The sequence below is a fragment of the Cervus canadensis genome, chromosome 7 (assembly GCF_019320065.1).
Source record: "Cervus canadensis isolate Bull #8, Minnesota chromosome 7, ASM1932006v1, whole genome shotgun sequence".
Lineage (NCBI taxonomy): Eukaryota > Metazoa > Chordata > Mammalia > Artiodactyla > Cervidae > Cervus > Cervus canadensis.
In genome coordinates, this window is record NC_057392.1 from 75832208 (window position 1) to 75976386 (window position 144179).

Below are 144179 nucleotides of genomic sequence, written 5' to 3' on the forward strand. Positions count from 1 at the left end.
TTCAGTATCACACAGCTGGATTTGCCTCTTCCCAATACTCTAAAACAATTAGCACAAAATAAATTCTCTTGTTAGATCAACTGAAAATGAGGTGCAAAGTGAACACTTTGACTGCTATTTATTTAAATTTGACTTTTTATTTATATATATATACATGATGATAGGAACAGTACATTTGCATTATTGAAAACTGGAAAATAGAGCAATGAAATGTGTAGAAATATTCTATACATTCACTAGGCAGTAATAACCACCATTAATATTCTAATGCTTACCCTTCCAAATCTTTCTCTCTGCGTATATTTGTGTGTACACACACCAAAATGGAATTGATTTTTTCATAGTGTCCTACTACCTACTTCTTTTAATCAAGACCTTTTACCACAGTTATTCTCATTTAATCTAACAGCCAGAATTATTTAGATATCCAAAATTGACCCCCCAACTATTCTTTCTGATATTCAAACCCATTCCTAGCCTGAAATACACTCTCTGCATCTGATAATGTCCGTTATGTGTGGTCCAGTCTTGCATAGAAATTTCTTTATTATTTTGTTGAAATAACCAGGATAGAATGTCCCACTTTCAGGAGTTCCTGGATTATTTATTATGATATAATTAATTTGGCTAATTTATTTTCTTTATTTCATACAAAGTTTGTCAGATCTTCAAGCTTAATGATAAAAAATGCAATTCAATTTAAAAAATTGTAGATGGACTAGGTCCTGTTGTGTTCCCAATATTCCTTAAATTTGCCCCTCTTCTTAGGTCATGAAATTCTAAATGTAATATATGTGATTTCTAAGGAATATTAAATATGTAGTTCTCCATCAATCATATACTTAATAGTTTTAATACCAGTTGTTAATTCTTGGCTGACCCAATTTCACCAAAGTTTGTTTAATCTTTGTTTCTAACATATTATTCCTTCTACATATATTAGTTGTCCTTCTCTAAATTGGATTCATCCCTCAATAGCAGGGCTATTTAGTTTTGTATTATATTTATTGTACTGCTGATTGAATTCACTTGTATCTGCAGCAGGTGAATTTCCATATATCTTAAAGGAGTATTCAAAGATAAAGGATCGTTATGCCTGCAAATAACACTGAAATAACTTAGGAAAAATAATAGTCAATATATGCACATACATATATATTTCACATGAAGAAAGAGAGCATGATATTGAAAATATGTCAAAATAGTAGCTGGAGACTTCCCACGTGGCTTTAGTGGTAAAGAACCTGCCTGCCAATTCAGCAGATGTAAGAGACAAGGATTAGATCCCGCATTCAGGAAGATCCCCTGGAGGAGGGCATGGCAATTCACTCCAGGATTCTTGCCTGTAGAATCCCGTGGACGGAGGAGCCTGGCAGGCTACGGTTCATAAAATCGCAGGGTGTCGGATGTTACTGAAGCGACTTAGTATGCATGCATGTGGGTCTGGGTAAATGTATATGAGAGTTCTTCACAGTGTTTTGAAATTATGTCTAAATTAAAATACTATATTTCAGGAAACTGATAAACACATGGTTGATCACAGTAACAGCAAAATAGTGAAATATAAAGTCGTAGTTTATCAAGTGAAATGGAGAAACAGGAAAATACATCAGTTGTCTTTTAAGCATAAAGCAGACACATTAGATAGTCAATTTATATTGGAAATATAAATTGATAATATTTTGTAGACATAGCTGGTGATATGTGTCTTAACCATACAAGTCTATGTACCTTTTGAAAATTCTGATTTAATTATTCCATGAAAAATAAGAAATGTATAAAAATATCTACAATTGTATTTTTATGTTACTATTCCCATGGTAAGTTTAAAGAAATCTACCTTTACAAGAACAAAAAAAAAAAAAAATGAGTTAGGTAAATTATAGTACATTGTAAAAACAATACACAGGCAATGAAATGAAGGTGAAGAGTATTTATTTGATAGAATTAGTCATTTGAAAGTAGACTATACAATATTACATTTGATGCTTTTCCAAATTAGCTAAAGTAAAAGGTGTAATTACATATGAGTAGATAGAAAAAGATAAACCATCAATATGAGAAGATAACAATTTCCTGAGGAGTCAGGACCCAGGCCTCTGCCACTGGGTGTGGTCTATGAACTTCCTGACTCTGTCTCACATAGGAGGCTAGTTTAAATATCTGAACCCAGGATTTTTAAAGAGCACCAAGATTGATTCTGTGGCATGCTAATGTACAATTTTTTTTTTTTTTTGTCTGAGCATAGAACCAAGATTAATCAAGGGCTTGGTAAGACTAGATTGAGGCCTATTCAATAAATAAGATTATAAGCCAAGAAAGATACTGCTTTTCTCACTCTTTTCATGTTTAAAAAATTAATTTCTCCTTTCTTTGCTCAAGCCTTATGTAATTTAGTTTTAGAGCTTATTTCTTTACTTTGATCCTTTCTGTTGGCAAATTCCATGAATTTGGGCTTGGTATTTCCTCAAAAGCTGTGGCTTATTATTGATCTTAATTATCTTCTAAGAGTCTAGCCTTCTGGACTGTAACCAAACTGCTGGGGCTTATAAGCCTCTTTCCATAACATTTTACACAAACTACCTGTATTCTGGTCTAAATAGCACAGAGCTAGTTCAGACTTCCCATTATTCACCCTCCCTTAATTCCAAGAGATCTTTGCTTTATCATGCGGGATAAAACAGGAACTGCCTGCAGGCGCTTCCAATATTAGGTGTCACCAAACTCTTAAAGAATTCTTTTGCTTGTAGGACTGGACACTTTTAAAAGCTGTCAGGAAATTTACTTTTAAATACCTCACCTTGCCACATCCAGAGATGAATGTCTAGTCTCTTAACTCCAGAGACTTGTTCAGATTTATTTCTATCAAGAATATTTCTCCTTTTCCCAGAATTGTTGGAAGCCTATGCTTGTTCAACAGTCTATTGAGGACCTCAGAAAATTCCAAAAACAAAATAAAACAAAAAAACAAAAAACACCTAAATGCATTCTACTAGTTATGTTCACTTATTCCACTTCTGGGAAAATAGATTAAGAAAATAAACAAAAGTTGCAAAAACGGCAATTGTGAGTGTTTACATTTAAAATATTAGAAAATACTTTCATTACCTGTATGACGTTTGGTAAGTTACTAAAACGCTTTCTGACTAAATTTCTTCAACCAAAAAATAGGGATAATAATAGTACTTACTTAAAAGGTGGTTTTGAGTTTTGAATGAGTTAATATATTCAAAGTCCTTAGAACAATGTCTGCAAGTAGTAGTGCTTGCAAATTATTTTATCATCATATAAGAAACAAATGGTGCAATAAATTGTAGTACAATCATTGATAATGTATCACTAGGTCATTAAAACATTTTAATAAAAATTAATATTATGAGATAAATTTTAAAAATAAGGAAAATTTTAATAACCTAATTGAGTATTATTTTATATATGTCTGATTATAACTATGTATGTAGATTTTTTTAAAAAGTAGAATGGAATACATCAAATGACCTTTTCCATCTCTGTGATACATAAAATGTTGGATATTTTTTGGTAACCCAAATTTTTTTAGAGAAGGCATTGTTCTTGTAAAAAAGAAAGTATTAATGAAAGATTAGGGCATTTTCATAGCATGAGTAAGCCTAATGAAGACTAATGTATAATGTGGTATTATTATTTCCCACACTGTTTCAAATCTCCTTCAGAGCTGCTATCTAGAAAACAACCAGATCAGTGGTAATTAAGTAACAATAAAAACTTAAAACTAAAAAGTCTGTGTGATAGACTAACTGAAAATGTTCAGTCAAGACCATAACGGTTGCCTTGCCAGACCTTCAGCGTACATGGTTGCAAAACCTGAGTGGTTTTAACACCATTTCAATGCTCTTGCAGTATTTGAGAACCATTACTTAGAAGGCAGTCTCAACATTCAACAGTATGATCATGAACCCTCAAGGGTTCTGTCAGGTAATAGAACAACCCTTGCCAAATAACCTTGAAACAAAATTCATTTTGTGTGACCAAGACCTCTTGCTGGTAAGTGTGAAAAAATATTGGCATCACAGAAGTAAAGTAGCTGCTATATGTTGAGCCACAAATGAAGAAAACCTCCAATAAGACAGGACAAAGAAATGCACTGAAATAATGCATTAAATAGGATGGCATGTCTGAGGAATGGTGAGGGTGAATGAAATAAAAAGAGAAAAAATTGCCAGATTTTGTATTGATATTGCTAGTCAGCCAGTTTAAACATGTGTTAAAGATAAAAGGATAAAAGATTGCATTGTTTACTTTCCTGTTTAAAGATGAAAATGAAATATATTAATATCTGATATATTTTCATTGTGGTGTGTAGATATTATATGCAGAATGTTCTCCTGTATTTGCTAACATCAAAAACATCACTCAATAATTGCAGGAGAATAAGATCAACCACATACTAACCCAGAACAATGCAGTGCAGCTGTGTTGGAGAGAAGAAATTTGGCATTTCAATGAAAAAAAGGCACATATATTAAACTAATGAACTCTGTTCCACATGGATTACTAGAATGACTATATTTTAAACAGAAATGCCATCACGTTACTATTCATTGCGTTACTGTCAGTGTACTGTTTTTGAAAAAAATCTTTATTCCTTTAGATAACCCATTTACTCTGTAACTTTTGTGTTACTAGATTGTCATTACACAAACTATATTCTAAATACAATATAAATCATTGTGACTGTGAAATTCATTGTATAATAAATACCTTCTAAAGAGCAAATTTCCCAGGAAAGATTATTTTAAAAGACCAAAGTGGTTAGTATCTTGGAAAGAGTTGACATGGAATGACATCAGAAAAATCTAGGTTAAAATTCTGATGCCAGCTCCTACTAGTGGTAAAATATGTATATAGCCAAGTTTCTGATCTTTAAGAGCCTTACTGTCCTCATCTGAAAATGCAATTAGTAATATTTAACTCATATATTTGTTGAAATAAAGTAAAACAAGTTATGTAAGCTGTCAATTATAATGACTGACACAAGACAGTATTAATAACAAATGACAGTTCTTATATTTGCATATTTGAATTCTTAAGCATTATGTTTTAAAAACAAAAAATAGACTTATCCACAATTACATGCCTACTGGTTAGTCCATGACAAGCCCCATAGTGAGAGATTTAAAAATGAAAGTGATCTTTTGTGGGAGATAAAGAATATAACTGCATTGAGAAGTGAGGCAAAATGGTTCATAAAAAAAAAATTTTTACGTGTTTTTTCATTTGCCCAAAAAGCTAAGTCAGGGAAGATAAGGTTGAAAGATGCATATACATCCTTGAGAGTTCACACAGTTTCAGCTGACAGATGTGTTTTTCTATAAAGTATAGTGATGAATGTTCGTTATATTTTATTTTCTCTGTCTCAAGCAGAAAATTTGTGACTTCTTATAACACTTGACTGCCTGCAGGGTCCCCAGTTAGGAAATTATCAAAGCTGAGATCTGTATGATTTACATGGATGTTGGGGCGTAGGGGTTGGAAGGACATACATATCACATTCATTCATTGATAAAACTAGTCTTTTAATCTTCAGTTTTACCTACAGAATAATTAGTTTCCTACTTAATTTTTTACACTCCTTTATAACTATATGTGAAGACGGAAATGGCAACCAACTCCAGAACTCTTGCCTGGAAAATCCCACAGACAGACCGGCCTGGCAGCCCACAGCCCATGGGGTGGTAAAAGTGAGTAGGACGCAGCTGAGGGACTAAACAACAATAACATAGCCACATGCGTGACACAGATTGAAGGTAGCAATTTCAACATTTCTTTAAAGCGACATATATATATATATATATTTAAATCAAAATCAGCATGAGAAAAATGTAGATTCCATAAAGGAGAATAAAACCTTAAAAGTTCTGGTGGTGTTTAAAAAGAAAATGAAAACAAACAAACGATTAAAAAAAAAGAAAAAGAAAAACCCTGTGTATTTTCTGTTCAATTTCAGCATCTGCTCTGTAGCTTTCTTTATCTTCACTCTAGATGAGTGCCTGCAATCGTAAAACCCGACTCCGGTAATACTTTTGTAAATGAATCACTATAGCATTCATACAATTAGCCTCTGAACAGATGTCAGAAAGTGAAGATTGGCTGCTTCCAGATCAAGTTGCCGCTGCCAACTCTCGCGAGCTTTGTCAGTAACTGTTGATTGTAATGTCAGTGCCGTCCAATTTACAGGCTGGAGCGGCAGCTGCATCCTGCATTTCCCTGAAGTGTTATATGATTTCCACTCCTTGCAAACTTTATCATCTTTGTTGCAGTGAGTCGGGTAAGTTGCTCTGAATTTACGCCTTCCTGTAGAGATGGAAGTTACCCTGAAGCTCATTCTGTAGGAGGAATGTGATCCCTTCACGTGTTTACTGTGCCCCGTTGGTGCTCTGTGGGAGGCAGTCACTGGAAATGGGACAGATGAAGGGAGCAGCCACATGCATCAAATCTGCTGAGTATTCAGGGAACACAGACTGAGTCCTTTTAACTGTTAAGGAAACAATGAATTTGTTCAACTTGGTATAAAGGACCGTAGCACTTAATGGGATCACTGTATTGTATGTTCCTAATGCACCCTCTAAGGGAAAACATTTTATGCTGTTTTACCCTTAAATGCTCTGTTTGGTGAATGTCTCCTTAAAAGAGTAACAAAAGTGTTTCTTGACCAATCTTACTCTCTTTATTTATTTTTTTCTTTTTTTAAAGTGGTTTGAAATGAATAGTTCTCTTATTGTCTGGTTTTACAGAGTACTTAACATTTTGCCATCTGAAACTTTACCAAAATAAATTTGCAAAGGAAAGGTCTAAGTTTGTTCTGTGTAAAAGGAAAGATCTATTTCTTGATTTGATTTACAAACTTTTGCCTAGTTTGCCCTGTTTATTCTCTTTTTTAAATATGTGTATTTATAGAAAAGTATTTTACATATGCTGTTATTTTTATTATTACAGAAATAATAGCAAATACTTTCTGCTCATCCTATAATTTTGTAAATCTACCTTTATTTTGATAGCAATTCTTGTTTAACCAGAGGATTAAGCATTGAGTTTTTATAAAACCATATGAATGATTAAAAGTGAACTGAAATGTGAACAAAATTATTTCACTATTTATGATTTCTATTAGTAATTTTAAAAAAAAATTGTTATCCCTTCCAACTTTTTATGACTACATTGCATAATAATAAACTCGGTTAGGAGTTACTGTTACTAGTCTGTATAATGCCTTCCATAATATATCTCATAGCTATGATAAATGTAATTATATGTCATTTATGTGGTTATTAAGGATAAGCATGAGGTTTTAAAGAATGATTTTTACTTTAAATGACAACCTTTAGAATTCTGTGTGTTTGAAATAGAGTGGTCTTTTGGATGCAAATTAAATTTCTAATTGAATTTGCAAAGTTCTCTTTTGTTCTCCCAGACATTATTGTCCTTAGTTTTTTAATTATAAGAAAACATTTGGTGAAACTCCAACTAAAAATCTTAATATATTTATTTGAAACAAAAATTTGTCATATATAGTGGAACTATACATAACTTTGTTCTGTAATTTCCAAGTCTCCTGTAAATGTGTTAGCATATTTTCAGGATTTAAAAAAATAAAAAAGAAAGCTAAAAAAAGAAAGTATAGGGATATACTCCATATTTCAGCTTTTAAAATATAAGCAAATGACGTCTTATTTACAAATTTAATTTCTGGTTTGATTTATTTCTTGGTAACAATGAATAATGCATGCTTAAATTATATGTTGTCTTCATTTTAATGCTTTCATGCCAAAATCTGCTCATTCTTATCAAAATTGAACTGTTCCAAATGGAAAATTATAAATGAATAGATGTCAACCTAAGAACAGATTGAACTTTGCAAGAAGACCCAAGATATCTAATATTAAATATTCAAATTATTCACACAATAAAAATTTGTGAATTTTTTTCCTAATTGAGGAAAGTTATAGATCTGTGTTTCATACCTAACATAGTGTCTTCTATCTATACATCCTTTTAGTGTCTATTGGGTATCTGAAGGATTGCTGAAAGACACTGGTATAGTTTATAAACAGACTTCTTCAATTCCCTGCTTCACTTAGCCTACAACAAAACAAGCTTTTTAGGTTTGATATAAAGGCTCAGTTGTTTTAATTGGACTATCTGCATTTTAGTGGCCCTTGTTCTAGATCATATTATCTAGATGGTTCTTTTCCTACCATTTTAACAGTCTTTATTTTTATATAGAAGTATGCATAATACTAAAACTTTTTTAAAAAGACAAGAAGACTGCATTCAGCGAAAACTATTAACAGGTTTTGCTTGACCATCCTTTAATAAGTCCTTGACTGCCCAATTATTTTGAAAATTTGGTTGATATCCAATTATGAAAATATATGGCAAATAAACAGCTTTTTATATCAATAATTTTATTATACCCATATCTTATAGCATAGCATATTTTTACAACTAGTCAAGGAATTTTGATACTACTTTCAAAATTGAATTAAAAATGCAAAAAGAAGAAAATACATTTTTACATTTTTAATTTTGAAAGTTTTTTTTTTTTTTTTTAAGTTTAGAATAATTTCCCCAAATTGCCAGTAGATTTTGATATTCTGGAGCATTTGATAAACTTGGAACACTGTAGTATTCATTATTTTCCAGGTTTATCTCCCTCCCCACTCCCATCAATTTTCTTTTGCAATTCCAAACAAAACTTCTGCCTTTAATCAAGTATTAAATATTATTACAATAAATTAGTTGATCTAAACTGAGTATTTCTAAATTGCCCTTGGTATGAAAATTTACCCCATTCTTTGTGATAAACATGTTATGTGTTCTCAGAATTTAAATTGTTTAATGTGCCAGTAGTCAATTTGCCACAGAATTTAGAGGATGAAATAAATGAAATTTTATTGAATACTTTAATTATTAATAAACAGAGATACAGAGCAATAACATTTGTTTAATCTCCTTTGTCTACCTTTTGATTGCTTAATCATGTGATAATGTATATTAAAAACATAAGCATCTCTTAATGGTAAAACTGCAGTGCAACATGTTAGACTAGAGAATACTACATTATGAAAAAAAAATTATTCTTACTTAAATAAAGTACTGCAGTGGCTCAGCAGTAAAGAATCCTCCTGCAATGCAGGAGCCACAGGAGACCCAGAGTTCAATCCCTGGGTTGGGAAGATCCCCTGGAGGAGGGCATGGCAACCCACTCTAGTATTCTTGCCTGGAGAACCCTATGGACTGAGGAGCCTGGTAGGCTACAGTCCATAGGGTCACAAAGAGTTGGACATGACTGAAGTGACTTAGCATGCACGCAAATAAATATAAACATATTAGTTTACACTAATAATGAGTGTGCAAATAGAAGCATATTTTCATGTTAAAACCTAGATTTAATAATATAGTATTTAAAATGTACTCCATCAGGTTAACACCAAGGTGAATTAGAATTATATTGCCATTCTTGCTATAAACACAGGCTTATATGATTGAATGTTACTAATTACATTATTTACAATTGCAAGGTGTAAGTACTTATACTAATACCAAGGTGATGACTCATAGATATCACTGTTGTAAAAGAAAGATTATTCATATAAATCATATTATATAACATTAAGTTCTACTTAGCACAAAATATAAATAAAAGCATACAAGTACTTATATAAATAAATTAAGTGACATGGAATGTTATTACAACCTTTTAGATGCTATAGCAGCCTTTCATAATACACGTAGTGAAAATAATTATATTTATTAATTACATACAAAAATAAAATATGTTGATAGTAATTTTATATTCTCTATGGAATAAAATTAAAAACCAATAGAATGAAAGTTTGAAAACTGTCAGAAACCAAAAATTATCAGGATCTGTTATATGGTTTATATAAAATGAAACAAAAAGAATACAATTTTTATTAGACTCAGGAGAGATTGATTGAACTAGGCCAAATGCCTACCTCCAATTATTTAGAAGAAATGTCTTAGGATTTATCAGAAGGGGGAAAAATAAAACTGTAGTATGTGGTAGCAGTATCTCTAAAACTCCTAACTCTCTGAAATATAAAATTTTATTAGTGTCAAGTCTGCTACCGATGCTGCTATTTAGTCACTAAGTTGTGTCCAACTCTTTGTGACCCAATGGACTGTAGCCTCCCAGGTTCTTCTCTCCATGGGATTTCACAGGTGAGAATACTGGAGTAGGTTACCATTTCCTTCTACGAGGGATCTTCCTGACCCAGGGATCGAACCAGGGCTCCTGAATTGGCAGGCAAATTCTTTACCACAGAGCCATCAGGGAAGCCTCAAGTGTCAAGTTTACAGGAATCTTTATCTTACCATGCTGCTGCTGCTAAGTCGCTTCAGTCGTGTCCGACTCTGTGCGACCCATAGACGGCAGCCCACCAGGCTCCCCCGTCCCTGGGATTCTCCAGGCAAGAACACTGGAGTGGGTTGCCATTTCCTTCTCCAATGCGTGAAAGTGAAAAGTGAAAGTGAAGTTGCTCAGTCATGTCCGACTCTTAGCGACCCCATGGACTGTAGCCTATCAGGTTCCTCTGTCCATGGGATTTTCCACGCAAGAGTATATTACCATGACATTATATTTATTATTTTTAGAAAAAAATTATATTTAATTTGACTATAATATCTAAATTTCATAATAGTATATATATATAGTGTTAAAATATTATATACTTCAATAGTATATTTTATTGGTAATAACACAGTCATTAATTTCAAAATTGAGAGCATAAAAAATCTCATGGCTTTTTTATAGCAATCATTATGTATAAATGTATATGTGTATATGTGCATAAACATGCAGATATAAATAGAATTAGATAAATAGAATTAGATAAATATATATAAGTGTAGACATAGCCATAATCATAGACAAAGAAACAGAGATAGAGGTAGAAATGGATATACATCTATAAGTACTGTACACTGAACAAAATAGTGTACACAATGGATTAGTGGGGATCAAAAATTACCTGTTGGTTACTGGCTGTCCTGTGAGCAATGGTGAATGAGGCTCATTAACTGTGAGGATCATAGATCTAAGACAGTTATCTTAATAGGTAGTGCCTAAATCACTGCCTTCTAAGACAATCTAAAATTTAAGAAAAAGAATAAAAAATCTAATACAGATTCTCAGTGCTCACAGGATTAGTTTCTTGGACACATAGTTTGGATTTATTATTACACTCTCAAAACATAATGAAGAAAATATTTTGTACATGTGTGGAACTTTGCTATTGTTTTATGGATGAGAATCAGTGTTTGTATTTGACAATTTTAATCAGATTTTCTTTTTTTTCTCAGTTGTATAAGGATATTAGTTCTTTCAGATGATATCTGCATTACATTTTTCTATCTTTTGTCACTTAGAGTTTCAGAATGTGATTTAAATGTCTTTATTGAAAAGAAACTCAACTGTGCATTATGAATTTTTAATAAAACTTTGATTTCCCCAAATGTTCTTTTCATATTATTAAATAAATATTATTTCATGAAATGTCAAATAGTGATGATTTGGTAGGTATCAAAGATTACTTTTGCTTCCCCTGCTTATCCAGTAATTCCTCAATTTTAATCCTCTGATTTCACTGTCCACTACCAGAATATAAGCAAGTCTGACCATGCTAACACATTTAACCTCCCTAGTTGCATATGCTTTAATAAATTAACAGATTAAGACATGTGTTGAGTCATCTCTGAGTGTAAAATTTCTTCCAAATTGATTTCTTCATCCACACATTACATTATCAGTCAATCTCTTCATTGACAACATAATTTAGATAGAAAAACCCTTCATGGTTATTTGGTTCCAAAGGACTGGTATATATCTGGTCTTCTCTAATTTTTCTGATAGACCTTTATAATGATAGTAGATTTGTTTGTTTTCACAATTTGTAGGATAAATGGCAGCTACTGTGTTTTTTTGTTACTTAACATTTTATGAATTGCTTGTCCAAATTCTCTTCTGACCTTACACTATGCTTATGCTTGTACAGAGGAAAAAACCACTAAGGCAAAAAGGACCACAGATGGGACTGTGGAAATGGAAAAAGACAGTAATACAAGTCTGAAGATCCTTAGAGTTTCTTAACCTACTTCATAGTTCTGTCAAGAGCCAGTCAGCCATGATTAGAACTGTATATATTCTAGAGAATAAGTGAGCTTGCATTTCTTCCTCTAACCATGGTAGAAATTTAATCTACTATATCTATCATAAATAGACTGCCACTTAATGCCTGGTAATGTCATATATATATGTATACATACACACACACACACACACACACACACACACACACATACACACACACACACACTCGTGCCTTGGACAAATTTTCTCCTTAAAATACTAAATCTCTCTTTCTTACAGAGGTTTGTAAATGAATCTCTTCAAATTGAAATCATTTCTTTTCCATTTCACTCATTTCTTTCCTAAGTTGATAACTGAAATATGCCCATCCATTTTCTATTCTTTGTAGCAGTAACAGATAATTAGTTTTCATAATTTATAGAATTAATAAGAACTGCTAAATTTTAGTTAATTATCATCAATAAAATGTAGCATTAGATGCATGAAGCTGTTAAAACTTCCTACTTACCTCTCTTGCAGAAACCAATATGCAGAGCCGGAGTACAGTCATATATATCAGATTTATCTTGCAGTTCCTTCTGCTCTGGGTCCTCTTTGAGAAGTCACACGCTGAAGAAGATATCATAATTACCACCAAGAATGGAAAAGTCAGGGGGATGCGCTTGCCAGTACTTGGTGGCACAGTAACAGCCTTTCTTGGAATCCCGTATGCACAGCCACCTCTTGGTAGACTACGATTCAAAAAGCCACAATCCTTGACCAAGTGGCCTGATATTTGGAATGCCACAAAATATGCAAATTCTTGTTATCAGAACACAGATCAAAGTTTCCCAGGCTTCCTTGGATCAGAGATGTGGAACCCAAACACTGACCTCAGTGAAGACTGTTTATATCTGAATGTGTGGATTCCAACACCTAAACCAAAAAATGCTACTGTAATGATATGGATCTACGGTGGTAGTTTTCAGACTGGAACATCATCTTTGCATGTTTATGATGGCAAGTTTCTGGCACGGGTTGAAAGAGTTATTGTGGTTTCAATGAACTATAGAGTAGGTGCCCTTGGATTCTTAGCTTTACCAGGAAATCCTGAAGCACCAGGGAATGTGGGTCTATTTGATCAACAGTTAGCTCTTCAGTGGGTTCAAGAAAATATAGCAGCCTTTGGTGGAAATCCTAAAAGTGTAACTCTCTTTGGAGAAAGTGCAGGAGCAGCTTCAGTTAGCCTTCATTTACTTTCTCCTAAAAGCCACCCATTGTTTGCCAGAGCTATTCTGCAAAGTGGATCCTCTAATGCTCCTTGGGCAGTGACATCTCTTTATGAAGCTAGGAACAGAACATTGACTTTAGCTAAATTTATTGGTTGTTCTAGAGAAAATGACACTGAGATAATCAAATGTCTTCGACATAAAGATCCCCAGGAGATTCTTCTTCATGAAGTGTTTGTTGTCCCCTCTGGTACGCTCTTATCAGTAAATTTTGGTCCCACTGTGGATGGTGATTTTCTCACTGACATGCCAGACACACTACTCCAACTTGGACAGTTCAAAAAAACCCAGATCTTGGTGGGTGTTAATAAAGATGAAGGGACAGCATTTTTAGTATATGGTGCTCCTGGCTTCAGCAAAGATAACAACAGTATTATAACTAGAAAAGAATTTCAAGAAGGTTTAAAAATATTTTTTCCAGGAGTGAGTGAGCTTGGAAAGGAATCGATCCTTTTCCACTACATGGACTGGTTAGATGATCAGAGAGCTGAAAACTACCGTGAGGCCTTGGATGATGTTGTTGGGGATTATAATATCATATGTCCTGCTTTGGAGTTCACCAAAAAGTTCTCAGATATGGGAAACAATGCCTTTTTCTACTATTTCGAGCACCGATCCTCCAAACTCCCTTGGCCAGAATGGATGGGAGTGATGCATGGTTATGAGATCGAATTTGTCTTTGGTTTACCACTGGAAAGAAGAGTTAATTACACAAAAGCTGAGGAAATTTTTAGTAGATCCATTATGAAACGCTGGGCAAATTTTGCAAAATATGGGTAAGTGCCAATTTTTGTAATTACTCTTGTTTGTTTTGTTTTGCTTAGCTTTTCATGGTCCCCAGTGTAGACTTCATTCAAGGTACAGAAACATTTTGATTATTTATTCTCTTCACACCTTAGGCTGGTTTTGTTTTTCATTATGTAGTGCATTTCAGTTCCTTGCATCGGAGTGCTTAAAAGAAATAATCGAAGAACTTCTATGAAAAATATTTTCTGATTTCATTTCCAAAGCACCATAAAGTACTTTAACAATGTTCGCCAAAGTTTGTATGGAACTAGATGTCCACCTTGTGAAGAAGATATCCACTTTGTCAAGTATTTTTCAGCCTAAAAGTTCCCAGCATTTACAGGTTTAAGAAGGAGCAGGAATATCTCTGTTTTGCTCATGCTCTTCAGCAATGATACACTGTTATCTGATACACGAAGAAAGACATGCCATCACAGGAAAATCAAAGGGCAGGATGGTGTTAGGGTTGGCCCTCACATTACTCAGAATAGAGAACTTGCCATTTTATCAATGTTTTTTATTCCCTAATATGTTTTTTCAGAGGTTTTAGGTAACCTTTGTTGAGCAAGAGCTGCAAGGCTCATCTTGTTTAGCTAAGCTGTTTTCCACTTGAGTAGTCACAAAGGTGACATTACATAATAAGAGATGCTACAAAAGAACATATTTTCCCTCATATGTTATAAATATTCTGATGTTATGTCTTCAATAGTCAGAGAAAAAAAGCTCTTTTAATATCAATGTATTTTCTATTTTTTAATACTTCATGTATATAAAAAATAAGGATTTTGTAATAGTGTGTAACCTCAAATTGAATTTTATACACTGAAACAGTTTGTATCAGTGAGAATAACCAAAAAAATTAAAATTGGGGCATCTCTTTTTTTGAAAAATGCTTACAGAAACTCACAAACTGATTGATGCATTAATCCAATCTGTCATCCTATCTTTATAATCAAAAAGCATTTTGGGAATGATTTTCTTTCTGGTTTTCTTTTACATCCTCCATTTGGAATTCATTGTGTTGCTGCTTCATGTTATTGTAGGTATCTTTCTACAAAGTACCTGTATGATATAATTCCTCTCAAAAAGTTTTGACACTTATTCACTGTATATAAGGCTAAAACTCTTCCATCTGGCATTAAGATGCTTCTGTAACCTTGCTACAACCCATTCTCCCCAGTACCTATTTCCTTGGTAGAGGAGTTAGCTCATGAATTTCAAAGATTTCAAGTTTAACTACACCTTAGAGTCTGTTCTTGCAGTGTGCCCTGTTTAGAAAATTTACCTCTCTCCTTTTTAATGACACAAGTCCTCGTATTTCGTTAAGTTTTGGCTCATTACATGTTTCATACAGAGTATCTTTAATTCTAAGAGTTGTAATTGTTTCAGACCTGTTTTACACTCTCAGAGAAACCATTGACAGTCATGTATCTAATGATATCTTTCATTGTATTCTGAGCCTCCTAAACTAGACTAAGAACTAACTTCTTGAAAGAGAAGTTATGGTTTTATTGGACACTCACTGAAGTACTGAGATTGGTATATGTCCCACTTAACAAATATTTGGATTCAGTAAGAACAAGTGAAACTTTTTTTAAAGATATGTAGGCTATTATCTGTAGCTGTACAATATATCACACCTTCTCAACATCAACCTAAATTTCTGCTTAACAAGGAACATCTTATTTCTAGAGCTGCTTTAGAATGATGTATATTTCATTCTGTTCTCTCCCTCTAGGCTTTAATCCACATTAAATCACTTGAATATGTTTTTAATTCTGTCTGACAATTCTAGAGATTATAAATAATTTAAGGGGACTATTAAGGGAATTTAAGGGAAACATCAATATTTCTTCAAATTATTGATGCTTATAATTTTTAAAAGGCTTATATCTTGCATGTTTAAATCATCAAGAAATGTATATTTTCTTATTTCACAATGGAGAACACTGAGAACCAGATGAAGTAATGGTCATATTTATGGCAAAATGGTCATATTTAAGGTCAAAGAAGAGAATATTTGATACTTAATGGAATAAAAGATTGTTTAATCCTAATTTTCTTCTATGATTAGCATGTTTTAATAGGAAATAAATGAATGTTGACAGATTTTTATTATAATAGTAAATTCACATGAACAAGATTAAAACCATAAAGATTAAAGTAAACTTTTTTAATGTAGTTCAGCCATAGATACCATTCAGCAAGATACCATTTCAACCAGTGAGTTTCTTTATAGTCCATGCTTGCACAGTTGGACAGAGATAATAATATGTCACATGCATTGAGATTTGACTTGATGGCAAACATAATGTTAATCTCCTGGTGTGCACTCTATTTTTTCAAAGTATACCTATGTAATAAATATAGAAGCTTAGAATGATTAAATAAACTCCATGGTAACAAAGTTGGTTTAAGTGTCAGGTTTGGAAATCCACTCACATTCATTTGCCCACAAACATGATGTTTGATGCTCTCTTCCCAGGGTGATGCTCCCCCTTGGTTTGCCTCCACTCCCCATACCAAGGACATTTAACAATATCTGGAGTTATTTTTGAGTATCACTGCTGGAACTGGGGGGGAGGGGAGGCTACTAGCTATATAGAGGCCAGGGATGCTGCCAAACTTCTTACAATGCTCAGGATAGTCCCCCAGCAACAAATTATTCATTCTAAATGCCAGTAATGCCTAGATTGGGACACTGCAGATTTTTACTCCCATATAACCCCAAAATCACACATAAAGAAAGTAAAAAGTAGAAGTAAGGGTTGTAATTATCATTCAGGAAAGTGAATTTTCAAGTACATGGTTCATAAAATGTTTTAATGCCTTTTTCTCCTTAAATAATGTTTAGTGTATGTTATATTTCTTATTAGGACTAAGTTCAAAATAATTTTGAACTTTTCTTTGTGATATTTTATTTTCCCAATGGGTTGTTTAGTAGTCTTTTATTTAACTTCCAGCTATTTGGATAATTTCTAGATAGTTTGTTGTGGCTTTCTAATTTAATTCAGTTCTAGTTAGAAATTCTACTCAAGATTTTCCCGTTTGAAATATATTGAGGATTATTTTATGACCCAGAATATGATTCATATGGGTGATTATTGTATTGTATTCTTGAAAAGAATGTGTGTTCTTACTTGGTATGATATGTTCTGTAAAGTAATTAGTCCATGGTTTCTCAGGTCTTTAATATTTTTGTCTACTTATTTTAAATACTGAGAGAAGGGTATTAACATCTTTCACTATAATTGTGATTCTGTTTATTTCTCAACTTAACTCTACTAATTTTCCTTTTACTATTTTAAATTTATACTATTAATTCTGTATACATTTAGGATTATGTATTCCTGATTAGTTGACTTTTATCATTTTGAAATGTCTCCATCCTGAAATTGACTTTGCCTAATATTAAAAGAGATACATCAAGTTTCTCATGCTCTGGTTGCACAATATATTTTGTTCCATCCTCTTACTGTAACTCATCTAATTTAAAAAAAAAAAAAAAGCTTTCTTAGATTTAGCATGATTAACCCATTTGGCATTTAGTATAATTATCAATGTGTTTTGTTTACATCTACCATCTTGCTATTTTTAATCCATCCTTCTTATTGCTCCTTTGCAGCTCTTTGTTCTTTAATCTAATGTTTATTCTATTGTATTTTTTTACGGATGTTTAGTTTGTCTTTTATTTTTTCCCTAGTGTTTGTTTTCACACTAAAATTGTTTTACTTATAACTATGTACTTAGAGTTAATACTGACCCACTTTGCTGACATTTCCCACTTTCTAAACAATTCATGCTTCCTATTTTCCATTTCACTCTTAACTGCTTCACAACTATAAGAAATTAACAATAAAGTTCCATGTATTCTCCTCATTTTTTATATTGTCCTATGTTTATGCAATGTATAATATAAAATATCTCTTAAAATTGTATTTGTTTTTTACAATCAAGTTATATTAATATAAATTCATAAAATAAAAAACATAGTCTTTTATGTTTACCTGTATATTTAGTGGGCTTTCCCTGGTGGCTCAGATGGTAAAGAATCTACCTGCAATTTAGGAGACCTGTATTCTATCACTGGGTTGGGAAGATCTGGAGAATGAAATGGCAGTCCACTTCAGTGTTCTTGACTCTTCCTATGGATTCTAATTGTCATCTGGAATTGTCTTCCTTTGTGCTAAAAAACATCCTTTAGAATTTCTCACTGGTAGTTTGAATAGTTACAAATTCTCTCAGCATTATTTTAAATCTGAAGATACCTTTATTTTCCTTCAATTGAATGATTTTTTTAAAGATATATTTCTGGTTTAATCTTTTTTTCTTTTTCTTTCATCAGTTTAAAGATATGTTCCATTGTCTTCTTATCTCTTCAGTTCTGATGTAAAGTGAACCTTTATTTGTATGATTGTCCTCTCTATACAATGTAAAAATTTTTTTCCTCTGGTTGACTTCAAACTTTTCTGTTTATCTTTGGTTTCAATTGTTTATCCATGGTATTTCCAAGAATGATTTGTCTAGGGATTTTTGTCTTGTTTTGTTTTTGTCTGATGTTTGCTAAGCTTTTTCTCAGTAATTTTTAATATCACATTTGAGAAAATTTGTGTCAGTATTCCATCAAATATTATTTCTGTCCATTCTCACTCTCATCTCCTTCTAGAACTCCAATTATACATGCACTAGACTGTTAAATTTTGTCCCGCAGGTCACTAAGCTTCTGTTGCCTTTTCTTCAGATTTGCAAATTGGATACATTTTAAAATTTTCTCTACAAGCTCAATGACTCTTTTTCTATCATCTCCAATCTGTGATTGAAGTTAACCAATGAATTTTTTATTTCACTTATTTTAGTTTTCAGATTGAATTTTTTCAGTAAGTTTCACTACTTTGCTGAGTTCCTCCCTGTTTTCTTTTTAAAAATACTATTCTTTAAGTTCCTGAACATATTTAAAATAGCTGCTGTAAGTTGCTCATTCAATATCTGGTTGATGGGTTCATGTACTGTTTTCCTATTTCTTTGCATGTCTAGAAATTTTCACATTTATAATAGACTTTGTGGATGATACAGCAGAAATTCTATATTATTTTAGCCTTCTCTGAAGAATATATGCTTCCACTGAATGATGATTGTTTGTTTTTAATTTTACCAGACAGTTCAATTAAGGGATGTGTATATACTTCAATTTGTCTGAAGTATGTATAGACTTGGTTTTATATTTTGAGTGAATCCATGAAAGGTCCAAAATATTTTGTAGACTCTTTAAGTTGGCAGAACTTAAACTAATGTCTGTTTTCACTGAGGATGTTACAGTTACTTGTTTTGTGTGTATTAAGAGTGGAGATAGTGCTTCCCTTGTGGTGCAGTGGTAAAGAAAACGCCTGCCAATGCAGGACATGGGAGAGACATAAGTTCAATCTTCCTGGGTCGGGAAGATCCCCTGGAATAAGAAATGGCAACACATTTCAGTATTGTTGCCTGGAGAATCCCATGGACAGAGAAGCCTGGCAGGCTACAGTCCATGGGGTCGCAAAGAGCCGGACAAGACTGAGTACACACACACACCATGGTAGAGATAGACTGGGTCTCCTGACTCTGAAGTTATGGCCTTCCACTCAGCTGGCCTGCATATTAATGAGATGAAAGCAAAGTGTTGACAACATTATATTAGTTATTCACCCCCAGCTGTCCCATCTCTTCTGCTGTCAGCCATGCAGTATCTTCTCTCTATTCCCAGCCTCTCATGTTCTCGCTTTGAATATATTCAGCCCAGGCCTCAGCCAAAGATGTGCAGGGAGACCTGTCCCACAGATTCTAGCTACTTCAATACCCCAGAATTCTTATTTCTGTTTTTTAGCCACAGTGAAGCTACTGTACTCTGCTTAGGTTCAAGCTCCCTGCATCTTGGATAGCCAATTATCTTCATGTGAGTAGCCACAGTAAATATGGCCTCACCTTGAAATTCCTCGTCTCTCAAATAACATAGACTTGTGTTGCCTGTTAACCAGTTCCTGAAACTCATCATTTTATTGTTTTGTTTTTTGCTTTTGGTCCGGTATATACTTGTTTATGGTGGGACAGTTAATCCAATTTCAATTATTCCATCATGGATGACAATGAAAGCCGAACCCCATTTTTATTTTAAGAGAATCTTAACCTTTATGTATTTCTTTCAGTTCCATGAGATTCATTTTTTCAGTTACTTTAAAAACACTTGTCAATTTCCAAGATGTAGGTTAAAAAAAAAAAACTTGTAAAATTTGATTTCTTTGCAAAAATAAAGGAAACATTATCCTGTGAGAGCACTAAATAGTATTTGAATTTGCTGTCTTTAGTTGCATGGTTTGAAATTCCTTATAAAATATATACAATATAATTTAAGCCTTATCTAATTGGAATTACTACCTATATGCATTTTGCTTGCTTTTGCTTTTCCCTCAATCCCATTTCTAAAAATGAATTTAAATCTAGATCCAAATAGCAGGCATGTCCACATGTGCATCACACCCAGTATCCTATAATAGATATTAAAATATCAATATAACATATATATATCCATCAGTTATTCATCTGGTCACTACCTTGATGACCAATAGATTAGATTAACCAGCACTTAATGATGTATCTTCAGCACTACCTCAGTGATACAGGAAATTAGTGAAATCAAACTTGATTTGTCAAACAGACCAGAACAGCTAAAAGAGGAAAACAAGCCAAAATACAATTAGTAGTATAACGTCAGATAGAGGATCGTTATTCTTGGACCCCTCCAATTGCCTCCTGCTGCTGCAGAGCATCATTTGTTTACTGTGTTCTCGCTGGGTGCTATATTCAGAATTCCTCCAGGGCACAGCCTCAAGTAGAGCTATTCACAGTGCAGTTACATAGCCTTCTCCATCATGAGTGATAGCCCTGTGTGTCCAGTGTTAATCTTCCTAGGGATCCTTTGTATATAATCTCAGTCAAGTTACTTAACATCCCTTACCGTGTTTTCCTATCTGAAAAAATGAGGCTATAAATATACCTCCCTTATTGACATGTTGAAATAAACCTTATCATTGACAGGAAACTGCATTCCTCTATTTCATTAAAAAAATTCTGTTTTTCCCCTACCAAACATAAACTACTTCAATCTATTCTTATCTAAGTTTAAACTTGGCTTCCTCCCCAAAATGTACAATTGTTTAACTTCCTGGCTCAGCATTAATCAAGTTTTCAAACAAACAAAGGTAAACTACAAATATGAGGCAATTAACTTTCTTCTGTTTCTTTGGTGAGAATTCGTTTATTCAGGATCCTCTAAATTGGTTAATGTCTCCTAATACTTTTTTTTTTTTTGCCAGAAATAAATGGTATGACACAAATACTTTTTGTACTATTTTGATATCATGAAACCAAGTTACTTAGCAAAGTATTTTTAGTAATCGCACAGCAGTATACCTGCTGATATCCTCATGTGTCTTATTTATTTAGTATTCATTCCCTTGGAGTGTGAGGAACAACTTTTTACATAGGAACAAAAATATATTACTAAACTTTCAGTCCCCTGGTTTACTGATCTGTATAAAATAAATAAGAACAGTTCATGACATTTGTCCTGGAAAGTAGGTGAGATTAAATGAATGCTGAGTCATAATTTCTTAGTGCACAAGATTATTTTGAATAATTGTTGGAATTTAAATTAGGCTTGCTTCTGTGTACTAAATTATAATTACAACCATCAGAAATTTACAGATTTGCCAGATTTATAAAATAATAAACTTTATAGCTATATTCCAGATATATATAAGATGGGTATTACACATGTACTTCCATAACTTCATTATACTAGTAGGAATATACTTATTTTCTAATACTTATGTAAACTTGATTTAATAATATTTAGTGTTTAATATTGGAGAAGGAAATGGCAACCCACTCCAGTATTCTTGCCTGGAGAATCCCAGGGACAGAGGAGCCTGGTGGGCTGCTGTCTATGGGGTCGCACAGAGTCAGACACGACTGATGCGACTTAGCAGTAGTGTTTAATAGGTATATTTCTCTTGTATTTACGTGTATATGACACAAGAAATAAAATGATTGAAATAGCATTTCAATTCCAGTTATTTTTCAAACAAATCTGTTTTCTTTGTATGTTTTCTTTTTCATCTCCTGGAATCATTTTATATTTTTAAAAAGTAATAGAAAAACTGAAGAAAAGCTAAAAAGAAAATGTTAGCGGAGAACTGGTGCCCCTTTATTCTAACTCTCTGTATAGGTACTTAGCATGTACCTGTTCTCATTTGATAGAATTCATATCCTGTCACCTAGAAATTAATTTTAAAATTACACCTGAGTTTATTTTTATTATATTTTTCAACTTGAAATAAATATTCTAGGACTTAATTACAATATACCTCTTAAGAGATTTCTTAAATATACTAAAAAAGGGTAGCAGTTGAAGAGAGTTTTAAAGTGGACAGTACGATTAAACTGACAAGGTATGAAATATATGTATGCTATTATTAGAATGAAAATTTGCTGAAATGATGACACTATCTAACAGTTTCTGATGAGAAGAGTGTGGTCCATAGAAGAATAGTGAATTGGAGCTAATAGGTGACAGAACAAAGATTAACTATGACTCAAGACTATTAACTTTCATTTCCTTCTATTATCCATTCACCAGACTGCCTTCACCATGAATTATTGAAAGCAGTCATTAAATATGCTTACGAAATGCATTTGGTTACAAACTTATAATTTTAACATGTTAGCATGCTGATACTAGCCTGGAAAATGTTACAGAGGTAAGGACAGAGAAGAAACTAAAATTAGACATCATGACATACAGAGACAAGTTTAAGTTTGTGAAAGACTCATCTGACCATCTCGTTCAGTTATTATCAGGCTTGTAATTAAAGTTTTTGACAGATAATAGTTCATGTGGTTTCCAGAGTGAAAGAAAAAGTCCTTGCCCTCCGATTCTATAATTATTTGTGGTGTCTTATCGTAATTAACTTAACTGAAACATTTTGATGACTTTACAAAGAGGTCAGGGTTCAGATCCTCTGGGATTTATTTTATTGTTATCATGAATGCATCAATGTTGTATCACTTCAAATACTTTCCTCTCCCTTAGGAATTAGTTGAGGATTTAGTTGGGAATAAAACAATAAATGTTGTCTGCAATATTCCTAAAAATACCTTAGTTAAACAAATATATATGTAGGTGAAATATATATACATATATATATATGCATTAGGTGAAGGTCGCTCAATCCTGTCTGATTCTTTGTGACTCCATTGACTATAGAGTCCATGGACTACAGAGTCTATGGAATTCTCCAGGCCAGAATACTGGAGTGAGTAGCCTTTCCCTTCTCTAGGGGATCGTCCCAACCCAGGGATCGAACCCTGGTCTCCCAAACTGCAGGTGGCTTCTTTACCAGCTGAGCCACAAGGGAAGCCCATTTTTGCCTTTTCTATTTGAAAAGGAAGAATTATATTACATGACAACTTAAAATGTACGTAAGGTGACTTGCAAACCGTTTCAAAGTGCAGTCATATTTTACCATCAGTGACAGTGGAATGAAAAGGAGAAACCAGATTCCCCAAAGAGCTACTACATCTACAAAAATGTTTGACTGAGTGTTTTGAAGTACTGTGGTATTAAGGGAGCTCATTAAAACATGGAAAATCATATTTATATTATAGGATCAATTTACTTAGAAATAGATTAATGTGATTTGTTCTCTGAGTTAGCCCAAAATTTTTATTTGGAAAAATTATAACATTCAGTCTGCCTGTAAATCTTAAATTCAATCTGAAATTAGAATTAATCATTTTTTAAAAATCAAAGTCATATATCAGGAAAGTACATATAAATGCAGTACTTCAAAGGATGTGACAGATACAAAATAACTTCAAAAAAACCCAAAATATGGCTTTAAATATTTTGCTGTTTAAAATACTATATTTTTCTGACTGTTCCAAAATCAGAAATTATTAAAATGTGTTTGGTTAGATTGATAAGTTCCAAGAAATTATTCTTGCTGCAATTTTTCTCCCAAGTCAATAACATTCAAGATCAGAGTTAACAAGCATAACTCCACTCTCTTAAATTTTCTGTGTGTTAATATCTCTCTTGGACACCTTCACATTAGCATGATAAATACTATTAACCTGATGGGATAGTCTGTAGAATGTTTTATACATGAAATGTTAATATTAACTTTTCCACAGACCTCTGTTATGTAAAAGCAATTGAATCTTTATCTTATGCAAATTAAATTTAATTACTTTTGATGTATCATTCTTTATGGACTGATACATAATAATGTCTGTCTTATGACTAGATTTAAAAATATTAGTTATAAATTATATTTTACCTGATAAACCATTATAAAACAATAATCCAATTATATCAAAAGTGTTAGAATTTCATATTTTTCTTAAAAACCATAATGCCAAACATGCTTTTGCTGGTATGATATTTGTGGAAATAGGGAAAATTACACATTTTATGAAACTCCTTATAATAAAAGTTTACATCTTTTATAGATCTACTAATCACAAGTTACTATTGTTTGTTTAGATGGGTCATTATGTTGATTGGTTTATTCATTCTTCCACTTAGTCATTCAACAAATATTAACATATCTGAAAGCTTATATGAATCAAGTATTACTTAGGTGATATGAATACAGTAGTCATCAAAACATACACAAGGAAAGAAAGAAAGGAAAAGCAAAACATTGGAGGGAAAAAATAAAACATCTCAGAGAAAGTTTATACCTTCAGGGGCCATACAATTTAATAGAAGGAAAAAGACAACTAACAAATACATAATAAAATTTTATAGTGACCAGAGTTCTGAAAAAATATTGAACATAATTAGGGACCTAGAGCCTGAAGTGAGTGGAATGTGATATTTATAGGAATGCCAAGAAAAGTCTCTCACAAAGTTATATTAGAGTAAAATGACAGAGTTAATCATGTGGATTTCCAGGAGAAAAATGTGATGTCAGTATCTTGGGAATAAGTTTTCTCCAGAGAAAAAGCAGCAAAGACATGCCCTGAGACTGAAATATTTAGGATGTTGCAGGTCCCAGGTGGCACAGTAATGAATCTGCTGGCCCAATGCAGGAGATGCCAGAGACCCAGGTTCAGTCTCTGGGTTGGGAAGATCCCCTAGAGCAGGAAATGGCAACCCACTCCATATTCTTCCTAGTAAATTCTACAGACAAAGGAGCCTGGCGGGCTTCATGGGGTCACAAAGAGTGACACACACATGTGCTAACATAGGAGAAGCCGGAAAGCAAGTGAAGGTAAGTGGCGAAAGGCAAAGTCTGAGAAGTAGAGAGGGTCAAACATATAAGATTTGGAGCTTAGATGGGTTTTCTGGAATCTACTCTGAACGAAATGATAAGCCATGGGACATTTGGGGCAATTGAGTGGCATAATTTGACTCAAACTTCATAAGAGTCTCTCTGACTAGTAGGTAAATAAGGGTGAAGTGGGGAGAGGAGCTAGGAGACTCCTATTATAACAATCCAGGTGATGTCTTGAATTAAGTATAACTGGAAAGGACTTTCAGGACATATTTTGAAAGAAGATCTGATAGGATTTGCTGACTGGATGTGCATATGAGAGAACAAGTGGAGAAGAGGATGAACCAAGGTTTTTGACCTGAGTCATCAGAAGAACAGAGGTGCTGTTTTGTGGGATAGGGATGACTGTGTAGGATAGTGGTTGAGATTGTGTGATCAAAAGTGCTGATTTAAACATTTTAAATTTAAGATGCCTATTCTGTAGACACCTGGAGCCAAAAAAAAAAAAAAGCTATTCTGACACTGAAGTCTGAAATTCAAGGGAGCTGTAGAAGTTAGAGATCTAAACTTTGTATATAATAACATGAAAATGGTATTTAGAGCCACAGAATTATATCATTTATGGAGGCAGCTATCTGAGCTCATCAGAGATTTGGAGGGAAAGAGTAACCAGCAGAGGGAATGAGTAGCCAGTGAGTCAGATGGATAACTAGGAGAACAAGATATCTCCCAAGACCAATAAAGAAAGAATTTCAAGGAGGGTGTAGATATCTGCATCAAATATAGTATACATATAAGGGATATGAAACTGTATACATAGGTTTGTGGGTTTGGAATTATGGAGGTTACTGGTGAGTGACAAAGATACCTGATGTTTTGATGAAAACATAGAAACTAAAATCTTAGTGGAAAGCCAAAAAACAATGAGAGGAAAATGATTAGAAATTGCAACTCGAATCATCTTTTTTAAGAGCTTTACTCTTAAGGGGAATTGAATCTGGGGATATGAAAATAAGAGAGAACAGGAGGGTTTTTGATTGTTTTTGCTTTTTTGTGATAGATATTGTAACATCTTTGTGTGCTGATGGCAATGGTATAGTGATTAATGTGACTAATTTTGTTTTATGTCACCGTCATAACCATCTGCCTAATTTTACTCTTTTATTTATTTTCTTTTGAGAAAACAATGCAGTTAAATACAACGTGCATCCTTTGGTTAGAAATCAGGCTGTCGGTAACTTGGATTTTGCAGAACACAAATTAAGGGACTCAAGAGATGGGAGGCAAATGGAAAATTAAACCACAACCTAAATATTCCGAACATCCAGAAAAAGGCTGTCATGAAACACTTCTTTGATATTTATTCCACAGAAAAGATTGTATTTCATTCTTTTAGAACCTATGGATTTGTAATGTGCCCTAAGTTCTGGAAGAATTATTTCTTCATCTTTTAAGATGAGAGACAAATCAAAAGCAGCAGATTTCTGAGAGCTAAGGCAGGAAGCAAGCAACTTTACAACAAAACTAAGAGGTCACAGACTAAGTCAGGCCAACAGCTGTTGGGGTGGGGAGCCTATAACCTCTGGTACGTAAATGCCTGTAAGTAGTGACAAAATATTAGCCTTTAGGCAAAAAAAAAAAAAAATTGTGTAATGCTTTCATTAATGTGTCCTTTAACATTCAGGGAAGAATTATACAATATCTATTAGGAAAATTTCTTTGTTAAAATTAATGTGGTTACAATAAAAATGACTGAGCCCTTAAGGAATATGCCTCACACATGACCTATACATAATAATCATTTAGCCTACTGTTGTCATCTGGATGTTCTTAAGAAGATACTGACCAAGTAGTATTTGGATTAACAAATTTAAGTCTATTGTAATATTCATGTTAATAACATTAGTTAAAAATGTATTAATTGCTAATGATAAGGACAGAGAGAAGGGACAAAGTAAGTGATTAAATAGTTAATACCACTAGACTATGGTAAATAGAAAATATATGGGCGACCCCTGAAAGTTAATGATTACTTAAGAAAGTGGGTTTACTCAACCACAAAACCGAGCAGGCATGCTTAGCAACAAACCATTCAACAGAAGCATGAGACATGGCCCCAAACAGTAAAACAAGGTGGCGTGAGACCCACATTCTGCCCAGTGAACTCAGGTCAGCTCAGTTCAGTCACTCAGTCGTGTCCAACGCTTTGAGAACACGAGATGTGCAGCACGCAAGGCCTCCCTGTCCGTCACCAACCACCGGAGTTTAAGCAAACTCATGTCCATTGAGTCGGTGATGCCATCCAACCATCTCTGTCATCCCCTTCTCCTCCCACATTCAATCTTTCCCAGCATCAGGGTCTTTTCAAATGAGTCAGTTCTTTGCACCAGATGGCCAAAGTATTGGAGTTTCAGCTTCAGCATCAGTCCTTCCAATGAATATTCAGGACTGATCTCCTTTAGGATGGACTGGTTGGATCTCCTTGCAGTCCAAGGGACTCTCAAGAGTCTTCTCCAACACCACAGTTCAAAAGTATCAATTCTATGGCACTCAGCTTTCTTTATAGTCCAACTCTCACATCCATATATGACTACTGGAAAAACCGTATCTTTGATTAGACAGACCTTTGTTGGCAAAGTAATGTCTCTGCTTTTCAATATGCTGCCTAGGTTGGTCATAACTTTTCTTCCAAGGAGCAAATGTCTTTTAATTTCATGGCTGCAGTCATCATCTGCAGTGATTTTGGAGCCCAAAAAATAAAGTCTGACGCTGTTTCCACTGTCTCCCCATCTATTTCTCATGAGGTGATGAGACCAGATGCCATGATCTTAGTTTTCTGAATGTTGAGCTTTAAGCCAACTTTTTCACTCTCCTCTTTCACTTTCATCAAGAGGCTTTTAAGTTCCTCTTCACTTTCTGCCATAAGGGTGGTGTCATCTGCATATCTGAGGTTATTGATATTTCTCCCAGCAATCTTGATTCCAGCTTGTGCTCCTTCCAGGCCAGTGTTTCTCATGATGTACTCTGCATATAAGTTAAATAAGCAGCATGACAACATACAGCCTTGACGTACTCCTTTCCCTATTTGGAACCAGTCTGTTGTTCCATGTCCAGTTCTAACTGTTGCTTCTTGACCTGCATACACATTTCTCCAGAGGCAGGTGAAGTGGTCTGTTATTCCCATCTCTTGAAGAATTTTCCACAGTTTGTTGTGATTCACACAGTCAAAGTCTTTGGCATAGTCAGAAAGCAGAAGTAGATGTTTTTCTGGAACTCTCTTGTTTTTTTGTTGATCCAACAGATTTTGGCAATTTGAGCTCTGGTTCTCCTGCCATATCTAAATCCAGTTTGAACATCTGGAAGTTCATGGTTCATATATTGTTGAAGCCTGACTTGGAAAATTTTGAGCATTACTTCACTAGCATGTGAGATGAGGGCAATTATGTAGTAGTTTGAGCATTCTTTGGCATTGCCTTTCTTTGGGATTGGAATGAAAACTGAACTTTTCCAGTCCTGTGGCCACTGCTGAGTTTTCCAAATTTGCTGGCATGTTGAGTGAAGCACTTTCACAGAATCATATTTTAGGATTTGAAATAGTTCAACTGGAATTCCATCACCTCCACTAGCTTTGTTTGTAGTGATGCTTCCTAAGGCCCACTTGACTTCACACTCCATGATGTCTGGCTCTAGGTGAGTGATCACACCATCGTGGTTATCTGGGTCGTGAAGATCTTTTTTGTATAGGTCTTCTGTGTATTTTTGCCACCTCTTCTTCATATCTTCTGCTTCTGTTAGGTCCATACCGTTTCTGTCCTTTATTGTGTCCATCTTTGCATTAAATGTTCCCTTGATATCTCTAATTTTCTTGAATAGATCTCTAGTCTTTCCCTTTCTATTGTCTTCTTCTAGTTCTCTGCATTGATCACTGAGGAAGGCTTTCTTATCTCTCCTTGATATTTTTTGGAACTTTGCATTCAAATGCATTTGGAACTTTCCTTTTCTCCTTTGCCTTTTGCTTCTCTTCTTTTCTTAGCTATTTGTAAGGCCTTGTCAGACAACCATTTTTTCTTTTTGTGTTTCTTTTTCTTGGGGATGGTCTCAATCCCTGCCTCCTGTACAATGTCACAAACCTGTGTCCATAGTTCTTCAGGCACTCTCTCTATGAAATCTAATCCCTTGAATCTATTTCTCACTTCCACTGTATAATCATAAGGGATTTGATTTAGGTCATACTTGAATGGTCTAGTGGTTTCCCCTACTTTCTTCTATTTTTCTCTGAATTTGGCAGTAAGGAGTTCATGATCTGAGCCATAGTCAGCTCGCAGTCTTGTTTTTGCTAACTGTGTAGCGTTTCTCCATCTTTGGCTGCAAAGAATATAATCAATCTGATTTCGGTGTTGAGCATCTTGTGATGTCCATGTGTAGTGTCTTCTATTGTTTTGTTGGAAGAGGGTGTTTGCTATGACCAGTGCATTCTCTTGTCAGAACTCTATTAGCCTCTGCTTTATTCTGTACTCCAAGGCCAAATTTGCCTGTTACTCCAGGTATCTCTTGGCTTCCTACTTCTGCATTCCAGTCCCCTATAATGAAAAGGACATCTTTTTTGGGTGTTAGTTCTAAAAGGTCTTGTTGGTCTTCATAGAACCATTCAACTTCAGAGTCTTCACCATAACTTTTTGGGGCATAGACTTGGATTGCTGTGTTATTGAATGGTTTGCCTTGGAAATGAATGGCGATCATTTTGTTGTTTTTGAGATTGCATCCAAGTACTGCATTTTGGACTGTTTTATTTACTATGATGGCTACTCCATTTCTTCTAAGGGATTCTTGCCCACAGTAGTAGATATAATGGTCATTTAGTTAAATTCACCCATTTAAGTCCATTTTAGTTTGCTGATTCCTAAAATGACCTCAGTGAACTCAGTAAGTTAATAATCCCTAAAACACATTAAAAAAACATAATCTATAAACTTAGCTTGACCACACAGAAACAGGAAAACTCCCCAGCTCATCCTGTAGGAGTAACTGATGATGGAAACATCACATCTACTTAAGACAGACAAATAAGTTCTTTTCCTCCCACCTTACTTTTCCATTGATTTAAAAACTTTTTCCTCTAAGTTCTGTAGTATGGCATTTCTAGCCCACTTACTTATAAGCCTCACAAACATCCTATTCTAATAAATCACTTCTTACCTATCACTTTGCTCTTACTGAATTCTCTGCCTTGAGACATAAAGGACTGCGGTGCTGGAGCTGTCCAGAACCCCGGAAATGACACCAAATTGTTTCACTGACACATGTCTGTTCTCTGCATGGGACTTCACTTTCATTAGGACAGACAGCTTTTCTAAGAATGTATGGTCATCATCAACAGGTGGTGACAAGGATACTGAGAGTATTTAAAGAAATTAAGCTGCTCAAAATTCCATAGGTATTAGTGAAAACCAGAGCTCTAGTTTGAGCCCTGTGGTCTGATGGAAGAACCCAGGTCCATCTTTCCCACACTTTGCTTCTTTTGTATTAGAATATTTATGGATCAGTGGGAAAAGGAAAGAGAAAATAACTGAATCTTTTCTGCCCTTAGTTTCCTTATCTTTAATATGGGAGTGCTGATAACTATCTCCTGGCTGTCATGGAAATCTGAGAACCTATAAATCAAATATCTAACATATTTCTAGACACATAGTGCAAATAGGATTAATGGATAAGAAACAGGATACCCAGTTAAATTAGTATATATTGTTTAGGTCAGCTAAACAAGAAATATATATATTTTTTAATATAAGATTTCTCATAAATCCTCATGGGGCATACTTATACTAATGTAAAGTGTTACTTGTTTAGCTAAAATTCACAATTAATTTGGTGTTCTGTTTTGTTTAGTTTGTGCTGAATCTGGTAATCCTAATAAGAAGTCAGATAGCTTACAGAGAATGCGAAGTAACCCCAAGGAGCAAAATTTTGTAAAGCTGAGAGAGGTGTCAGAAATTCAGTGAAAGTTCTGAAGCCAAATCTAACCTCTGTATCCTGACACCAAACTGATTCTCAGAAACAAGAGTTTTGGATCAAGTGGAAAAAAATAGCTTTATTGCTTTGTCAGGCAAAGGGGCACACAATAGGCTCTAGCCCTCAAAACTGTGCATCCTAACCTGGAGGGGTAGTGAGAAGTTTTATAGTAATGGTTCAAAGAGAGTACTATCAGTTTGTGAACATTCTTCTGGTTGGTTGGTGGTGAGGCAAGTGGGAGTTAGCATCATCAGCTTCCTGGTTCAGACAGGTCTGGGGTCTACATCCTGGTGGGCGACATACTTTAACTTCTCCCACCTAGGGGGATTTCAGCATCTGCAAAACAGCTCAAAGATATTGCTATGTGTATCCCTTGAAGGGGAACCAGAACCCTGCCCCAAAGCTGCTATATTATTTCTTTTGACTGTTCCTCCTTTGTTACCACATCCCTTCCCTTAGGTAATTAGCAACTGTTTCAACCTGCTCATTGGAACCCAGGGAAGGCCAAGGAGGCTGAATGAAGCCTAGTTCCTATAACCAAGAAATGGGGGGAAGCAGAAAGGCACCCCACAGGGCGATTTACTTGCTATCAGGCCCACAGGTTGGTAAGAAGATGAACAAAATAAAAAACCAGACACTAGATGCTGTTGTGAGAATTCTCACAACTGGATCAGACCAGCAGGATTAGAGAAGCTGGGCTCTGAAGGGACTCACTGTATTTCTGTCCTGGCTGTATTTCTTCAGGTTGGCTCTGGGGTTAGGGAGGGCTCAGTCTGCATGTTTAGGGTTTCCATTATAAGTGAGCTGAGGAAAGTAAAGATCAACATCATAAAGGAAAAAGTTGGTCTAAATATTAACTTTATAATAGAAGTAGGATTTTCTTTTCCCTTAACCTAAATCTCTAAAGTTCTGAATATGCATTTACTTGTGTTTATTTCATTGTTTATTTTTGGATTTTTGTTTTCTTTTCTACTTTAAGAAAAGATAACCTCTGGGAAATGAATGTTTCATAAAATATATTTGTAAAGACTTTTGAATAGTATTAATGAAGCCCGTAATAAAGAAAAAGGGGGAAATGGCATAAACTAGAAAATATGTTATTTGTAGATTCTTCAAACTAATTCTATTTATAACACTAGACTGCAGTCTCAGATTTCATTTTTATTACCTCCAGAAATTATTTACAGTGCTCTATCTGCTCATAAATTTGTGTTATTAGAAAATAAACTATTCAGACCTTATAAGAGATTTTCTTACAAAGTAATCATTATGGAAGTTAAAGAAATCTAATAATTTTAAAAATAATTGAAATTCAAGGATGTAGAAGTCCAAATCTTATCTCCTCCATCAACTTGGGAGTAGAGATATTCTATTAGTTATCCGGGCTTCTACTATGTATAATGTAAGTAGATTTTTTGATCTCTACCTAAATTATAGAGCCACACTGGATGGTTTATACCTTTCTCTAATTACATTCTTTTTCTACCATTAGTACAATGGAGATCATTATTTATATGTGCCTGCATGCTCAGTCACTCAGTTGTGTCTGACTCTTTGTGACACCATAGACAGTAGCCCATCAGGTTACTTGGTCCATGGGATTTTCCAGGCAAGCATACCGGAGTGGGTTGCCATTTCCTCCTCCATGGGTTTCTCCTAACCCAGGGATTGACCCTGTGTCTCCTGCATTGGCAGGCGGATTCTTTACCACTGAGCTACCTGGGAAGCCCTATTTATATGTGATGACTAAGCAATTTTAAAATGAGAAAAGTTAACTTTTAAATTTGAAATCGAACCCTCATCTTTGCAGTTGCCCTTTCTTAGGTGGAAACATTTATATAACTTTTGCTTAAAACCTGTTTATATTCATTTCTGTCAAATGAAAAAAATAAAACAATTTAGTAATGAATTTGGTGTTCAAGGGGAAATAATATATAGACTATATATAGATTCAAGGGGAAATAATCTATAGACTGGGGGAGTACAGTGCCTTACAAACAGTGGAACCTTCTTTCCAAGGGACGTTTGGACAGGAGCAAGCTTTATAGACTCTAGAAGCAGTAAGCAGGGGACAGAACATGACTGACTGGGGTTACATATATGAACTTACTTAGAAAAATCAAGGATCAAGGAAATAAGTATGGAGCCCAGAACTGACTTGATGTTTGGAGATTGGCTACCTGGATGTACAGTTGACGCTGAACAATGCTGGGCTTACTGGGACTCAACTTCCTGTGAAATTGAAAATCCAGTATAATTTATAGGTATCCTCTGTATACCTGGCTCTACAGCCTTGGATTCAAATAATGGAGGATCTTATAGCACTATAGTATTTATTATTAGGAAAAATTATTCCTATAAGTGGAGCTGTGCAATTCAAACCCATGTTGTTTAAAGTCTAAGAAATCTTTGAACAAGGATATTAAGTATATTTTTGTCTCTTCAAACTATTTATTGATAAAATTGTGTATTCCAGAGTTAGTACCAAAATGTTAAGAGTGTATAAAGACTAAAAATACTTACTTATATGAATTTCTGTTTGTTCCTGGTAGAATGATGTGGTCCTTTATCTGTTCTTGAAAGTCTCTATTCATAGAATCTTCGGGATCCACCTTGCAGATATTTTGAACTCTTGAACTGAGCTTCAATAAAAAAAAATCTCTAGAGAATGATAGGTGAGAATAAGAGAGAAGAAAGAAAGAAATAGGAAACTTAAATTTATCCAGTTTCTATCTTTGGACTAATGTGTTCACATATATTAACACATTTAATTGTCATAACAAATTCATTTAGAAGGTATTTTCTCTCCTAGTTAGATGAAGAGAGAGGGTGAATTAAACTGGGCAAAATCAAATGCTAGATATGGTATGAAGTGGGCTTCTGAAAAAATTATTTCTGAAACCAAAGCCTTTTTTTCCCACCTAGTCACATGGCCAACTTGCCGCTCTATATTTTACTATGTTTACTATTATTTTTTAATCCCTACTGCCTATAGTGTTCAGTACTTACAATTCTGTGTTTAGGCTGAAATTCCATGCACTGGGAAGGTACCAATAGTTATTAATGTATCCTACTATATTGTAGGAATAAGAAATCTAAATTATCAGATTAAATTGTCTATATTTCAAATTTAGAAATTAAATTTTTAATACTGAAAAGAGTAATCCAAACAGAGAATTTTTGAAGAGCAAATCAAAATGATTTCGTCATTTGAGTTTTGTGTTTCTTGGTAGATGCAGATAATTTGTTTATCCCCAGAACATTACCATTGTCTTTCCATTTTATTTTAAACCCCTCTTGTTTTTAAAATGATGTTATTGCTTTTCAGTTTATCCTTTATTCATGAATTCCCTCTCCACATTTACACTCCTCTATTTACACACACACGTGGGGCATTTATTCATTAATATATAGGTAGGTATTGTTGCTGGCCAAAAGCTTGGCTTTCTCTGCCCACTGAAGTCGAATAGATATTATGGAGACAGAATATGGAGGAGATAGAAAGATGGCTTTAATTCTCAGTCTGCAGAGAGGGGAACATAGCAGGCTCATGCCTCAATAACTGTGCCTGCCCCCCACCCCTCGTAAGGGGGGTGATGTTTGTAACTGCCTCTTAAATGGAGAGATCTAAATCCCTCCTCTTTAGATTCTTTAGCAGTTTGAGCCTTTGAGCCAGATTGTTTCATTTCTCAGTGGCTATATTATACTAATTATACTAATTAAATTCAACATAGCTGCTGTATTCATGTGTGTGCTAAGTCGCTTCAATCCTGTCCATCTCTTTGCAACCCCATAGACGGTAGCCCACCAGGCTCCTCTGTCTGTGGGCTTCTCCAGGCATTCTCCAGGCCGTTTTCTTACTCCAGGGGATCTTCCCGACCCAGGGATTGAACCTGTGTCTCTTATGTCTCCTGCACTGGGAGGCGAGTTCTTTACCACTAATGCCACTTGGGAAGCTATACTGGCCCACATTGGGTTTAAATTCAAAGTATTTTCAAGGCTGCATCCCTTCTGGAGGCCCTAAGGAAGAATCCGTTTCTTGCCTTTTCCAGATTCCAGAAGCCACACACATTTCTTGGCTTGTGGGCCTTACTCTATCTTAAAAGCCAGCAACATTGGGTTGAGTCTTTTTTAAAATGCCATCTCTCCAGTTCCCCACAGCCAGGATTTTGTTATTATTCAGTCACTAAGTCATGTCTAACTCTTTGTGACCTCATGAACTGTAGCCCACTAGGCTCCTCTGTCCATGGAATTCTCTAGGCAACAGTACTGGAGGGGGTTGCCATGCCCTCCTCCAGGGCATCTTCCCAACCCAGGGATTGAACCTGTGTTTCCTACAATGGCAGGCAGGTTCTTTACCACTAGCGTCATCCACGGATGATTTTAAAAATTAAATATTTATTATATCTACTTTGGCTATCAATTTTGTTCAGTTCAGTTAAGTTCAGTTCAGTCACTCAACTGTGTCTGACTCTTTGTGGCCCCATGGACTGCAGCACACCAGGCCTCCCTGTCCATCACATCTCCCAGAGTTTACTCAAACTTATGTACATTGAGTCGGTGATGCCATCCAGCTATCTCATCCTCTGTCATCCCCTTCTCCTCCCGCCTTCAGTCTTTCCTAGCATCAGTGTCTTTTCAAATGAGTCAGTTCTTTGCATCATTTGGCCAAAGTATTGAAGTTTCAGCTTCAGCATCAGTCCTTCCAATGAATATTCAGGACTAATTTCCTTTAGGATGGACTGGGTGGATCTCCTTGCCGTCCAAGGAACTCTCAAGAGTCTTCTCCAACACCACAGTTCAAAACCATCAATTTCTTTGGCACTCAACTTTCTTTATAGTCCAACTCTCATATCCATACATGACTACTGGAAAAACTGTAGCTTTGATTAGATGGATCTTTGTTGGCAAAGTAATATCTCTGCTTTTTAATATGCTATCTAGGTTGGTCATAGCTTTTTTCCAAAAAGCAAGTGTCTTTTAATTTCATGGCTGCAGTCACCATCTGCAGTGATTTTGGAGACCTCCAAAATGAAGTCTGTCACTGTTCCCATTGTTTCTCCATCTATTTGCTCTGAAGTGATGGGACCAGATGCCATGATCTTAGTTTTCTGAATGTTGAGATTTAAGACAACTTTTTCACTCTCCTCTTTCACTTTCATCAAGGGGTTCTCTAGTTCTTCTTTCCTTTCTGCTGTAAGGGTGGTGTCATCTGCATATCTGAGGTTATTGATATTTCTCCTGGCAATCTTGATTCCAGCTTGTGCTTCCTCCAGTCCAGCGTTTCTCATGATGTACTCTGCATATAAGTTAAATAAGCAGGGTGACAATATACAACCTTGACGTACTCCTTTCCCAATTTGGAACCAGTCTGTTGTTCCATGTCCAGTTCTAACTGTTGCTTCTTGACCTGCATACAGATTTCTCCAGAGGAAGGTGAAGTGGCCTGGTATTCCCATCTCTTGAAGAATTTTCCACAGTTTGTTGTGATTCACACAGTCAAAGGCTTTGGCATAGCCATAAAGCAGAAGTAGATATTTTTCTGGAATTCTCTTTCTTTTTCGATGATCCAGCAGATGTTGGCAGTTTGATCTCTGGTTCCTCTGCCTTTTCTAAATCCAGCTTGGTCATCTGGAAATTCATGGTTCACATACTATTGAAGCCTGGCTTGGAGAATTTTGAGCATTACTTTACTAGCACGTGAGATGAGTACAATTGTGCAGTAGTTTGAACATTCTTTGGCATTGCCTTTCTTTGGGATTGGGATGAAAACTGACCTTTTCCAGTACTACAGCTTATTTTTATCAATGCTGTGAAATAAATTTCAGTCAACTTAACTTATAACTCTCGAGTAAAATGTAAAACAAAAAATGCAGTTAATTCAACTGGTGTTTGAGTCAGAGGTTGAATATTAATCATGAACCCGATGTTTCTGCTTGTCCAAAAGTTTCCGAGAGTCTTATTTGTTGATCTTGCACAGGTTGCCCTTTGAGATGAAAGCACAACACAAGTTCTTCATTTAATGTTGTAATGAAGAACAAAAAAATTTGAAAGAGATAACAGCTTACATCAAAATCTGCTAAGAAAGCCAATGTCTAATAACTTGCTATTAATTTCAAGTGGAGAAACTTGATTCTCCAAATGGCCACCAAAGCAGAGCTGATGAACATAATGCATCCTTATTCCCAATGGCATTATGACTAGTCCTGTTTGTCCCAGTATCACGGCCTAGCTTCTAAGCCGTAAACTGGTAACAAAATAATAATACCCTAAGAACAAAATGGGAACAAATGTTATGAAGTAATAAAGCTATGCAAATATTCAGCGAATCCCTTAAAATACAAAATGAGCACACAAATGAAGAAGTATATATCCTGGAAAATCCGCACTCTTCCAGGAATAACTATATAGTGTATATCAATATATTTTGATGTGATTTTCCAAGTAGTTAGGTACAGATGTGACAGCTGGACCATAAAGAAGGCCAAGCACTGAAGAATTGATGCTTTTGAATTGTGGGGCTGGAGAAGACTCTTGAGAATCTCTTGGACTTCAAGGAGATCAAATCAGTCTATCCTAAAGGAAATTAACCCTGAATATTCATTGAAAGGATTGATTCTGAAGCTGAATCTCCAGTACTCTGGACACCTGATGCGAAGAGTTGACTTATTGGAAAAGACTCTGATGCTGGGAAGATTGAGGGCAGGATTAGAAGTGAGTGATAGAGGATAAGATTGTTTGATAGCATCACCAACTCAATAGGCATGAGTTTGCACAAACTCTGGGAGATAGTGAAGGCCTGGGAAGCCTGGCATACTGCAGTCTATGGGGTTGCAAAGAGTTGGATATGACTTAGTGACTGAACAAACAACTGCAAAGATATTTGGCATGAGCATAATCCTCCTAGTAGAGACAATATGGAAAAATTTCATAAACATTTTGCCTATGAATTTGAACTTGCTGCTAGAAAATCACAAATTGAACATAAAAAAATGTTATCTGTAGCTCATATCAAGTATAACAGTAGATAAAAAACTTAATTCTTTTTCCCCAGTTTTATTGAGGAAAATTGACATATATTGCTGTATAAGTTTAAGGTGTACAGTGTGATGGTGTTATTTATATATTTTGTGAAATTTTTACCACAATAGGTTTAGTCAACTTCCATCATCTCATATAGATACAATAAAAAGAAAAGAAAATACCTCCTTGTAATGAGGACTCTTGGGATCTATTCTGTTAACTTTCCTATGTGTAATATCATACAGCAGTCGTAATGTTTTACTAATATATCTTATAACTAGAAATTTGTTCCTTTTAACCACATTGTTCCAATTCTTCCTCCCCGTTCTCTGCCTCTGATAACCGCAAATCTGATCCCTTTTTATCTGAGTTTGGTATGTTTTTGTTTTTGGATTCCAAGTATGAGTGACCTATTACAGTATTTTTCTTTCTCTAACTTATTTTATTTTGTATAATGCCTTCAAGGTCCATCCATATCATTGCATATGGTAAGATCTTCTCTTATGTTATGACTGACTGAAATCCTATTGTGTATATATATGTGTGTGTGCGTGTGTGTGTGTGTGTATGCATATATGTGATGGTGGTGGTTTAATTGCTAAACCATGCTTGACTCATAACCCCATAGCAAAGTAGCCCACCAGGCTCCTCTGTCAATGAGATTTCCCAGGCAAGAATACTGGAGTGGGTTGCTGTTTCCTTCTCCAGGGGATCTTGCTGACCCAGGGATTGAACCTGTGTCTCCTGCATTTCAGGCAGGTTCTTCCACCTACTGAGTTACCGGTGAAGCCCGTGTGTGTGTGTGTGTGTATGTGTGTGTGTGTGTGTGTATGTATATACACACACATATATATATATACTTCTTTATCCATACATCCATTAATGGATATATGTTTTTAAAAATTTAGTTAGCAAGAATACAGCCTACCTAAAACTCATTATTTTTGTCTCCAAAATAAATCTCAATTTCTACAATTAGTGTAAAAGCACTTAGACTGCTATGAATATTCTTCCAAAATGCCATTTATATCTACAAAACAGACGTGTATACTGCAGAAAAATCTTGACTATAATCTTATCTGTGGTTAAGTTAAGAAAGTAAAATGTAGGAAAAAAAGAAAATTATCATCAGTTATGGAGAGGTGAATTACAGTTATTTATTCCTCTTGACTTTACATGTATTATTTATTATTTCATCACTAAGAAAGCTAAAGACTACTTTTACCTCTAATATTTAAAGAATAGATAATTCACAAGTATTTCTCAAGTTAATGTGAAATCATCTGTTATTATGATAAATGGGTGTCCATAATATTATTTAGTATTTAGCTTTTAGAAGACAAAACTGTTATGAACTTTCATTTTTCTGTATTATAAAAATGTTTATCCTTTATATATCTGTGTACTATTTTGGAGGTTGGATGGATAAAACTGTCAATCAATTAAAATATTGAAGTTCAGGTTAAAAATTCTTTAACCAATTTCCATGTGGTTTCAATTTAAAAATTTTATGAGAAGTTTTCAACTTTTATGTCAAGACATCAAACTATCATCACATTTGAATGTTTGTAGGTCTCTTGTGTGGCATAACAACGTAAATATATGGTACTTTTATTTTTATTGTTATATAATAAGAATTTGGTCTTCTCTGGTGGCTCAGGCAGTAATAAATCTACCTGCAATGCAGGAGACCCGGTTTTGACCCCTGGGTTGGGAAGATTCCTTCGAGAAGGGAATAGTAACCCACTCCAGTATTCTTGCCTGGAGAATTCCATGGACAAGAAAAGCCTGGTGGGCTACAGTCCATGGAGTTGCAAAGAGTCGGACTGAGTGATTAACACTTTCACTTCTTCAATAAGAAATCAGGATGAATGAGTCAATTTTAAAGATTTTTTTGACATTCAAGGTGTATTAAAATATGTCACTTGCCATTTTGTATGTATCTATACAATTGCAAATGCATAACTGTTTAAATCCATTGCTCATATTTAGCATAAGTTTATCAGTGATACCTTAAGACAATTATGTATTAAATAAATTCCCCTCTAACTAATTTCACTTATATAACTGCATTTTTATAATCTAAGAGTAGCGTATTTTCATGGAGAAGGAAATGGCAACCCACTCCAGTGATTTGAAAATGGCCTTCTTGAGTTGTAGCAGAAATAAACTACAATATAGTCATAGTCTTTAAAATTAAATATTTATTATGTTTATAAAATAAGAAAGAATGGTATTTGTTTAAAATAGAAAATATTTCCTAATGACAATCTTGCCATAATGGGTTGATTACATAACATTTGTTCACAAAATATCACTGGTATATTAGAAATTCAACATACCAAAAATTACTTTAAAAATTACAAATGTCTTTCATTGTTTCCTTATACTGTATGTAACTAGAATAGAAAGATTAGGTATATATTTGACAGTCCAAAAATTTTCCTGAAATTGATTTTTCATCAGTGTTTATGAATTCTTAAAGGGCACCTGACATATCTATCATTCTTTTTCCAATAGTTGGTGTCAGAATACTTAATGTTGTTTAAAATAGGCAGGACTATACTACTTGGTAGTCAGTTTTTCTTAATGAAATATGACTCAAAATAAAACCTTAAATCATAAAACTTTTTCTGTAGCAACATACTTTTAAAAATCTAATCAAATTTCATTTTGATCAAAGTCATTTTTAAAATGAATATCTCAGTGTCTTCTGCAGTGATAATTGGTTATTAAAAACAATTGTAGCTATTTTATGAAAATATTATAATGTTCCAGTCAGGGAGAATTTCAACTCTATTTCCTAAGGAAGCTTATTGGGCAAATAAGCCTCTAAAAAATATTACTTTGCTTTAAAGGTGGCCTTTATCATGAGAAATTAGAACAAAAAAAATTTTAAAGGTCTTATATGATGTCAGAAAGGTAGACAAATACTGTAATTCAACTATAATTTACCTTAATCCATATGATTTTTGTTCTGATTTTATTTGTAAAAAAAAACAATTGCTGGAAATTTTTAATAAATTACTGTGAGGAACCTAATGACACATTTTAGTTCCACTGTAGTATTTACCTCAAAAAATAAGTAGAAATGAAAATTATATGCTATTTGAGTTTCTATATCCATAACACCAACCAAAAAATAGTATATGATTTCTTCAGGAAAATATTATAGATGCTAGTTGCTTGAAGTTTTGATAATATCTATTCAGAGACATAGGATCATTCTTTATTTATAGTTGTTCCCCAAAGATTACAGTATTCTATCAAGCTATTTTTTCTAACAACTGAATTTTTCAGAATCAACCAACACAACCATGGAAAGCACCCAATTTGGTCATTAAAATGATCAGAACAATATTTCTTGCACTTTGACTACTATTTAGGCAGATTAAAATAAATTACATACTCATTATGCTAAAGATATGATTATACCATTATTTCAGCATCTGGTTCTGGTCCCTTTTTGTTGTATCCAATGTTATGAACTTAGGTGATGATTATATAAAAAAAATCAAATGCTTTATGTTGAATTTTATCTCACTTCTCTTTTAATATTCTATACTCTCATTCACTGAACAAATATTTATTGAGCAACAGTTACAAACCAGGCAGTATGCTAAATGCTGTGGAGTCAGTAGGAATATAGTGTAGAAGAAAAAGGAGACCTACTAACAGGAGGTTACCACCTTCTGCCAGAAGACAGCTGCAAATAAGTAATGTACCATAAGGACTGTACCATGCTTAACTACAGACTTCTCAGACCTCCTAGAAACCTTCCTGAAGGAGACAGACAGCCTTTGGGAAGGTTAGTGGTTTTTTGTTTGTTTGTTTGTTTTCCCTTTAAGGCTGAGCTGTATGATGTGTGGACTATCACCAACCAGGGATTGAACTTGTGCCCCTTGCGCTGGGAGCACAGACCCTTAACCACTGGGCTTCCAGGGAAGTCCCTGGAAATGTTAGTTTGTATTTGCAAAGACCCAGAGGTGGTGGAGGGCTTGCCTAGTGGCTCTGTGGTAAAGGATCACCTGCCATGCAGGAGACACAGGTTTGATCCTGGGTGAGGAAGATACCCTGGAGAAGGACATGGCAGCCCACTCCGGTGTTCTTGTCTGGGCAATCACATGGACAGAGGAGTCTAGTGGGCTACAGAGTCCATGGGCTCGCAAGGAGTCAGACACGACTGAGCGACGAAACAAGTGATAGGGTGAGAGAAAGTAAGAAAGTGGGAGGGTAACAGGCAGGAAGGCCAGGCATCTCCAAATGGAGGAAATAGACTGCAAGTGTCAGACATTTTTTTGTCTCTCCCTTAAGCGGCAGGAGGAAACAAACTCTCTATGGAAATGTTTTTCTTAAGCTATGTTCATGAAACCATGTATTTGCTTTGGAATTTGCCTTTCTTCGAAATGGTTCCACCTAAGGCTAACTTTTTTTTTTCTCAAACCTTGGGCTGATAGTAACTCAACAAAACAGTATTCATATCAATTGTTTTATGGCTGGGGGATGACACACCTCATGCCATCCTATCTCAAAAATTCATATTGTGGGAGAGGGGCCTGGTGAAAGTCCTTCAGCCTTGAGGTGTCCCTTTTATCTGATTAATAGCTTTCCAACAGACATAAAACAGCTGGCTATAATTAGCAAAACAGGGCACTCTCTGTCCCCCTTCTGGTGTCTCTGTCAGAAGCTTCTCTGTCGCTTTTCTTACTTAAATAAAACTCTGCTACACAAAAGCTCTTGAGTGATCAAGCCTGGTCCATGATCCCGAAGCTAAATCTTCTTGAGAGATCACGAATCCGACATCATTCACAGTAAGCTATCAAAAAGAGGTGCAGAAAGATATGACTCTAGAGAGGTATGGAGGAACCAGGCTATACTTTTGCAAATTCCACCAGTTATGGATTATATTCTAAGGTTACCATGTGGAAACATTTTGTTTGTTTAAGTCAGGGAATAATGCTTATCAACTTGGAATTTTAGTAAGATCATTTTGTCTGCAGAGGAGAGAATGACCTAATGAGCCAGAAAGGTGAAAGGGAGAATAATTTGGAAACATGTCACAATCACTCAGAGCAGAGGCAGCATATTAATGGTCTCAATTAGCAGGGTTTCATTGGAAATGAAAAGACTAGGCAGAAGATGGCTTTGAGGGCTTCAGTGGACATCAGTCAAATTGTCTGGTGACTACTTAGGTGTGGAGACAGAAGTAAAGGAAACCAAGGACTGCCACCTGATTTTCTGACTTGACTAGCCAGGGTCTTTTACTGAATTTGGTGCATGTGGAGGACAGGGTTAGATTGGTAAGTTCAGTCATTCGTAGTGCTCAGGACACGTCTATGGGGATATGTTGAGTAGGCACTTGGATATAAATGATAATTTAATTAATCAAACTGGATGTGATCACTAAGATATTTTATGTAGGATGAGAAGTCTGTTAGGTGTTCAGCTCAGTTCAGTTCAGTTCAGTCGCTCAGTTGTGTCCGACTCTTTGTGACCCCATGAATTGCAGCACACCAGGCCTCCCTGTCCATCACCAACTCCCGGAGTTGACTCAAACTCATGCCCATCGAGTCGGTGATGCCATCCAGCCATCTCATCCTCTGTGGTCCCCTCCTCTTCCTGCCCCCAATCCCTCCCAGCATCAGGGTCTTTTCCAATGAGTCAACTCTTCGCATGAGGTGGCCAAAGTACTGGAGTTTCAGCTTCAGCATCAGTCCTTCCAATGAACACCCAGGACTTATCTCCTTCAGGATGGACTGGTTGGATCTCCTTGCAGTCCAAGGGACTCTCAAGAGTCTTCTCCAACACCACAGTTCAAAAGCATCAATTTTTCGGTGCTCAGCTTTCCTCACAGTCCAACTCTCACATCCATACATGACCGCAGGAAAAACCATAGCCTTGACCAGACGGACCTTTGTTGGCAAAGTAATGTCTCTGCTTTTTAATATGCTATCTAGGTTGGTCCTAACTTTCCTTCCAAGGAGTAAGCATCTTTTAATTTCATAGATGCAATCACCATCTGCAGTGATTTTGGAGCCCCCCAAAATACCTGACAATCTCCAATGTTAGGGAGGAAGAAAAGGTAAAGTGAAAGTGAAGTCGCTCAGTCGTGTCTGACTCTTTGCGAACCTGTGGACTGTAGCCTACCAGGCTCCTCCGACCATGGGATTCTCCAGGCAAGAATACTGGAGTGGGTTGCCATTTCCTTCTCCAGGGGATCTTCCCAACCCAGGGATCAAACCCACGTCTCCTGCATTGGAGCCAGACACTTTAACCTCAGCCACCAGAAAAGGTAAAGATGCCTACAATTCAGAGTAAGGAGGAATGACTAGAAAATTAGAAGGAAAAAATAAGAAATTTGTGGTGTTTATAAAGGCAATGAAAATTAGTTTTCAAAGAGAAATGTGAACAATTATTGAACAGGGGCTAAAAATATGACCTTTATAGTTAATAATTTAGGTCATTGGAGTCATCTGTGCTGTATCTTAGATCTTCCAGAATCATATGAAGACAGAAAAATATCTCCCTCCCATCTGCCTATATATATATGATTGTGCAAGCATCAAGTTAAATATTTAAAATACATGACAAAACATATTATGTCACTAAGGAATGTAACCTTGTGTTTAATAATCTCTTTGAATATATATTTTTGTTCCTTTAATAATCTATACTGACAAATATACTAATCATATCACTACTTTTCCCAAACCTTCAAACTCCATCAACTGTTCTTTCTGGGATTCCAAAATTCACTACCGTTTCAACTTCTTGAATATTTCCTTAACTCCAGCTTTGAGTCATGTCTGGCTGATTCTAAAGATTTTATTTCACCTTCAGTCTGTTCAACTGATGGTTGTTTTTTATTTCACTATTCTTGTACCACAGAGTTGTATTTATATCCACCTGACTAGTGGTTACCAGTTTTTAAAACATTACTTCTCCCTCCTCTCTTACAATATTTCAATTTGCTTGAAGCAGATTCTGTCAGACTATATTGAACTATGCTATCCACTGCCCGTTTTTACTGTATCATCATCTTAAATTCTGGTGAATCCTATTCATTCATTGGAGATTTTTAGGATCTAACTTACTTTCCTTCTGTCTACCGTAAATCATATAAGCACTTTAAATTATTTTAGTGTTCATACTAATGAACTATCCAACGTTTTGACTCCTTTATCTCAATGTTTCTCGTTATCAAGAATCAAAACTTTATGTCTAAATACATAGCATGGGCTTCTTTGCTGGCTCAGTGGTAAAGAATCTGCCTGCAATGCAGGAGACATGGGTTTGATCCCTTGGTCAGGAAGATCCCCTGGAGGAGGAAATGACAACCCACTCCAGTATTCTTGCCAGGGAAAATCTCATGGGCAGATGAATCTAGAGGGCTATAGTCCATGTGGTCACAAAGAGCCAGACTTGACTGAGAGCCTGAATGCACAAAGACACATATAGTTATAATCAAACAGCTTAAAGTGCCTGGAAATGTGTACACACACGCACACACCTTGCTAATAAATTAACCTCAAAGTTTTTAATGTTGCCCACTGTTAAGTGTTCCCAGATAACATTTATATCTTCTTTCTCTTCAAAGCTTAAAAATGCCTCCTCCAGACACACTTTCAGTTATAAACTTTCATTTTACATTGAAGTATAAAAAACCCAGACTCAATCAGCTCACCAATCAACCTATCAAAATCCATACCAAAGTATTTTACTTTCCTCCTTCCATAGTGGATATTCTGTCTCTCCTCTCTATGTGTGAGTGGGATTCTGCAGAGTCCATGCTTGACTGTGAAAGAACTTAGCTCTTAACTTTATTTTTTCTTTCTCCTTCATCTTCATCTTTTCCTTTCTACAGAATCATTCCCATCAGTTTACTAGTAAGTAATAGTATAAGCTTTAAAAAAGACCTCACATTGGAACTTTCCTGGTGATCCAGTGGTTAAGACTCTGCCCTTCCAGTGTAGGGGAGATGGTTTTGATCCCTATTTGGGAAACTAAGATCCCATATGCCAGGCAGCTCAGCCAAAAGATGGGGGAAAAAAAGGGACTTGTATTGTTCAATAACTATTTCCTCACTTTCCTGTTCTCTTTGACCACAAAACCCTCTAAATGGAATGATCACTACCAATTGCTTACTTTTCTCCTTTTATTTTATATTTACACTATTTCACTATCCCATTTACTTCATTTTAATTTCTCTCATGATAATTTGCAGTTACTTCCGCACTGTCAAATCATATAGTCACTTCTCCATTTCCTTCTTTAACCTGTCATCGATATTCGATTCCTTTTGAATTCTCCCTTCCTTGAAACACCTTCTTCAGTTAGGTCTTGGGAATCCAGCAGTCGCATGATTTTTGGCATACCTTTCCAAACCTGCTACTTTAGTCTCCTTTGGTATTCCCTCCTCCCATCTGTAGGGGCTTCCTTGGTGGCTCAGACAGTTAAAGAGTCTGCCTGCAATGAGAGAGACCCGTGTTCAATCCTTGGGTCGGGAAGATCCCTTGGAGAAGGGAATGACAACCCACTCCAATATTCTTGCCTGGGAAATATCATAGACAGAGGAGCCTTGTGGGCTACAGTTCATGGGGTCTCAAAGAGTAGAACACGGCCAAGCAACTAACACTTTCTCTTTCCTCTCATCTCTAAATGTTAGTGTTTCAAAACTCAGCTCTTGGACATGTTGTCTTTTCTCTATGTATTTATCCCATAGATGATACCACCCCAGTTTCATACTCACCATCTACATGTGGATGGCTTCCAAAGTTATATCTGCAGCCCAGATCTTTGCCTGAACCCCTGGACATAATATATATATCCACTTAAATATCTAGTATCACAAACTTGGTATAGCCATAGTTTTCTTTTAATATTTTCCTCCCAGGCTTTCCCATTTCAGTTAAAAACCACTCCATTCTACTTGCCTATGCCCCAAACTTCAAGAACTATGTTGCTGTCTCCCTCATGGTTCCCCACATCCAGTTCAGTAAATTCTGTTAACTTGGCCTTTAAAAAACTAACCAATCACGCATTTCCCTGATAGCCCAGGGATTAAGAATCCACCTTGCAATGCAAAGGATGCCAGTTCGATCCCTGGTCTGGGAAAATTCCACATGCTGTGGAGCAACTAAACCTGTGTGCCCCAACTACTGAACCCTCACTCTAGAGCCCATGCAACAAGAGAATCCACAGCAATGGGAAAACCTTGCACCTCAAGAAGAGTAGCCCTCACTCACTCCAACTAGAGAAAGCCTATGCACAGCAACAAGGACCCCCCACAGTCAAAAAACAAAAATAAATAAATCTTTTTTAAAAAAATGTAGCCAATCAGAATTCTCATCAAGAGCACACACTGTTTACAATTGCTAATGTCCATTACATATCTTTTAATCTAAGATAGTCTTAAATATAGTCTGGCCATTGTGTGTGTTAGTCGCTCAGTCGTGTCCAAGTCTTTGTGACCCCCTGGACTGTGGACCACCAGTCTCTTCTGTCTATGGGATTTCCCAGGCAAGAACACTGGAGTGGGTTGTCATTTCCTTCTCCTGGGGATCTTCCCAACCCAGGGATGGAACCCAGGTCTACTTCTTTGCAGGCAGATGCTCTAATGTCTAAGCTATGAGGAATAGCAATCTGGCCATTAGTTGATTAAAAAAATCATTGTTCAATTTATTTGGTATGACATTGTTTTTGGTAAATAGAAACGATGTCTTTTTTGAGAGGAGGAAGATGCATCCTGAATTGATTAGGTGAAGAATGTGATGTCTGTACTATAGCATAAAACAAGCAAATAAATAGAATGAGTTAGAAAACAGGCTGAGTTTAACCAGTCTTGGCTACTTCCACTGCTACTACTTAGGTCCAAACCAACATCGTCTCCCACATGTATGTTTGCACTAGCCTCCTGTCTGGTATCTATTTTCTGTTTGTTAACTCCTATCTGTTCTCAACATAGCAGCCAAAAGAAGCTATTAAATTTGTCAGGACATGTTAAGTCTTTTGTTCAAAGTCCATCATTTATGTTCATCGTACTCAGAGTAAAATTAAGTCTTTTACAATGATTTATAGACCCCTTGAATAATCTCTTCTCTGACTTCATCTCCTCTACCTTTACCACCTCCATTCTGCACCAGCCACACTAGTTTCCCTTCTGTTTTGAACTTCCTGGGCAAACTCCCATACTAGCTATAGTCAGAACATTTGCATGGAGTTTCCTTCCATGGTCTCTTTGTCTCCTTCTCTGGAGAAGCATGTGAATATAGCTTTCATTTTCTTCAGTTCAATCCAAAATCACCTTCTCAATCGAGACTTTCCTGGTCGCCTTACCACATTTTTAACTTTCTGCATACTAAATATCTCCTTCTTAGTTTTTTTGTCCCCTTAGTTTGTATTATTTAACTGATTGATCTTATATACCCTCTCTTTCTTTCTCTCACCAAAATACAAGCTCCAGAAGAAAAAGGAGTTTTATTTATTTTGTTCAGAACCATATAATCCAGTACGTGGAACATACGCACATATAAGCAATAAATAATTGCTCAATAAGTGAATAATTGAATAATTAAGTGGATTCTTTTTATCTTCCCTATATTTATAGCTTTCCAGAGCTTTAAATCTCTTTCCTCCTCTTTTCCTGTGTGCTTCCCTAAGTAAGATTATCTTATTTCTATGATGCTAAACATCATATATACACTCTTGTGAATTTGTTTATATCTCTGTAAATATCTCCTATATTTACAAAAATTATTCAAAACCAAAACCTTTGCTTACTAGGAATCCTTACATTTTCCATTCCATATCAGCAAATTCTACAAGCTCAACCTTCAAAATATATCAAAAGCTAACTCAGATAATACTATTCTCAGTTAAAAACCTAATCTATGTCAGGAGTGTGACTGGGTTTCCTACAATAGCCAGCCTCCCTGGCTCCACCGCTGTCTCTCTGTAGTTTATTCTCCTCAATGTGGTTTCAATTATCTTTCCAAGATGTAAGCTAGATTTTATCACTGCCTAGATGATAACTCTCCAGTGACTTCTTACTTTATATAGAATAAGATCCAAAATTCTTATCATTGTCTAAAAGAGCCTATATGACATGTTCTTTGTCTACCCTGGTTAAAATTCTCTCCCTGCTGACTATACTCGTCAATGCAGTCTCCTTGATAAAATTTATTGAAAATGTACAGATAACTAGTCTCTGAGAAGTTGAAGAATTCCATGTAAGTTTAACCCATTTTAGTAGTAGATTCTGGTCACAAAACCTATGGTTACAAATCAAATATTATGTGTTCCTTTGGATTATAATGTGACAGTGGGACCAGGTTGAGGACATCCACTGAATTAGATAAAACAAAAAGTGTGCACTTTTGTGGAGGTTAAACATAGTGTGACCTCACTGAGTTGAAGGGAGAGGTAGAATGCTAAATATAGGTTTATACACAGTGGCTGAGATTTCATCACTAGGGTCAAGCAAAGTGCTGTGGATGAAGAATGTGGAGAGAGGCAGGTGAGTTCACTACATATAAGAACAATTCAAGCTGAGAGTGGGTAAATTTGTTAAAGGAGTGATTAGAGGCAGAAAGGAAATTTAAGCTTGGGACTATGAACCTTATAAAAGGCTATACCTGGGGAAGCCAGAATCTGAATGGCAATTTGATTTTTTACTTATTACAAACCTTTGAGTAGCAAGGTCTTATTTGCCTTTGGAATATTGAGTCACAATGATAGTGCTTTTAACAAGAGAGAATAGAACGTCCATCTTCATCAAAGCTTCCAGATAGGCACATGCAATTTTAAAAAGTCCTGCGAATAAGTCTGCGTGATCCCAGATGGATGTGTCTCCTAATTACCACCATTTCCTTCCACTCTTATTTCCCTTTCCATTGAGAATCGCTGATTTATGGTATAAGAAGCAGAAATACCTTAAATTATTTTTCAAACTACATCAATAAGGAAAGGTTAAAATATAACAGAAAATGATGGTAGTAGCTAAAGAGACACAGAGTAAAAATAAATATATATTTAAATTAAAACCTATTTCATGGATAATAATCATCATTGCACAGATGATGTAAATTACTGGTATGTGAGTGTCTGAAAGAATGTACTTTCCAAAAAAGAGTTGTGATGATAATATTTAAAAGTACAGATATGTTTAAAAGATGCAATACTTTTATTTTAATTACTTTTCCATCCTGAACATATTGAAATAAATGATGCTGAAAATCTAAACACATACTTTAGTATGAGCTTATTTTACCACCACAAAAAGTTTTTCTAAAGGCCTTTTTTTTTAGGCCTCTAACAAACAATGATGCATCAGAAATAGCATGCCCTTTAGACAAACACATAGTTGAATTTTGAAAACCGTGTTTACCACAGTGTTGCCAAGGTAATTAATTCTGTGTCTCTGTTTCTTGAATAAAACCTATCTCACATCTTTATTGGCAAATCTTGTCCAATAACTTGTGGATCCTACCATGAGAAGTTGCAAACAGCAGCCAGAATGGCTCCGGTGGTTACAGGATATTGTGGGTTTTGCCTTCGCCATGGCTGCCATCTTCCTCTTCATCATCTTGGATTCAATTTGTTAAATATATTATTCAGATTCAAGCATTTCTGTGAAATTCTGTATAAATATTTAATATTTAATTTACAACTACTCTACATAAAATGCATTAATATCCCTATATTACAAATCAACTAACAATTGGAGAGTTTAGGCAAATTGCTCAAGATCATGGGCTTCCCAGATGCGCTACTAGTAAAGAATCTGCCTGCCAAAGCAGGGGACATAAGAGACCCAGGTTAGATCCCTGGGTCCTGAAGCCCCCCAGAAGAGGGAATGGTAATCCATTCTAGCATTCTTGCCTGGAGAATCCCATGGACAGAGGAGCCTGGTGGGCTACAGTCCATAGGGTTGCAAAGAGTCAGACAATGAAGCCACTTATGATTCATGCATGCTCATGATCACACAACCAGTAACATTTTAAACAAATACTTTTCTGCCTCATTTTATGATATTAAAATTGTCTAAATTATGACACCTGCAATAACACTTTAATACTAGTATCAAAACAAAAACAAAAAATACCTTTGAAACATAAGATTGTATTGTTGGCAGAAATATTTATTTTCTTAAAAATCTACCATTTTCTTTGAAGAGAATAAACATTTATCTCACCTTTCAGATTAAGGATATTTTAATAACTCTAATTTCAAAAATCATATTTATATAATATATAAATATTTCATAATTTATATTTCAGGCTTCATAGTTCTATAGTCATGTAAATTGTTGACAGTATATCTCATCATAACAAGATAAAGACATCTGTAGCTCTAATCATAATACAGAATACTATTTAATAAGAAAGGTATTTTTAATCTTTCATCATCTTAATATTTTTGCATAAAACTCATGAAATAGTGTCCAAGGAAACCTATCTTAAATTAACAAATTATTACATCATACTTCCTTAGTAAGATAATTATCTTTGTAGTTTTTGTTATTGTCCATCTGTCTCGGACATAAGAAGTAGAATGTTGTGCTGACTTAACTGTAATTCTCAAGTCATTCAGAAGTCATATGCATCACTGTCACTGAAGAAGAGTCTAGAAGGTATTGCCTGGGCTATAGTTAGCATCTATGAGAATTGCACAGTCCACTGCTTCTCATGTTTCTCTTTCTAGGTAAAAGCCAGAAAGCTGTAGCCAAGAACCAGTGCTGAAAGGAAGGTTCGCTTTTGTTACCCTTCCTCAGTTTGTCTCACTTTTCCCTTCCATGACTCAGTAACCAGTTCTGAATTATTGCATGCTCTTTAAAGACATTTGGCCATACTGCTTTTCTTTTCTTCATAGTAAATATAAGTACCTGAATTTTTATTTTATTTTAGTACCTGAATTTTTTAATAATGTTACTTTACTTCTAGTCCATCTTCACTCGTTAAATTGATCAATCTCTGTGATCAGGGACTTTATCAGTCCTGTCACTGCTATATCCATCGCCCATGGAGTTCCTGCTGCACACTGGGCAATAAAATTCAGTAAGTGAATGACAAACAACTTCCTGAAAAAAATAAGTTTGATATTTTATTGTGGATTAAGGAAAATTCAACAGAATACTGGCTATCATGTGACACATCTCCAGATAAGAAAACCTCCTTGTCTCATGAAGGAAGAGATTATCTTTAGTCTGGAGGGCAAAAAGAGGTGTTTGGGTGAAGAGATGAATGTATCTGGCTTCAAGTAAAACAAAAATGTGTCAAATGTGTCATAAAAAGAGTTTGGATATATTCTTTGTGGACATAAAGCAGGGAACCTTTGGGTAAAATTCATAGATACATCAATTGAGCTTAGTATTAAAAAAAAAGAAAAAAAAACAGCAAACTATTTCTCTTTGAGAAAAAGTGAAAAATAGCTGCAGTGCCTGGAATTCTGGGAGGGCTTTAATACAAATATGTTTTATCAACTAGAGTAAATAATGAATAAAGTTGTCAGGGTTTGGAATGAACTTGTCCAGAATCTGACACACACCCCTGATGTAAAATGAACAAACAAGCTAGAAGAATGAAACACTGAATAGGAGATGAGACAACATTACCTCAAGGAAATTTCAACTTTATTTAAAGATTATAATATTTATCTCTGAGTAAAAAAAGTTAAAATTATTTAATTAATAGAAAAGCTAGGACAAGTATCCAGAAGAGAGCCAAAACAATTTAAGAATAGAAAATCTTTGATTATAAAATATGTCCAACTTCATGCCAATAAAATACAAGGCTTTCAAGAGAAATAATTGAGATAAGGATATCATAAAGAGCTTTCCTTATGGCTCACACAGTAAAGAATCTGCCTTCAATGTGGGAGACCCAGGTTCGATCCCTGGGTCAGGAAGATACCCTGGAGAAGGGAATGGCTACCCACTCCAGTATTCTTGCCTGGAGAGTTCCATAGACAGAGGAGCCTGTCGGGCTATAGTTCATGGTGTTGCAAAGAGTCAGATACAACTGAAGTGACTTTAGCATGCACGCTTGAATGGGACATCATAAAAGTTTAAAATAATTGAAAATTATGAAAATGATTATTTTAATTTACTAATTATTAGTCAAATAATTAATATGATAGAAGAATTATTAAAACAACAGCATTGTTTTTTATATGATAGCAAACATATAGATTTAATATCAATTGGATCAAAGGAGTTTACCAATTAGTTGAATTATACAAAATTGATCTTAAATAAGATCATTTTATTTATATAATCATATTAATAATTAGAAATTCAGTATGCTTTGGTGTTCACTTTGAAAAATTCATTAATCATGATTTGGGTCTATTCTGTACATATGTGTATTGCAATAAAGCTTACTTCAAATATTTATTTCCCTAAAAATAATGTCATTACTATCTCTGCAGCTTAACTTGGCATATTTTTTCCTTCATCTTACTTTCCTTAGAATCAATGTCCTATAAATAAAATCAAATATACATGGATATTTGTATAATTTCCGTTTGCAATGTATCATTCATCATATTGCCTAAATCTTTTTGTGTATGTGTGCTTTTGTGCTTTGTATTCAAAATTACATTGGGTTTTGGTACAATCAATCTAATGGTTTACTTACTTAAGCAAGCCCTCTGGTAGGAAAAATCTTCAGCAAGCAGTTTTATTGAGTACAGACTGTGCTAGGCTATAGGAATGAAAAAAACAGTCATGTTTATCTACTCTCATGGAGTTTTCCAGCCTAGTGGAGTTGATTATTCAAACAAAGGAACCTCAAGTGAATGGTGATACAATGAAAAATGTTTGAATTCAAGAAGAAATATTTTATATACCCAAACTCTCCCATAAATTAAAAAAAAAATTGCAATTAAGTTTTTATGTAATTTTCTTAGAGCATTTGATTTCCCAAGTCCCTGCTAATGTTCAAGTGTTCCCTTAAAATCAACCTATTTTAAGAATCACATATGCTACTACAAAACTAAGTTTCCAGGACTTTTTCTTGGCATTTCCTAGGCTTAATCTTGAAACTGTGGGCTTGCTGCCATCAACTTTATGGCACAGATTAGAGCAAACCGACATGAAGAACAAAACTGGCAAAATTTGGAAGACTCAAAAGAGAAGCCAATGTGTTTCAAATCTGGGGTTTTTTTCTTATCCATAATTAATACTAAGTCTGAACTCATTAAAATAAATGCTCTGTTGTTGCCACTATGTAAAAGTGCATTTGAACTTAATACAGACTATTGCCTTGTAGCCCTTCTGGGGTTGGTTGATTGCATCCAAGTGATAGCATTGCTCTGATGTCACTGGAAGACAGATATAGGTACAAATACAATGCGTTTTCACATTAGAAATTAGGCAGATTATGTGGATGCACTTGCAAAGCTAATAAAGAAAAGAAAGAAAGCAGGAGGAAGGGAGAGAGGAAACATTTCTGCTTCTCTTTAAATCAATCTAGTATTCAGTCCAGTTCATTTTTCCAGAGAGCTGGAGGAGGCTAAACATTGCCTGGTGTTTCTCTGTAACTCTCTAGCTAATTAAGCCAACCCTTCTGTCCAAACAATGCAGAGGAAAGAAGAAAGAATAATCTTCCAAACCATGAAAGCTTTGTTCATCCATCATATCAACCGTCCAGTGAGGATCTTAGAGATCTTTTGTCTGGCAACCTTTTGCCCTTTCAACTGATGACCAACTGAAGCTGTGCTGTGCAACCTGATTGCTAAATGCAAACTGTGTTCTGGGAATCAATTTGTTTGCATGATTCTATCCAAGTACTTTTAGTCAAGCATTTAGGAGACTGGGTTAACTATAAAAACCTCTCTTAAATACTAATTACAATCTAAATGTTCCTATAAAATAATAGAAAATGTGCTTTAAAATGGGCACCTGACTTTTAGTTATATATTTAGAGGAAAAATAAAAAAAAGAAACGATGTCTTAGCAAAGATGACAATGTGTTGGAACATACAGATTTGGATTAAGAGGAGAAGCATGTTTGTGTGTTTTTAAGATATTTTGAACTCTTTATTCTCCCCTTAAATATGATTGAGTTCAACAACACTGATTGAAAACCTGTGGCAATTTCTTTATTAAGTGCTACTAAAAAATAAAAATGAAAAGATCAGGCAAGGTTCTGACAGTCAAGAAGTCTCACCTTTTATGAAATGTTCATCTTTTAGACTGAATGTTTTTTCTTACTTCCCAGGCATCCGTTTTCATAACACCAATCTATCTATATTATATAATAATTGGCCTCTGTTTATTGCTAGAGCTGAAACCTCATCCCATATTCTGAATGCCTCCAGTTACTACAGTTACTAATTATTTTTAAAGTTAGAAGATGATGTGCAGCTAAATATATCTCATCTTCCTAATGGCATTTATTTAACTGAAATGTAATTTGCTCCTTTTTATTAGTGCTTAGTGAAAATAAATCTTCCTCTTTTTTTCGTTCCTCAGAAAGTTTAGATCATTGGAATGTTTTGCCTTTTGATCATATTTGGTAACAGGATTATTTAATTTATATATTTATATGGGACTCTCCTCTGTAGTTCCCTTTTCTCTTGCCTTCTCTTTTCTCTTCTCTTTCTCTCCATCAAAATTCTGTATTCCTATTTCTCTGTGAAGTTGAGAATATATCCCAATCCACTAGTTAAGAATAATGAGATAAAAATTTAATAACCAACTTGATCATGGTTCCTGCTTACATAGTATATTTAGATGGAAGAAACAATTTTTAGAGAATTGCTGAATTATTGCAACCTTTTACAGTGTGCTAGTACAATTCTGCCACCCTGGGTACCCATATTCCTGCCATGAAAAACAAACCTGTCAAAGTAAGGAGGAAACTTAAACTCATGAAGCTAGGGAATGGTTCTTCAATAATTACTTATCTCATTTCCACAGTTTTCAATGAAAATGTCAGGAGATGGGGGAAACAAGTACCAAAAGTGAACTAGATTAAAGTGTTTGCATTAAAATATAATCTAAATTGCAAATGATCCACTTATAAAAAATTCTCTATGCACAAGTAAATTGTTATAAACTCCATATTGCTTTAGTAACATTTTCTCTTTTTTTTTGGCACTTATTACCTCCAGGGAGAAAACAGTACAGTCATAAAAACCTTTCTGATAATGTACAGTGCATCTGGATGGAAGAAATAAGACTTGGAAAAGAGTTGAGATTCAGTCTGTGAACAGGCATAAGAGTAACTCATACACATTGTGACCTTCCATGAGCTCATGTAGGACTTTGAAGTGAAATGTATTATTGCTTTAGGCACTTGAAGAATCAATATGCGTTTTTAGGTTTTTAATCTTAAAAGAGTAATGTTTACCAGACATTTTTATTCATCTTAACCCAAAAGAGTAAAGTGAATTTCTCTCTTCATATAGTACTGTGAAAAATACTTTATAGCTCATATTGAATTAATTCAAAATATATCCAAAGTAATGAAGGTTATTCACTTAGTTCTCATTTCAACAAGCATTTATTGAGCATATATATTTTGCTCAGGATTATTTTAGGTACAGAGCATACAAAAATAAATAAGATATGATTTATTTCAGAGCTCAATGTATAGTTGTTATTATGTAATTTGGCACTGTTGCAGTGAATTGCAATAATATGCTACTATGATATATTTTAATCTTTATGTAAATGATATTTGCTCAATTGCTTTTGGTTTCCTTAATATTTGGGCTTTCCAAGTGGCTCAGCAGTAAAGAATCTGCCTGCAGGACACGAGACCGGGGTTCCATCCATGGGTCAGGAAGATCCGCTGGAGAAGGACATGGCAACTTGCCTGGAGAATCCCACGGACAGAGGAGCCTGATTGGCTACAGTCCGTAGGGTCACAAAAAGCTGGACATGACTGAAGCGCCTTCGCATACACACACGCACATCCTAAATATTTAAGTTGTGTAATACACACACACACACACACACACACGTAATATACAGTAATCACGAGCCAGATTAATGAGGATGCATACATTTGCATGTATATTTTTGAAGAAAATTTGTTTAAATGATTTCATTAATCATTGAAGCTTCATCATGGACACTTGTAGAAAATCATGAGATTAAGGATAAGAAGTTTTATAAAACTAATTAGCCTAGGCTATAACCTTATAAATTAAAATGGAATCAGTATCATTGAATTACTGAAATGCATTTATGAATTAATACTCAGTTGTTTTAATAGAATTCAGAGATTATTAAACTAATTTTATTTGGTTATATAATTAAGAATAAGCTTTATGATTTATTTAATTTAAGAAAACTATCTTTGGATCAGTTTTTAAATTGTTCATATTTTCAAACACTTAACTAAACACAATTAGTAGTGGAACCTGATCAATTTTACAAATGCTACAGTCACAGAAATTCTTCTGGAAGGAATCAAAAACTACTTCAAAATATATTTAATTTTTATTTTTATCCTAAGAAGTTTACTATATGCAAGATGATATGGAGAGTATGACTTTGCAAGAAACAAGATGGTATTTACCCATTTCTGTTTATTATCTTTTTCTGTTTCACCTGTGTCTCCATATTTACTTAAAAAAAATAGATTCTGTAGAAATACACATTCCTCTTTATATGCTTAAATATGAAGTGTAAATTTGTTTACTATAGGAAAATTGCTCTGTCTGTTCTTTATATACATTTGTCAGTATAACAGAAGCAACATGTGAAATGTTTCAAGTACTACTCCCACTACTAATCATGATACTCACTGAGTCTCCTTTTTTGAGTTCTATTTTGCTCAGTTGCTTCCTGATTTTTTTCTAAGGGTGCTAAATCTGAACATCTCACTTTTAAAATGTGGATCCTTTAGGCACAGGCTATATGCTATATTATCAATTGTTTTTATTAAATGCTGAATAACTATAGTAAAAAAAGAATAGTGTACATGTAAGAGACATGTAAAATCTGTTGCATGGTGTCTTATAGCCATAGTGAAAATTTATTTGATGCAAAGTTTCACATTATTTAGCTCAACATGTAGGACACTCAGCTGGTGTCAAAGACTTGCTTATTGTTGTGAAAGGGTGGTGCAGTCTTGTGGGACTGAGTCTTTTTCTGTTGGATCTGATGCTCTGTCCAGGTAGTGTCAGAATTGAATTGTAGGACACTTAGCTGGTGTCAAAGACTAGCTTATTGTCGTGAGAATAGTGTTCACACAGTTAATGTCCAAAAGGGTCAGTAGTGAAGTGTTCTATGTGATAGAAAAGGAGACACACAGGAAACAAATATACAGTAAGGAAAAGCTGCATTTTTTCCCTTTCATAGGAAGGGAAAAATCTGACATCCTTCCTAAAGACCTGGGAAGAATTGAACTCATGCTATTTTCTCCAAGTATGCTCTTCAGGGTGAGTTATAAGCTGGAATCAAGATAGGCATGAGAAACATCAACAATCTCAGATACGCAGATGATACCACTCTAATGGCAGAAAGCAAAGAGGAACTAAAGACCCTCTTGATAAGGGCGAAGGAGGAGAGTGAAAGAGCTGGCAGAAGACTAAATATTAAAAAACCAAAATCATGGCATGCCAGCCCCATTCCTGCATGGTAAATAGAAGGGGAAAAGGTGGAAATAGTGGCAGATCTCTTCTCGGGCTCCAAAATCACTGTGGATGGTGACTGCAGCCATGAAATCAGAAAACGATTCCTTCTTGGCAGGAAAGCGATGACAAACCTGTTTAGAAGCAGAGACATTATCTTCTGACAAAGGTCTATTGTCAAGGCTATGGTCTTCCCAGTGGTCATGTACGGTTGTGAGAGCTGGACTATAAAGAAGGCAGAATGCCAAGAAATTGATGACTTTGGACTGTGGTACTGAAGAAGACTCTTAGAAGTCCCTTGGTCAGCAAGGAGATCAAACCAGTCTATCTTAAGGGAGATCAACCCTGACTATTCCCTGGAAGGACTGATGCTGATGCTGAAGCTGAAGCTTAAGCTCACTTATTCTGGCCATCTGATGCAAACAGATGACTCATTGGAAAAGTCCCTGGTTCTGGGAAAGACAGAGCAGAAGGAGAAGAGGGTGTCAGAGGATGAGATGGCTGGATGGCATTGCCAATGCAATGAACATGAACTTGGGAAAGCTTCAGGAGTTGGTGAAGGACAGGGAGGCCGGGTGTGCTACAGTCCAAGGGGTCACAAAGAGTCCGACACAGCTGGGCGACTGAAGAGCAATAGCATCAACATGCTCTTCTTACGGCATTTCCTATCTGAATGATGGCAGCTCTGTTAATCCTCCCAATTCCTCAGGCCAGAATTCTTGGAGTCATCTTTGACTGTTCTCATCTCTCTTCACTTCTAATTCATTGGCCAGTTATAAGGACTCCCCCTTCAAAATATTTGCAAACTCTGAGCACTTCTCTCAATTTCTGCCACGACTTCTGTGGTTCACACAACCATCATCTCTCATGTACATTATTCCTGTGGTCTCCTAACTGATCTCCCTGGTTTACCTTTGGATTCTCTGCAGTCAATTCTCAGAGATAATCTTTTTAAAAAAGAATGTGTGAGATATGTCCTTTATTTGTGCAAACCTTCCAATTGCTTCTTCTCTCGCTCAGAGCAGATGTAAAAAAATTATAAGGTCCTACAAGTAAGTAAATAATATCACCTTCTACTCCTTCCTCCCTGACTGGTTTCGTTAGGATCACACCCTCCTACTTGGATTCTTGGAAAACTCCAGGTACACACCTGTCTCACTGGCCTTTGCTTTCTGCTTTTGTTAAAATACTCTTCTCTCAAATAAACTGCATGGCTCACTCTTATCCTCTGTCAACTCTTCACTTGAAAGTTTCTTTCTTTTCAAATATTGCAGAGTTTCCCTACCCAGAGTCTTCCAAAGTCTAGGTTAAGGCACAGCCCTTCAAACTGTCATCTTTCAAGATTTCAGATCTAACTTCAGAGTTCAGAGTCCACGTGAATTCCCTCAGATTTGATAATTCACTAGAATGAATCACAGGACTTAGAAAAATTCCATAAATTAACAATGAACAGTTTTAATATAGCAAAGATCTTCCCTGGTGGCTCAAATGGTAAAGAAAATCTGCCTGCATTGTGGAATACCTGGGTTATGAAGATCCCCTAGAGAAGGGCAGGCATGGCAACTCACTCTAGTATTCTTGTCTGGAGAATTCCATGGACAGAGGAGACTGGTGAGCTACAATCCACAGGGTCACAAAGAGTTAGACACAACTGAGTGACTAACACACACACGATATAGCAAGAGCATATAGTTCAGAACCAAAGGAAAAGATACAGAGAGCAAGATCTACAACTAACAAGCTTCCAAACAGAAATCTTCAACATCCTCACAGACGCTTTGTCTTCATGGCATCAATTGTGGTAAGGCGGGCGCACATGGAGAATTGCCAACCCAGAAAGCTCACCTGGCCTTGAGGTTTAGTTTTATTTGGGTTGCATTAGATAGGCATGGTACAATCAACTATTGACCAAGTGGTTCAATTCAATCTTTAGGCCCCTCCTCTTCCCAGAGCTCAGGCTGGTATCAGTTGGCTCAAAGTCCCGACCCTCTAATCACGGGTTAGTTTTTCAGGGGAAGTCAGTTCCTTCCCTAAGATTATCAATGTGGGCAGCCCCACCCTGAGTCATGGCATTAGCAAAAGCCATCATATGCACAACACGAATCACCCTGTTAGTATAAACTATCAGGTATGGTGCAAAGTTCCAAGACTTAGAGGTTATCTCACAAGGAAATTTGGACAAAAGTCAATCAAGTTCATTATTATACACTCCCTATCCTCTGCCCTCCACACACACACATATACTTACATACTCATCATTTCCTATCATCCCTACTTTCAGCTTTATTATTTCTAGGAGCAATTACTATTCAACATACTACATTTTTTTCTTTTATTATTATCATTATTGTCTATCTTTCTCATAGAGTGAAAACTGTATGAGGTAGGAATTTTTTTCTGTTTTTGTTGTTGTTGAATCTTCTGTGATTCAAACAAGTTTGACAGAGTATGCTCTCAATTGATATTTGTTTAATGAAAAAATAGGTTTAATCTCTTTTATAACCCTTCTATTCTTTAAATTAAAATACAGTTTTATTTAAGCATGACATGACAGAATATAAATCCATGAATATTTGCATATAAGAAATTATCCACTATATACTATATCCTTGTGGCCTGCTTATGATTGTGGGGTATTTCAGGTGGCCTTTCAGTTTACAACTACTAATCATGACTTCATTTTACTAGATTGTAAAGCACACTAAAATATATTCACTTTAAAATAACTGTATAGCACATGGAATTCTGCTCAGTGTTATGTGGCGGCCTGGATGGGTTTGAGGGAGAATGGAGGCATGAATATGTATGGCTGAGTCCATTCAGTGTTCACCTGAAACTGTCACAACATTGTTAATTGGTTACACTCCACTATAAAATAAAACGCTTAAAAAGTAACCATATATCTTAGTTAGAAATAACCATCTCTGAATTCTTAAAGGAATCCTAATTCCTGTGTTAGAATTGGTTAAGCAATAATGGAATTTGTATTTCTAAGAAAATTCGATGCATGAAGTTGAGTATTTCCTAGTCCTTCATACCAGGCACCCTGAGTCAATTAATTTCTTTTTAAAGATTCTATTCATAAAATGCACAGAAAATGTTCAAATACCAATGACAAGCAAGCAGTTTTCTGTAATACAATTGTTCAAATGATATTCTGCATTTTTGGTTAAATAAACCATGTCTTAAAACTTTTCAATCCTACATTAGAGGAAAAGTGCAATGAATGATCTTTAGACTACTTTTGTATAACACAAATTAGAAAAAAAAAAAAAAAACCCTGATAACAAAAAGAGAAGAGATTTCTTTATTTCATGGAAAGTATTGCATATTTTCACTTTGAAGTATTTATTTTATAATCAGAATATAAATTATATTTTTAAAAAATAGCAAAGTCAGGATGTTTAAATTTATAATTTTGAAATTAAAATTATATAGTGTTTCAAAGGGTTTCCAGGTGGCTTAGTAGTAAAAACATCTGCCTGCCAATGCAGGAGATGCAAGAGATATGGATTCAGTCCCTGGGTTGGGAAGATGGAGGAGGAAATGGCAACCCGCTCCATTATTCTTGCTGGGAAAATTCCTTGGACAAAGGAGTCTGGTGTGCTATGGGTCACGGGGTCACATGGTCAGACACAGCTGAGGGATTGAACACACACAACACAGTGTTTCAGAATTTTGTATCTGGAAAATATATTGCATTTTACAAAGTTTTTAACTGATACAAATAAGAAGAGAATTATGTCTCTGGTTAAGTTTTAGTCTTTGGAGGTTTTTTCAAATTATAAAATAAAATGCTTCATCACTTCAATAGCTATTTCAGTCACTTTTTGAAAACAATATCTGCATCCATAGGCAAAGGAGTTTTATTATCTCTGAACTACAATTTGGAATGTCATGAGTTATTTCATAGGACAAAGTTTGTTAAATGAACACTGGCAGTGCCATTAGTGCTTCGCTCTTGAACTCAAGTACAAGTCAACTCTGTTTAAGTCCCCATTTGCAGAAGCCAGAAATGAATGTGCAGTTAAAATGGTGCCATAAGTTAATTAGAATGGAATTAGAAGGAAAGTGGGCAATTTAGGAACATAAGAATTGCTGTACCGAATCAGACCAATGGTTCTCCTGGTTTAATATTCAGCCTCCAGCAGCTGTACTTGTTAGTTTCTAAAGCTCTAAAATAAAAGAAAAAGACTACATAATTCACCTAGACAAGTGTGCCATCTGTGATCTGGAGAAATTTTCTTCCTGACCTCTTTCAAATAATACCCTAAAGCAAGAGGGTTCAATCCTGTTATGATATTGGTTTAGCTTGAATAGCTCAGCTTTTTAATAATTCTTATTAAATCATCCAGTTCCTACATAAAATCAACCAGTTCATCACGAAGCTATTTATCTCTGTAGCTCTTGAATCATGGTTGAATATGTCTGCATCTGTGATAAAATAGGAACTTACGGTACTTATTCAGTACAAGTTCTTGATGGCAAAATCTGCCTCAGATAACCATGCTGATGAATGCCTGCTTCTCTTTCCAAATCCTAGGGGTTCACAGGCTTTTGGCAAGAAAAATAAAGTGTGTGTTCCATCAGTTCTCCCAAGTTTCTGTCAATAATATATAGAAGGTATGTTATTAATGATGAAGAATTTTGTGAGGTATACTTTTAGAAAAGTTCAACTGGAGATTTTCTTACATGGTTTTGCTTAAGTTAGAAAGGGATAAATTGCATTTGCCTATCACTTTAATCTTTTTTTTTTTTTTGATACAAGTCTCAGTGACTACTTTCTAGGTTTCTTGGTTATTCTAGATACCAGCTCTAGGTTAATAGTTCTAAACTATTATGTTTACAGTAAACCATCAGGCCAAGAATCCTTCAAGAATCGTAAAGGCCTACAAACTAAAGTCTAAACCATTTTACTAGATTTTCAGATCTTATTGCTATACCACTAAAATCCTAAAGCTATAATTCTAATAGAATCTCCTCTTAGAGTCCAAGAAAACTACTTTTTTTTTTTTGTTTTCATTGCTATTTGAACCAGGAGGAACACAATTTTGTACCTATTTTAATTTTGTTCCCTTTCTTTAGTTTTCCAAAATTTTCTTTCTGGTTCAATTTCTTATTTTTTCCTCCTTACTTCAGGTAAAATTGCATTTCTTTAGCTAATTCCCTCTTCTGACAATTCGTGTTTATGCTTGATTTAGTTTCCCGTATATTGGTGGTTTTTTGTTTTCATGGATGTCCTTTCTTGTAATTCTCTGAGGAAAACTACATTCCCATATGTATTTGTATTTCTAAAGCCTAGAGAAGTGTCAGACTCATAAAAGCAGCATACAAATATATTAAAGGGAAATCTTTAGAATCACCAGTAACTATCCAGATAGTCACTTCCAGAATGTTTATTCTTTGAGTTTCTCTTTGTGTGACCTAGGCAATAATATATTATTGAATCCTATAAGGTGCAAGTGAGCCAAAAATTATAAATATCTGAAAAATTGAGTCAAGCACTCTTGATATAAAAATCACAATTGAAGATATGGGAAGCATCAGCATGAAAACAGTAACTGAAGGTTCCGAATTGATTTTGACACCTGATGTTAGGAAATGAAGCAATTCCATGCAGAAGTAATAGCTAGGCAAAGACAGGAGGTGAAACAGAGAAAGAAATGACTAAGAAAGTATCCCGAATTCCTGTTGGCTGGCCTGAAAGTAAGAGAATACCTGAAAGTAAGCTTGGAAATGTGGGTGGCATGTTCACTAATCTTTATCTGATCTCACAGGGGAATTATTGAAGGATTTTTAAGCAGTGAACAAATTTATATGAATGAAAGAACAACTTAAAAGTTAGACCTAGAGTAATACAGTTATTACATACTAAGGAGATGAGCAATCAGCCCCAAAATTAGATATATATGTTCAAGTGTAAAGAAAATATTAGTATTTTAAAATAGAATATATTTTTCTTCCTATATGTTAAGCAAAAATATGTGTAAAAATTTCTTCTTTAAATTTTAATTCCTACGATTTTAAGTAACATAGTGCTTCAACGTACTGAAAACATTCAACTAGTTCTTTTATGCTTGATTATCAAACAAATCAACATTTTTCTGACTTTTTGTAAGCTCTTACTGATTTCTGAGAACATATATATATATATATATATATCAGTGACTTCAATAGAACTATAATGCCTCTCAATTTTTTTAGAAATCCGAATGGGACCCAGAACAATAGTACAAGATGGCCTGTTTTCAAAAGCAATGAACAAAAATATTTCACCTTAAATACCGAGTCGCCAAAAGTAAATACCAAACTACGTGCTCAACAATGCCGATTCTGGACACTATTTTTTCCCAAAGTTTTGGAAATTACAGGTATGTGTTACTTTTGTGTTCTGTTAGTATTTGGTTAAATAATTGGTTGTGGGCTATGTAAAAGAGGAAAATGTTACACTATCCAGGGCAGGATGATAATGTTCATCTGCAACTTTACAATTAATTGATTCCACTGTGTACATTATTTAAAGAAAGTAAAACCAGACATTTTCTCTAGAAGAAAATGAAACCTAATAGTGGAACTAAGATAGGGTGATCTTGCTATTCAGCAAATTTTTGCGGAATTATTTAATACAAATTGAAAAAGTAAATATATAAAATAAACAACTTATAGAACTAAAAAATTGAACTGATATAAATCTAAACACAATTGATAATCAAAAAAAGGCAAAAACAAATTTAGTGATAAATTGATTGATTTTTAAGGGGGAAAAAATCTCTAAAATTTATATATTTAAAAACATTATCCAAATATTTCTAAATATTCTGAGCATGGAAATATTTAAGGCCAGAGACATACATTATATATTATTATTATATAATAAACAAGTAGTAGTTTAGTTAGCTATGCTTCAGAAAGTGATTACTTAGATTTATAAAAGGAAATATTAGGAAAATGGTTCAGATCATTGTATTATTTCAAAATTCACTAGTATGAAAATATTTAACTAAGCTTGAACAATCAATTTAAGAGATTGCATATTCTCTGAGAAAAATGACATACATATATGATTCATTGCCTGTGTTTTTTTTGTTTGTTTTGTTTTGTCTTTTTTTTTTTTTAAATGCCCAGCTCTTTATAACTGATGTAGCTCCTCAAGTCTATTTGCTGTATTTTTCAAATAAAAGTAATTTACTTTCAACCACTGGGCATACTGCTAACCAGTTCCTTTAGACTTTACCCTTCTGTTTCTCATAATATTCCACAATTTTCAAGCTATATTTTAGACATCACTATATAGTAGTTGTTTTAGTTTCTTCTTTAGAGAGGTTAAGGGTTAGTTTCAGGCAAATAAGGACACTTCAGAGTTGTACTTGATTGTTTAATATGCTTTTTGATTTACTTTTTGATATGCTTTTTTATTTACTTTACTCACCAAAATTATAATTATGGACTCCACCTGTTTGGGAAACATTACTTATAGACCAGTGCTCTGTGTACTCCCAAATGTTCTGTGACACAATATACAGCAGAGATGGGCTTCTGCATCCCTTGGCAGAGCTACAGTGCTGCCCTTGTGTCCTCGGAGTGTGAATAGCAATGAGGTAACATGCATAATATGCCAGGAAACTAGAAGAGGTACCATTTAACATATAACAGACTATATATTCTCAATCTTTACTTAAAATATCAGTATTTTGAAATGTTCAGCTCAGTTCAGTTGCTCAGTCGTGTCCAACTCTTTGCAACCCCATGAACTGCAGCATGCCACACCTCCCTGTCCATCACTAACTCCCAGAATCCACACAAATATATATCCATTGTGTCAGTGATGCCATCCAACCATCTCATCCCCTGTCCTCCTGCCCTCAGTCTTTCTCAGCATCAGGGTCTTTTCAAATGAGTCAGCTCTTCACATCAGGTGGCCAAAGTATTGGAGTTTCAGCTTCAACATCAGTCCCTCCAATGAACACCCAGGACTGACCTCCTTTAGGATGGACTGGTTGGATCTCCTTGCTGTCCAAGGGACTCTCAAGAGTCTTCTCCAACACCACAGTTCAAAAGCATCAATTCTTTGGCACTCAGCTTTCTTTATACTCCAACTCTCACAGCCATACATGACTACTGGAAAAACCATAGCCTTGACTAGACAGACCTTTGTTGGCAAAGTAATGTCTCTGTTTTTTAATATGCTGTCTAGGTTGGTCATAACTTTCCTTCCAAGGAGCAAGTGTCTTTTAATTTCATGGCTGCAATCACCATCTGCAGTGATTTTGGAGCCAAGAAAAATAAAGTCATCCATGGTTTCCACTGTTTCCCCATCTATTTCCCATGAAGTAATGGGACCAGATGCCATGATCTTAGTTTTCTGAATGTTGAGGTTTAAGCCAACTTTTTCACTCTCTTCTTTCACTTTCATCAAGAGGCTCTTTAATTCAAGAAAATTAGAGATACCAAGGGAACATTTCATGAAAAGATGGGTTCAATAAAGGACAGAAATGGTATGGACCTATCAGAAGCAGAAGATATTAAGAAGTGGCAAGAATACACAGAACTATACAAAAAAGATCTTCACAACCCAGATAATCATGAAGGTGTGATCACTCCCACTCACCTAGAGCCAGACATCCTGGAATGTGAACTGAAGTGGGCCTTAGGAAGCATCACTAAGAACAAAGCTAGTGGAGGCGATGGCATTCCAGTTGAGCTATATCAAATTCTAAAAGATGATGCTGTGAAAGTGCTGCACTCAATATGTCAGCAAATTGGAAAACTCAGCAGTGGCCACAGGACTGGAAAAGGTCAGTTTTCATTCCAATCCTAAAGAAAGGTAATGCCAAAGAATGCTCAAACTACCGCACAATTGCACTCATCTCACACGCTAGTAAAGTAATGCTCAAAATTCTCTAAGCCAGGCTTCAGCAATATGTGAACCGTGAACTTCCAGATGTTCAAGCTGGTTTTAGAAAAGGCAGAGGAACCAGAGATCAAATTGCCAACATCTACTGGATCATTGAAAAAGCAAGAGAGTTCCAGAAAAACATCTATTTCTGCTTTATTGACTATGCCAAAGCCTTTGACTGTATGGATCACAATAAACTGTGGAAAATTCTTCAAGAGATGGGAATACCACACCACCTGACCTGCCTCTTGAGAAACCTGTATACAGGTCAGGAAGCAACAGTTAGAATTGGGCATGGACCAACAGACTGGTTCCAAATAGGAAAAGGAGTATGTCAAGGCTGTATATTGTCACCTTGCTTATTTAACTTATATGCAGAGTACATCATGAGAAATGCTGGGCTAGAAGAAGCACAAGCTGGAGTCAAGATTGCCAGAAGAAATATCAATAACCTCAGATTTTGAAATGGGAGGATCATAATTTGAAGCAAAATAAGCTGAGAGTACGGGAAATGTTTAAATGACTAATTTATTATAAAATCAACTTAGTCGTTCTGGTTGAAGCACATGTGGTCTGTTGCAGTGTGTGTGTGTGTGCATGCTAAGTCGTCTCAGTTGTGTCCAACTCTTTGCAACCCTATGAACTGTAGCTTGCCAAGCTCCTCTGTCCATGGGATTCTCCAGGCAAGAATACTGGAGTGGGTTGCCATGTCCTCCTCCAGGGGATCTTCCCAACATACGTATGAGACCTGTGTCTCTTAAATCTCCAGCATCCATTGGCTGGTGGGCTTTTTACCACTAGCACCACCTGGGAAGCCCCTACTGTAGTGTATTTGTGGATAAAATAAAATTTCAATATCAACAGTTTTTGAAGATGTACTTCCAAATCTCTATCTCTAAATATCCAACTTCTATAAAGCAGTTGAATAAACCAACTCCTATGTTTTTGGCTAGATGCTGCTCTCTCCTACCCAGGACTGAACAACTTCCTAATGTAAAGAACACTGTGCTGTGTGGAAACACATATCTCACTCTGGGATACTCCCAATGTATCTTGAAAACATATTTTATATTTATCACTATTTTTTCAGATAATTACCCCAAAGTAGTTTTATGAAATATATTTAGTAAATTTTAAAGTAAATGTATGACATAATTGTTATAATATCAACAATGTATTCATTAGTAATAATAATATTTACACTTAAACAATTAGTTTGAAATGTCATGTCTTTAGGTTTTATAAACAAATAATGTAGAGGGATTTAAATATTAAGAAGATATGTTATTAATGTACCTTATATTTATCAAGTCATAAAACTTTAAACATTTTACTCTTCAATATTCTGAAAATTTGGTTCAGATGACCTGGGCTGAAGATTTTATGGAAATACTCCTTTTGGTTTTTTTAAAAGCAAGGTAACTTCACAAGCAAAGGAAAATTTCAAAAAATAAATACTGAACAGGACTTCTTAAAAGGAGAAATGTTTACTTCAGTCACTATGGAAGTACAATAAGCATAAGTACCTTCTGAGCAGTTATTTCCATCTGAGTAGTAAATATGCTCAAAAAAATGATCCTTAAGATTTGTTTAACACTCAAATTCTAACTCTTAACTTCAGACTATATTTCAGCACACACCTGTGATCTTATTGCAAGCACCTGCAAGAAATAAAATACACTGTTTCAACTGTTAACAAATTCAGATTTTTTGCTAAGAATATAACTACAATATTTCATAATCACAAGAAATGGAAGTAGAGAAATGACCCATTCAAAGTTGATGAAATATCAATATTTTTCATTAAAATTGAGGAAGTAAATTCATATAAAGGGAAAAAATTGACCTACACATCTTCTCAGATTACAAAAAAATCAGATCCAATTGTTCCTCCTTTGGCCTTTGAATAAATCATGAAATACTGGTTGATACAACTAAAGAAGACTAATGTAAATTTAAGAGTTGACATATTATTCTGATTGATCACTTTGGAATCTCATATTCTGCTATTTTCTAATTAGGCATCAAGAATGCAAACAAAAATGGTATAGTGAAAAGGTAGTTTGAAGGAAAAATATCAAGCAGTTTTTCATATTTGACTTTTCCATGCGTTGTTAAAAGCAAAACAAAGCAAACAAATAAACAAAAGACTTTGAGTTATTTGGATCAAAGTAACTGATTTATTTATTTCACTGTAAAACATACGAAGTCTTCACAAAGCCCAGTCTGAGTTATCATGAAAGTGAAAGTTGCTCAGTATGTCTGACTCTTAGTGACTCCATGGACTATACAATCCACATGGAACTCTCCAGGCCAGAATAGCCTTTCCAACCCATGGGTCAAACCCAGGTCTTCCCCACTGCAGACAGATTCTTTACCAGCTGAGCCACGAGGGATGTCCAAAAATACTGGAGTGGGTAACCTATCACTTCTCCAGCAGATCTTCCTGACAAGTTTATCGTAGTTCACACCATCTCATCACACACCTCAAATTATAACAGGGCAATTAGTAAGTTTATGATTTGCTTTATAAAGAATTATGAATCCCTTTGCAATTTTAATAACTGGTTGAAAAACAGGAATATAAGCAAGTAAAGGGGACAGATGATATTTTTATGATCTCTCAAAACACAGGAAATGTTAGTTTTTATTGTAATGTTCAGTACCATTCAAAATCAATGTAATTAATGTCTTCTACCTTCATCTTGATTAACAATAACAATAACTTCTCTTATGTTCTGTCCTAACACCTCAGACTTGGCTAGTTAGACTTAGTTCTGGTAAAATATTGCTCACCCTTTTTTAACTGACAAGACAAAAAAAAAAATAGTTTACTTATATCCTTCTTTGTGTAGCGAAGACTGCTGACTTTCCCCCAAATGAAACACAATGTGGGCAAAACAAAGATCATGCAAGTCCTGAAAAAGTTGTATCAGTGTGTTTTTAAATTACTGATATTGATCTAGGTCTACACTGATTCAATAAAGAACAAAGTTAGGAATGAATTTTTGTAACAAAGGCAGTAAGTTCATTTCCAGAGCTCCCCATAAATGCATATAGTTTAATTCCAAAATGTACACACCATCTCAATTATCCCTCATGGCAACACTGCAAAATAGGGATTACCAACTCCATTTACAGTTGGAAAATTAATTTGAAAAGTTAATTTTTTTATACGAATATCATGATTGGTCAAGCTGGAATTTCAACCCATGTCACTCCAAAGCTTATATTGATGTTCTTTTCTTTATTTCACAGTGCAGCACCCTGTTAACTACAAAACAAATAGAACTGCATCTCACTGATGATGATAAATCTATAGCCACTTAAGTATAACAGTATTCTAGTTTGGGAGGAAAAAGAAGTAGGGGAGGAGGAAAAAATTCTAATTTTGGTTATGATTTATGACATAGGACTAAGGGTTTTTTTTATTGTCTTTTCATTACAGTGTATCCAGTTCCTTTAGATTCTGTTAGAAAATAATTAAATGTTTTGTACTGTATTGTCTCAATCAATATTCAGTAATTCTAAAGGGAAAATGTAATCAGATTTACAGAGCATTTTGACATTAGAAAGTAAACTTTTAGTAAGTAAATTGTATAGATATTTGATTATGACCCAAAAAGAAATAAATTTATGTTTACATGAATCAATGGATTTTATATAATTCCATGAAGAAAAGAAAATCAGATATAAGACCTTTTCTCTAAATATTAAAATTCATCATCTAAATGCTAAATTACCAGTCACTTATTTGTTATACCAAAAGTTTTGTTGTTTCTAAACTTTAGAGTTCTTATTTTGTGTAAATAAATTTAAAACAGCATTTAATTATCATAAAAAAGAACAGAAGAGTATATCATTTGGTAGGATATTTAATATCTTTCTTCCACATCTACTGTTTTTTGACTCTTTAGAAAAGTTCTTCTATTCACAAATAAAGTATAGCCATTGACCTTTACAAAGGCATTTTACATAGAAATAGGACATTTTTTCCTATAAACTCAAATATAAACTCACAAATATTTGTCCAATGTCCAAAAACTGTGAACATTTCAAACCTAAATATATCTTAAATTACAGGGGATCTCTTAATGGCATTAAATATTTTCACTGTCATTTAACAAAAAACAAATCACTGAATGTGCTCCATTGTTAATAATATGAAGACATTTTTATGTATACATTATATTGTAGTATGAGATCACATGAACATTCTCCTAACTAACACCTTACAAAGTTATAATTAATTTCAAAATTCCTAACTGAAAAGTATATAATAAAAATTGTCAGTTTTTATTTTCACAATAGTTGAAATAACTTAAACTTTTGTTTTTAATTTAACGACTGTAGCTCAGCATTCTGAAGACTTAAAAATGAGAGAACTACAAATATATAAAATACCTATAGATTTAAATAAACCATCTTCTAGCTTTATTAAGTTCAGTTCAGTTCAGTCACTCAGTCATGTCTGACTCTGCGAACCCATGAACTGCAGCACGCCAGGCTTCTCTGTTCATCACCAACTGCTAGAGCTTGCTCAAACTCATGTCCATCGAGTCGGTGATGCCATCCAGCCATCTCATCCTCTGTCGTCCCCTTCTCCTCCTGCCTTCAATCTTTCCCAGCATCAGGGTCTTTTCAAATGAGTCAATTCTTTGTATCAGGTGGCCAAAGTATTGGAGTTTAAGCTTCAGCATCGGTCCTTCCAATGAACACCCAGGACTGATCTCCTTTAGGATGGACTGGTTGGATCTCCTTGCAGTCCAAGGGGATCTCAAGAGTCTTCTCCAACACCACAGTTCAAAAGCATCAATTCTTCATTGCTCAGCTTTCTGTATAGTCCAATTCTTGCATCCATACATGACTACTGGAAAAACCATAGCTTTGACTGGATGGACCTTTGTCAGCAAAGTAATGTCTCCTCTTTTTAACATGCTGTCTAGGTTGGTCACAGCTTTTCTTCTAAGGAGTAAGTGTCTTTTACTTTCATGGCTACAGTCACGATCTGCAGTGATTTTGGAGCCAAGAAAATAAAGTCTGTCACTGTTTGCATTGTTTCTCCATCTATTTGCCATAGATCCAGATTCCATGATCTTAGTTTTCTGAATGTTGCATTTTAAGCCAACTTATTCATTCTCCTCTTTCACTTTCATCAAGAGGCTCTTTAGTCACTGTTCATTTTCTGCTATAAGGGTAGTGTCATCTGTATATCTGAGGTTATTGATATTTCTCCTGGCAGTTTTGATTCCAGCTAGTGCTTCATCCAGCCTGGCATTTCCCATGATGTGCATATAAGTTAAATAAGCAGGGTGACAGTATACAGCCTTGACGTACTCCTTTCCCTATTTGGAACCATTCTGTTGTTCCATGTCCAGTTCTAACTGTTGCTTCTTGGCATGCATACAGATATCTCAGGAGGCAGGTCAGGTGTTCCGGTATTCCCATCTCTAAGAGTTTTCCACAGTTTGTTGTGATCCACACAGTCAAAGGCTTTATTGTATTCAGTAAAACAGAAGTTGATGTTTTTCTGGAACTCTCTTGCTTTTTCAATGATCTGACAGATGTTGGCAATTTGATATTGGTTTCTCTGCCTTTGCTAAATTCAGCAAGAAAATCTGGAATATCTCAGTTCACTTACAGTTGTAGCCTGGCTTGGAGAACTTTGAGCATCACTTTGCTAGTGTGTGAGATGAGTGCAATTGTGCAGTAATTAGAGCATTCTTTTGCATTGCCTACTTTGGGATTGGAATGAAACCTGACCTTTTCTAGTCCTGTGACTACTGCTGAGTTTTCCAATTTGCTGACATATTCAGTGCAGCCCTTTCACAGCATCATCTTTTAGGATTTGAAATAGTTCAACTGGAATTCCATCACCTTCACTAGCTTTGCTCATAATGATGCTTCCTAAATCCCACTTGACTTCACATTCCAGGATGTCTGGCTCTAGGTGAGTGATCATACCATCATGGTTATCTGAGTTATGAAGATCTGTTTTGTATAGTTCTTCTGTGTATTCTTGCCACCCTTTTTTAATATGTTCTGCTTCTGTTAGGTAACTTCCATTTCTGTCCTTTTTTTGTGCCCATCTTTGCATGAAATATTCTATTGGTATCTCTCATTTTCTTGAAAAGATCTCTAGTCTTTCCCATTCTATTGTGTTCCTATTTCTTTGCATTGATCACTGAGGAAGGCTTCCTTGTCTCTCCTTGCTATTCTTTGGAACTCTGCCTTCAAATGGGTGTACCTTTCCTTTTCTCTTTTGCTTTCCACTTCTCTTCTTTTCTCACCTATTTATAAGCCCTCCTCAGACAACCATTTTGCCTTTTGCATTTCTTTTTCTTGGGGATGTTCTTGATCCCTGCCTCCTGTACAACTTCCATCCATAGTTCTTCAGGCACTCTGTCTATCAGATCTAATCCCTTGAATCTATTTGTCACTTCCAGTTTACAATCATAAGATATTTGATTTAAGTCATACCTGAATGGTTTAGTGGTTTCCCCTACTTTCTTCAATTTAAGTCTGAATTTGGTAATAAGGAGTTCATGGTCCAAGCCCCAGTCAGCTCACAGTCTTGTTTTTGCTGATTGTATGGAGCCTCTCCATTTATGGCTGCAAAGAAAATAATCAATCTGATTTTGGTATTGACCGTCTGGTGATGTCCATTTGTAGACATGTCCATTTGTAGTCCATTTGTTGTTGGAAGAGGTTGTTTGCTGTGACCAGTGCTATCTCTTGGCAAAATCTCCTATAAACTTAAAACATAAGAGTACTACAAATATATTAAATACCTATAGATTTGAATAAAACATCTTCTTGCTTTATTACATCTATTTATATTAGGAACTTAAATATATGATTTTAAAAGCTTATAATTTAAGAGCTTCTATTGTTTACAATCTTTATTCTTTAATATAATACACTTTTCAAATAAATCAAGATTTCAAGTTTTTTGTATTACAAAACCATTTTTGGTTCATTGTCTCATATTACTTCTGGCAGAAACAGTCCTCTCCCCTGACACATACATACACTTTGCAAACTGCTGAAAAACAGAGATTTTCTTGGTCATCATTCTAATTTTCAAAGCAGTTAATAAACTTCTATCTTACACTATTTTTAATAAACTCTTTTCAATGACCAGGCTTTGTGTGTAATGAAAATATATTGATACAGAATGAATGTAAAATCTATGTAGAATGCCAATTACAAAGTTCTCCTAATGCATTAATAATAAATATTTATATATGAGCATTTTCATCAGAAATGATAACACTCTGCTATATAATTATATATATAAAATAGATGCATTAAATGAGATTTTTACTATGCTTAAGGGATTCTAGAAAATAATATTTATATATCTTCTCAGAAACTAAAGCAAAAATATGTAACATAATTTGACATAATATACAAGCTCATGTGTGTTACATTTTATGTTGACTACATCTTGTATGTATATATTATTTTCATTTTCATATAGTATATTTAAAAATTTATTACAGTTTTTTCATGTAGTGAAAGAAGTTTATAATAAATAATAAATTAAAAGATCACTGTGCAGTGTGCTAGGAGAAAATGGCATCTGAAATCAAAATTATTTTTAATTAACATAAACAGATTGAAATGTAGATTAATACAACTCACTCCGTGTTTTACAGGAAATATTGATGAAGCAGAACGAGAATGGAAAGCAGGATTCCATCGCTGGAACAATTACATGATGGATTGGAAAAATCAATTTAATGATTATACTAGCAAGAAAGAAAGCTGTGCAGGTCTCTAATTAATAGATTTACCTTTTATGGAATGTTCATTTTCCTGTAGATCAAGGCAAAACTATCATTGGCTCTCTTACACTCCTGGTAAGAAAGCTATTATGTATAAAACAAAAATGCCAAAAGGATAAAATCAATTCCTCTCTTCTTTCACTTAGTATCGTACCTAGCATTTCAAAACCCAAATGGCTAGAACTAGTTTAATTAAATTTCACATTATAAAGTATGACAATTAATTATATGCATATTAAAACAATCTGCAGCTTCAAACTCTCTCTTTCCTGAATAACTTTAAGAAAATTTTTCCCTAAAACATATCTGAGTTCTGTTTCCAATCTCCAATTTATTTTTATTACCACTGATAAAATATATTTTTAAAAAATGGATGGGAGGTCTTGAAACATTACATACTGTGATTTACAATATTTCCTTTTAACTAATTTATGCATTTAATGTTAACATGATACATTAAAACAAACAAAGTAATTGGCTGCTTTGGTTTTTCTTTTATATGAAGGCAAGAAAATTTATTTAAGAGAATCTTAAAATAAGAGGCTTGATCACTTGGAATCATCTAATGATAGAAACAAAATGTCACAACCAAAAGACAAAATGTAAAAGAATATAATTACTTCTATTTTGAATTTTTTAAAGATGTGTATGCTTATAGTCCTCAAATTATATTCCTGTTCTTTCAACTTTTTTCTTTCTCACATCCTCACTCCTCAACTCTCCCCAAACATGTCCACATGTAAATTACTCTTCCTGTAATGCAAAAATTATGTACTATCTGAAATATCCCTTGACTGCACCCACATATATCAGGATTTTAGTAAAGAAATTGTTCAGTTTCAAAAAAGAAATGATTATATTATCTTCAGAAAAATTATATTGTTTTAATAATTTTAAAAATTACAAAGCTGCATTTACTAACTTTCATGACAAGGGAACATATCCCATGAATAAATTCACTGTCTTTCATTAAAGGGACGATGTCAGGAGATTTTAAATCCCAGGAAAGAGCAGCACTGTTTTTGTTTTGTTTTGCTATTTTGCTTTGTCTTAAATGACCATCACCTCTTTTTTTCTTTTTTTAAACAGTTTTATTGATTTTTTCAGGCTGTGCTGGGTCTTCGTTGTTGTGTGGGCTTTCCTCTAGTTGTGGCAAATGAGAGCTACTATTCTTTGCAGTGCCCAGGCTTCTCACTGCGGTGGCTTCTCGTGTGGAAACAGGCTCTAGGGCACATGGCCTTCGGTAGTTGCGGCACATGGCCTCCGCAGTTGTGGTTCCCAGGCTCTGGGGCACAGGCTCAGGTGTCAGCGTGCACAGGCTTAGTTGCTCTCAGGCGTGTGAGATACTCCCGGACCTGTGTCTCCTGCCTTGGCAGGTGGATTCTTTACCTCGGAACTACCAGAGAAGCCCAGGGCAGTATTGTTGATTATGCTAATTAAGCACTGAAAACTAGTGCTCAGTATAGATTAAAGACATGACTGAGTGACTAACACAGCAAACAGAATTTGCTTATTTGACACTAAGTAATAATAGTAATTCAGATGCAAGATGACTAATCAGACTTTTGATTTCTGTTTCCCATCGCACTTTTCATTTTAAAAGTATTGACTATTTTGTGAACTCTCAAGAATATGGACAAGTAATCATTCTTGCCAGGCTCAGAAAGAGATGCTACTAGGATTAATTACATAATGATTATTAAACTAGGCAGGTGAATACAGCAACTTGCTTTTCTCCTCAGAAGCATTTGCAGAAGTCTTTTGCTTGAGGCGATTACTATATTACCTTGTTTTTCTGAGTTAGGCATTCTGTTCTAATTATTTTTGATTTCCTTCAGTGGTTAGGGGAGAAAAAACAGGAGCAGAGAGGATTTATCAAAGAAGCCTCTGGATAATAAACTATAAAAATGTATTTAACAGTGTTAAACACCATTCTAAAATCCTTGAAGTAACTATATCAAGAGAATGATCTAAAAATAAGAGAGATAGAATGATCTATCAATCTACCTTTTATCTATCTATCATCTATTAATGATAACTGCTCCCAATTTTAGTCAACGGGAGGGATAAAAGCCAGAGGAATGCTACTATTATACATAATACAACCTGGAATATAAATTCAAAGTCATTGCCTTGACCAAGATAGCCTTACTGTTCCCCTCAGCTTGACTAAGTTTTAGACAGATTTCCTCCTGGCTGTGGGCCTCTGACTTCCAGTTTCTTAGAGAATTTGCTTCAGAAATGTTGCCATTATAAATTCTTTCTCTGCCCCTTTGAAATGTGTATAAATCTCTCAGCCTCTTGTCAGTTTTACTACCCATGAAATGTCTTTCTCAAGGACCTGGGAACTATTACTTTGAAATTAAACATTAAAAGAGATAGTGCCTCCATCACTCAGTCTCGATGGGAAGATAGGAGCCTTAACTTCTTTGGGAGCCAATTACCAAACACTGATGGCTTAATCCCAGAAGAAAACATTGCAAACTCAAGAATAACTCTGTATGCTCAACATATCCCATTGGTCAGCCCTCCCCCAAAGTCTGCCAGTACTTTTCTACTAGCTCACCTCAACACGTAAAAACCTTCACATCTTTTATTTCAGAGAAGTTGAGTTCAGTCTCTCTCCCCATTTGCAACTGTTGTTATTGTTGTTCAGTTGCTCAGTCATGTCTGAGTCTTTGCAACACCATGGACTGCAGCATGCCAGACTTCCTTGTCCATCACCATCTCCTGAAGTTTGCTCAAGCTCACATCCTTTGAGTTGATGATGCCATCCAACCATTTCATCCCCTGTTGCCCCATTTTCCTACCTTCAATCATTCCCAGCATCAGGGTCTTTTCCAATGGTTCATCTCTTCTCATCAGGTAGCCAAAGTGTTGAAGCTTCAGCTTCAGCACCAGTCCTTCCAATGAACATTCAGGACTGATTTCCTTTAGGATGGACTGGTTGGATCTCCTTGCAGTCCAAGGGACTCTCAAGAGTCTTCTCCAACACCACAGCTCAAAAGCATCAGTTCTTCAGTGCTCAGCTTTCTGTATAGTCCAACTCTCACATCCATACATGAATACTGGAAAAACCATAACTTTGCTTATATAGACCTTTGTTGACAAAATGATGTCTCTGCTTTTTAATATGCTGTCTAGGTTAGTTATAGCTTTTCTTCCAAGGAACAATCATCTTTTAATTTCGAGGCTGCAGTCATTGTCCACAGTGATTTTGAAGTCCAAGAAAATAAAATCTGTCACTGTATCCATTCTTTCCCCATCTGTTTGTCTGAAGTGATGGAACAAGATGTCATGATTTTTGTTTTTTGAATGTTGAGTTTTAGGCCAGCTTTTCCACTCTCTTCTTTCACCTTTATCAAGAGGCTCTTTAGTTCTTCTTCGCTTTCAGCCATAAGGGTGGAGCCATCTACATATCTGAGGTTATTGATATTTCTCCCAGTAATCTTAATTCCCCAATTGCAATAACCTTGAATGAAGTCTTTGTTGACTGTTAAACTTTGTTCAGTGCAGTTTACTTTCACAGCCTAAACCAAAATTCAACACTTCTTAAAGTGCCTAGGGCACATTCACATCTATATTAATATTCTACTACCATATAGGGGATGACAGAGGATGAGATGGCTGGATGGCATCACCGACTTGATGGACATGAGTTTGAGTAAACTCTGGGAGTTGGTGATGGACAGGGAGGCCTGGCGTGCTGCGATTCACGGGGTCGCAAAGAGTCGGACATGACTGAGCAACTGAACTGGAACTGGACTGGACCATATTAGATAATACAAGTATTTTCTTGCAGCAGATATTCTTCAGAAAGGGTGATTCCCTAATGAAGAAGGGAGTAAAATTTGAATTTATGAGGTTTTGACTATCTACTTTTTAGTAAATTTTTTCTGATATCTTTTAGACCTTAGTCACATATGATAATTTTCATTCTCATGTTAATCTTGATATTTTGGCATTTTTTGTTTTTAGCATTTCATAATATTTCATGATAGATTCTTTTTTCTACTTAACATCAAATTTAAGTTTTCTTGGTTATATTCTTCTCATAGAATGGCTGAGGACAAATGGATTCACTCATTTTGCATGTGGGCGTTCTTTTTTCTTCTTTCCTCTCATCTTTTTTTTCTTTTCCATGAATGCAGAAAATAGATACAGATTCTTGTGTTGTGGTCTAGGAATCACAGGTGATATAAAGAACTGTGTATATATTTTTAATGCAAAATTTCATTAATATACTGTTAGGCCTTTGGGATGAAAAAATAATATTTCCTAAGAAAAAAGGTATCATAAAGAATAAAAACCTTCAAGAATCATACTGCAAGGACCCCTTTGAAGGCACTGTGTATAATTTTGTTTTTGCTAAAAACTTTCCAGAAGGGCAGGAGTTTCAGGAAGAGCAAAATTAGTTTAGTTTCTGTTTTTCAGTGCATCAATGGAAATGCATCTTTAGTCTGTAGCCTCAGGCACAAAACATTTTTAGTCCAAGGGGACTCTGCCTCCCTCCACTGCCTTTAAAGACATTCCACCAATTTTCTTTAGTTGAAATGTGCTATCATTGTTTTACAACATTGTAATATGCTAATTTTGAAGTTACTATCTTTGTGCAAGGTAATAAGTGAGTAAAAACTCAAATGCTAACATCTGCTGTGGCATTTCAATTTTAAACCAAATGTGTGTATAATATTCTCTTTGGTAAGTGAATTAACATTTTCACATAACCATGAAAGATAAAATTTTAATAATCTCCCTTGGAGTTTTCTCTTTGAAGTCATGTGCAAAATATTAAATGAGAAGAAGAACAGAACACTAGTTCTTTCTTATAAGATTATTGAAGTTTTCAAAGATAGACAGTGAATACCATGTCCTTCCTCTCAGCTCACCTGGAGTTACAGTCAGTTCTGAGAGGCAGCAATTTACTTAGAGTAGATTGAAGTCTACAAAAAATGCCTTAAATTCCAGAGCACCTATGGTTCTTGATCAATGGTTGACACTGCTGTACAGAATTCTACTCTTTAATACATATTTTTCAATGCCTGAAAAAACTTTTTCTAGGATGTCTTTCAATCATCTTTTCAACCTCTTTTTGACTATCACTATCCCTTGGAAGAAGATATTCCAACTCTTATATGCTAATGTCTTAATGAAAAATATTTTATTTATCATATTACATTATCACTCCAAGGCATGTCAATTTCAGTAAGTAAGAATGTCTTGGATCACATCTAAAGAAATGGAGTAATAGAATATTTGGGGACACTGTCCCATTGAAGTTCAGGCAGAGGGAACAAATGAGAAGGTCCTATGGAGATTTCCTCACTTACTGTGTTTAGGGAACAGGAGAAGGCAATGGCACCCCACTCCAGTACTCTTGCCTGGAAAATCCCATGGATGGAGGAGCCTGGTGGGCTGCCGTCTCTGGGGTCGCACAGAGTCGGACACGACTGAAGCGACTTAGCAGCAGCAGCAGCAAGAAGTCTAAGCTGCTGGAAGAAATAAATAAGGGAGGGTGATAGGAAATGAGGTGGAAACTGATGAGAAAGGCAGATGGCAAGTCATCACAGGGCATTGAGCAGATTGAGTAACACAATCATGATCATGCTTTTTTGTTTTGTTTTGTTTTGTTTTTTAAGAAGGAGCGCTCTAATTCTTTGCAGGCTAAACTATAAAAAGGCAAGAGTGGACATAAAGGAAGCTGTTTAATTATCAGGTAAGAGAAAAGAATGGTGTGTAGTTAGTAGCTACTGAGAAGTAAGAGGTATTATATTTATAATATTTGTAAGCAATAGCCAACAGGATTCACTAAAAGACAGAGAGGAGTAAACAATAAATATAAGACTTTCTGCTTAAGTAACTGGTAGAATGAATTTATCATATTCTGAGACAGGGAAAGCTGTAGGTCCTGCAGGTCTAAATAGAGAAACAATAGTTCATTTCAGGGCATGCTGGATTTCAGATGCTTATGAGGTGTCTAAGAAAGAAAGAGAGAAAATACTTTGTTGAAGGAGAGTAGGGGGAGATGTCTAGGTTAGAGATGTGAATAAAGTTGTTTCCAGCATAAAGATGGTATATAAAGCAATGGAACTCAAGATTACCTAGAAATTGAGTGCAAATATGAACTGAGCCAAGTCAGCACTCCAGCACTGAGGCTTAATTTGATGTTCAAACCTGTCAATTTTATAAAGTTCTCTGCTTATTACCAGACCTTTCCCTATCCTTAAGTTTCTAATCTTGATTCATCTCCCATTCATCTGTAGTTCAACAAATTTTTTTCTTCAGGAGAAGTAAATCAAGCCTTTCTATAGATAAGAAAATCTTTTGGTGTCCTCAAAATTAAATGAATATTTGGTTTAATTTATAATATCACCACTTAAATATGTTTTCCTCAACTCCATAGAATTCTCTACAAAATGAAAGATAACGAGCAACTAGATTCTTATTTTAATGCTTATAATCTGTATCTTCTGTTTGTGTATTTTGCAAGACTTGCATGTGCATGCAAGCATACATCTAATTCATAGGCTAAATAATGGACATCCCCAAATGACAGCCACTTCCTAATTCCTGGCATTTGTAAAGGTTGCCTTATATTTCATAAAATAATTTTGTAGAAGTGATTAAGTTGAAGACCTTGAGAGGGGCAGATATTGTATTATCTAGGTAAGCACTAAATGCAATCACACATATTCTTACAAGAGAGATGCCGAGGGAGACTTGACAGGCAGAAGAGAAGGCAATGTGACCACAGAGGCAGAGTCCTGAGTGACACAGCCACAAGCCAATGAATGAATGCCAGCCGCCACCGGAAGTAGAAGAGAAAGAACAAATTCTTCCTTCATACCTATGGAGGGAAGTGTGGCTCTGCCAACTACTTGGTTTTGACACAATGAAACCAATATCAAATTTCTAACCTCCAGAACTGTGAAAAATTAATATCCATAATTTAAACCATCAAGTTTGTGTTAGTGTATTATGGCAGCCATAAGAAACTAATACATCAGATAAAATTTCACCAAGATGAACCTAAGTATTGTTTATCTAACATAACTTTCCCTAGATTTTCAAAGATATTTTCAAGCTGCAAGTTAATATGTATCTTAACTTGGTGAAAGTTCTCCTGTGTATCTGTTATTTCTCCTCTGTCTGCTGCTTCTCACCACCTGTAGTCCTACCATACACAAGTCATATTACCTGAATCTGTCTCACTTTAGCTTCATTTTAGTTTTACTTTATTCTTTTCCTTAGAAATACTATAATTTGGGAAAATTTCCAAGTGTTTGCTCCTCCTCCCAGATTTGTCTTCTATAACTGATCCATTATTTTTATTACCACAATTATTATTATTAAATGTTACAATTTTTTGCATCTCATAGATTTTTACTTATTTAAACTTATTCTCTCATCATTCATTGTTATGATTTCATAAGTGTAAAAATTCCTTTAATCTTTCAAAAATAATTTTATATATTCATAAATATTCTAAAAATTTCCTTTATTTTTGCACTAGCAGAATTTCAAAAGCAGAATAGATTTAGATAAAGTTATTCCTTTCAAATGAGTCATCTTTCCATAGGTCTAATATAGTACTATGTGCTATAAATATTGAAATGAATTTTGACAGAAGTAGGTGGGGATTCCTGGTCTAGTCCTTCAGATACAGGCCAAGGAAAAGGAGACATTATAGTTAATATTATTTTCATTTATCAGTGAGGAAATCCAATATCTGACACCATCTAAGAGGTAATTCTAGTGGATGGCCATGCCACAGAAGGAATATTTCTTGGGTTCTACTCCAAGATAAGTGTGGGAGAAACTTAGCAGTGTCCTATCTCTTCATTTTTCTTGTTGGCTTTATTTCACATTTTTTTCAGCTTTGCTTGGTAATGGGAAACACCAGAATTCACCTTCTGAGGTCCGTTTGGTCAAATGTGATTAATTAAAATGTTAAGAATCTAAATCCTACTGACTTGTATTTTTAAAGTTTTTTAAGATCCTAAAAGAGTAAAGGTGTATCGTGTGTGTTAGTCGTGCTCGGTCATGTCCAACTCTTTGTGACCCCATGAACTGTAGCTTACCATGCTCCTCTATGCATGGGATTCTCCAGCCAAGAATACTGGAGAGGACAGCCATTCCCTTCTCCAGGGGATCTTCCCACAGCAGGGAATGAACCTAGATCTCCTGAATTGCTGGCAGAGATCCTTTACCATTTGAGCCACTAGGGAAGCCCGTAAAAGGGTATAGGCTGGAATTATGAGTGACATCTGTGTAGAAATTCGTATGCTAGAAAAAGAAGAAGAAGAAGAAGAAAAAACTATATCCTTAAAATCTGTAGGTAAATCAGTATGTCAGAAACCTTTCATTAGAAACTCAAAGAGATATATTACTCAAGAACAAGTAACTCTGCTATAGTGATATCAACTGATGATCACAATATTGGGTATTAATTGTTCTGTACAAAAGACAATTGAAAATGTATCAAATAATAGTCACAAGAACTATAAAATTATTTTTACTGGATCAGAGTGCTACAGTTTTTTTTGAGTAGCACTTCCACCAATAACTTTATTTGCTTGTAATAGAAGCTCAAAAACTGTCAGATATACCCTCTATAATAATATGTAGTGGCATTTGAAGACGTTTCATTTTTCACTGAGATATTTTCAATTAAGAGTCAAGAGGCATGGTGCTGCTAACTCTGAGTTGGAATAAATCAACTCAGGACTCAGGTATAGTAAATTCACCAAATGCTTCTTCCTTTTATTGCTTTAACATAGCACTCAAGATGAACAAGTGGAGACCACTAAGCTAAGAGATTGTAGATGCCATAATTAAATATCAAAATGTATTTTAAATATAATAATATTTGTCAATAATGTACTAAGAAAATAATGACCTAATTAGGAAAAAAATTCATGGAGCAGATAAAAATTGTAAGCAAATATATTGCTATTAAATAAAAAAAAAATATAATCAATAATTCAAAGCAGAGATAAAAGAATTCAGGAAAGAAATGGTAGGTAACAGAGATACATACATGAGTCAGCAAAGGACAAAACAGAAGGAAGAAAAAAGATAAACTCTCAGGTATGATGCTTACACTAAGAATATCATAAAAGAGAAAGATCCTGTTTGAGAAGACACTGATGATATGACAGGATTGAAAAATAAATAAAATAAGATAAAATAAAAGCAAGAGTAAAAGGAGAATAGAAGAGATTGCAAAAGGAAATACAATACAATCAGCTTGCTAAGAGTGAAAACTGAAGTAGGAGATCAAAAAAGAATTGATGGTTTAACTCAGGGAAAAAAGCATGTTAAACACAACTTTTCGTCTGTAAATTGAAAAATGGCACTATTTCTCAGGGTGGAAAATATGTTAGAGTAGTACAAAATCTTAGGACTTCTCCAAGACTTTTAAAAAATTCTTTGCTAGAAAGAAACATAAATGTCCACTATATAGGGAGGTGTCAAAGCTAATTTGGTTTATTCAGAAGAGGGAATACCCTGTAGCTACTGCCTGAGGTCACTAACTCCTTATGAGTTGATATGGAAAGATCACCATGATTTTTTTTTTCCACCAAATTTGAAAGAAAATAATGTGAATAATATTAAAGATGTGCTATGATTTCTACTTAAAAAGATTATGTTTGGTACCCATGCTTTAATGTATGTAGATGCTCTCTGAAAACATGTTTTAAAACTATAGCAGTGAATACCTCTGGGGAAGGAACTAGATGGCCTGTGATAGAAATGACAGACTAAAAGTTATTGCTCATGTTCTGTCTTTGAGTGCCCTTTATACTCTGTAGCATGGACATATATTACCTTTTCAAAACAAATAATAACATGTAAAAAGGCAGGCAAACCTGTTTAATTATTTGCAATGAAAAATTATATAACAAGAAGAAGAACTGAATGCTCATACTATTGTTTTTGACAAGCATTGGTCTATAATACAATAGATGATGCTAAATAATTACATCCAATATGAATACTTTCAACTACTTAGAGTGGTATTTTGCTGCCAGTTCATCCTGGAAGATCCATGAAGGCAGTGCTATTCAAAATTATACATTTGGCAGGAGATTTCCTAAAGTCCTTCAATGTCTGTGGATAACTGGGAACACCTGCCCTTAACATTTCCAGGCCAAAATGGCTCTCCCACCCTCCGTGGTGGAACTCTGGGATCTCAACCAAGGCATTGATTCTTTTACAGGAAAAAAAAAAAAAGTCAATAGAACTCTTTAAACGAAAATACAATTTACAATCCTTAATTTCCACAATTAACTATTAAAATGAGTACTTACTGTTTGCTTCAATCAGTATAAAATGTATCTATTAATATAGCCTGGGTTTTTTGAACAGATGAAATGGATATGAGGACTTGCCCCAAACCCAGGCCATTTTGTATTCTTATACGATAAAGGGGAATAAACCCTTAGATTTGAGTATCAACTACATTCACACAGAATTTCTTTGGATCTCCATGTTACCCATACACATTCCCTTTGTCTCTTTGTCTGTTGTTAAGATAGAAGAGGAAGTTAACAAAAGGCAGAAAGTCATAATTCCATGCCCACATAGGTTCTTTGTCATATATTATGTCTGTTTTCTGATCAAGATAAAGGCAATTTGCCTTAGACTGTTCACCATACTGGTTTCTGTAGTTTCTGAAAAAAGCAATTATGATGCTTACACATAAAATACTATAGCTGACTTTTTTTTTGCTACGTAGCAAAAGTTTCTCAAGTAAAGAAAGCAGTGCATTAATTTACATTCTGTTGCAAGTTCTTTATTTACATTTCCAACAACTCAGAAGGTCTTATTTAAGAACGGTGATAGCATATGCCTGGGACATGGTCTCAAATGGTCCCCCAAGTCCATATTGTAAATCTGAGGTGAAAATAACAAGAATGAAAACATTACATAGATGTCTGAGGAAAAGCATTCTGTATTAGTGCAAAGACCCCAACGTGAAAATAAGCTTTGTGTGTTTGAGGAAAAGACTAGAATTTAGAAAAAAATAGCATGAGCCATAGGAAATAAAGTTGAATCATAAGAGCTCTAGGATTTTGCATTTTATTATAAATTCAATGGAGAGTTATTATGAGGTTAATAAGCAAAGGAATGACATGATCCAATTTAGATATTGGAAGGTCACACTGACATCTCTGTGGCAAAGATTCTTAGGATAGGTGGTCCAAGCAAAAGCAGGGAGATCAATAAGGAAGCTATTAAAATAGTGCAGATAAAGGCTTGAAAGGTTTGAATTTGGAATATGGAGGAGGTGGAATATGCTTTGAAGGTGAAATCATCAGAGCTTTTTAATGGATTGAGTAAGGGGTGTGAAGGAAAGAAAGACTTGACAGTGACTCCAAAATTTTTGTTTTGATTAACTCGGTGTGTTGTGGTGCAGTGGGGTGGGGCGGCTGAGATCAAGAAGCTCAGGAAGTGGAACAAGTTCATTAGCTGAAGGTGTAAATCAAGTGTTCCTTCAAATAAGACACAAAATTCACATTGCCTATGCTTAGTAAATCCAATACTCCTTAGGAAAAATTATTATGTCTTCATTTAAAAAATTTTTTTCTTTTCATTTTTTAAATTAGGGGAAGGTATGGTAACATATTTACAGGAGACTTGAAAAATACAGAACAAAGTTACATATAGTTACACTATATATTACAAATACTTTTAAGTATATAAATTAAGATCTTTCATTGGAGTTTCAATATCAAACTCTCAAAAATTAATAACATAAATAGAAAAGTAGAAGGATGTAGTAGACCTGAAAAGCACTATGAACCAATTCAACATAATTAAGCTTTATACAATTTTCACACAACCGTAGAATATAAATTCTATTTAAGTTCCTATAGACCTTAAACTAGGAGACCTGAAACACATCCAGGGATATAAGACAAGGTGCAAATTTTTCATGATTTAAAAGAACCAAAATCATGCAGAGTCTGTTCTCTTATCACCGTGGAATTACATTAGAAATCAATATCCAAAGGTATTTGAAAATAACCCACATATTTTCAAACTCAATGTGACATTTACCAAGATAGATCCTTGATTTAGCTTTTTAAAGCCTCAATAAAGTTAAAAGACTGAAAAAACACAGAGGGTGATTGCAGAGAAGAAAGCATTTAAATGAAAAATTTATTTCAAAATGAGAGATCAACATCAAACATATTTTAAAAACCCCATGTATTTGGAAATTAAATATCCACTTTTAAATGATGGGTGGATATAAGAAGCCATAACAAGGAAAAGGAGAAAATACTTGTAGCAGAGCTTCATTTCTGATCCAAAACGATCTTTCCAACCACATCTCTAGTTGACCCTAGCAAACATATGTAAATTCCGCTTTCCAAAACAAACCTACTCTTCCATATTTCTTTGTCCAAACTACCTATGTCCAGATACTTTCCTAATGAAGTATTACACATCCTATAAATCTCAAGTGTATGTCAATTTCTTTCTATTGTTTTCCTTGATCCTCATCAGGCACACTGCCTCCCCCCCAATTCTATCACTTCATTTTATTTGTACCTTTTAAGAGAAGGGATCACATTGCCACTTCCATAAACTCTACTATGAGTTCCTCAATGGTAAATCTATCTCTAATTCATATTAAGATTCCTGGAAACTTGCCCAGTGCATAAATTCTTACTCCAGACAGATTTTCTTACACACTTTATGCTGGAAAATAGCTCACAATATTTTAGACCCACCCACATATCTAACTTTAGTCTTCTTGGACTTCTGTGGTGGCTCAGACTGTAAAGCATCTGCCTGCAATGTGGGAGACCTGAGTTCAATCCCTAGGTTGGGAAGATCCCCTGGAGGAGGGCATGGCAACCCACTCCAGTATTCTTGCCTGGAGAATCCCCATGGACAGAGGGGCCCAGTGGGCTACTGTCCATGAGATCTCAAATAGTCAGACACGACTGACCGACGAGGCACAGCACATATCTAAATAGCAATCCCTCTCTCTACATACATCTTCAAGTGTGTACGTATGTTTGGAACATCAAAGGTTTAACTTAGAAACTAATAGCAGATATAAGATCTTTTTTTTTATTAAAGAAAACCTCATCTTAAACAGTTTTATTTTTATTGCAGAAACATTCTATTCTGTACTAGGAAGAAAAAATACTATTTTCAAGTTTCTCAGTTCCCACTCCTTCATTGGTAGTAAATATTACATGAAGGAACACATTATTTTCATATTAAATTTGTGCATTTGTAATTAACCCAAAATGGTTTCCTTGCAAGTCACAGATTTGGGTCAAGAATCTGACAGTGATTCAGGGGCTGAGAGGCAATGAAAGCAGTGAGCCTGGCCCAACTTTGGGCCCCAGGGCAGAAAAGGATGCGTGCCAGCTGAATGAGTATGTGCTGTCCCTCTGCTGCTTTTTACAACTGTGGGGGCACTGCCAAAAATCTGTAGATTGCTGGCAGGCAAGCAGAGCCAATCCAAGCACCTGTGTTGCAAAACTCATGAATTGTGTGATTGCCATTACCAATCCATCTGTGAGGATGGTCATTTGCCACATGTCAGTTGACTCATATGAGGCGAGTTGGAAGGGAAATTCCATTAGATATGGAGGACAGCAAAATTAATAGATCATTTATTCTTTTTGATTGAAAAAATATAGTGAACACTGATGGAAAGTGAGAATTATATAAATGATTGGAAGAGATTAGTAATGGCTACTACTGCTGCTGCCGCTAAGTCACTTCAGTCATGTCTGACTCTGTGCGACCCCATAGATGGCAGACCACCAGGCTTCCCCTTCCCTGGGATTCTCCAGGCAAGAACACTGGAGTGGGTTGCCATTTCCTTCTCCAATTAGTAATGGCTATTTCGGGGCAAATGGAAAAACTTCAATTTGAAAGGCAAAAATAAATAATATTGTATCATTTGAGGAACAAAGCTTTTACTTTATGTGTTAGGTACCTCACATCGCACACCTGCTGGCTCAGATGGTGGAGAATCCACCTGCAATGCAGGAGACCCGTGTTCACTCCCTGGGTCAGGAGGAGCCCCTGGGGAAGGGAATGGCAGCCCACTCCAGTATTCTTGCCTGGAGAGATCCATGGACAGAGGAGCCTGGCAGGCCCCAGTCCACGGGGTCACAAAACAGTCGAATACAACTGAGCAACTAACACAGACACACAAATGAGGACTTCGCGGGTGGCTCCGTGGCAAAGAATCAGCCTGCCAGTGCAGGAGATGGGTGTTCCATCCCTGGATCAGGAAGGTCTCCTAGGGGAGGAAATGGCAACTCACTGCAGTATTCGTGCCTGGGAATTCTCATGGACAGAGGAGCCTGGCACGCTATAGTCCATGGGGTCTCAAATGAGTGGGACACGACTTGGTGACTAAAGAACAACAACAACAAAACACACAGATGAAGTATCAGAGTCACAGTCCAGTATAGAGATAAAAGGATGGCTTCCCAAAGAATCTAAAACTTTTAGTGAGGTTCATTATCTTAGATTCTTAAATGACAAAATCTCAATGGCCGAGACGCAAAAATTTCAGACTTTGTGATAGTAGATCTTGTCTAAGCTGAAGTTGGGCTGCATTGTGGAAATAGTCTTAATAAAAATATCAATAATGCAAAAAATATCTATGGAAAAATATTGAAACCTCTTTTAAGTACAGACATGTTTAGCATATTTTAGTCTGTGAATATGCAAGTAATATGCAAATTTAAAGTTACTTACTAATATCAATTCACACTTATATACACTGAGCATGTGATGTGCACTAGATGAAGTGCTACAAGCATCTTATTTTGCTTCTCTTGAAGCTGTTAAAGTTCTATAACCGGGGCTCAGAGTAGTTACCTGTCTTAACCATTCAACAAAATAACCTGTTTAATATTCTCTAAGATAAGTTTTACTTTCTTTATATTATTTTGTGGCACAATTCATAGTGGTGCCTATTACGCAGTACTTGATAAACATCTCAGTCCCTAAGCTATTGAGACAGTACAATCCGATAATACTGTATTATGAAATACATGTAGAAGACTGTACTAGCTGAGAAAATCAATAGAACATAAAATACCCATGGGATAGGTCAATGAGAAATCCGAAGGATAAAAACAATATTTGTCATGATAAGGTTCAGGTGGGAAATGATAAATTTGAATTTTAAGAAGCAGGGTTTTTTGGCCAAATCTGTTAGATGACAAAGATAATACATGCTTCCCATCTATTTGCTTTACTCACTCTCACTTTTAAAAGGGCATTTATTAAAGTGAATTCTAAAGAACACACATCAAATATCTCTGAGTAGTAAGGATATAGATAATTAATATTTTCAGATTTTGCTGTTTGTATTTAAAAATGGATAGCTATTCATTATGAAATTAAAAACTCAAAAGAAATGTTTGAGGTGACCCATTTTAATCAGTGAGAAAGGTACACAGTGAACTTAGAATTGAAAGGTAAGTGAATTTAAAGCAATGTAAAATACTATCTGAAGTATACTAGGAATAGAGATTCTTCTAGACTCTCAAGTGCATAGAAATACTAACTGAGAATGCATTCTTTATGTGAGGAAATTCTGTTTCATTTGGTTTTTAGTTTTTTCCCAATGTTTCATTGGGATAATTTTCAAACACACAATAAAGTTGAAAGAATTTTTCTGTAAAAATGCATATATGTACTGTATCAGTGCAGAAATTAACGTTTCACTCTATTTGCTTTATCATATATCTGTTTGTCTATATTCATCTACACATCCCTCTAACCATCGATTCATGTATATTATTTTTTGATGCATTTCAAGCAAAGTTACAGACATAGTACAGCCTCACAAAAACCTTAACATGCACATTATTAACCAGAGTTCAATATTTATTTACAATGCTTTTTTGTTATTGTTGTTGAGGTATGTGTTTATATACAGTTGAATTCATAAACCCTTAGTATTCTTTCAGTTTTGACAAATGCATCTAATTATTAATTTTAAAAGGGTGTGGGCTCATAATAAGCTCTTCTTCTTGTTATTTTCTCAATATCTTCCCAAATTGGTGGGTTGAGGGCAATAAATGAAAATCATTGTTTTAATGGAAGAGGGAATTTTTTAGATAAATGATATTTTGTCACCTTGGCCCTATTACTATATTTTCTGATTTGATTAGTGAGTACTTGTCATATTGGAACAGTGAGATCACTTCCTCTGGACACAGTAGCAGGACCCATTGTGGTTAGACTAGGAGAAGTACTTACTGACACCAGCTAACAACAAGCAGCTCTTTAATGAGGCATCCAAAGGGTTAGTCTTTATGATGGCACCTCTCCACCACAAGAATTCTAAAATGGAAGCTAATAGCAGCCGTTTTCAGCAACGAGAGGGGGTTGTTCAGCAGCAAGACTGAACCAGGAAACAGTCCAAGTGACTAATGACGAGAAAGCTCTAATGACAGTCATTTTCATGGTTCCAGTTCTTTTTCTGAGGTTGGGACACACGAGGCCCTTGTGACCTGTAAGTTACCCTTATATTCTATTCTGTAAATAATTTTTTCTTTTTGATTAAACAGTTCCCAACAAGCTGTTATTTGCCAGTAAGAGGTATAATTATCATATTAACTATAGGTAGACAATTTTGATCAGGAAACTCCTTTATACCCGCATGCAGTTATATGACAATTTATTAAATGTGGAACTCAACGTTTCTAACTATAACCTTACATGTAATTAATACTGAATTTACTGCCTCCTTAATAAATGACTCCATAGAATGATGAGTTTCTTTTAAAACAAGAAATTCCTTCTTGTACCCTTAGAAGTAGCTGAGAGAGCAAAAGAATTGAGAAGTATTAAAGAACCATCTCATCTTCATTTAAATTACTATCCGTTTTATCTTCTCCACCCCATTTCTATAAAACATTAATAAGGCTGTATGTCTGAGCTCTTATGTCATTGTAACTAAGTGTAGCTTTTGGACACTCCACGAGATTGACTCCAAATATGGTATTTTCTTGCTACAAGTAATGTGCATATGAGAGGCGATAACTCATCTCTGCAAGCTCTAATTTCATAATAATTTATTCCAAGGCCTTGGCAGCTAATGCTTCAGTCACTATTAATAGAAAACTGTGCAAGTAGTGTAGGTGGTACTTTCAGTTTAGTGGTGCTGCAGTTAATTTCTTTAATTTATAAAGTATTTATAAATCTCATCTTTGCAAAGCTGCTGAAACTGTGTAGGCAGAAACCAGTTATCTCCTTATCTCATAGCCTTCCAAATTGTATCTTCTGTAGCCTACATAATCACTTGCACTCCTCTCACTAAATCTGTGTGACCCCCATCTGTTACTTTGTATCTTGTGAAACAGCTAATTATTTGCATGGCTTATGACTAAGAATTGTTTTGTCATTCCAATTACTCTACAGCAGGTTTTTTTTACAGAGGGTGTGGTACAATTTCAGATTTGTTGTTGTCGTTGTTGATATTTAGTCACTATATTGTGGACAACTCTTTGTGACCTCAAGGACTGTAGCCTTCCAGGCTTCTCTGTCCATGGGATTTTCCAGGCAAGAATACTGGAGCAGGTTGCCATCCCCTTCTCCAGGGGATCTTCCCAACCCAGAGATCAAACAGCATTAGCAGGCGGATTCTTTACAGCTGAGCCGTCAGGGAAGACAATTCAGATTCCTGAGTTCTAGATCAGCCCAGTTAAAAATTTCTATTTCATCTTCATGAATTTGCCTCAGTTATATTTGGAAACCCCTGTACTCTCACAGGCTCCTTTACATGATGCTAGTAAAACCATATCACACTCAGGGTTTTCATGGTGTGTCTTTTCTCATCTTTTTACCTTTCCCTGTTAAAATAAAACTTCATTTCTGCTTCCTGACATTTGAATTTCATATCATTTTTTCACTTATGTTTTCTTCTTTTGATCCAGTTACAATGGAAAACCCATTCCTAGCTTGAGGGCCATACAAAAATAAGCAGTGTGCCAAATTTAGCATCACTTGGCATTCCTTGCTCTACAGTAGAGAATAAACTTAATGCTGTCTACAATGTTGGATTCAGTATTCAGAGTTCATTTTTATTTGCTCATTTGGTATTTATTGATTATTCAAGTTGGGAAAAGTGCTGCAAAGTTGTAAAGATAAATAAATAACACAAGTGAGAGTGAAAGCTCAGTTGTGTCCAACTCTTTGTGACCCCATATGGACTATAGCCTGCCAGGCTTCTCCGTCCATGGAATTCTCCAGGCCAGAATACTGGCTTGGGTAGCCGTTCCCTTCTCCAGGGGATCTTCCCAACCCAGTAATAAAACCAGGGTCTCCTGCATTGCAGGTGGATACTTTACCAGCTTAGCTACCAGGGAAGCCCCCAAAATAACTCAAGCAGGACTCTCTATATATATTATTTCCAAAAGGAGAAATAATACATTTAAATGTATAGAAAATCCAATATTAAATGTGATAAGTGAAAAGGTGGTATTATGGAAAATACTGGGCCCTGATTTGAGGTTTTTGAAAAAGAATTTGCATGCAGTAAAAAGCACAGGTGTACAGTTTGAGAAGTTTGACAAATGCATACTGCTGTGAAACCACCATCCCGGTCAAGGATAGAAAGGTATCTCATCACCCTGACAAAATATAATTTGCCCCTTTACAATCAAACGTTCACCAAGATCGACCATTACTGAGATTTGCCTCAAATTAAATTAGTGTTTAGTGTATGTAAATAAAATCCTACTGTAAGCCCAACAATAATGATCGATCTGTCTACTTCTCTCTTTAGTTCCAACATTTATTACTTATGATTTGTTGAGCTCTGTTATTAGGTGCAAGCAATTTAATATTTTTAGATCCTTTTGTTAAATTGATTCTCTTACAATTATAAATATTCATTATACCTGGAAATACCCTGTGTCCTGACATCTACTTTATCTGATATAAGTACGGTCATGTCAGTTTTATTTTACTGTGTTTACATAGTGTATCTTTTCTGATATTTTCACTTTCAACTTTCCTATGTTAAAAATTCATCTCATGTACACTGCATATGAAGTCTTCCCAGGTGGCTTAGTGGTAGAAAATCTGCCTGCCAATGCAGGAGACCTGCTTTCAATCCCTTGTTTGGGAAGATCCCCCCGGAGGAGAAAATGGCAATCCACTCCAGTATTCTTGCCTGGAAAATTCCACAGACAGAAGAATCTGGTGGGCTACAGTCCATAAATAGTCAGACGTGACTGAGTACACAGGCACACATACTGTATATAGACAGAATTTTACTTATTTATCCAATTTGACAATCTTTGACTCTTAATACGAGCACTAAGTCCACTTATATTTAGTATAATTAGTGATATTTTGGGGTTCAATTGTACCTTTTTACTCTTTGTCCTATTTTTTGTCATCTGTCCTTTGTCCACTGTTTAGCCATCACTGCCTTTTTTTGTTTGTTTGTTTTGGTTTTTAGGAAACAATAAAAATCCCTTTAGTTTGCTGCTTTTCATTTCACTTTTTTCATTTTGAAGGGCCATCACAGTATCATTTACTAAATTCTATGAGAAAAGTTGCCCCTGGATGGTTGTGCCTAGGAATCACTGAGGAAACCACAATCCCATGTAGCGTTAACAGTGTGGTTGAGCCAGGCAGACTTCACAGGCCACTGTGTCTTCTTTCTTTCCCCCAACCCAATCCAAGCTAAGCGAAGACTGAGTGGCCAGAAGGTTTGGAGGGAACCAGTTTAATCCATGATAAAGCAACTGGCTGGGGCCTGGGAGGCAGAATTTGCAGAGCACAGGCTTCCCCAGACCAGGATTCAGGTAGGTGACCCCCAGGAGAGTCCTCTCTGAGGACTGAGGCTGGCCCTCAGTACCTATTTGTAGATGGTTGGTGGATCTCAGTCGTTCCAAATACTGAAAAGTGATGTGTGAACAATGACCTTGGGTGTTCTCTTCATCTGTGTTCTAGACTGGGACCTTGTACTGCCTTCCAGTTTCACAAAGAACTTGTAGAATGTGGAAGGGAAGAGAGAGGGTCCCAATCACAGCAGCTCTCAACCCTTAAGGCAAGATCTAGTGAGGGCCTGCTGAAGCTGAAGCTCCAGCACTTTGGCCACCTGATGTGAAGAACCAACTCACTGGAAAAGACCCCGATGCTGGGAAAGGTTGAGGGCAAGAGGAGAAGGGGGCAACAGAGGATGAGATGGTTGGATACCATCAGTGAACTCAATGAACTTGAGTTTGAGCAAACTCCAGGAGATAGCGAAGGACAGGGATGCCTAGTGTGTTGCAATCCACAGGGTTGCAAAGAGTCAGACACGGCTTAGTAACTGAACAACAACAACAGCAAGGCCTGGATGAACACCTTTTATTGAAAAATCTGCAACGAGGTAAATTGCAGTTCCTATTGCTGTGGATTATCCAGACTCCTATCTGAGAAACCAGAGGTGAATAATGATTTTGGGGAGCCAGCCAGGTCCAATATAAAGATACTTTTGTTGAAATTTAACACCCCAAGGTAGTCTCTCCAGAACTGGGATCAGAATGTACATCCAAGGGAAGGACCATTCTGCTGGTGCCAGTTCTCTAGCAGAGGTTGTTGGTTTGGATTTCCTCCCATCTCCATGGTTACCGAGAACCAGACAGGCTATTCAAAGTATGGTGAATATAGAACTGATCCACCTTCTAGGAGAGCTGAGTGCAGACTAGTTGGGGTCAGTGGTCACTTGGGTCCTCTGTCCACAGTCCATGCTGAGGTCTATATCTCACAGGCAGGGCGCAGGATCAAAAAACAAAGACTGCAGGCAGTCTTGAGCTTAATACTACCCCTGTGATCAGAGTGGTCTCAGTTTCAAAGCCTCATCTAGCTGACACTCAAGAGGATGTTCCATTTTAAAAAGTGTTTTTACACTTTTGTCCAAGGCTTGGATTGTTTTAAGTGTCCTGTCCTTTCTTTCTCATCTCCAGGCCCCCTTTCTGTTATTGATGTACAATGTCCAAACATAGACATCTGCTGTGTATATCGAATGGCCTGTGAAGAGGGAGGGTCCAGGCACATTTCCTTTCTCCCTCTAGAAGGATAGGAAGTTTCTCCCAAACCCATGTATACTGTGATTGAAAATATGGAAGTGGGTGATAAAGTCTATGGGTGGGGTTATTCCTTTGCTCCATTCTTGACAAGTCTTTTCTTCTCTTGTCTCTCCTTGGAGATGGAGGGCATCGTGTGTTTCAGAGTAGAGAGTGTTCTCCTGGCTAAGTGGGGATACCACTGTCAGGACTCATGGGATGATTGACCCTGTGGAGAGCCTGGCCTGGACTGGGGCACATAAGCATGAGGAAACCTCAGGTGTAGCCTCTGAATGACCCTGTCAGCTCCCTTTTCTTCCCAAGGGGAAAAGGATCATCAGGACAAGAACTCTTTAAGGATCTTGCATGTGTCCTCAGGCACAGACGTGGTGCAGTCTGTGGTTCTCAGATCTGTGAGTATCTCATGGTCTTTCCTACTTGCCATGGTTATGTCTCCAAAGAGAGAAACAGTCTTATAATCATGATTTTTCACATGTCCCAGGAAACATCTCTTGTTCCAGCTATCAGGAAAGACATGAAAGCTGACCTGGCCTCCTAATAGAAAACATGAAGTTTTTATTTGCAAACTCTTTGTCCAGATCTGCTACACATTTTTTGTCTTAACTTTTTTTGTTAGTAGTGTGTATAGAATTCCGTGTGTTCTTTGGGGCTGCAGCTTCTTTCAATAGAGGACACATTCACATCTCATTTAGAATTTCATTCAAAAATACCCCTTTTCTTTAGGAGTTTCATTTCTGCAATGTAGCTCAGACAATCGATTAAATCTTGGATTAGGGCCTCACCCAGGTGACCTTGAATATTCTGTTTGTACAAGAATTACCTATCTTTGTATGCCACCAAGCCATTTCCTGGAAACACATAATCATATCTTTTTAACCACATCATTTTCCAGCTTCTGCACTTTATCAAAAGTCAACCCACTTATTACTCAGATTTTGATCTTCTGCCTCAATTTGCTTAGAATGCCATTTATTTCTTTCATAGTTTCCTGGCAAGAGGCCAAGAGGGTCAAGGAGGAAGAAGATGGGGTCAGGAACCCTCAAGCCCCTAGTTTCCATCTCTCTCCCTTACTTTCTGTTAAAATAATGAAAATATAGTAATAGATTGTTTTTACTATTCCACTCTACCTCCTATGCAGAATTTTGCTATTCACTGTTTCAATTAGTTTTCTAGTGGCTATTTTAGAGATTACAGTATGCTTCCTTAACTTTTCTTCTCCCTGGAATGGATATCTAATTAATGCACACAAGGCAAGAATTATTTTCATTCTCATTTTCTTTAGTTGGATCCACTTCCTGTGATGACCCTTGCAACTCTGCTCTGTTAGTTCCCGATTCTCTCGAGTTTTGTTTTCCTGAAAGTTTCTTTATTTTACCTTCTTTTTTGAAGAATATCTTCACTGTATATAGCATTCCTGGCAAATGTAATTTTATTTTTTAAAGCACTTTAAAGATATCATTTCATCACTGTCTCTCTTCCACTAGCTGTCCTGTTCATCTTCTGCTATATACATTGCTTGTTCTCTCCCTTTCTCTCCCTTTTTCCCTTTTTTCTACCTCCCTCCTTTCTTTCTTACTGGATGCTTTTGAGATATTTTCTTTATATGTCATTAGTAGTAGTTTCACCAGGCTGAGACCTTGTGTAGTTTTTATTGTATTTATCCTGCTTGGGATTTCTTTCTTCTTGGCTCTGTAGACTGATATTTTTAAAAGCTTAAAAATTTTATTTGAGGTTAATATTTTTTCTTTCCCATTTTGCTTCTCCTCTTGGGCCACCAATTACATGTATAGTAGGTTCCCTGCATACAAGCAGTTCTGTTCCAAGAGGACATTTGTTAAGTCCAATTTGTTGGTTAAGTCCAACAAAATTAATCTAGGTACCCAAATACTGGCTATAATATTGCACTGTAATAGGGTTTGTAATACTTTTCACAAAAATAATACACAAAAATAAACATAAAAAAATAAAGAAAGCTATTTTTTTTTAAGAAAGCATTTTTAATTTTACACTATGGTGCCTTGAAAAGCACAGTAGTATAGTGCAAGAGCTGGCATCCAGTGGATAGGCAAGAAGAGTTACTGACTGCAAGAGGGAGAGATGGTGTGCTAAGGTGGAACGGAAGGATTGTTAGCGATAGGGAATGGAGGACAATCTGCGATTTCACTTATGCCTGACACTGATAGCACAGGTTCTGGTTCCTTGCTGGAACAAGATGCATGGTCACAACTTCAAGAAGGTTCATATTTTGAAGTTTGTATTTAGACTGTTTGCTATTATCACCACCTAGGTCTCTGTGGCTCTGTTTATTTTTTCAAGCTCTCCTTTTTATATCTGTGCTTCAGATTAGATTAGTTTCTATTTACTGGCCTTCAAGTACATATTTTTTCTCTATATTGTCGTTATTTCCCTCCAATAATTTTATTTCAAATATTGTACATTTTTAGTTCTAAGATTCATATCTGGTAATTTTAAGAGAGATTTCAATCTGTTCCAAAACTCCTTACCTCTTTAACATTCTATTCATCTTTGGCTATAAATTATTTAACATATTTCCAACAGTAATTTTGATGTATTTGGCTGCTAATGCAAACAAATGTACCATCTGAGTATCTTTTTCTATCCACTTGCTTTCTACTTTGGTTATAAATTTAATTTTCTTGCCTCTTCATAGGTCAAAAAAGTTTTAACTCTATGTAAAACACTATTGATGGTATATTGAAGAAAATCTTGATTTTGTTACCTTCATCAGAAGAGTATTGAATTTTCTCTACCTGGCAGTTACATTTTTGGTGAATCTCTTTATCTTGTGAAGGTTCTTGTTTTAGGCTTTATTAGGGTGAATCTATGGGCTTCCCAGGTAGCGCTAATGGTAAAAAACCCACCAGCAAATGCAATAGACATAAGAGACACGTGTTTGATCCCTGGGTCTGGAAGATCCCCTGGAAGAGGGCATGATAACCTCCTCCAGCATTCTTGTCAGGAGAACCCCATAAAGAGAGGAGCCTGGCAGGCTACAGTCCATAGGGTTGCAAAGAGTTGGATGTGAGAAGTGACATAGCATGCACACATGCAGGGTGGATCTACATTTACTCAATTTTTCCTATACAAACGTAGCTCCATATTTTGAGAAAGACTTTTACTTCTAAAACATTGGCCTATCTGTGTTTCACTGAAATTCTTGAATTGCTTGATATATGAGCTGTTCAGACACTTTTAAAATTTTGATATACATTCATCTTTTTTTTTCTTTTTTGGTTTGCTTTTACTTTCTAGTGTAACAAGAATTTCCAGGCTCATCTCTTCCTTTCCCTGTACCACTTCTAGAATCAGTCAATGGGAAATTGGAAATCAGCCATAAGGAGTTTTGTTTCATCTCAGTTACTAATAGTATTTTAAAACAAAGATCTGGATATACTTGTATTGATGATGCATTGTTCTTTCTGGGCCCTTTCAGGGAAAGAAATAGAAAAAAAAAATTAATGACTTCAAGAGTATTTCTACTTCTGGCCATAGAGCACTGCTCTTAGAATGACTCTGCTGCTATAAACAACTAAAAAACTATATATACCTCAACAGGTGTTAGACATTAGAAAACAGCCAGAATAGGACTGTGATTCTTGAGAGAAAGAAGACAAATAAGTCAGACTTATGCTTGATGTACGTTACTCTCTGATGTCAGCTTTCTGGGCTTACGGTGCAGGCAAAGAGAAACCAAAGCTGAGCAATCTGAACCAGCTGAAGAGCCAGAAGTCAGGTGGAAGGACGTAGAGAAGGATCAATGTGTTGGAAAAAATACTGGGGAGAAGACAGCACAGAGACAGAGGTTCAGAGAACTATAGTGAGGTCTTCTTGAATACTTACCTTATTAATTCTCTATACATGAATAGGAAAGCATTCCATGAAGTGCTTGGGGTAACACCAGTCTAAACAAATCCTAGAGCTCAAATATACCAAAAGCAGAAATACAAAGTTAAATACTTTATGAGGCCTTAGGGATAGTTCACAACTTTAGAAGTTGAGTCAAATCAACTATAGTATAGACTAAAGATTTCGCTGAACTTCTCTTCACAGGGATTAATAGCCATCCCCAAAGGATCAAATCTCCTTTAAGCAGCTTACCTACATGCTAGAGAAAACTCCAAGCTCATTAAAGAAATAGAATCTATTCACCCAACATAAAAATCATAATTTCTAAGATTCAATACAAAATTACTAGGTATGCAAATAAGCAGGAAAAATATGATGTATAACCAGCAGGAAAACGAATCAAAAGAAAGAGATGCAGAAATGGAAAAGATGACACTGTATTAAAATAGCTAATGTATATGTCCCAAATGCTCATAATAAAAACAAAACTATGAACATAAGGAGGAGAGAACTAGAAGATAGCAGAAAAAGAGCAAAGCTTTTAAAAAGAAGACTGTAAAACTTTTAGAGGTGCTAAACCATATTTGAAATAAACAGTACACTGGATGATATGAACAGCAGATTAGATGCCACAAAAGAAAGATCAGTGCACTTGAAGACATAGTAATAGAATGAAGAACAGAGGGAATCAGACCTGAAGGTGGAAGAAAAAAATATTTGAAGAAATAATGATCAAGAAATATTCTAATTTGAATTATGTGAATCTAAAGATAAAAGGAGTTCAATAAACTCAATCAGCATAAATATAAAGGAAAAGCACATCAGAGTCATATTTTGAAAACCACTGAAAAATTGTTTTAAACTTTAAAATTCAGTATTAATAAAGATTTAGTGAAAACCTTTAAGTGTGAATGAACGATGTTGAATCTTTACTAGATCAGTTTGCTTGCCAGAAAATAACACGAGGGTCCAGAGTGTAGAAAGTAATTACCAGACCAAAGGATAAGAAGTAAGTGCTAAAATAAAGAAATGATAATGTAGACAGTTAATAAGGAGTAACTGACCAATATTTGTCCACCCTAAGGCAATATCTGTTTTCTTCACTCTATTATTTAAATTAATGTATCTTTAATGCCTTCATATTTTCTTTGTGAGTTTAGATTTGTGAGGAGCTAGAACTGAGAAAATTCCATGTACATCTATGATTTAATGATGTACTCTTTTTAACATGTCATTTAGCAAGTCATTTAGCCTTCCACAGTGATAAATGCAAAAAAGTAGAGGAAAACAATAGAATGGGAAAGACTACAGATCTCTTCAAAAAAATTAGGGATACCAAGGGAACATTTTATGCAAAGATGGGCACTATAAAGAACAGAAATGGTACGGACCTAACAGAAACAGAAGATATTAAGAGGTGGCAACAATACACAGAAGAACTATACAAAAACGGTCTCCATGACCCAGATAATCAGGATGGTGTGATCACTCACCTAGAGCCAGACATCCTGGAACACAATGCCAAGTGGGCCTTAGGAAGCATCACTATGAACAAAGCTAGTGGAGGTGATGGAATTCCAGTTGAATTATTTCAAATCCTAAAAGATGATGTTGTGAAAGTGCTGCACTCAATATGCCAGCAAATTTGGAAAAATCAGCAGTGGCCACAGGATTGGAAAATGTCAGTTTCATTACAATCCCAAAGAAAGGCAAAGCCAAAGAATGTTCACACTACCCCACAATTGCACTCATCTCACACGCTAGTAAAGAAATGCTCAAAATTCTCTAAGTGAGGCTTCAACAGCTCGTGAACCGTGAACTTGCAGACATTCAAGCTGGATTTAGAAAAGGTAGAGGAGCCAGAGATCAAATTGCCAACATCCACTGGATCATCGAAAAAGCAAGAGAGTTACAGAAAAAGATCTATTTCTGTTTTATTGACTATGCTAAATCCTTTGACTGTGTGGATCACAATAAACTGTGGAAAATTCTTAAAGAGGTGGAAATACCAGACCACCTGATCTGCCTCCTGAGAAATCTATATGCAGGGCAAGAAGCAACAGTTAGAAGTGGACATGGAACAACAGACTGGTTCCAAATAGGGAAAGGAGTAAGTCAAGGCTGTATATTGTCACCCAACTTATTTAACTTATATGCAGAGTACATCATGTGAAATGCCAGGCTGGATGAAGCACAAACTGTAATCAAGATTGATGGGAGAAATCAATAATCTCAGATATGCAGATGACACCACCCTTATGCAGAAAGTGAAGAAAAACTAAAGAGCCTCTTGATGAAAGTGAAAGAGGAGAGTGAAAAAGTTGGCTTAAAACTCAACATTCAGAAAATTAAGATCACGGCATCTGGTCCCATCACATCATGGCAAATAGATAGGGAAACAATGGAAACAGTGACAGACTTTATTTCTGGGGGCTCCAAAATCACTGCAGATGGTGACTGTAGCCATGAAATTAAGACACTCATTCCTTGGAAGAAAACTTATGACAGCATGTTAAACCTAGACAGCATGTTAAATAACAGAGACATTACTTTACCACCAAAGTCCATCTTGTCAAACTATGGTTTTTCCAGTAGTCATGTATGGATATGAGAGTTGGACTGTAAAGAAAGCTGAGTGCTGAAGAATTGATCATTTTTAATTGTGATGTTGGAGAAGAATTTTGAGAGTCCCTTGGACAGCAAGGAGATCCAACCAGTCCATCCTAAAGGAAATCAGTCCTTAATATACATTGGAAGGATGATGCTGAAGCTGAAACTCCAATACTTTGGCCACCTGATGTGAAGAACTGACTCATTTGAAAAGACCCTGATGCTGAGAATGATTGAAGGCAAGAGGAGAAGGGGATGACAGAGGATGAGATGGCTGGATGGCATCACCGACTCAATGGATATGAGTTTGAATAGGCTCCAGGAGTTGGTGATAGCACAGGGAAGCCTGGTGTGCTGCAGTCTATGGGGTCACAGAGAGTCAGACATGACTCAGTGACTGAACTGAACTGAACTATTTTAGCATCTCCTGGAGTTGCTGCAAAATTAATAATGCCACATATATGAAATAAAGAGTCTTGCCCTTTGAATTTGCTCCTTGAGCAATATTGATTTTAAAAATTATATAAATTACACAGTGGCATTTAATGAGTTGAGACTTTTCCAATGATATTAACCCTCTAAAATCACTTATACAAAAGAGGAGTTTTCTAAATTCATTTTAAGTCTTCCTTACAGCACAATAATTTTTTAAAAAATCTAAATATGTATGCCTTCCACTATCTATTCACCTACCCATCCATTGATCCATTTACATTTTTTGAGAAAACTACATTGATTATAATACCTAATTACTGTGCAATTGTGGAAACTATTCCAAATTAACTAAGAAAACATAAACATGAATATTCCACTTAGCAGTAGTCTAATAGTAATCACAAATCTCATTAACATTATGTTTTATGAATGTATTTATTCATATCATTTCATTAGAATTTCATAACCATGTGCACGGTAGGGGGGAGAAAACTGACATGATTCCCATTTTCAATATGGCAAATATAACTTACAAGCAAAAGAGATTTCCCTAAGGCTCAAGTGCCTGGTATTGGACTTGAAATCAGGTATTTTGGTTGGTCTTCCAGAGTTTTTTCTAATATGACAGAAAATGTCTTTGGAAACAGCTGCAAATTTGAATACTGCCCATATATTGATTATACATTCACTAAAAGTACAAATGGTATCATATTTATATCATTAAATTAGATATACAATTAAATTTAATTTCATGTATTGGTTTTTCTATGTGAGTAAATCTCTTTAACATTGAAGTGCTGTCACAAGAACTAAGGAACCATAGTACTAATGAACAGTTTTAGATAGTAAATTAGATTTCTATTGTTGCATAATCAGTTGCAAATATAGCAGCTTATAATTGCATTCTTTGATCATCTCCCAGTTTTGGTAGGTCAAAAATCTGGCAAGACATAGGTGAAATCTCAATTCAGTGTATTACAAGCCAAGATCAATGTTTCAGCAGGGTTACAATTCAATCTAGGACTTGGGATCCTTTTTCATGATTACTAACTTTGGCAGAATTTATTTCCTTCTCATGTTTACCATGTGGTTCCTCCCATATTCAAGCCAACAATAGTAGGTTGAACTTTTCACATTCTTCAAATCTCTCTGATTTACCCTTTATCCACACCCCTCTGACTTCCTTTACTGCTTTTAAGAGCTCATGTGATTGCTTTCTGCCTACCTGGATAATCCCAGATAATCTTTCGATCTTAAAGTCAACTGATTATTAACCTTAATTACAGCTCCAAAGTCTTTTCTCCACCTGATGTAACGTATTCATTGACATAACACCAGGGACAAAGGTCATAGGGACAAGATTCTGCCTAACACAGAGATACTTCCTGGAAGAGCTATCAAATAAATTTCTCTGTGAATATACAGCTTTATCTATTCAGTTTTAAGCTTTAAATGTTAAAAAGCAAATTGAGATTAAAATTCATTCCAAAAGTATTTATTTGGTGCTTAATAGCACAGTCAAGAAATATATATTTAGCACTTGGTATTGAACAGTACTAAGGCTCCCCAGGTGGTGCAGTGGTAAAGAATCTGCCTGTCAATGCAGAAGACATGGAGATGTGGGTTCGATCCCTGGGTCGGGAAGATCCCCTGGAGTAGGAAATGGCAACCCACTCCAGTGTTTTTGCCTGGAAAATTGCAAGGATAGAGGAGCCTTGTAGCTTTGGGGTCTACAGTTCGTGGAATTGCAAAAGTGTTGGACATATCTGAGTGACTGAGCACACACACAAAGAATAGTACTACTAGACAAAATTCTATCTTAATATCATTCTTTCCCTTGTGGGTAATGATATCTGACAAAGAAATATGCTGGATATACATCTCATAAATAAACATAAAATAAAAGCTACTATCTCTTATCCCAAAGAACTCTCCATACATAAAGAGTAATTTCCATAAAAATACCCATGAAAGTGAAAAATACAGTATTGCTGTAGCAAGAGATCATGGTGTATGAAGATAAAAGGGCAAAAGACAATCCTAGAAAAGTAAGCAAGAACCAGATCTTTGAAAGAAAGCTTTGAAAACCTGATTCAAAAACAGGACCTTGATCAAACAATTTAAAGGTTTTTTATGGTCTTTTTCTCTTTGTGTAAATTGAAAACAAGCATTAACTCTTCTAAGTCATATTAGGGTCAGGAGATTGGAAGAATAAGGAAGTGTTATTGATATGTGTACCCTGTCGAATGATGCTGTTGTTTAGTCGACTTTTTGCGACCCCATTGACTGTAGCCTACCAGGCTCCTCTGTTCATGGAATTCCACAGGCAAGAATATTGAATTACGCTGCCATTTCCTTCTCCCTGGGATCTTCCTGACCTAGAAATCAAACACATGTCCCCTACATTGGCAGGTGGATTCTTTACCTCTGAGCCACCAGGAAAGCACCACATGGTCAAATACATTATAGGTATTGTTAAATAGATAAAGTTAAGTATTTTTGGTAAGTTTCTATTTGTCTATGAAATTGTGCAGCATAGGTAATCACCCATTTTGTCAATATGAAACTTAAATCTCATGGTCCTTTATCAGATTCACTATCATGAACAAGTATACATTTTTTCTGTGACCCATGATCAGACACCAAGAAGATTCTTTAAAATGTAACATTGGTGAAAGTAGTATAATTGAAACTACGACTGCAGATGGTGATTGCAGCCATGAAATTAAAAGACGTTTACTACTTGGGAGAAAAGTTATGACCAACCTAGACAGCATATTAAAAAGCGGAGACATTACTTTGCCAACAAATGCCCATCTAGTCGGGGCTATGGTTTTTCCAGTAGTCATGTATGGACGTGAGCTGGACTATAAAGAAAGCTGAGTGCTGAAGAATTGATGCTTTTGAACTATGGTGTTGGAGAAGACTCTTGAGAGTTGCTTGGACTGCAAGGAGATCCAACCATTCAACCCTAAAGGGAATCAGTCCTGAATATTCATTGGAAGAACTGATGTTGAAGCTGAAACTCCAACACTTTGGCCACCTGATGTGAAGAACTGACTCATTTGAAAAGACCCTGATGCTGGGAAAGATTGAAGATGGGAGGAGAAGGGGATGACAGAGGATGAGATGGTTGGATGGCCTCACTGAGTTAATGGACATGAGTTTGAGTAAACTCCAGGAGTTAGTGATGGACAGGGAGGCCTGGTGTGCTGCAGTCCATGGGGTTGCAAAGAGTCAGACATGACTGAAAGACTGAACTGAACTGAACTGATTTCATAATTAGATACATCTGAGCAGTTATTTTTACTGTTTGAAACACCCTCATGCCATCTTATTGTATTTAATGACAACTTTCTCAAAATCTCAGAAGATTTTGTATTTTATACTTTGCCTATTTCTTCAACCTTTTCTCATATCAGTTATTCATCCTTCCTGTCTTTGCTAACAGTAAAAATTAACACTGTCTTTTTTTTTTTAATATATAGTGATACATGCTTATTTTCACCTCAGAGGCTTTAAATATTTTATTCTTCCACACATACTTCAGCCCAATTAACTCATAATAATCATTCCATTTGCAAATCAGTGTTTTCCTTCTTTTCTTTTTTTTTAATCATTATTAGGTATAGTGGTTATTTTTCATATAAAAAAGTGGTTAAAAATATCTCCTTATTTTTCTGTGTTGTGGAACATTTTAAATAGCATGGTCATGTTCTTATTTTAAAAGTTTGATAAAATTCTCTTTTTTTGGTTCCAAGGATTTGGGGAGAGTAGCAGCAGTGTTCTTGTATTATTTATTAAATGATGACTTTGCTTCTGCTTTTTTATGTTCCTGCTTCCTGAAAATTTTAGTAGATTGATATTGGATATCGAACATCCTGGGTCAATGCTTTAATTTTTCTGATATTCTACTTTCTGTCTCTTTTTTGTTGCTCTTCTATTTTACAGAAACTTTGTTCAAATATTTTCTTAGTCTACTGAATTTTATATTTGTGCCATAATATTGTAAACTCTGAAGATCTTTCTTGCTCTCTAAATGCTTTTATTTATTACTTTTTATTTATTTACTGTCATTTATTATGATGCTATAACCCTTTTTTCTTATGCATTATATGTTCTTCTTAAGAATGCAAACTATTAAAATAAAAACTTTTAATAATTGTCTGCTTTCTCAATATCTCTCTTTTTCTATTCCTCCCTTTCTCCCTTTCTCTTTCTCATTTTCTGTTTCTTTCAACTGGAGTACTTCCTTCAAGTATATTCTAAAGTTTTAAGAGAGAAAATGAACGCAAAATTAAAATTTCCACATGTGTGTACCTATGGCTGATTCATGTTAATGTATGGCAGAAACCGACACAATATTGTAAAGCAATTATCCTTCAATAAAACTAGAAAAAATAAACTTATGGGAAAAAAATGTTCAGGTCTAATGATCAAATCTAGTCAAACCAAAACCAAATGTAGGCTATTTTAATCCTCTAAAGTAGTTAATATCTCTTCATTTTATTGCTATATTTTGTCATTTTCCTTACTAGAGTAGTTTCTAAATATTGGAGAGAAATGCATTTACAACACAATTTTCTAAAATGTATGTCTGATCCTTAGTATTCTATGTACAGAAAGTATATTCCATAGGTGATCAGTTTTATTATCTTGATTAGCAAAGAAGCCAAAAAAGAGGCATATCAATGCTCATGGATCCTCATGTTAAGTTTTGGCTCTATTGAAGTGCAATGAATAAACACCCCAAATCTTCACCCTTGCCATGGCCACATAGTGAGCATGGTGTTCGTCTCTTCTTTTCTGACTTTGCGACATGATTTTTGTACATGTGATTTTTCTGGCTAATAGAATACAGTTAAAAGTATCTATAAGTCAATTCTGAACTTAGACTTAAGAAAATTCTTGTTTTATTCAAAAGAGATCCCTTGGATATATATTAGTCAGGGCTCTCAGAGAAACAGAATCAGTAAGATGTATGCATATTATTTATATGTATATTTAATTTATATTGTATATAGAATTATTATATATATTTATTATAACACCCAAAAAAGATGCCCTTTTCATTAGAGGGGACTGGAATGCAAAAGTAGGAAGTCAAGAAACACCTGGAGTAACAGGCAAATTCGGCCTTGGAGTATGGAATGAAGCAGGGCAAAGACTAATCGAGTTCTGACAAGAGAACCCACTGGTCATAGCAAACACCCTCTTCCAACAACACAAGAGAAGACTCTACACATGGACATCGCCAGCTGGCCAACACTGAAATCAGATTGATTATATTCTTTGCAGCCAAAGATGGAGAAGCTCTATACAGTCAGCAAAACAAGACCTGGAGCTGACTGTGGCTCAGATCATGAACTCCTTCTTGCCAAATTCAGACTTAAATGGAAGAGAGTAGGGATAACCACTGGACCATTCAGGTATGACCTAAATCAAATCCCTTATGAATATACAGTGGAAGTGAGAAATAGATTTAAGGGACAAGATCTGATAGACAGAGAGCCTGATGAACTATGGACGGAGGTTCGTGACATTGTATAGGAGACAGGGATCAAGACCATTCCCATGGAAAAGAAATGCAAAAAGGCAAAATGGCTGTCTGAGGAGGCCTTACAAATAGCTGTGAAAAGAAGAGAAACAAAAAACAAAGGAGAAAAGGAAAGATATTCCCATTTGAATGCAGAGTTCCAAAGAATAGCCAGGAGAGATAAGAAAGCCTTCCTCAGTGATCAATGCAAAGAAATAAAGGAAAACAACAAAATGGGGAAGACTAGAGATCCCTTCAAGAAAATTAGAGATACCAAGGGAATATTTCATGCAAAAATGGGCTCAATAAAGGACAGAAATGGTATGGACCTAACAGAAGCAGAAGATATTAAGAAGAGGTGGCAACAATACACAGAAGAACTGTACAAAAACGGTCTCCATGACCCAGATAATCACGATGGTGTGATCACTCACCTAGAGCCAGACACCCTGGAATGTGAAGTCAAGTGGGCCTTAGGAAGCATCACTATGAACAAAGCTAGTGGAGGTGATGGAATTGCAGTTGAGCCATTTCTAATCCTGAAAGATGATGCTGTGAAAGTGCTGCACTCAATATGCCAACAAATTTGGAAAACTCAGCAGTGGCCACAGGACTGGAAAAGGTCCGTTTTCTTTCCAATCCCTGAGAAAAGCAATCCCAAAGAATGCTCAAACTACCACACAATTGCACTCATCTCACACGCTAGTAAAGTAATGCTCAAAATTCTCCAAGCCAGGCTTCAGTAATATGTGAACAGAGAACTTCCAGATGTTCAACCTGGTTTTCGAAAAGGCAGAGGAACCAGAGAACGAATTGCCCATCTGCTGGATCATCAAAAAAGCAAGAGAGTTCCAGAAAAACATCTATTTCTGCTTTATTGACTACGCCAAAGACTTCGACTGTGTGGGTCACAACAAACTGTGGAAAATTCTTCAAGAGATGGGAATACCAGACCACCTGACCTGCCTCTTGAGAAACCTGTATACAGGTCAGGAAGCAACAGTCAGAACTGGACATGGAACAACAGACTGGTTCCAAATAGGAAAAGGAGTATGTCAAGGCTGTATATTGTCACCCTGCTTATTTAACTTATATGCAGAGTACATCATGAGAAACACTGGGCTGGAAGAAGCACAAGCTAGAATCAAGATTGCTGGGAGAAATATCAATAATCTCAGATATGCAGATGACACCACCCTTATGGCAGAAAGTGAAGAGGAACTTAAAAGCCTCTTGATGAAAGTGAAAGAGGAGAGTAAAAAAGTTAGCTTAAAGCTCAGCATTCAGAAAACTAAGATCATGGCATCTGGTCCCATCACTTCATGGCAGATAGATGGGGAGACAGTGGAAACAGCATCAGACTTTATTTTTTGGGCTCCAGAATCACTGCAGATGGTGATTGCATCCATGAAATTAAAAGACTCTTAATCCTTGGAAGGAAAGTTTTGACCAACCTAGATAGCATATTAAAAAGCAGAGACATTACTTTGCCAACAAAAGTCCATCTGGTCAAGGCTATGGTTTTTCCAGTGGTCATGTATGGATGTGAGAGTTGGACTGTGAAGAAAGCTGAGCACCGAAAAACTGATGCTTTTGAACTGTGGTGTTGGAGAAGACTCTTGAGAATCGGTTGGACTGCAAGGAGATCCAACCAGTCCATCCTGAAGGAGATAAATCCTGGGTGTTCATTGGAAGGACTGATGCTGAAGCTGAAAATCCAATACTTTGGCCACCTCATGTGAAGAGTTAACTCATTGGAAAAGTCCCTGATGCTGGGAGGGATTGGGGGCAGGAGGAGAAGGGGACGACAGGGGATGAGATGGCTGGATGACATCACTGACTCAATGGGCATGAGTTTGAGTAAACCCTGGTAGTTTGTGATGGACAGGGAGGCCTGGCATGCTGCGATTCGTTGGGTCACAAAGAGTCGGACTCGACTGAGTGACTGAACTGAACTGAACTGAACTGAACTGAATTGAATATATAATAAGTAGTAGTGCTAGTCACTCAGTCATGTCCAACTCTTTGCTATCCCGTGGATTGTAGTCCGTTAGGCTCCTTGGTCCATGAGATTCTATAGGCAAGAATACTGCAGTGGATTGCCATTCCCTTCTCCAGAGGATCTTCCCAACCCAGGGATCAAACCTGGGTATCCTTTATTTGATATATAATATATAGAGAGGAACCAGTTCATATGATTATGAAGGCTGAAAATTCCTAACAGCTGCAATATACAAGCCAATAGTTTCAAGACTCACAAAGAATCTATGTTTCAATTGGAGTCCAAAGGCAGGAAAGGACCATGCCCCTGCTCATGATAGTCCTGGTGAAGAGCTCCTGCTCACCTTCCAGTGAGCCTTTCTGCTCTACTCGGAACTCCAGCTGTGGAGAAGGAAATGGCACCCCACTCCAGTACTCTTGCCTGGAAAATCCCATGGACAGAGGAGCCTGGTAGGCTGCAGTCCATGGGAATGCAAAGAGTCGGACACGACTGAGCGACTTCACTTTCACTTTCCACTTTCATGCATTGGAGAAGGAAATGGCAACCCACTCCAGTGTTCTTGCCTGGGGAATCCCAGGGACGGAGGAGGCTGGTGGGCTGCTGTCTATGGGGTCGCACAGAGTCGCACACGACTGAAGTGACTTAGCAGTAGCAGCAGAACTCCAGCTGCTTAAATGAAGGTCATTCACATTGGAGAAGGGAATCTGCTTATCCAGTCTATTGATTCAAATGTTAATCTTGTCTGAAAATATCCTCACAGACACACTCAGAATTAACCAAATATCTGGCACCCCCAAGCCCAGTCCATTTGACACCTAAAATTAACAAACATAGCTAGGTCGCTAGTACCTCCACAGCCTGGACCCCAATGAACATTATTAAAACAGACCTGTCCAAATCAGGCCTAACCAGGTCTGAAACAAAGGATAGCCTATATTATCAAATTCTGGAAATCCACAGAAGTGTGAGAATAAGTTTGTTTGTTTGTTTGTTTGTTTTTTTTAAGCCATTGAGTTGTTAGATACATAGTGATAATTAATGTACACATCTAACATTTCCTTATTATATAACTGGATAGCCAAACATATTTGTGAAAAGGCCAAGCACAATGTCACACTACTGCATTTAATTTGAAGATCACTACTGATATCTATATGCGCTTCTTTATTTTGAGCCTTTACCACATTTGCTGTGTTGGAAAGTACACATGCATAGTTTCATGTAGGAAATAGTACAAGTATAACTGTCAGTGTATATCCCACATGTGATTGAAAGTAGTGTTTTAGAATGATGAAATAAGCTATTGAAGCACTACTGAAGCAATTTTATTTTTTGTTTTAAATGTGGCATTTCTTTGTAAGCATTTATTTTCTGTTCTTGGTTTTCTCCCATAATTTATGTTAAGCCAACCAATTTTCTGTTCCTATACTTGTCATTGCTTAATGCCTTTTTGATAAGTGTGTTATGACAACCATTATCTAGTCTTCAGGAATCTGATCTGTCACAAGTGCATTTCTAAAAATATCATTTGCAATGTCCCTTATTTCTGCTGCACTTGTTATGAAGTCTATGGATGTGTATGCCATGTGTTTCCGACATAGAGCGTTTAATTTCCCTGCAGAACATTTAATGATACCTGAACCTATTGGAAGATCTTTCTTAAGATGAAATAAATTTTCTTTTGTGTCAATTACACCTAACCTCAGGTACTCATAGGTCAAATTCTCTTTAAAATAAAGACAAGTATAGTAAGAATTAAATCAAAGATTGAAAGCAGATAGACCCCTGGGTTTAAAAGCTGTGTTCACTACTCTGTAGTCATGTGATAGCAGACAATGCTTTATATCTCCAGCCATTTGTTTTCTTAGCTTAATGACTTGCTTAAAGGTAGCTTATGATAATTGAATGAGATAACAAATAGCAGATTATTTAAAAGTGGTAAATTGTTCCATAATGGTATTTATTCTTTCTATTTTTACTTACAGAGAGCTCTTTTCATATAAAGAGAAGTTCCTAATGCCATCTTTTTTGTGACCTTGCTTTAGAAAGAACTTTTTACTACTGAAAACGTCCAGTGGCACTTAACTCGTCAGTCAGTTCAGTAACACAGTCATGTCCAACTCTTTGCAACCCCATGGACTGCAGAACACCAAGCTTCCCTGTCCATCATCAACTTCTGGAGCTTGCTTAAAATCATCTCCATTGAGTCGGTGATGCCATCCAACCATCTCATCCTCTGTGTCCCCTTCTACTCCTGACTTCAATCTTCCCAGCATCAGGGTCTTTTCCACTGAGTCAGTTCTTCACAGCAGGTGGCCAAAGTATTGGAGCTTCAGCTTCAGCATCGGTCCTTCCAAAGAATATTCAGGACTGATTTCCTTTAGAATTGACTGGTTTGACCTCCTTGCAGTCCAAGGGACTCTCAAGAGTCTTCTCCAACATCACAGTTCAAAAGCATTGATTCTTCAGCTCTCAGCTTTCTTTATGGTTCAACTCTTACTTTCATACATGACTACTAGAAAAACCATAGCTTTGACTACACAGATCTAGTTAACAAAGTAATGTCTCTTCTTTTTAATATGCTGTCTAGGTTGGTTACAGCTTTTCTTCTAAGAAGTAAGCGTCTTTTGATTTCACACCTGCAGTCATCATCTGCAGTGATTTTGGAGCCCTCAAAAATAAAGTCTGTCACTGTTTCTATTGTTTCCTCATTTATTTGTCATGAAGTTCTGGGACTGGATATCATGATTTTAGTTTTTTGAATGTTGACTTTTAAGCCAGCTTTTTCAGTCTCCTCTTTCATTTTCATCGAGAGGCTCTTTATCTTCATTTTCTATCATAAGGGTGGTGTCATCTGAATATCTTTGGTTATTGATATTTCTCCCAGCAGTCTTGATTTCAGCTTGTGATTCACCAGGCCAGCATTCCACATAACGTACTCTATGTAGAAGTTGAATAAGTAAGGTGACAATATACAGTCTTGATGTACTCTTTCCCAATTCGTAACCAGTCTGTTTTTCCATGTCTGGTTCTAGCTGTTGCTTCTTGGCCTGCATAAGATTCCTCAGGAGGTGGGTAAATTGATTTTGTATTCCATCTCTTCAAGAATTTTCCACAGTTTGTTGTGATCCACACAGTAAAAGACTTTGGTGTAGTCAATAAAGCAGAAGTAGATGTTTTTCTGGAACTCTCTTGGTTTTTTTATGAATCAACAGATGTTGGAAATTTGATCTCTGGTTCCTCTGCCTTTTCTAAATTCAGCTTGAACATGTGGAATTTCTCAGTTCACTGAGGAAGAAAGCCTTCCTCAGTGATCAGTGCAAAGAAATAGAGGATAACAACAGAATGGGAAAGACTCCAGATCTCTTCAGGAAAATCAGAGATACCAAGGGAATATTTCATGTAAAGATGGGCACAGTAAAGGACAGAAATGGTATGGACCTAACAGAAGCAGGGGATGTTAAGAAGAGGTAGCAAGAATACACAGAAGAACTATACAAAAAGGATCTTCATGATCCAGATAACCATGATGGCATGAACACTCACCTAGAGCCAGACACCCTGGAATGCAAAATCAAGTGGGCCTTAGGAAGCATCACAATGAACAAAGCTAGTGGAGGTAATGGAATTCCAGTTGAGTTATTTCAAATCCTGAAAGATGATGCTGTGGAAATGCTGCGCTCAATATGCCAGCAAATTTGGAAAACTCAGCAGTGGCCACAGGACTGGAAAAAGTCAGTTTTCATTCCAATCCCAAAGAAAGACAATGCCAAAGAATGTTCAAACTACCACATAATTATACTCATCTCACACACTAGTAAAGTAATGCTCAAAATTCTCCAAGTGAAGCTTCAACAGTATGAGAACCTAACTTGTTCTAGTTACTATAACTATAAGGAGAAGAAAATTGCAGAATTTTCACTCAATGAGTACATATAAAAATATATTAAATAAGTATCTGTAACAGATAGACAACCATTTTGTTATTCATAGACATTAGAATTTCTATCTAAGTAAGAAACTGGCTTCCCAGGTGGCTCAGTGGTGAATAATCTGCCTGCCAATGCAGGAGCCACAGCAGACACAAGTTTGATCCCTATTCCAGGAAGACAAACTGGAGGAGGAAATGGCAACCCACTCCTGTATTTTTGCCAGGAAAATCCCATGAATAGAGGAGGCTGGCAGGCTACAGTCCATTGTGTTGCAAACAGTCAGACATTACTGAGAAACTTAGCACACATGCACACTAATTAAGAAACTGCTATGTTGTTATCAAGGTCAGTAGTACTACTGTCTTATCCTTTGGGGAAAGATTTACAAAAGAAATATGTATTAAGATTCGTTGTTTTATTCTATTCTGCAAAATACAAAGGTAAACATTTTTTTAACTGAGGGTATATTATGAGGGTATATTTTTAACTGAGGGCATAAATATGGAGTAAAAGAAATCTGTGTCTTTTATATAATAAAAGTAACATTTATAGAGAATAGACTGTGCTCTAAGTATTTGTTACACATTTGCATATTAATTAATTTAAAACTCACAACAATCCTATGAAACAGCTATTTTTGTTATCCCATTTTATAGGTAGGAAATGTAAGTGCCAAGAATTTCTGTCACTAATCTGAAGTCACACAACTGGAAAAAGAGCCAGTGTAAAATAACCAATACAATTCACTTACATCCATGTCCAGCCACTTATACCTTGACATTACCCTAATATCCTTCACTCGGCACATTTAAATCTAGTATTCCACTTTCAGACCAAAGTTTCCTAATATTTAGTTGTCACAACAATTTATCTTTCTTTTACTCTTGCAAATGTCTGCTATTAGATCAGAAAATAGAAAAAGCCTTATACCTCTCTGTTTGCTGCTGTATATAGTAAGTCCATGATTCCCAAGTAAAATGTTTGCCCTCATCCTTCAATTCACCCCCAGTAAAATTCCACATGGTGCTAAAAGAATGGGCATTTCAAATACTCTGATCTGTTGTTACCACTCTCCTATCACCTCTCACTTGAGTACTACCACCATCTCACCACAAGAACCAGAAATACTTGATAATTCAGAGAAAATTGATTTTTCTTCTCTACACATCTCAAAAGTAACTCCTTAACCTCTCCCAGCAAACTCATTCTCTTTTTGTGTTACTTAACTCTGAATACTATTAGCATGTTTTCTTCCTCCAGATAGACTACTAGAAGTCATTGTTTACACTTCATATCCTCTCATCTTCCATTTCCATCAGCAATCCTTGTGATCTTACCTCTTACAGATCTCTAGAATTCATCTCGGGTTCTCCACACTCTTCTCCCGAGAACAAGCTACTACAATCTCCTACCGGAGGCATCACAATGCAGTCCTATGAATGCATCCCTCTGCCTCCACTCTTGCCCATTGTTACTAAGGCAAACAGTTCACAAAGCAGATCTAATCAACTCAAGATCCTTACTCAAAATGCTACAAATTTTTAACAAAAATCTTAATAGAACTTGGCATGATCTTATGTTAGTCTTAGTTTCTATGTCTTACACAGTGGTCTTTCCTTGATGAACTGAACCTCAGACTTCACCACTGGGCCTCTTACATGTTCCTTCCTCTGTCTTAAATGCACTTTCCCCTTCTCTATGTGTTCATTTCCTGTTATTTCTTGATATCACAATTTAATTTCCTCTGTCCTGGTCCCCAGTGGTAGGTCTTTCCCCTACTCCATGGTACTGTGTGATTTATCTTCACAGATCTTATTCTATTGTAATTGTAATGTTACATGTCTGTGATCATTTTATTAATGTCTGCCTCATCAACTAAAGAACTGCAAACTCCACAAGAACAGAGATAGTGTCATATATTGAGTCTTGAAATATAAAGTCCTTAATAAATATTTGTTATTTAATGGATTGATCTATATCAGTGGTTGGTAGAAGGGTTCTTTATTGTAAGCATTTTGAACTTCTGAACTTCAGGATGGAAAGATAATAAATTTGTATTGTTTCAAGCTACCAAGTCTGTGGTAATTTTTATAGCAGCAGTAGAAAATTAATATACTGGTGTAGCATTTTTAACTGTAGAACTTATTTATAGCACAGAATTATAATTTTCTGCTTGTTATGTCTCCCACCAGATTTTACCTCCCAGAAGAGAGGAACACTTCTTGAATAAATAGCCTGAGTAAACTGCACAATGCTTGGCATATAAATTGACAGAATGAAAGAATAAATTATCTTCTAACAGTCTATTAAATAGGAATGACCTTTTACACATAGTGGCAAAATTTTTATTACTTTTTCATTTGGAGTAATTTTTGTGACCACTGAGATGTTGCTGGTGTGTCTCTTTGAAAAAAAAAACAAAAACAAACGATAAAACTTACTTCTCTTGGTATTCCTTTTTTTCCTTCATGGCAATAAATGTTTACTTCAAGCAGCCTTTAAATTTTTTTTTTACATTCTAATGACAATGCAAATTAATTATTAAGAAGAGTAAGAAAACACTATAATATTCATTTTTTTCTGTAACAATGACTTTTTAAGCCATAGTTTTACTTTTTTTTCTTTTTCTGATTTTTAGAAACTTTCTTTTCTGAAAAAAGATAAAACTTTCCAGTGGTCATTTCATTTAAAAACATCTGACAAGTGAGGGATAACTAACAAAATTCAATCATACTTTCAGCAATGTGCTATAAATTAAAACAGATGCAGAGTTAAGTGTATTTCTTTACTGCAGGCCCAGGACTAGAATTTAATGACTTACAATACTCACATGTGTGGGTGCTAAGTTGCTTCGGTCATGTCTGACTCTTAGCAATGCCATAGACTGTAGCCTGCGGCCCACGGAGTGGGTTGCTATGTCCTCCTCCAGGGGATCTTACTGACCCAGAAAAGGAACCCGTGTCTCCAGCAGCTCCTGCATTGCAGGTGGATTCTTACCGCTGAACCCTGGGGGAAGCCCCCATAATATCCACATCCACATGCAGTTGTATTGCAGATATTTGAAGTAGAATAGGAATTTAATGAAGAGAAATATGAGTAAAAATCCTTATAGCAGATACAAATTTAAATGTCTACCATATCTTGTGGGCATGTCCATCTATATGTAAATTGACAGCAGTATATTCATAGACTCACCTTAATCCTTTCCAAAGCATTCAAATAAGCTTTTATACCAGTGCCTTTTATTTTGATGTGCTTCATCTATTTGTGTAATATTATATTAATAATAAAATATAATACAAATGTAAGTGACAGAGGAATTATGAGAATAAATGCAGGGTGTAGTAAGCACACACTCCAATTTACAGGAGGAGAGGGCATGGGACCCACAAGAAAGCAGGCTTCTACCCCAAGTCTGCGTTGCGGCCCCATGAAATGAAGATCTACAGAGGAGCAGTTAACGAAACTAAGTGGCAATTGCTTGCTAGAGCCACTACTCAGAATGACCTTCTCAATTTTACTCTGCTTCTAGCTGGAAATTTCTTACTTCTCTTTTATAATTCAGTGTACATTTTCCCTTCTCTGGGAGGGTGTCTCCAGTGTCACCAGATAGAATTAGCAGAGACAGTATTTCACTGTTCTCTTGGAGTACTTACACTCTCTGTAGTACTTATACTTGGTAATGGTCAGTCAATTATTTGCCTTCTTTGGTGAAGTTTCTATGATCTACAAAGAACAGGGATTGTATTCTACACATTTTGCATCCCACTGACACCAGCACAGGCCTGTTTTTAAGCTAATAGATGATTAATAATTTTTTGTAGTGAGTGAATACATTTTAGACATAAATGTATGCTAGATAAAGACTGGGTTCATACACTGGGTAAAAATTGTTAAAATAAAGTAAAAATAAAGGAAAGGCATTATAATGGATATTTGAGTGAAAGTTTTAGGGTAGGAAATGACTTAAGGAAAAAAAAAACAGATTTGAAGCAAAGAAGAATTGAATTCTAAGCTTTCATTTATACACACGTTGTATATTAAGCAGAATCAGTACTAGGAAAGTCATTATAAAACTGTTCAGAAATATGGGAAATGGGAATGAAATATAATGAACCAATGGGATTTGGGAGGCTGAATTGTCCCTACATTTAGCAAATGTTTATTGGTCAGATTCTTACTGGTCTTAATGAGGCTTTGAGTTATCTGAAAGTAAGGAAGCTTTGATTATAATGTATTGGGTTGACAAAAATGAATGAGCTTGGAAGGCATTATGCTAAGCAAAATAAGCCAGAGAGAGAGACAAACTTTGCATCATATCACTCTTACATGGAATCTAAAAAGTACAATAAACTAGTGAATATAACTAAAATGAAGACTCAAAGATATAGAAAACAAATGAGTGATTACGAGTGGTGGGGGAGGGTCAATGTAGGGGTGGAGGTGAGAGGGACAAACTCTTATGAATAAGACAGGCTCAAAAATGTACAACACAAGGAACATTGCCAATATTTTGCAATAATTATACATGGAAGGTAACTTCTAAATTATATAAAACTTTTTAAAAAGGCCATTGGAATATTAATAGAGAAAAAAACTAGTTCAGTTTCAGTTTCAGTTCAGTCGTTCAGTCGTGTCCGACTCTCTGAGACCCCATGAACTGCAGCACGCCAGGCCTCCCTGTCCACCTGTCCAACTCCTGGAGTACACCCAAACCTATGTCCATCGAGTCAGTGATGCCATCCAACCGTCTCACCCACTTTCATCCCCTTCTCCTTCTGCACTCAATCTTTCCCAGCATCAGGGTCTTTTCAAATGAGTCAGCTCTTTGTATCAGATGGCCAAAGGATTGGAGTTTTAGCTTGAACATTAGTCCTTCCAATTAATACCCAGGACTGATCTCCTTTAGGATGGACTGGTTGGATCTCCTTGCAGTCCAAGGGACTCTCAAGAGTTCTCCAACACCATAGTTCAAAAGCATCAATTCTTCGGCACTCAGATTTCTTCATAGTCCAACTCTAACATCCATACATGACCAGTGGAAAAACCATAACCTTAACTAGATGGGCCTTTGTTGGCAAAGTAATGTCTCCGCTTTTTAATATGCTGTCTAGGTTGGTCATAACTTTTCTTCCAGGGAGTAAGCGTCTTTTAATTTCATGGCTGCAATCACCATCTGCAGTGAATTTGGAGCCCAGAAAAATAAAGTTAGCCACTGTTTCCACTGTTTCACCATCTATTTGCCATGAAGTGATGGTACTGGATGCCACGGTTTTAGTTTTCTGAATGTTGAGCTTTAAGACAATTTTTTCACTCTCCTCTTTCACTTTCATCAAGAGGCTCTTTACTTTTTCTTCACTTTCTGCCTTAAGGGTGGTGTCATCTGCATATCTGAGGTTATTGATATTTCTCCCAGCAATCTTGATTCCAGCTTGTGCTTCCTCCAGCCCAGCATTTCTCTTATATACTCTGCATATAAGTTAAATAAGCAGGGTAACAATATACAGCCTTGACTTACTCCTTTCCCTATTTGGAACCAGTCTGTTGTTCCATGTCCATTTCTAACTGTTTCTTCCTGACCTGTATACAGGTTTCTCAAGAGGCAGGTCAGGTGGTCTGGTATTCCCATTTCTTTCAGAATTTTCGACAGTTTATTGTGATCCACACAATCAAAGGCTTTGACATAGTCAATAAAGCAGAAATAGATGTTTTTCTGGAACTCTCTTGCTTTTTCAATGATCCAGCGGATGATGGCAATTTGATCTCTGGTTCCTCTGCCTTTTCTAAAACCAGCTTGAACATCTGGAAGTTCACGGTTCACCTATTGCTGAAGCCTGGCTTGGAAAATTTTAAGCATTACTTTACTAGCTTGTGAGATGAGTGTAATTGTGCGGTAGTTTGAGCATTCTTTGGGATTGCCTTCCTTAGGGATTGGAATGAAAATTGACCTTTTCCAGTCCTGTGGCCACTGGTGACTTTTCCAAATTTGTTGGCATATTGAGTTCAGCACTTTCACAGCATCATCTTTCAGGATTTGAAATAGCTCAACTGGAATTCCATCACATCCACTAGCTTTATTCGTGGTGATGCTTCCTAAGGCCTGCTTGACTTCACATACCATCATACCATTGGCATTATCTGGGTCATGAAGATCTTTTCTTTACAGTTCTTCTGTGTGTTCTTGCCACCTCTTCTTAATATCTTCTGCTTCTATTAGGTCCCTACCATTTCTGTCTTTTATTGAGCCTATCTTTGCATGAAATGTTCCGTTGGTATCTCTAATTTTCTTGAAGAGGTCTCTAGTCTTTCCCATTCTATTGTTTTCTTCTATTTCTTTACATTGATCTCTGAGGAAGGCTTTCTTATCTCTTCTTGCTATTCTTTGGAACTCTGCATTGAGATGTGTATATCTTTCCTTTTCTCATTTGCTTTTAACTTCTCTTCTTTCACAGCTATTTGGAAGGCCTCCTCAGACAGACATTTTGCTTTTTTGCATTTATTTTTCTTGGGGATAGTCTTGATCCCTGTCTCCTGTACAATGTCACAAACCTCCATCCATAAGTCATCAGGCACTCTGTCTATCAGATCTAGTCCCTTGAATCTCTTTCTCACTTCCACTGTATAGTCATAAGGGATTTGATTTAGGTCATACCTGAATGGTCTTGTGGTTTTCTCCCCTTTCTTCAATTTAAGTCTGAATTTGGCAGTAAGGAGTTCATGATCCAAGGTACAGTTAGTCAGCTCCCGGTTTTGTTTTTGCTGACTGTATAGAGCTTCTCCATCTTTGGCTGCAAAGAATATAATCAATCTGATTTTGGTGTCGACCATCTGGTGATGTCCATGGATAGAGTCTTCTCTTGTGTTGTTGGAAGAAGGTGTTTGCTATGACCAGTGCGTTCTCTTGTCAGAACTCTATTAGCCTTTGCCCTGCTTCATTCCGTACTCCAAGGCCAAATTTGTCTGTTACTCCAGGTGTTTCTTGACTTCCTACTTTTGCATCCCAGTCCCCTCTAATGAAAAGGACATCTTTTTTGGGTGTAAAGAAATGATAATATAGAGGTATGGGGTTAACAGATACAAGCTACTGTATATAAAATAGATACAGGAGATTAAGAGACATGAATTATTATGATAAAATAAATAAGCTAAAAGGATATATTGTACAATACAGGGAATGTTACCAATACTTTAATATAACTATAAATGGAATATTTCCTTAAAAAATTTGAATTACTCTGCTGCATACATGAAACATGTAATATTGTACACCAACATACCTCAGTTAAAAAAAAAGAAATGGTGATATTGCCTGAGTGTTTAATCATAAAGGGTGAAAAAACATATAAGAAAAATTTTAATCTAATATATAAGAGAAAATAGTGACTTCCCTGGCAGTCCAGTAGTTAAGATTTTTCCTTCCAATGCAGGGGATGAGGTCCAATCCCTGCTGGGAGAGCTAAAACTCTACACACCTTGGGACTAGAAAAATGGAAAGAACATAAAACAGAAGCAATATTGTAACAAATTCAATAAAGTCTTTAAAAATGGTCCACATTAAAAAAAAAATCTTAAGAAAATATATGTAAGAGAAAACAAAAAATGCACAAGTTAACCTCCTCCAATTAAATATAAATGAATAGATAACATTGGGTATCATAGTTAAAAATTTTAATGAGCAGAGAACACGAACACTGACAGAATAGACACAAACCAGTTTGTCCAATGGGAGCTAATTTACTCTTTAGTATATCTGGATATGGTATTTCCCTCCTAGTAGACACCAATTTATTTTTACTTTTCTGAAAATGTTTGGGATAATTTCAGTCTCTACTTTCAAGAATTAAATTCTTAACACTCAGTGTCCTCTTTATTTAGCCCACTATTCTATTCATCTAGGCCAGGTGTTAAGTCAACTACTTAGATTTTGATCTTTCAGCAGTTTTTAATAATGCTGACTTTTCAGAGTTTTTCACTGTAATTTAAATTACAATTTTCATCAATATTTCTTTTCAGTATTATAATGTGCTTAGTGATATTAGGAAATATAATTACTCTTTGGCTGAAAAATGCACAGTCCAGTAAATATGAAGAAAATTTTTTCTGCTCTGTCAAAAATAGCTTTCAAAATAGAGCTACAATATAGATTTTTTTCAAAATACTTTTATGCTTGATAGAAATGATGTCTATGTGTATTTTCTCTTTTTATTAACAAAATCATCTGTTGACATCTTTTCAATATGACAATATTTTGTGAAAGTTTGTGTTTCTTTAATAAAATAGATATATTATTTAGAAAATAGTAGATTTATAAGCTGTAAGTTTAAACAATGAAAGAATAATTTCAGTTGACCAATTTAGCAGTTTTCAATATTTTTAACATTAAATTAATTACTTCTATTAAAACAACTGTTATTAAAGACCATATATATATAAACATTTCAACTTAAATTCTATACTTTTTCTTAATAATAAAATAATAGATTAACTGAAAGCTTAATTAAATTATTTAATGAACATATGATTTTTTTCAATCTGTCTACAACCCCATTCACCCATCCAGTTCCAAAATAAAATCAACATATAATGATTAAAATCATAGGTATATTGAAGTTGAAGAAGTGAAGTTGCTCAGTCATGTCCGACTCTTTGCGATTCCATGGACCGTAGCCTACAGGCTCCTCCCGTGGGATTTTCCAGGCAAGAGTACTGGAGTGGGTTGCCATTTCCTTCTCCGGAGGATCTTCCCTACCCAGGGATAGAATCCGGGTCTTCCGCCTTGGACTCAGACGCTTTACCGTCTGAGCCACCAGGGGAGTCTTATAGATATATTAAGTCACTGTAAAGAATCAGAATGGCTATGGAGCTAGCTGACTTTTTAATGTTAAATTGCTTTAAAATATAAACCTGTTAAATGGACTATGCCAGTTAAAAATGAGATGGTCAGATATAGGATCATAGAAAAAGCATTTAGAATTTCAGGGTAAAAAGTAAACAATGTCCATTCCAGAGATTCTTAGAAAAAGGAGAATTTGTCCTCTTATTCAAGCTGTTTAGATCATGAACAAGTTCCACACAACCATAGTGATGGTTTTAGCAACCTATATTAACCTCCCTTAAATAATGAGAGAGTCTGACCAGGACAAGTTCATTACAACTCACCAAATCTTTGCACACATTTCAACATTTCTCAGCCCTCTTCCAACTAGGCAATGTGATTTATTCTGGGCCAGTTGTTTGTGACCAGAGTGATGTGTGTCACTTTCAACTGTATTTTTAACATTGGGTGTATATTCCTCCACCTCTCCTAGAAAGAAATGAACCCTAGTTGAAGTGTCACTGAAGTTTCAGGGGTTTTATGTGACAGGTCCCAAATTTTATAAATTTTGCTCCAGGCCACTTTGCTTTTGCAAAAGACCTACATTAGTACCTACTTTCACTATCCTAAAACAATACGAAGAGGATTTTGGCTTTTACAGAAAAAGTAAAAATAGCGTTTTTCATGTGTTCTGTAGCGTCTTTGAAGATGGAGTATGCACCCTGAGCTGTGAGAGTGGCGCCTCCCAGCCCCTTCTTGGGGAACTGCACTGAACACCTCAGCACCAAGGCGCCTTGCCATTGAACTGCATCTGTGACCATCTGTGATTTATCAGGATTTTTTTTTGTTTGTGTGTTCTAGTTAGACGCGTCCTAAGGTGATTGCTCCTTTATTTTATGCCATTTCAGATTTGAAACGTTTTATATAGTAGGAGAAACCTATACCACAGTGTACACTGGCCTATCTGCCTAGTGTGCTAATTTACATTATTATAATTTCATATTCACCAAATAAAAAATATAGTTTTGCTCCACACATAATTATTTAAGTAATTAATTTAATAATAATAATTATCTCAAGGTAATGTGTTGATCAGGCCATGAAGATTCTTGTAAATGTGACAGGTACATGACTTCTTGTCAGTTCAATATGCTAGTAGTAGATTTTTATGCATCAGTTTTCTTATTTTGGTTAGTTTTAGTCTTTCAAAGAGATAAGTATTTCTCCTATATAAAATATAAAGTTTTAGAGCCTAAAATACTGAGTTCCTTTATCAATAGTACCTGACCTTGTATACACAGAGGCTCACCTCCATCCTGATAAAATCTTTTTATATACTTTCACTCTCCCATTGCTGCATGCATTTTTCATTTAATATCTTTTCACTATATACATTTAGAAAAACATTTGTTAAAGTCATAGAAGGATGTATAAAGATAAAAATAAATAACATTTTCTTTTTATCCAAGCAGAACTAAATATAATTCAACTGAGCTTAGGAGTTTGGTTTCTTACCCTCAAAATGCTATAAAAGCACCAACCTCAGAAATGATTCAAGTGTATAACATCACAGTTCATCTTTATGTTTAACCTTTTTTCTTGGTACACTTTAAGTGCATTTTTACATGTTCTGTTTTTGGTTCAAATAGAATTTTCAGTAACTCAATGTTCAGGATTCGCTTTTCTAAGCCAACCATCTCTTTTAGCCTTCTTTGTATATCTTATTTTCCAGACCATTTAGTATTACCATCACTCATGGTGGATCTCTGGTTTCTTTCCAGAGCTTTCTTTTCTTTAAAATTTATACCATCAAATTCTCAGAATAATTTAAACTTGATACACACACACACACACACACACACACACACACACAAAATCCATGTTTACTTGCTGCTTAATGGACCAACACTATTTTTCCAAGTAGAAATAAGGCCCAAGAAATAGTATCACTTCACAAATAAGAGGCCTTGCTTTCAAAAAGTAGTGCCTATAACAAGGTGCTGTGATCACAGTATTACAGTGCATTTGAATATCTTTATGTTTTCCCACTGACATCAAAGTGAATTCAAAGTATTGAAATCTCTTTGGTGATTTGGCCCATTTATTAAATTTGACATGTGTTTATAGAGATGCCAAGTAACTGCAAAATACTAGGGACTTCCCTGATGGTCTTGCAGTTAATAACCCACCCTCCAATACAGGGGATGAAAGTTCAATCCCTGGTGATCCCAGGTAAGGGAACTAGGCTCCCAAATGCCATGGAGCAACTAAGCCTGCACACCTCAATTACTGAGTTCCCACACTCTAGTCTTCCCAGGTGGCAGTAATGGTAAAGAACCCACCTGCCAATACAGGAGTCTTAAGAGACGTGAGTTTGATCCCTGGGTTGGGAAGATCCCCTGGAGAAGAACATGGCAACCCTCTCCAATATTCTTGCCTGGAAAATCTCATGGATAGAGGAGCCTGGCAGGTTATAGCCCATGAGTTGCACAGAATCAGACACAACTGAAGTGACTTGTGCGCACACACACACACACACACACACACACACACACGCACACACAGAGTCTAGACACCAAGTGACACAAGAAAGATTCCGTGTGCAGCAACTAAGACTCTACTCGACCAAATAAATAAACACATATATATTTAAAGTAAAAAAAAAATGCAAGATACTCAATTTTAAGTATGATTTTTATTCTACATAGCTTGAATATTATTTTTAGTGTAATCTTAATCTTTTTTACTTTAAATAAACTTAGTTTACTTATTTTTTTGAAATAATTACTATTCTTGATTTGAATTCCTTAGTCTGATTTATGGTTTTATGTTAAATATTTCTTATTTTAATTTTCTGTAAAAATGTATAGCATAGATAGTAAGTTTTGAATTTTTAATGCATTCTTAAAATTACATGCTGTTTTATTTCTCAGAATCAAACTTTTGTAAATAACTAGGCCCCAAGATAAAGTCCTACATAATTCTCAGCCTTGGATTAATAGGCCACACAGACTTGAAATTAAATGTTAAGTCTACATGCTTATTATCTAGTAAACTTTTTAGAAGGTGATCCTCACATTACTGTGCCCCTTATATCCCAAGAATATGTTCCCAGACTCCAAAATAGTGCTTCCCCAAGTTTTACTGCAAAACATTAGCTTCTCAACATGTTTCATTAGAAATAGTCTCCAAGGTCAATTAAGTTTGGGAAACAGGGCATGCAAAATGCCACTTAAGAGGTGTAAACTGTCCATTAATATATTCAAGAGTCTGAGGAATACTGAAGCAAATAACCTACTTAAATTTATCAACTAAATGGACCACATAGCTGTCTATGTGTATGTACATGTATAAATATGTATATGTACAAAATCTATTGATATTCTCTGGAACTAGTGCCAATTGTGTTCTAAAACAGCTACTTGCAAAATGTTTCTCTAGACCAGTGATTCTCAGCCTCAGCACTGGGTACATTTGGGGATGAATAGTCCTTGGCTAGGGACAAGGCCTGCTGTCCAGTGATTATCTAATGCTTAGCTGCTTCCCAGGTTCTACCCACCAGATGCCAATATTAATAAAAAGTATCTCCCAACATTGCCAAATGTACTCTCAGGGGTAAATTTGCTCTCATTTGACATCTACAGGTAGTAGTTTTCAATTCAGATTTGAACTTATGAAGGTACTTCAGAATGTTACAGTAAGGTATGTATTTGGGCAGAAGGACTGAGGAAAAAAGAAGATAGAGAAGGTTAAATACTCATAGTGTTGGTAGCCTAGTTCTAAGGCTGCTGGTTCAGAAGAATTAAGTATGTGATTCTTTGCTCATAATGTTTGCCCAGCTTGCTTACCTGGATCTATTTCACTTGATTACTCAGAGCATGGAAAACCTTTTTTTGATTTCTTAAGCTTTATATTTTTACTCACTCTCTCACATTCCAAATATTTAAGAACTTCTTTGACCTCTTTCTAACTCATTTCTACAGTCTACCTGGATAATCTCTACTACTATCATGGGTTCAAATAAGACCACTACCTGATACATTTAAATTAGTGTCATCAATCCTGACTTTTATCCAGAAATTTCCATTGGAGTTGAAAAAGTCAAACTCAACATCTGACTCCCCTAAGCCTATTCTTCATCTTTAATCTGTTGAAGTATCATCATCCCCATGAGAAATGAGGAATGAAAAACTGTTTCAGGCTCCAGTCCATCCTCAACTGTTCCAGTTTGTCTTCACTTTCCCAGCTTCACATGGATTTCCCTAAAACTTCCTGCACTTGTGACTTCAACCTCCAGTTCCACAGGCAAAGATGGAAGACTTGCATGGGCTTAATCAGCTCCTACATTGTGTGAATTCAAGTATTTGGAGAAATTCCTTATATATTCCTCCTAGTGATCTTGTTTTTACAATGAATGAGGGATCTCATATCTTGGTTCTATCTTCTTTCACCATCTCCTTCTCCACAGAGGAGATGAATTAACCTATCTAGTCTTCTTTGTTTTCAGAGTCTCTTATCTTTCTCTTTCATTTTTCATCCTGTTCTCTTTCAGATCTTTACTATTTCAATAATCCCCTATCTGGTCACCCAGTCACCAATCTCTTCTTTAATTCTTTGTTCACATGGTCTTCAGAGTTACCTTTCTAAAAAGTATCCACTCATTCAAGTTTTGTTCATTCATGTGTAAAAAAATACTTCATGAACATTTGCTGTATTTCAGGAGTTGTAACAGACCTTAGAGATGAAGTGAGCAAGAGGACTAACATCACTCCTTCTCCTATAGAGTATACTTAGTAATGAAGGAAACAAATAGCACAAAAGTTTAATAAAACAAGTATAAATAAGTGCTTGGAAAGAAATAAGCAAGATGAGGAAAAGGTGTATAACTAGAGGAATGAGAAGAGTAACATTCTGGATAACCGTGTCTGGGAAGACCTCACAAAGAGTGATATTTAAGTTGAAGCCTGAAGGGAGAACAGAAGCTAGCATTATCAGCGAGCTTTGTTTGAAGGAACTGAACCACTGGGAGTGGTATATAAGGAATTTCTTATAGGGATTTGAGCTCACAGGATGTGAGAGCTGATTAAGCCTATGTAAGACTTCTGTCTTTGCATGTGGGGCTGGAAACTGAAGATGGTAGGCAGGAAGTCTGGAAGATGATGTGAAGTGGGAAGAGTGAGGACACAGTAGAACAGGTGAGGATGAACTGGAGCCTGCATCAGTTTCTTACCACCTTCAAACTACCAATCTTAATGGTTCAAGTGACTTTCTAGAAAAGTTGCAACCCTTGTCATGGAGCTAAACATACACCTAGTACAGGAGCAGAGGAAGCCAAAGGAGGAACTCATAGTTTGTGAAAGAGACAGAGGCCCGACTGCTGCTCGGTGCTATCAAGATGAGTCAGCCGAGAAGCAAACACCTGTGTGAACTACGACAGCACTGGCACAGTTTTTTTTGTATCAACCGAGTGTGAACAGAATCTATTTGTGGCTTCTCTGCCTTTCAAATTTCATGCCAAATATCCTTTGTTTGCTTCTAATTTGGAACTATTTAGGGAAGAGAATTCAGGGAAATATGATTCTCATTTAACGCAGTTGACATAGTCTACCTCGCTAGTCTTGTGAGGAGTGGAAAAAAATGCATTGGGGCTATATATGTGAAATCCCTGAGACATTAAAATGTTTGATGAACTGAGAATGAAAATGGTTGGACAATAGTACAGGAGCAGAAGAGCATGAAATGTAATTAAAGAGACAGCAGGGTTGAGGTTCTGCTGTGTTGTATGGACTGCTAGGTGGCAAATGGTCACCATTTCCTTCAAAGTCTTCTGTTTCCTCCCAATAGTAAACCCAAGTTTCTTGCCTTTGCACTCTAGCTACTAAAGGGGGGTTACAACATCTAACTAAATTGGGAATGCACAGAATGTTCTGAACACAAATTGCAATCACCTAGAGAAAATAAAAATCCAATTTTGGGGCCTCATTGCAGATATTTTATTTTTAATTGGTGTGAACTATATTCCTGGTGTTTGCTGAACTAGAATCGCACTGAGATGGGTTCATACCAGGGTATGTGCATGCTTAGTTGCTCAATCATGTCTGATTTTTTGCAACCTGATGGACTGTAGCCTGTCAGGTTCCCCTGTCCATGGAATTTTCCTGGCAAGAACACTGGAGTGGGTTGCCATTTTCTCCTCCAGGGGATCTTCTCAAACCAGGGATCAAACTCATGTCTCCTGCATTGGCAGGCAGATTCTTTCCCACTGAGCCACCTGTGAAGTCCTTCACAGCAGGGTACTCCTGAACATTTGAGGATTTTCATTAGCAATTAGGTCCTGGAGCATGAAAAGTTAAGATAATAATTACTAAGTCATATAATACTGAGTCATTTTGTAGGATGGGGGCTTCCCTGATACATCAGCTGGTAAAAAATCCACCTGCAATGCAGGAGACCCTGGTTTGATTCCTGGGTTGGGAAGATACTCTGGAGAAGGGATAGGCTACCCACTCCAGCATTCTTGGACTTCGCCTGTGGCTCAGCTAGTAAAGAATCTGCCTGCAATCAGGAAACCTGGGTTTGATCCCTGGGTTTGGACGATCCCCTCAGAAGGGAATGGCTGCCCACTCCAGCATTCTGGCCTGGAGTATTTCATGGACTGTATAGTCCATGGGGTCACAAAGAGTCAGACACTGCTGAGTGACTTTCACTTTCACTTTTTGTAGGATAACACATTAAAATTTCAGCAGCACCTACTCGTATCTTTTTAAAAATTTGTTAATTTATTTATTTTAATTGGAGGCTAATTACGTTACAATGTTGTAGTGGTTTTTGCCATACATTGACATAAATCAGCCATGGGTGTACATGGGTTCACCATCCTGAAACCTCCCTCCCCATCCCATCCCTCAGGGTCATCCCAGGGCACCAGCACTGAGTACCCTGTCTCATGCATTGAACCTGGACTGGTGATCTGTTTCATATATGATAATATATGTGTTTTAATACTATTCTCTCAAATCACCCCACCCTCGCCTTCTCCCACAGAGTCCAAAAGACTCTTCCATACATCTGTGTCTCTTTTGCTGTCTCACATATAGGGTCATCGTTACCATCTTTCTAAATCCCATATATATGTGTTAATATACTATATTGGTGTTTTTCTTTCTGACTTATTTCACTCTGTATAACAGCCTCCAGTTTCATCTACCTCATTAGAACTGATTCAAATGCATTCTTTTTAATAGCTGGATAATATTCCATTGTGTGTATGTACCACAGCTTTCTAATCCATTCATCTGCTGATGTACATCTAGTTTGCTTCCATGTCCCAGCTATTGTAAACAGTGCTGCAATGAACATTGGAGTACGTGTATCTCTTTCAATTCTGGTTTCCTTGGTGTGTATGCCCAGCAGTGGGATTGCTGGGTCATAAGACATTTCTATTTCCAGTTTTTTAAGGAATCTCCTCACTGTTTTCCATAGTGGTTGTACTAGTTTGCATTCCCACCAACAGTGTAAGAGGGTTCCCTTTTCTCCACACCTTCTCCAGCATTTACTGTTTGTAGACATTTTGATAGCAGCCATTCTGACCAGCATGATACGGTACCTCATCGTGATTTTGATTTGCATTTCTCTGATAATGAGTGATGTTGAGCATCTTTGCATGTGTTTGTTAGCCTTCTGTATGTCTTCTTTAAGAAATGTCTGTTTAGTTCTTTGGCCCATTTTTTGATTGGGTCGTTTATTTTTCTGGAATTGAGCTTCAAGTGTTGCTTGTATATTTTTGAGATTAATTCTTTGTGAGTTGCTTCATTTTCTATTATTTTCTCCCACTCTGAAGGCCATCTTTTCGCCTTGCTTATAGTTTTCTTCATTGTGCAAAAGCTTTTAAGTTTAATTAAGTCCCATTTATTTATTTTTGCTTTTATTTCCAAAACTCTAGGAGGTGGGTCATAGAGGATCCTGCTGTGATTTATGTCAGAGAGTGTTTTGCCTATGTTTTCTTCTAGGAGTTTAATAGTTTCTGGTCTTACTTTTAGAACTTTAATCCATTTTGAATTTATTTTTCTGTATGGTGTTAGAAAGTGTTCTAGTTTCATTCTTGTACAAGTGGTTGACCAGTTTCCCCAGCACCACTTGTTAAAGAGATTGTCTTTTCTCCATTGTATATTCTGGCCTCCTTTGTCAAAGATAAGGTGTCCATAGGTGTGAGGATTTATCTCTGGGCTTTCTATTTTGTTCCATTGGTCTATATTTCTGTCTTTGTGCCAGTAACATACTGTCTTGATGACTGTAGCTTTGTAGTGTTGTCTGAAGTCAGGCAGGTTGATTCCTCCAGTTCATTCTTCTTTCTCAAGATTGCTTTTCTTCTTTCTCAAGATTGCTTTGGCCATTCAAGGTTTTTTTTGTTTTGTTTTGTTTTTTAATGTCCATGCAAATTTTGAAAGTATTTGTTCCAGTTCTGTGAAAAATACCATTGGTAGCTTGATACGGATTGCATTGAACCTATAGATTGCTTTGAGTAGTATACTCATTTTCACTACATTGATTCTTCCAATCCATGATTATGGTATTCTCCATCTATTTGTGTCCTCTTTGATTTCTTTCATCAGTGTTTTATAGTTTTCTATATATAGGTCTTTTGCTTCTTTAGGTAGATTTATTCCTAAGTATTTTATTCTTTTCATTTCAATGGAGAATGGAATTGTTTCCTTAATTTCTCTTTATTTTTCTCAGTGTATAGGAATGCAAGGGATTTCTGTCTGTTAATTTTATATCCTGCAACTTTACTATATTCATTGATTAGCTCTAGTAATTTTCTGGTAGAGTCTTTAGGGTATTTTATGTAGAAGATCATGTCATCTGCAAATAGTGAGAATTTTACTTCTTCTTTTCCTATCTGGATTCCTTCTACTTCTTTTTCTTCTCTGATGGCTGTGGCTAAAACTTCCAAAACTATGTAGAATAGTAGTAGTGAGAGTGGGCACCCTTGTCTTGTTCCTGACTTTAGGGGAAATGTTTTCAATTTTTCACCATTGAGGACAATGTTTGCTGTGGGTTTATCATATATGGCTTCTATTATGTTGAGGTATGCTCCTTCTATTCTTGTTTTCTGGAGTGTTTTTATCATAAATAGATGTTGAATTTTGTCAAAAGCTTTTTCTGCATCTATTGAGATAATCATATGGCTTTTATCTTTCAATTTGATAATGTGGTGTATCACATTGATTGACTTGCAAATATTGAAGAACCCTTGCGTCCCTGGGATAAAGCCCACTTGTTCATGATGTATGATCTCTTTAATATCTTGTTGGATTCTATTTGCTAGAATTTTGTTAAGGATTTTTGCATCTCTGTTCATCAGTGATATTGGCTTGTAGTTTTCTTTTTTGGTGGCATCTTTGTCTGGTTTTGGTATTAGGGTGATGATGGCTTTGCCTCATAGAATGAGTTTGGAAGTTTACCTTCTTCTGCAATTTTCTGGAGGAGTTTGAGTAGGATAGGTGTTAGCTCCTTTCTCAATTTTTGGTAGAATGCAGCTGTGAAGCCATCTGGTACTGGACTTTTGTTTGTTGGAAGATTTCTGATTACAGTTTTCATTTCCGTGCTTGTGATGGGTCTGTCAAGATTTTCTATTTCTTCCTGGTTCAGATTTGGAAAGTTATACGTTTCTAAAAACTTGTCCATTTCTTCCAAGTTGTCCATTTTATTGACATATAGTTGCTGATAGTAATCTCTTATGATCCTTTGTATTTCTGTGTTTTCTGTTGTGATTTTTACATTTTCATTTCTAATTGTGTTGATTTGATTCTTCTCCCTTTTTTTCTTTATGAGTCTGACTAATGGTTTGTCTATTTTGTTTATCTTCTCAAAGAACCAGCTTTTAGTTTTGTTGATTTTGGCTATGGTCTCCTTTGTTTCTTTTTCATTTATTTCTGCCCTAATTTTTATGATTTATTTCCTTCTACTAACCCTGAGGTTCTTAATTTCTTCCTTTTCTAGTTGCTTTAGGTGTAGAATTAGGTTATTTATTTGATTTTTCTCTTGTTTCTTGAGGTAGCTTGTACTGCTATGAACCTTCCCCTTAGCACTGTTTTTACTGAATCCCATAGGTTTTGGGTTGTTGTGTTTTCATTTTAATGTGTTTCTATGCATATTTTGATTTATTTTTTGATTTCTTCTGTGATTTATTGGTTATTCAGAAATGTGTTGTTTAGCCTCCATATGTTTATATTTTTAATAGTTAATATTATTAATGTTAATAGTTGGTGTTTTGTTTTGTTTTTTTTTCCCCCTGTAGTTGACATCTAATCTTAACGCATTGTGATCAGAAAAGTTTCTTGGAAGGATTCCAATTTTTTTTAATTTACCAAGGCTAGATCTATGACTCGGGATGTGATCTATCCTGGAGAAGGTTCCGTGTGCACTTGTGAGAAAGGTGAAATTCATTGTTTTGGGGTGAAATGTCCTATAGATATCAATTAGGTCTAACTGGCCCATTGTATCATTTAAAGTTTGTGTTTCCTTGCTAATTTTCTGTTTAGTTGATCTATCCACAGGTGTGAGTGGGGTATTAAAGTCTCACAGTATTATTGTGTTACTGTTAATTTCTCCTTTCATACTTCTTGGCATTTGCCTTATATATTGCAGTGCTCCTATTTATAGTTGGTATATCTTCTTTTTGGATTGATCTTTTGATCATTGTGTAGTGTCCTTCTTTGTCTCTTTTCACAGCCTTTATTTCAAAGTCTATTTTATCTGATATGAGTATTGCTACTCCTGCTTTCTTTTGATCTCCATTTGCCTGAAATATCTTTTTCCAGCCCTGCACTTTTAGTCTGTATGTGTCCCTTGTTTTGAGATGGGTCTCTTGCAAAAAGCATATATAGGAGTCTTGTTTTTGTATCCATTCAGCCAGTCTTTGTCTTTTGGTTGGGGCATTCAACCCATTTACATTTAAGGTAATTATTGATAAGTGTGATCCCATTGTCATTTATTTTGTTGTTTTGGGTTCGAGTTTATATACCTTTCCTGTGTTTCCTGTCTAGAGAGATCCTTTAGCATTTATTGAAGAGCTGGTTTGGTGGAGCTGAATTCTCTCAAGTTTTTCTTGTCTGTAAAGCTTTTGATTTCTCCTTCATATTTGAATGAGATTCTTGATGGGTTCAATAATCTGGGTTGTATGTTTTTCTCTCTCATCACTTTAAGTATGTCCTGCCATTCCCTTCTGGCCTGAAGAGTTTCTATTGAAAGATCAGTTGTTATCCTTATGGCAATCCGCTTGTGTGTTATTTGTTGTTTTTCCCTTACTGCTTTTAATATTTGTTCTTTGTGTTTGATCTTTGTTAATTTGATTAATATGTGTCTTGGGGTGGTTCTTCCTTGGGTTTATCATGTTTGGAACTCTCTGGGTTTCTTGGACTTGGATGGCTATTTCCTTCCCCATTTTAGGGAAGTTTTCAACTATTATCTCCTCAAGTATTTTCTCATGGCCTTTCTTTTTGTCTTCTTTTCTGGGACTCCTATGATTCGAATGTTGAGGCATTTAACATTGTCCCAGAGGTCTTTGAGATTGTCCTCATTTCTTTTAATGATTTTTTCTTTTTTCCTCTCTGCTTCATTTATTTCCACCATTCTATCTTCCACCTCAGTTATCCTATCTTCTGTCTCAGTTATTCTACTCTTGGCTCCCTCCAGAGTGTTTTTGATCTCAGTTATCACATTATTTATTATTGATTGACTCTTTCTTATTTCTTCTAGGTCCTTGTTAAAAATTTCTTGCATCTTCTCAATCCTTGTCTCCCAAGTATTTATCTGTAACTCCATTTTGTTTTCAAGATTTTGAATCATTTTTACTATCATTATTCTGAATTCTTTTTCAGGTAGACACCCTACCTCCTCTTCTTTTGTTTGGTTTGGTGGGCATTTATCATGTTCCAATATTTCTCTGCCTTTTCATCTTCTTTTTAGATTGCTGTGTTTGGGGTAGCCTTTCTGTATGCTGTAAGTTTGTGGTTCCTCTTTATTGTGGATGTTCCTCCCTGTGGGTGGGGTTGGACGAGTGGCTTGTCAAGGTTTCCTGGTTCAGGAAGCTTGTGTCGGTGTTCTGGTGGGTGGAGCTGGATCTCTTCTCTCTGAGTGCAATGAAGTGTCCAGTAGTGAGTTTTGGGGTGTCTATGGGTTTGGTGTGACTTTGGGCTGCCTGTATGTTAATGCTCAGGGCTGTGTTCCTGCACTGCTGGAGAGTTAGCTTGGCATGTCTTGCTCTGGGACTTGTTGGCTCTTGTGTGGAGCTTGGTTTCAGTGTAGGTATGGAGGCTTTTGTATGAGCCCTTTTCAATTAATGTTCCCTGGAGTCAGGAGTTCTCTGGTGTTCTCAGGTTTTGGATTTAAGCCTCCTGCCTATGGCTTTCAGTCTTATTCTTACAGTAGCCTCAAGACGTCTCCATCCATACAGCACTGATGATAAAACACCTAGGTTAATGGAGAAAAGATTCTCCACAGTGAGGGACACCCAGAGAGGTTCGCAGAGTTACATGGAAAAGAAAAGAGGGAGGAGGGAGATTGAGGTGACCAGGAGGAGAAGAGGGGGAACCATAAGGAGAGATAACAATTTAGCCAGTAATCAAATCCTTATGTGCCCTCCACAACCTGGAACACTCAGAGAGGTTCATGGACTTACAATGAGAAGAGACGAGGGAGGAAGGAGATAGAGATGACCAGAAGAAAAGGGGTCATTAAAAGGAGAGAGAGACAGATCTAGCCAGCAATCAGTTCCTTAAGTGTCCTCCACATCCCAGAATACCCAAAGAGATTCACAGAGTTGGGTAGAGAAGAGAATGGGGAGGGAGGAGATAGAGGTGACCTGGGGGATAAAAAAGTAGAATCAAAATGGGGAGAGGGTAATCAAGCCAGTAATCACACTCCTAAGTAAAAATGGGTACTAAAGATTGGATTCTTTCTTTTTTTTAATTTTTTTTTTTTGATTCTTAAAGGTACAAAATTGAAAACAAATACCAAAAAGCAAAGGTTAAAAATCTAGAGTAGAGGTTAGACTCTCAAAAATACAATATTAAAAAACAACAACAACAACAAAGCAACAAAGCAAAATCACAAAAATTGTAAGAAATGTATATGAAATTTGCTTTAAAAACAGGGTCTTTTTTTGCGAGGTAATAGTAGGTTATAAAAATGAAAATTAAAGGAGTAATAAAGGGCTTAAAATTTTAAAAATTAAAAAAAATGATAATAGTAAAATATATCTAGGAATTTTTCTGGCGCTGTTGTGGGCAGTGTGGGGTCAGTTCAGTTTCAGATAGTATCTTGTCCAGCTTATACTTCTTGTCAAGGTCTATAGGCCCCTTCCAATGTAGTCAGTGCTAACTATAGGGTTTTAATCTGTTACACCTGTCACTTCCAAAGCGGTTCCCTCTGTTTATTTTGGCTTCTTCTGTTTGCCAAGTCTCTTCAGTGTCTAATTTCCACCCTGACACAAGGGGGCGAAGGTGATCACTTATTTAGGTTCAATTCTTCAGTTGTGCTGTGGGGAGCGGGGAACACTGCAAGCAAATATCACTGGTGTTTGTGGGGAATGCTTGCAGTGTCTGGGCCACACTGGGTTTCCCCCCCACTCACAGAGTGTGTGCTTTCCCAGTCTACACTGCTCAGGCTCCAGGTTGCTCTGCAGGGGAACTGTCTAAACTGGGCCCAGGGTTGCATGCACTTCCCAGGTCTAAGCTGCTCAGGTTAAATTTCTCGGGTACTCCACAAAGGCACACACTCGGTTGGGCCTGCGTTTTGTGCCCTTCCCAGGTCCGAGCAGCTCAGGAGACCATGTGCTTGGTGAGCTCACTCTCCCCAGGTGTTCAGTGGGTCTTATCACCTCCTGGGTCCCAGCTGCTCGGTTTCCTGGGTGTGCAGCTGGAGCATCATCTCAGGCATGCCGTGTGTCTCCTCTGGGGGGGTCCATCTCCAGCTGTGACATTCTTGGTGGATGTCAACCGTCCAGGATCTCAGGAAGACTTGGTTAGCGATGGGGAGGCTGCTAGCAGTTTGGTGGAGGATGCCGTCTCTGGGGCCAAGATTGCCCCTTTCTTGCTCTGGCTGTCGCCCGCCTGCCTCTCTGCCTCCAGTGGGGGACGGGCTGGTCCACAGCCAGCTAGCTCTCCTCTGGTATTCACTCAGTCCTTTGTTCTGTGAGCGGGCCGGCAGTGCCTCAGGTTAGAGCTTTTCCTGGGAAAGTTCTCTCTCTCTCTTTCTTCTCTCTCTCTCTGGCTCTCCCACAGTTTGGGTTGCTATCTCACGTTACCTCCCTCAGATAGTCCTCAGGGCATTCAGATTCAGTGGTCGTTACCCTAAGCATGTAGCATGTGCCTCCCTGTTCGGCCCCCACTTGCTGGTGGCAGATGTGAGCATCTGGGCTACTTCTCCACTGGGAGTTGCAGTTAGGCACATAAAAATCTGTGGGTCTTTTTTATTTATTTATTTTTCCTCCCGGTTATGTTGCCCTCTGAGATTACAGAACTCCCCGCAGACGCGCTGGTGAGAGGGTTTCCTGGTGTTTGGAAACTACTCTTTCACGACTCCCTCCCCAGGACAGGTCTCCATCCCTAACTCTTTTTATCTTTTATATATTTTTTTGACAATATTTTTTTTATTAGTTGGAGGCTAATTACTTCACAACATTTCAGTGGGTTTTGTCATACATTGATATGAATCAGCCATAGAGTTACACGTATTCCCAATCCCAATCCCCCCTCCCACCTCCCTCTCCACCCGATTCCTCTGGGTCTTCCCAGTGCACCAGGCCCGAGCACTTGTCTCATGCATCCCACCTGGGCTGGTGATCTGTTTCACCATAGATAATATACATGCTGTTCTTTCAAAACATCCCACCCTCACCTTCTCCCGCAAACACACTGAGGAAACCAGATCTGTTTATCGTTTATATTTTGTACTACCTCTTTTTGAAGACAGTGGGCTGCCTTTCTGGTTGCCTGGTGTCCTCTGTTAGTGTTCAAATGTTGTTTTGTGGAATTTGCTCAGCGTTCAAATGATCTTTGATGAATTTGTGGGGGAGAAAGTGGTCTCCTTGTCCTATTCCTTCACCATCTTAGGACCACCCCCCACCTACTTATATCTTAATAGAGAAAGGATCTAGCTTGCTAATTCCATTTGAGATGACTCTGGGGATAGATTTGCGAGGTCACTTTTTTATCACCTTCCTCTCTACCCTAGGTTTTGAATGATGCTTCCTCCTGCCTTCTACTCACATCTTTCTAAGGAAAATGAAATGATTAATTACAACCTCTGAGGAGATTTAGGAATTATGTTTTATCCTCTCCTGGACTCCTCAGATATGTCTTATAAATAAATAGTAAAACTCCTTTGTAACAGATTATTGTTTCCTCTTATCCACATTAAGGCATAGCAAAGGAATGATGATATGAAAAGTAAAAGGTATAGTTAAATGTTAGTTTTCAAAGTTTCAGTTTTGAGGTATGAGTTTCTTCCGCCGTTTTCTTCACCTTCCTGCTATCTAAACATCAAATGATTCAGTGTTACATTACTAAGAAACAATAGGTTTGTTTAACTTTGTAAATCTCATAGATACATTCTAGATAGGAGATAGATATTCACTACATCAATTTATAGAATAAATCTATATGGCTACATGGAAATAAGCAATGACATAAATGCAAATGTCTCTGGGGTCAAGCTGCTTCCTCCTTCAATTTACTGTGTGACATGGGTCAAATGACTTTATTTCTTGGTGCCTCATATTTTTCATTTATAAAATAACAATAAAAAATTACTCCATAGGCTTATTGTGAATTGTGAAGATTAAATGAGTTACTGTATAAAGTACTTAGAAAAGCACCGAACACTCTATAAACTTAATCTTAGTATGAGTGTGTATGTGTGTGTATAATGCATATAAATGTATGTATCACATATTTATGCACTATATGCTTGTACTTATAATCTTTAATATATTTTAACCTGTCATGTAAACATTATTGGAAGAAATGCATAATTAAGATTTTTCTTTTTAATTACCAGATAATATTATAGCATGTTACTCCTGAAGATTTGAACAATTGAGATACCTCAGCCCACTTGGGGGAGGAAAGATGAAGCTGCAGGTATTAAGCTTATTTATTCCTTGTATCAGTAAGAGATTTTGAGGTCTTGTATGGAATAGAAGGGAAAGTGAGATTCTGGCAACTGTCATGTGGCAGGATAACATTTCAATTGCGATGCTATTTGGAAAAGGTTATGGTCTCAAAAAGGTAATTTTTATTCAACATTATTACAGGGTATGCAATTGATTCTATTCATTTCAGTAAAGGGAATCTGAATCATAGATGATGAATCTCTCTTCAAAGAAAAACACTTGCAGCTTCAGAAAGTAATTTATGAGGCTACCTTCATGTCACGAGCAGAATAAACAATGGCAAGAGGTAGTAGCTCTGCCCGTTATTTACAGGTGGTCCTTCTTTCCTTTCTTTGGTGTCTATTACTCTATAAAGTGGTGTTTATCAGTCTTTATTTTCCCCTTTCATGTTAGAAGAACAATTGCTGTGCTCCCATTACAAGGTTAAGTTGGCCATCCTGCTCTCCCTACTGTTTTTTTTTTTTTTTCCCGCTGCTTTAAATTACACACACCTTGTTGAATTCTAGCCAGGAACAAAGATCAAGATAGATGCTTCAGCTGGGAGTTATCTTTATTGTTGTTTTTTTTTCTCTATTGCTGTTATGTAATATTGATATTATTTTTATTTATGATATTAGAAGTTATTGTGAAGTTAGCAAAGAGAATACTTACCTCTATTAGTTACCTCTATGTTATCAGTTGTTCCAATGGAATAATAGACATACAATCAAAATTTTACAACTATGGCAGACTTGAGAATTTATCTAATCAAGACTCCTCATTTTACAGAGGAGGAATTAGAGATCTGGAAAGTTAAAATGAGTTGAGCCCCCTTTCTTCCTAACAAGCCAACTACTATAGTCAAAAAATAAAATCAACATAACCATAATAAGAAAAGATCAACATTTTACCTAAACAAGCTAAGTAATCATAACTAGAAATGGAGAATTTGAAAAATGATGGGCATAAAGAAAACAATAGGGAACAAAAGGCAATATATGCACCTTATTCTAGAGAACCATCAGCAAACATGACCAGGTCTTATTAAGAGTCCCAAATCTATCCTTGCTACTACAAGAAAACCTTATTAGTACCTTTGTTTATCTTTCCCAAGTGGTCAAAGATCGAAAACTTGCACCATGTGGATATAGTTGAAGAAACTGTTGATGTTTGATTTTAAAAGAGGAGTTTGTGAATATAATAATGGTATTTAAAATTTTAGAAGGAATGTCTAGGAAAAACTGTATCAAAGAGTCTGTGAAAATGTAGAGAAAACTAAGAGAAATGAGTGGGTCTACAGGAGAGACATTTCTAAGTATAAACATAAAAAGGAAGAAAGTGAGTAACCCTATCCCTGGAGCATTCAGATAGAAGGAAGAAGAGCCGTGTTAGGGACTAAATGCCAAGCACACCTTCTAGACAATGAATAACCAAAAGTTCTTTGACATAACGTTGAAAGCCCTTCCCATGAAGATTCTATGACTCATGACACAAAGTGAGAGGCCTGCATAGCTCACTTGGCTGTTATTATTCAGTCACTAAGTCATGTCTGAATCTTTGCAACCCCATCATCTATAGCACTCAGGTGCTTATAATGGCATGTAGGTGGTCAAAACGGACAGTTGAAAATAAAAAAAAACTGGATTAGTGTATTAAATGGTCTGTTCCTTCCTTTCTACTATAAATAATATCATTCTTTAAGATCTGTTTTAGACCCATTTCCTCCAGGATGATTTTTGTGTTCAGCTGACCTGCAACTATCTTAACATCATTTACTGTAATGTATTGGTTAGAGCCCAGAAACATGTTTTAGAGACTTATACTTTATTCTCTGTGAACTCCTATCAAACTCATTCCCAGTTACATTCAATTTGCTCTAAAAATCTTTCACATTCTGTTTCATGTTTTTCCATCTACTCATAATACTTATCATGTTTCATTTCAATTAGTTATTTACACATTTATCTCCTCCATAAGACTGGGAGTATTTTGATAGAACATTGTTTTGCTATTATTGTAGTTTCAGCATATCAGTGCTTAGAACGTGCATTCAAAATGTCCAGTAAACATTTGTAGATTAGCTGAATGAATGCATACATAAATGAGTAAAGAAGCAAGAATGTCTTAACTAGTAAATTAAGAATGGTACTCTTAAGGGCTTACATCATGTCTTATTATATTATATTTCTTATTACATATTTCCTGGTATCACATATGAGAAAGAAATGGCAACCCACTCCAGTATTATTGCCTGGAAAATTCCATGGACAGAGGAGCCTGGCTGGCTACAGTTTATTGGGCTGTAAAGTCAACATAACTGAACAATTGAGCATAGACACACACACACACACACGCACACAACACAGCACTTAATTTGTATAGCATATAACAAATACTAAATATTTCTTCATGCTATGATTTAATTGTCTGTAATTTGTTTTCACTCTGTTATACCACAGAATCATGTTACACTACATTATGTCTTGGTTTATATGCTTTATAGGGACATCTATGAAAGTGAAGCAAATTTAGAATTTACCACTTATTTTTATAATTTATGGTCTACCACAGCCTTGAAGTCTATTGTCTTCCACATTACTATGTAAAGGACTCTAGAAATATACACCTATAGGAAAAAAATTTTAAAGTTATGTGATCCTAACTCTAGTGAATAATTTTGTATGAGTGGAAAATCACACTCAGAGAGTCAGAAAAAAAGTCAAAAAAATTACTTTCATGATATCACTCTTGGGTCAATAATTCAACAAAAGTTTTGAAATATCCACTTTTCAAGTAGTTCTATAGCAGCTGCTAAGACTTTGAAGGTCAAATTTTATCTTTTCCTTTTGCTTAGGTAAAAATAGCTATAATTAGGACTAACATTTATTTAGTACTTGTTTCTTTTTTCTTTTGCCAGTCTCAAGCTCCAAATATAAATCATCTCACAATGTTTACACAGCAATGGAATGAAGAGAAATATTTCTAGATTAAAATGAGGGAACTGAGGCTCAGGGAGAAGAGCCTCAAGCCCTGCATCCCACACCTGGGGAAAGCTGCAGTCAGGACTCACTCTGGAGCAGGTTGGTTCCTCAGCTGACTGCACAGAGCGCCCTGGTGAACTCAGTCAGGGCTCACCTCCACTCACCGTCCAGGGCACCTATGTTCCCTGAACAACCAGCCATAACAAAGCCTTATTTAAATATATTTCATATAGTGTATTTTGTGTGTTTGTATTAGCCGCTCAGTCATGTCTATCTCTTTGCTATCCTATGGACTGTAGCCTGCCACACTCCTCTGTCCATGGGATCCTCCAGAGAAGAACACTAGAGTGAGTTGCTATGTCCTTCTCCAAGGGATCTTCCCAACCCTGGGGTTGATCCCAGGTCTTTGCATTGCTGGAGGATTCTTTACCATCTGATTGGATAATATATTTGAAGTCTTATTTTTTTAGGCTTATAGAGAACCAAGTGTTCCAAGGGCTTTAAAAGATATTCTTTTCATCCTCCCCACGCCAAATGTGAGCAGTCCTTCACTTCTTCCCAAGGTTTCAACTTGTACTGTGAGATCCTTATCCATTTCAGTTAGGAGGACTTTTCTTCTCCAACAGAGATGGTTTAATAAGTACTGAGTCAGACACAATATTTTATGTGCTGAAGTTCCATGCTGTCACTTGCTAGCTCTGTAAATGGTCATATAATTTGACTGAGTCCTTATGTTTTAATCTGTAAATGGAAAAAAGAAATGTGTATTGAAAATGAAAGAAGACAGACTCATGAAAGAAGTCTGGTGACTGTGCTATCTGGTAACATCAGCATTAGCCAATTCTTTGTTGGGCAAATGTTGATAGTCTGGCTAAGAAGTTCATTCATTCAATCAAGACTGATATTCAGCCATTATACCATAATAAACTAATACT

General features: G+C 36.0%; 1 protein-coding gene and 1 pseudogene across 1 annotated transcript; one reads left to right on the top strand and one right to left on the bottom strand.

The window, feature by feature from the left end:
* Positions 1-6158: 6158 nt before the first annotated feature.
* BCHE (butyrylcholinesterase) lies at positions 6159-76302 on the top strand. The gene is made up of 4 exons (XM_043473819.1): positions 6159-6307; positions 12671-14195; positions 65343-65509; positions 75696-76302. The coding sequence occupies exons 1-4, from the start codon at positions 6193-6195 to the stop codon at positions 75818-75820; spliced, it is 1932 nt and encodes a 643-aa protein (XP_043329754.1). The 5' UTR covers positions 6159-6192; the 3' UTR covers positions 75821-76302.
* A 20924-nt stretch (positions 76303-97226) lies between these two features.
* Positions 97227-97892, bottom strand: LOC122444759 (annotated as a pseudogene).
* Positions 97893-144179: the final 46287 nt, after the last annotated feature.

Bases quoted from the DNA above. Each gene is read 5' to 3' on its own strand.
- BCHE (XM_043473819.1), top strand. From the start codon at position 6,193: ATGTCAGTGCCGTCCAATTTACAGGCTGGAGCGGCAGCTGCATCCTGC. The intron at 6,308-12,670 runs GTAAGTTGCTCT...CCTCTCTTGCAG, and splicing joins TCTTTGTTGCAGTGAGTCGG to AAACCAATATGCAGAGCCGG. The intron at 14,196-65,342 runs GTAAGTGCCAAT...CAATTTTTTTAG, and splicing joins GCAAATTTTGCAAAATATGG to AAATCCGAATGGGACCCAGA.